This window comes from Felis catus, chromosome A2 (genome assembly GCF_018350175.1).
Source record: "Felis catus isolate Fca126 chromosome A2, F.catus_Fca126_mat1.0, whole genome shotgun sequence".
Taxonomy (NCBI): domain Eukaryota; kingdom Metazoa; phylum Chordata; class Mammalia; order Carnivora; family Felidae; genus Felis; species Felis catus.
In genome coordinates this window covers 5516028-5646298 of record NC_058369.1, presented here as the reverse complement: position 1 = coordinate 5646298, position 130271 = coordinate 5516028, and the positions used below count along the sequence as shown (strand labels likewise).

At 50.8% G+C, this 130271-nt stretch overlaps 6 protein-coding genes and 1 long non-coding RNA gene across 22 annotated transcripts; 4 read left to right on the top strand and 3 right to left on the bottom strand.

Moving 5' to 3' along the window:
• Positions 1-24658: 24658 nt before the first annotated feature.
• Positions 24659-30938, top strand: ANGPTL4 (angiopoietin like 4). The gene is made up of 7 exons (XM_003981783.6): positions 24659-25176; positions 25373-25483; positions 25620-25737; positions 27943-28056; positions 28427-28522; positions 28620-28901; positions 30275-30938. Exons 1-7 carry the CDS (start codon positions 24835-24837, stop codon positions 30454-30456), a joined length of 1245 nt encoding a protein of 414 aa, XP_003981832.4. The 5' UTR covers positions 24659-24834; the 3' UTR covers positions 30457-30938.
• A 76-nt stretch (positions 30939-31014) lies between these two features.
• Positions 31015-37868, bottom strand: LOC123382025. The gene is made up of 3 exons (XR_006589783.1): positions 37688-37868; positions 32886-33144; positions 31015-31150 (listed from the first exon to the last, which is right to left on the bottom strand). It is a non-coding gene; the product is annotated as an uncharacterized LOC123382025 (long non-coding RNA).
• Positions 37869-38002: 134 nt separating this feature from the next.
• RAB11B (RAB11B, member RAS oncogene family) lies at positions 38003-48367 on the top strand. The gene is made up of 5 exons (XM_003981782.6): positions 38003-38136; positions 45375-45570; positions 46073-46266; positions 46594-46674; positions 47332-48367. Exons 1-5 carry the CDS (start codon positions 38097-38099, stop codon positions 47475-47477), a joined length of 657 nt encoding a protein of 218 aa, XP_003981831.1. The 5' UTR covers positions 38003-38096; the 3' UTR covers positions 47478-48367.
• An 8038-nt stretch (positions 48368-56405) lies between these two features.
• Positions 56406-68905, top strand: MARCHF2 (membrane associated ring-CH-type finger 2). 2 transcript variants are annotated; one of them, XM_023244497.2, is made up of 5 exons: positions 56406-56560; positions 59338-59565; positions 64465-64660; positions 66203-66412; positions 68313-68905. In XM_023244497.2, exons 2-5 carry the CDS (start codon positions 59390-59392, stop codon positions 68469-68471), a joined length of 741 nt encoding a protein of 246 aa, XP_023100265.1. In that variant the 5' UTR covers positions 56406-56560; positions 59338-59389; the 3' UTR covers positions 68472-68905. The 2 variants fall into 2 exon arrangements, with proteins under 2 accessions (XP_023100265.1, XP_023100266.2); XM_023244498.2 differs by lacking the exons at positions 56406-56560; positions 59338-59565 and adding an exon at positions 63600-63775.
• A 3786-nt stretch (positions 68906-72691) lies between these two features.
• On the top strand, positions 72692-112928 carry HNRNPM (heterogeneous nuclear ribonucleoprotein M). Of its 11 annotated transcripts, XM_045044935.1 has the most exons (18): positions 72693-72861; positions 82190-82359; positions 89480-89532; positions 90445-90452; positions 90538-90631; positions 91733-91771; positions 91889-91924; positions 93184-93337; positions 94158-94207; positions 95034-95094; positions 98081-98182; positions 99435-99479; positions 99937-100014; positions 103567-103665; positions 107213-107266; positions 109259-110061; positions 110668-110719; positions 112503-112928. In XM_045044935.1, exons 1-18 carry the CDS (start codon positions 72749-72751, stop codon positions 112664-112666), a joined length of 2175 nt encoding a protein of 724 aa, XP_044900870.1. In that variant the 5' UTR covers positions 72693-72748; the 3' UTR covers positions 112667-112928. The 11 variants fall into 11 exon arrangements, with proteins under 11 accessions (XP_044900863.1, XP_044900870.1, XP_044900862.1 ...); XM_045044927.1 differs by having other exon boundaries at positions 91733-91924; XM_003981779.6 differs by lacking the exon at positions 103567-103665 and having other exon boundaries at positions 72694-72861.
• A 1024-nt stretch (positions 112929-113952) lies between these two features.
• Positions 113953-125171, bottom strand: PRAM1 (PML-RARA regulated adaptor molecule 1). Of its 3 annotated transcripts, none has more exons than XM_006928332.5 (10): positions 121381-125171; positions 117813-119307; positions 117632-117698; positions 117481-117557; positions 115029-115083; positions 114804-114912; positions 114526-114688; positions 114415-114448; positions 114286-114320; positions 113953-114138 (listed from the first exon to the last, which is right to left on the bottom strand). In XM_006928332.5, the coding sequence occupies exons 1-9, from the start codon at positions 121381-121383 to the stop codon at positions 114287-114289; spliced, it is 2037 nt and encodes a 678-aa protein (XP_006928394.4). In that variant the 5' UTR covers positions 121384-125171; the 3' UTR covers positions 113953-114138; position 114286. The 3 variants fall into 3 exon arrangements, 1 of the variants encoding a protein (XP_006928394.4); XR_002148534.3 differs by having other exon boundaries at positions 114235-114320; XR_006589778.1 differs by lacking the exons at positions 113953-114138; positions 114286-114320; positions 114415-114448; positions 115029-115083 and having other exon boundaries at positions 114546-114688.
• A 143-nt stretch (positions 125172-125314) lies between these two features.
• ZNF414 (zinc finger protein 414) lies at positions 125315-129099 on the bottom strand. Of its 3 annotated transcripts, none has more exons than XM_011287456.4 (8): positions 128944-129099; positions 127908-128220; positions 127469-127576; positions 127250-127355; positions 126358-126701; positions 126217-126277; positions 125601-125774; positions 125315-125507 (listed from the first exon to the last, which is right to left on the bottom strand). In XM_011287456.4, exons 1-8 carry the CDS (start codon positions 128944-128946, stop codon positions 125378-125380), a joined length of 1239 nt encoding a protein of 412 aa, XP_011285758.1. In that variant the 5' UTR covers positions 128947-129099; the 3' UTR covers positions 125315-125377. The 3 variants fall into 3 exon arrangements, with proteins under 3 accessions (XP_011285758.1, XP_003981841.1, XP_019672212.1); XM_003981792.6 differs by having other exon boundaries at positions 126227-126277; XM_019816653.3 differs by lacking the exon at positions 128944-129099 and adding an exon at positions 128543-128825.
• Between the last annotated feature and the right edge of the window lie 1172 nt (positions 129100-130271).

The window sequence follows — 130271 nt, the reverse complement described above, 5'->3', positions numbered from 1 at the left end:
AAGTTTTGGTTTTTTGTGTTTTGTTTTTGTTTTTGTTTTTGTTTTTTAAGTAGGGGCACCTGGGTGACTCAATTGGTTAAACATCGGACTTTGGCTCAGACCACGATCTCATGCTTCGTGAGTTCAAGCTCCGCTTTGGGGAGCCCTGCTTTCTCTCTTTCTCTCTCTCTCTCTCCCTCTCTGCCCCTCATGGGATTCTCTCTGTCCCTTGCTCACTTGTACCCTCTCTCTCTCTCTCTCTCTCTCTCTCTCTCTCTCTCTCTCAATAAATAAAAAAAAATAAAATAAAATATTTTAAAGGAGGCTCCATGCCCAATGTGGGGCTTGAACTCACCCTGAAATCAAGAGTTGCATGCTCTACCAAGTGAGCCAACTGGATGCCCCTGTTGAATGATTTTAAATTACATTTGATTCTTTAACGCATTTCCCAATTAATTTAGCATTTATTGAGCACCTAATATATACCAGGCACTGTGTAGGTCCCTGAGGGGGTCATGATTCCTGCCATCCTGGGCCACAAAGCTGACAGGCAGAGATAGACTTTCAAGACAAGGTGTATGGTAAAGGGGTGACAGGATGGGACAGAAGGAAAAGGGAGGGACAAATCCCTGAACTTCATGGTCCAGGGAGGCAGCCGGCAGCCATGACACTTAGCGAATTGTGCTCCAATGGGAGAAACTGTACATGCAAAGGAGTAGAAAGCTCCAGACATGGGGAACTTTGTTGAGGTCAGCTTATTGGTGGGAGGAGAGCTGGAGGCACAGGCAGAAAGGTACGTCTGAAGCGTGCGCCTGGAGCAGCTCAGACTTTATCTGATACAACGATACCCCTCCAGAGGCAGCTTCTTCTATTTCTAGATGCATTTGTCTTTTTTTGTCCCAGTGCCACTCTGCTTTAACTATTGTAGCTTTAGAATATGGTTCAAAATCTGGGGTGCCTGGGTGGCTCAGTCGGTTAAGCATCCAACTCTTGATTCCAGCTCAGGTCATGATCCCTGGGTCATGGGATCGAGCCTGGGGTTGGGTTCTGTGCTGAGTGTGGAGCCTACTTGAGATTCTCTCTCTCTCTCTCTCTCTCTCTCTCTCTCTCTCTCTCTCTCCCTCTGCCCCTCTTCCTGCTCATGGGCTCTTTCTAAGAAAGAGAGAAAGAAAGAAAGAAAGAAAGAAAGAAAGAAAGAAAGAAAGAAAGAAAGAAAGAAAGAAAGAAAGAAAGAAAGAAAGAAAGAAAGAAAATGGTTCAATATCTGATACTCCTCTTTACAAAACTCCTGGGCTGTTTCCATTGTCTTTGTCTTTTTTTTTCTAGCCTTTTGTTGGTTTGCGTTGCGTTTTGTAGATGTCTGTGCAGTTTCCTCATGAAACCCAAACTGGAAATTTACAAGTACTTTTATTGTAAAATAAAATACAAACGGGGGCACCCAGGGGGCTCCGTCAGTGAAGCGGCCGACTCTTGGTTTCGGCACAGGTCATGGTCTCACGGTTTGGGAGTTCAAGCCCCGAGTCGGGCTCCACAGCTGGCAGTGTGGAGCCTGCTTGGCCTTCTCTCTCTCTTCTCTCTCCCCGCCCCTCACCCTCTTGTGCTATCTCTGTCTCTCTCAAATAAATCAATAAACTTAAGTAAAAATACTTTTGCTAAAAAAAAAAAAAAATACACAGAGCCAGATCCAAGAAACCACATAAACCAAGTACATAGTTTACGGAGTTACTGAAGAGGAGATTCCCAACCAGGGCTGGTTTTTCTCTTCGGGGACACCCAACAATATCTGGGAGACATTTTTTAATTGTCTTGATGGCGTGGGGAAGAGCTGTTTTTGCCATCTAGTGGGCGGAGGCCAAGGATGTTGTTAAAGGCACCCCCCCACACACACACACACAGCCAAGAATCATCCGGCCTGAATGTCAAAGTGCTGAGTTTAGAAACCCAGCTCGAAGGTGACCCTCATGATAACCCCCACCCAGGTCAACACGTAGCACGTCGCCAGCACCCCCAGAAGCCCCTCCCTGCACAGGGCCCAGGTGCAGGGACGCCTCAGCTCCACAAAGTAACCACTGTTGTGACTTTTGCAATAATCGCTGCTTTGTGTTTCTGAATTGTCTGTCCCCCAAGGAGGAGTCTGCAGACATCGAAGTTTAGTCTTGCCCATTCAAAAAGGAAACGATCTGTCTTTTAAGTCTCTTCTGATTCACGGTGTCCCCCTCCATTCCTTTCCTTCCCTTACAACGAATCAATTGCCCAACTCAGGCTGTTTGTCCCAGAGCATTTCCCACGGTCGGGGCCGGGGGGCCGGTCGCGGATCCCACACTTGAGTTCCTCTGTCCTCCCCATTCCCTGCGGATTGGCAGTAGGTTCTAGAACTGGGGTCAGACTCAGGCTTGTCCGGCACAGCTAGGGGGTTGCTGGGACCTTCCGTCGGAACACCTAGACTCTGATGGTGTCTCCTGCATGGGGCTGGCAGCCAGGGAGCTGGTGGTTCACTGCAGCTGCACGATAGAGGTGTCCTCCTGGTGTTTCTTCCTCATTTGTTAGCTAGAACGCTGCCCTTGCCAGGTGCTGCTTATTAGGTCCTATTTAGCTCCCAGTGGCACATTCATCATAAGAAAGGCAAGACAGAGGCGCCTGGGTGGCTCATCTGGTTGAGCCTCTGACTCTTGATTTCCGCTCAGGTCATGATTCCAGGGCTGTGGGCTCAAGCTCTGTCATGGAGCCTGCTTGGGATTCTCTCTCTCTCTCTCTCTCTCTCTCTCTCTGTTCCTCCCCCACTCACTCGCGCACTGTCTCTCAAAAATAAAATAAATCTTTAAATTTAAAAAAATTTTATTTTTGAGAGAGAGATACCACTCTTCAAAATAATGTATTGATTCCCCATCATCTTCTGAAGGTGATGAATTAGGCTTTTTAAAAAAGTCAGTATGGGGGCGCCTGGGTGGCTCAGTCGGTGGAGAGCCCGACTTCGGCTCAGGTCATGATCTCACAGTTCGTGGGTTCGAGCCCCACATGGGGCTCTGTGCTGATGGCTCGGAGCCGGGAGACTGCTTCGGATTCTGTGTCTCCCTCTCTCTGCCTCTCCCCTACTTGTGCTCTCTTTTTCTCTCTCAAAATTAAATACACATTAAATAAATAAATACATACATACATAGTCAGTATGGGGCACCTGCCTGGCTCAGTCGGTAGACCATGCAACTCTTGATCTCAGGGTTGTAAGTTCAAGCCCCATGTTGGGTGTAGAGATTACTTAAAAAATAAAATATTGGGACACCTGGGTGGCTCAGTCAGTTGAACATCCAACTTCAGCTCAGGTCATGATCTCGCAGTTCATGAGTTCAAGCCCCGCGTCAAGCTCTGTGCTGACGGCTCGGAGCCTGGAGCCTGCTTTGGATTCTGTGTCTCCCTCTCTCTCTGTCCCTCCCCCACTTATTCTGTTCCTCTCTCTCTCTCTCAAAAATAAACATTAAACAAGAATTCAATAAAAAATAATAAAATAAATTTTAATTTAAAAATAATAAAATCTTTAGGGGCGCCTGGGTGGCTCAGTCGAGTCAGTTAAGCATCCGACTTCAGCTCAGGTCATGCTCTCACGGTTCGTGGGTTCAAGCCCCAAGTCGGGCTCCACGCTGACAGCTCGGAGCCTGGAGTCTGCTTTGGATTCTGTGTCTCCCTCTGTCTCCACCCCTACCCTGCTTGTGCTCTCTCTCTCTCTCTCAAAGATAAATAAACATTAAAAAATTTTTTAAACACAGCATGCTTCAACTGATGGGCCCACCTGGCCAGTGGGAGCCTTTGCAGGTTGTAAGCTGTTTGAATGTCTCTCCTGGTCTTTGACAGTGTTCTTGCTCTCTTGTATGACCAGATGCTCCAGGCTCATCTTGGACTTCTGTCCCCGACCTGCATCAGATAGAAACTCCAAGAAACTCTAATTTCTTTGGGTGGGAAGTTATATTAGTTTGGGTGCTAAGAATGTTCATTACCGGGTTGGTCATGGTGTGCAGACTTTTTAGTGAACAGAGCTGGCTGGAATACATGTTATATTATACATATTAGATGCATACAATATAACATAACACATGAGATACGCAATAATCACTATATGATGCAATATCAGGAGACACAATCAACAGAGTGGAAAGACAACCCACAGAATGGGAGAAAATATTTGCAAGTCATACCCCTGCTAACAGATCAAGATCCAGAATATATGAAGAATTCGTACAACTCAACAACAAAAAGATGAACAACCCACAATTCAAAAACAGGCAAAGGACTTGAATATCTCTCCAAAGGAGACACAGTAGTCACCCTGCCCACATCCACAGTTTCACTTTCCGTGGCTTTGGGGGAGGGGCTTTTTTGTAGCAGGAGCAGGAGGAGGAGTTTCACCTATCCATTTAATTTTTAAAAAGTAATCTCTACGCCCAACGTGGGGCTCAAACGTACGACCCCAAGATCGAGAGTCGCACACTCCACCGACTGAGCCAGCCAGATGCCCCAATGCTTTACCTAGTTTTAATTTTTTTTTTAATGTTTATTTATTTTTGAGAGAGACAGAGAGAGGAGGCAGGGGAGGGGCAAAGAGAGGGAAACACAATCCAAAGCAGGCTCCAGGGTCCAAGCTGTCAGCCCAGAGCCTGATGCGGGGCTTGAACTCACCGAGTGTGGGATCATGACCTGAGCCAAAGTTGGACGCCCAACCGACTGAGCCACCCAGGTGCCCCACTTTACCTAGTTTTAATTACCTGTGGTCAATGGTGGTTAGGAAGCAGATGGTCAGAAGGCCTAGAGGAGCCTAACCCTACATCACAATGCCTACCCGTCATTCACCTCACTTCATCTCGTGACTTAGGTAATTTATCAGCTCCCATCGTCACAAGAAGGAGGGTGAGTACAGCACAATGAGGTATTTTCAGAGAGAGAGAGAGAGAGAGAGAGCACATTCACATGACTTTTATGACAGTATATCACTGTAATTGTTCTATTTTATTATTAATTATTGCTGTTAATCTCTTATTGTGTCTAATTTATAAATCGAACTTTGTCATAGGTATAGATGCCCAGGAAAAAACATAGTATATATAGGGTTCCACACTATCTGCAGTTTCTGGTGTCCGTGGAGGGGGTCTTGGAATGTCTGCCCGGTGGATAAGGGGAGAATTCTGTGTACGATACAATGCTGTATGAGCACGTGAAAAAATGCTCACCATCACTCGTCTTTAGGAAAATGCAAATCGAAACAGCAATGAGATAGCACCTCCCACTCACTAGGACGGCTATTACCGAGATAAATGTTGGCGAGGATGGAGAAATTGGAAGCCTCATCCATTGCTGGTGGGAACGTAACTGTGGGAAAACGATTTGGTAGTTCCTCAAAAAGTTAAACATAATCTTTGGAAGGTTATGTTTTTTTTCCAGGTTTCTAACATCATTCACGGTGGAAAACGTGACCCTTCTCTGTCCCATCCTGTCCAGATGAGGCTTGAGCCAGAGAAGAGAGAGGGGCTCCTGGCCATGCCAGAACTCACGGGAACCCATTGGAAGCCACTTTCGGCCCCTCTGCCAGATCAAGGGCTCCTGAAACTCCAGAGCCGCCATCGCCCCAGTCTGGAATGTTCAGCTGCTCCAGAGAGGCTGTGCCTACCCACCCCCCACCCCCAAACAGTCACTCCCAACCCTGAGGGCAGACTGGCCCCAACTGGGAATCTCAAACACCAGGATCTCCTTCCACCCACTCCCCAGCCTCAACCTCCAGGCACCTCTCCAGGCTCCAAATCCAGCTGGTCCACATCCTATTTGTTTCACTGCCGGAATAGTTCTGGAATCCATGTCTGGCTTATCCAAGACCCCATCACCCCAGTCTTCCCTGCTGCCCTCCTGCCCCAGCCCCAGGTTTGAACAACTTGTATCTTTCACCAGGCAAGAGGGGTGCTGGAGTTTCTCTTATGGGGCTGGGTCTCTTCCTCAGCCTGGTGGAACGTTACCCGAATGTGTGTTTCATTGTTACTCCTTACCTTCACACGTGTTAAAAGCAGCCTTTTGTCCTTATTCAGTATTTATTTAAAACAATGAAAAGCAACCAATCTGGACAATGATGCAGGCAAGAAACTAATGATGGAAAGTTTTAGGAAAAACAGGATCTTTGCATAACTCCAGTGTATCTGTCCATAACATAACATACTGATTACAAAGGAGAAAAATTACAAGGCTACAGATGAGAAACAGACAGACAAGGTCCCCACCAAGTCATTTTAGTTAAAATGGCCCTTAATGGGGCAAATGAATATCGATCGCCTCCTGATATAATGCACGGAGGACACATCGTTATCCTTTGGTGGCATTCTTCCCAAACATGCATAACCTGCATCTGATCATGAGGAAAAGTAAGACAAACCCAACAAGGCCATTCTATACAAGGATTGGATTATGATCTTCAAAAATGTCACTGTCATAAAAGACAAGTAAAGGGGAAAGAATGTTCCAGGTGAAGGAAATTAAAAAGGCATGGCATCCAAATGCAATACATGATCCTGGATTGGGCCAGAGAGCAGAAAATGAAAATTGGTCTAAAAGACAGTATTGAGGGGCGCCTGGGTGGCTCAGTCGGTTGAGCGTCCGACTTCAGCTCAGGTCATGGTACCACGGCTTGTGAGTTCGAGCCCCACGTCAGGCTCTGTGCTGACAGCTCAGAGCCTGGAACCTGCTTCGGATTCTGCGTCTCCTTCTCTCTCTGCCTCTCCCCCACTTGTGCTCTTTCTCTCTGTGTCTCTCAAAAATAAATAAATGTAAAAAAAATTTTTTTAAATAAATAAAAATAAATAAAAGATAGTATTGAATGATTGATCAAATTTGAACAAGGTCTGTAGTATAGCTAGCAATGTATATCAATACTAAATTTTCTGATTGTGACCATTGTTCCATGGCTATATAAGCAATGGTTCTTAACTGGAGGCAGTTCTGTTACCCAGGGGACAGGGTTAGTTATCAGGACTAGTGATAGTTAGCAGGGTTAGTTAGCACGGCAGATGTGTGCTACTGACATCTAGTGGGTGGAAGCCAGGTATGCTAAAAATCCTACCATGCACTGGACAGTCCCCACAGCAAAGAATTCTCCAGCCCCAAAGTCAGCAGTGACAAGGAGAGAACCCTTTGTAAGAGAGTGTATTTCTCTTTTTTTAAAAATTTTTAATGTTTATTTATTTTTGAGAGAGAGAGAGACACAGAGTACAAACAGAGGAGGTGTAGAGAGAGAGGGAGACACAGAATCCAAAGCAGGCTCCAGGCTCTGAGCTGTCAGCATGGAGCCCAACTCCGGGCTTGAACCCACGAACCGCGAGACCATGACCTGAGCCGAAGTCAAACACGCTTAACCAACTGAGCCCCCCGGGGCGGACCAAGAGAGTGTCTTCCTTATCAGGAAATATAAATTGACACATTTAGGAATAAGATAGTGTCATGTCTGTGACTATTTCTCAAAAGTTTCAGGGGGGGAAATGTGTATCTATATGTGTGTGTGTGTGTGTGTGTGTGTGTGTGTGTGTGTCTCTGTCTCCATGGCCCGTGTTTATGCTCGTCAAACACATGAGCCACATTGCCGCCTCAGGGCCTCTGCACTGGCTATTCCTTCTGCCTGGAATGCTTTTCCCCCAGATTTCCGTTTGACTTACCCCTCTATTTAAAATTGTAAGCATCCCCCTATTCCATATCTCCCTTTTTGGATTTACTTTTCTCCTTAGTAGGCATCACCACGTAATGTGCTATATATTTCCCTTAGTTACCTTGTTTATCATGTTATAATTCTCACAGATAATTATTGGGTCAGGTCCTTGTGTTAGGGCCTTTGCACCCATTGCGTGGCACACAGTAGCTTCCCAGTAAATGTTTGATGAACAGCCCAAAAGAATGAGGGAAGGAGGAGAGAAGGAGGAGGGGAAGGGGGAGGGGGAAAGTTGCTACTCTTCGTCTCCACATCACCCCTTTGGCTGCTTCTCTGAATCTTTCACCCTAGAGGCCACCTCGGGTGCCCGCGCTGCCCTGCGGAGTCGCGCACAGGGGGCGCCAGGAGCGCCTCCCCTCCCTCCCTGGAGTCCGGAGTAGCGGGAAAGGGAAGTCTAAGGGCTGCTCTCGGATCCGCCACCAGGGGGCGCTGCCCTCCGGCCAAATCAGGGCCTTGGCGCTTGTCCGCGGAGTACCTGGGAAGGAATGTTCCTTCGGCGCAAAAAATGCCAACTTGGCTTTTTCTTACTGCTAATTAAAAAGGAATCTCTTGGGGCGCCTGGGTGGAGTCGGTTAAATGCCCAGCTTCGGCTCAGGTCATGATTTCGCGGTTTGTGAGTTCGAGCCCCGCATTGGTGCCTGCTTCAGATTCTGTGTACCTCCCCCCCGCCCCTCCCCCACTTATCCTGTTTCTCTCTCTCTCTCTCTCTCTCTCTCTCTCTCTCTCTCTCTCTCAAAAATAAAGACATTAAAAAAAGAGAGTAATCGGGGCGCCTGGGTGGCTCAGTCGGTTGAGCGTCCGACTTCAGCTCAGGTCATGATCTCACAGTCTGTGAGTTGGAGCCCCGCATCGGGCTCTGTGCTGACAGCTCGGAGCCTGGAGCCTGCTTCAGATGCAGTGTCTCCCTCTCTCTCTGCCCGTCCCCTGTTCATGCTCTGTCTCTGTCTCAAAAATAAATAAAAACATTAAAAAAAAAGAGAGAGAGAGTAATCTCTAAAAATTAACATATTCGTTGTAGATATTTAAGAAACTAAAGAAAGAAATTAAAATTGCGCCACTGGCCCTCCTGGGAGCTCGAAATCAGATCTCCCAGCACATTTTACTTTGATCACCAGTTGCTTACTCAAAATTTTTCTTTTAACTTTTGTTTTGGAGAATTTAAAACAAACAAAAAGAAATAGAGAGGTATACTTAATTCCACCAACTGCCCACATAAAGTGGTAAATTTTCTGATACATATCTTCTCGAACAATGAAAAAAAAAGTATCACATAAACAGCCAATTATGAACTCAATCTTTCTTCTTTTCTTGATAAATGTTTATTTTTTAGAAATGTTTTTGTTTTTAAGTTTATTTATTTAGTTTTAGAGAGAGAGAGGCCGCCCACACAAGCGGGGGAGGAGCAGAGAGAAGGAGAGACAGAATCCCAAGCAGGCTCGGTGGGTAACATCAGCACAGAGCCGGACGTGGTGCTCGAACTCACAAACTGTGAGATCATGACCTGAGCCGAGATCAAGAGTCAGACGCTTAACTGACTGAGTCACCCAGGTGCCCCTCAATCTTTTTCATCTACTTTCATTTTCCCATGTCCTCCCCTATTGGATTATTTTGTCTTGTTTTGTTTTGTTTTGTTAATTTTTTTTAACGTTTATTTATTTTTAAAAATTTTTTTTAATGTTTATTTATTTTTGAGACAGAGAGAGACAGAGCATGAACAGGGGAGGGTCAGAGAGAGAGAGGGAGACACAGAATGTGAAACAGGCTCCAAGCTCCGAGCTGTCAGCACAGAGCCCGACACGGGGCTCGAACTCATGGACCGCGAGATCATGACCTGAGCCAAAGTCGGATGCTCAACCAACTGACCCTCCAGGCGCCCCTAACGTTTATTTATTTTTGAGACAGAGAGAGACAGAGCATGAACGGGGGAGGGTCAGAGAGAGGGAGACACAGAATCTGAAACAGGTTCCAGGCTCTGAGCAGTCAGCACAGAGCCCGACACGGGGCTCGAACTCACGTGAGATCGTGACCTGAGCCGAAGTTGGACGCCCAACCGACTGAGCCACCCAGGCGCCCCCCTATTAGATTATTTTGAATCAAATCCCAGACTTCCCATCATCTGTAAATATTTGAATATGCATTCTAGGAGATACAGACTATTTCTTTTTTAAATATCCATAATAGCATTATTATAACTTAAAACCTTAATATTATCAAATGTCCAGTAAATGTTCAAATTTTTAATTGTCTCATAAATGTCATCATTTGTTTTGTTATGTTTTGTTTTATTATTTTAGAGACGCTGTGAATCAGGATCCCCAAACATCTATATGTTGCATTGTGTTGAAATGTGGTTGTTGGTTTTTTTTTTTTAATTTAAATGTTAGTTAACATACAGTGCAATATTGGTTTCAGTAGTAGAATTCAGGGGCGCCTGAGTGGCTCAGTCAGTTAAGCGTCCAACTTCAGCTCAGGTCATGATCTCACGGTTTGTGAGTTCGAGCCCCGCGTCGGGCTCTGTGCTGACAGCTCAGAGCCTGGAGCCTGCTTCGGATTCTGTGTCTGCCTCTCTCTCTGCCCTGCTCACACTCTGTCTCTCTCCTTAATACCCATTCCCCACCTAGCCCATCCCCCATCCATCTCCCTCTGTCAACCCTCAGTTTGTTCTCCATTGTTAAGAGTCTCTCATGGTTCATTTCCCTCCCTTCTCTTCCCCACTTCCCATATGTTCCTGTTTTGCTTCTTAAATTCCACATACAAGTGAAATCATATGGTATTTGTCTTTCTCTAGCTGACTTATTTCACTTAGCATAGTAGATTCTAGCTCCATCCACGTGATTGAAAATGGTCATTCTTTTTGATCACCTAGTAATATTCCATTATACATACATATACACCACATCTTTATCCATTCATTAGTTGATGGATGTTAAACATTTGGGCTCTCTCCATAGTTTGGCTATTGTTGATAATGATGCTATAAACATCAGGGTGCATGTGCCCCTTCCAATGAGTATTTTTATATCCTTTGGGTAAATACCTAATAGTGCAATTGCTGGGTCGTAGGCTAGTTCTATTTTTAGTTTTTTGAGGAACCTCCATGTTGTTTTCCAGAATGGCTACACCAGTTTGCATTCCCACCAGCAGTGCAGGAGGGTTCCTCTTTCTCTGCATCCTCTCCAACACCTGTTTTTTCTTGTGTTGCCAATTTTAGCCATTCTGACAGGTGTGAGGTGGTAACTCAACATGGTTTTGGTTTGTATTTCCCTGATAATGTGTGATGTTGAGCATCTTTTCATGTGTCTGTTGGCCATCTGGATGTCTTCTTTGGAAAAGTGCCTATTCATGTCTTCTGCCCATTTCTTAACTGGGTTGTTTGTTTTTTGGGTATTGAGTTTGATGAGTTCTTTATGGATGTTGGATACTAACCCTTTATCCGATATGTCATTTGCAAATATCTTTTCCCATTCCATCAGTTGCCTTTTAGTTTTGTTGATTGTTTCCTTTGCAGTGCAGAATCATTTTATCTTGATGAGGTCCCAATACTTCACGTTTGGTTTTGTTTCCCTTGCCTTGGGCGATGTGTCTAGTAAGAAGTTGCTGCAGCCAAGGTCAACGGGGTTGCTGCTGCCTGTGTTCTTCTCTATGACTTTGATGGTTTCCTGTCTCACCTTTAGGTCTTCCATCCATTTTGAATTTATTTTTGTGTATGGTGTAAGAGCGTGGTCCAGTTTCATTCTTCTGCATGTCACTGTCCAGTTTTTCCAACACTGTTGAAGAGACTTTTTTCCATTGGATATTCTTTCCCGCTTTATCAAAGATTAGTTGGCCATATAGTTGTGGGTAAATTTCTGGGTTTTCTATTCTGTTTCACTGATCTCTGTATCTGTTTTTGTGCCAGAGCCATACCGTCTTCATGGCTACAGCTCTGTAATATAGCTTGAAACCCAGAATCGTGATGCCTCCAGTTTTGTTTTTCTTTTTCAGGATTGCATTTTCTATTTGAGGTCTTTTGTGGTTCCATACAAATTTTAGGGTTGTTTGTTTTAGCTCTGTGAAAAATGCTTGTGGTATTTTGATAAGGATTGCATTAAATGTGTAGATTGCTTTGGATTGCATTAAATGTGTAGATTGCTTTGGGTAGTATAGACACTTTCACAATGTTTGGTCTTCCAATCCATGAACATGGAATGCTTTTCCACTTCTTTGTGTCCTCTTCAGTTTCTTTCACAAGTGTTCTATAGTTTTCAGAGTGCAGATCCTTTACCCCTTTAGTTAGGTTTATTACTAAAGTATCTTATTGGTTTTAGTGCAATTGTAAATGGAATCATTTCCTTGATTTCTCTTTCTGCTGCTTCGTTATTGGTGTATAGAAATGCAATAGATTTCTGGAAATTGATTTTATATCCTGTGACTTTTCTGAATTCAGGTGTTAATTCTAGCAATTTCTTGGTGGAGTCTTTGGGGTTTTCTACATAGAGTATCATGTCATCTGCAAATAGTGAAAGCTTGACTTCTTCCTTGACAATCTGTACACCCTTCATTTCTTTTTGTTGTCTGAATGCTGAGGCCAAGACTTCCAGTACTATGTTAAATAGTCATGGTGGGAGTGGACATCACTGTCTTTTCTGACTTATGTCACCTATGTCATCACTGGCCATAGGGGAAAGGCTCTCAGTTTTTCCCTATTGAGGATGATATTAGCTGTATGTCTTATATATGGCCTTTATGATGTTGAGATATGTTCCCTCTATCCCTACTTTGTTGAGGGTTTTTATCAAGAATGGATATTGGGGGGGCGCCTGGGTGGCGCAGTCAGTTAAGCGTCCGACTTCAGCCAGGTCACGGTCTCGCGGTCCGTGAGTTCGAGCCCCACGTCAGGCTCTGGGCTGATGGCTCGGAGCCTGGAGCCTGTTTCTGATTCTGTGTCTCCCTCTCTCTCTGCCCCTCCCCCGTTCATGCTCTGTCTCTCTCTGTCCCAAAAATAAATAAACGTTGAAAAAAAATTAAAAAAAAAAAAAGAATGGATATTGGGGGCACCTGGGTGGCTCAGTCGGCTGAGCATCCAACTTCAGCTCAGGTCATGATCTCGCGGTTTGTGAGTTTGAGCCCTGCGTTGGGCTCTGTGCTGACAGCTCAGAGTCTGGAACCTGCTTCAGATTCTGTGTCTCCCTCTCTGTCTGCCCCTCCCCTGCTCACGCTCTGTCTCTCCCTCTCTCTCAAAAATAAATAAACATTAAAAAAAATTTTTTTTAAAGAATGGATACTGTATTTTGTTAAATGCTTTTTCTGCATCTATTGACAGGATCATATGGTTTATATTTGGGTGCTTTCAAATTGGAGGCATAAATATTTACTGTTGTTAGATCTTTTTGATGGGTAGACCCCTTAATTATGATATAATGCCCTTTTTCATCTCTTGTTACAGTCTTTGTTTTAAAATCTAGTTTGTTTGATATAAGTATGGCTATTCCAGCTTCATTTTGATGTCCACTAGTGTGATAGATGGTTCTCCATCACCTCACTTTCAGTCGGCAGGTGTCTTTTTAATTTTTTTTATTATTTAAAACATTTTTTGTTAATATTTATTCATTTTTGAAAGACAGAGAGAGACAGAGCACAAGCAGGGGTGCGGCGGAGAGACGGGTGGGGGGGACACAGATTCTGAAGCAGGCTCTAGGCTCTGATCTGTCAGCACAGAGCCCGACGCGGGGCTTCAACTCACGAACCGCGAGATCGTGACCTGAGCCGAAGTCGGACGCTCAACTGACTCAGCCACCCGGGCGCCCCTAATTTTTTTTTTTAACATTTATTCGTTTTTGAGAGAGAGAGACCGAGTGTGAGCAGGGGAGGGGCAGAGAGGGAGGGAGAAGAATGGGAAGCAGGATCCAGGCTCTGAGCTGTCATGAACCATGAGATCGTGACCTGGGCCAAAGTCGGACGCTCAACCAACTGAGCCACCCAGGCGCCCCTGCAGGTGTCTTTAGGTCTAAAATAAGTCTCTTGTAGGCAGTATATAGATGGATCTTGTTTTTTATCCATTCTTACACTTTCTGTCTTTTGACTGGAGCATTTAGTCCATTTACATGTAGAGTGATTATTAAAAAATATTAATTTGTGTTACCCGTACAGTTGGTGTTTCTGATGATGTTCTCTGGTCCTTTCTAGTCTTATTGCTTTGGTGTTGTTGTTGTTTTTTTCTCCCCCTCCACTCAGAGTTCCCCTTACAATTTCTTGCAGGGCTAGTTTACTGGTCATGAACTCCTTTCGTTTTTGTTTTTTCTGGGAAACTCTTTATCTCTCCTTCTATTCTGAATGACAGCCTTGCTGGATAAAGATTTCTTGGCTGCATATTTTTCCCATTCAGCATGTTGAATATTTCCTGCCTCTCCCTTCTGGCCTGCCAAGTTTCAGTGGACAGGTCTGCTGATAACCTTATGTGTCTACCCGTGTAGGTTAAGGACCTTTTGTCCCTAGCTGCTTTCCATTTTTGCCTTTATCTTTGTATTTTTCAAGTTTCACTGTGATATGTTGTGGTATTAGCCTGGTTTTGTTGATTATGAAGGGAGTTCTCTGTCCCTCTTGTACTTGAATGCCTGTTTCCTTCCCCAGATTGGGGAAGTTCTCAGCTATAATTTGTCCAAATAACTTTTCTGCCCCCTTTTCCTGCTATTTTTCTGGGACTCCTATGATATTGATATTGTTCCATTTTATGGAATCACTAAGTTCCCCAGGTCTACCTTCACAATTGAACAGCTTTCTTTCCCTCTTCTTTTCGGCTTCATTATTTTCCATAATTTCATCTTCTATATCACATATTCTCTCCCCTGTTTCTTCAATCCTTGTTCTGACTGTGTCCAGTCGTTTTTACACCTCAGTTACAACACTTCTTTTTTATTTCATCCCGACTAGTTTTTGGGCCTTTGATCTTTGCCGCAAGGGTTTCTCTGGTGTCTTGTACGCTTTTTTTCAAGCTCACCTAATAGTCTTACGAGTGTTCTAAATTCCTGTTCAGGTTTATTGCTTATGGCTGTTTTGAGCAAGTCCCTGGCAGTAATTTCCTCTTGACTTTTCTTTTGGGGAGAATTCTTCGGTCTTGTCATTTTGGCTAAGTTTCTGTCTTTTGCATGTTTTGAAAGCTTGTTATGTTTCCCGTACCTGAGAGTAGCACTATATCAAAAAGGGGTCGGGGCATCCGGGTGGCTCAGCTGGTTAACCGTCTGTCTCTTGAATTTGGCTCAGGTCACCAGCTCAGGGTCATGGGATTGAGCCCCGCATCGGGCTCCTCTCTGGGTGTGGAGCCTACTTGGGATTCTCTCTCCCTCTCTCTCTCTCTCTCCCTCTGTCCCTCTCCTCTGTTCACCTGCTCTGTCTCTTGCTGAAAAAAAGCTTAAACTTGAATTTAAAGTTTTTAAAAAGGGGGTCATTGGGCCATACACTGTCCAGGAAGGGGGCCAAACACTCCAGGAAGTGTTTCTGCTCTGTGCTGTGTGCGCTGTGCTGTTGTGTTTTGGCTGTTCTTTCCCACTGGTCGGTCCTCTGCGCAGCTCCTCCTTGCTTGGAGCGGGGAGTGTTTGGACCTTTACCTGGGTGTGCTTTGATTCCTTGTTAGAATAAGCCCCATACCTGCCATGCCATCACCCTCTAACTGTGGAGAACCTTCTGCTGGTCCTAAGATCAATTTCCTGGGTGTTCCAAGTGATCTGACCCCAATACAGTTGTGTTTGGGGGACACGAAAAGCCCAGGGTCCCCCTACTTCTAGCCCATCTTAACTCCTCCCCCAAGGCCTTCTGAAATGTGTTTTAATTCTCTTTCTCTCTCTCTCTTTTAAAAGGTTTTATTTTGGGGGCACATGGGTGGCTCAGTCGGTTGGGTGTCCGACTTTGGCTCAGGTCACAATCTCACAGTTTGTGAGTTCAAGCCCCCCATTGGGCTGTGTGCTGACGACTCAGAGCCTGGGATTCTGTGTCTCCCTCTCTCTCTGCTCCTCCCCCGCTCATGCTCTGTATCTTTCTCTCAAAAATCAATAAGCATTTAAATAAATAAAAATAAAAATAAATAAATAAAGGAAAACAAATAAGATACAAAACAGTGCATGCAATGTACTATCTTCTGTGTAAAAAGGGCTTGGAGGTGTTGCTTATATCTGTCTAAATAAACACAAGAAAGATAGAGTATGAAATGTTGATGCTGACAGTGATTGTATGTGGTAGGGAGGGGAACTGAGCAGATAAGGAACAGGAGTTCTACGGAAATTCAAATTCTAATTTGAAATTAAAATAAATTCCCTGGGGCACCTGGCTGGCTCAGTCAGTAGAGCCCCACATTATTTAAAAATAAAATCTTAAAAAAACTCCCCCGAAAGAAATGAAAGCGTTATCCAATCAAGAACTTGTACATGAATGTCCATAGCAACTTTATTTAGTGGGAAATAACCCACATGTCCTTCAACAGATGAACGGATAATGATATTGTGCTTTATTCGCATTAGCATTAAAAATAAATACACTACAGGGGCATCTGGGTGGCTCAGTTGGTTAAGCGTCCAGCTCTTGATCTCAGCTCAGGTCTTGATCTCAGGGTCCTGAGTTCAGGCCCTGCGTTGGGCTCCATCCTGGGTTTGGAGCCTACAAATTAAATAAAAAAATAAATTACTGATACACGCTCCAACAAGGATGAATCTCAAAGTAATCATGCTGAGTGAAAGAAGCCAGACCACCCCCCCCCAAAAATTTATTCTATGTGATTCCAGTGATACAAAATTCTAGAAAAAGCAATGTAACCTGTAGCGATAGAAAACAGGTCCTGAGTACGTGGGAAAAGTGGGAAGAGCCAGTGAGAAGGGTTCCCAAGAAGCACAAGGAACGTTTTGGGTGTGACAGATACGTCCATTACCCAGATTATGGTGATAGTCTCACAGGCGTGTGTGTGTGTGTATATGTATATGTATCAATGTCAATTACCTTGTGCCCTTGAAACATACCAGATTGTGGCACGTTGATTACACTTCAGCATGCTGTAGTCATCATCTTTGGCTGCCATAACAAAATGGCACAGGATGAGTGGCTTAAACAACAGATCTTTATTTCTCACAGTTCTGGAGGCTGGAAGTCCAAGATCAAGATGCTGGTGAATTCGGTTCCTGGGGAGACCTCTCTTCCTGGCTTGTAGGCAACCACTTCCTCCCTTCCTCCTCACGTGTGTCTCTGTGTATCTCTTTTTATAAGAGCACCAATGCTTCACAACCTAATCACCCGGGAAAGCCCCCAACCCCAAGTACCAACACACTGATCACACTGCAGGGGTTAGGGCTTCAACAAATGAATTGTAAGGGAACACAACATTTTATCTAGAACAACTGTTTTCAGTTTATTTATTTATTTTTGAGAGAGAGAGACAGAGAGAGAGGCAGAGAGAGAGGGAGACAGAGAATACCAAGCAGGGTCCGTGATGTCAGTGCAGAGCCCAATATGGGGCTTGAACTCCTGAAGTGTGAGATCACGACCCGAGCCAAAATCAAGCGTTGGACGCTTAACCAACTGAGCCACCCAGGGGCCTCTGTCTGTAACAATTTCTTATTTTTTTTATCTCTCTCTCTCTCTTTAAATGTTTACTTATTTTTGAGAGGAAGAGAGAGAGCCCTCCACGCAGCAGGGGAGGGGCAAAGAGTAGGGGAGACAGAGGATCTGAAGGGGGCTCTGTGCTGACAGCAGAGAGCCTGATGCGGGGCTTGAACCCACAAACCATGAGTTCATGACCTGAGCTGAAGTTGGGTGCTTAACCAACTGAGCCACCAGGACCTCTCTCTCTCTCTCTCTCTCTCTCTCTTTAATGTTTATTTATTTTTGAGAGAGAGAGAGAGAGAGAGAGAGAGAGAGAGAGAGAGAGAGAGAATGAGTCAGGGAGGGGCAGAGAGAGAGGGAGACACAGAATCTGAAGCAGGCTCCGGGCTGTCAGTGCACAACGCGACATGGGGCTCAAACTCATGGACTGGGAGATCATGACCTGAGCCCAAGTCGGATGCTTAATCAACTGAACCACCCAGGCGCCCTCCCCCTTTTTTTAAAAGTAGGCTCCACACCCAACATGGGTCTTCAACTCACCACCCTGAGACCAAGAGTTGCAGGTTCTACTCGGTGAGCCAGCCAGGCGTCCCCATAACAACTATTTTAAATATTTATTAACTTATTTTGAGAAAGATAGAGAGCATGAGCAGGGGAGGAGGAGAGAGAGAGAGGGAGAGAGAGAATCCCAAGCAGGCTCCGTGCTTAGCTTGGAGCCCAATGCAGAGCTCAATCTTACAATGGTGAGATCATGACCTGAGCCAAAATCAAGTCAGGTGCTCAACCAACTGAGCCACCCAGGTGTTCCCCTCATAACAATTTTTTTGATTGATTGATTGATTGATTGATTGATTGATTTTCAGAGAGACAGAGGGTGTGAACAGAGGGAGGGACAGAGAGAGAGACAGAGACAGAATCCGAAGCAGGCTCCAGGCTCCGAGCTGTCAGCCCTGAGCCTGACACAGGGCTTGAACCCCTGAACCGTGAGAGCAGGACCTGAGCTGAAGTCGGACTGGATGCTTAACCGACTGAGCCACCCAGGCGCCCAGAAAATGAAATCTTTAAATAAACATGCACTGCTATGGTTATTATTTCTTCTTTAGGGAGTTCAAAGTTGTTGGCCCTCGATGTAAAGGCTGCCCAGGTTCATGTGCACACAAGCTCCCAGGCTAGGACTGTGAGGCAGGGTGCAATCTGTCCCAGCCCTTTCTGGGGACCCAGCCCACAATCTGACTCATCCTTTTTTCCCTGAGCCTCTGAGCCTGCTGCCCTCTGGCTGACCTTTCCTGGTGACCTGGATATGACTAGAGGCTGGCAGGAAAAGGCATGAACAGGGGCTAGAGGTGGTGGGGGTCATTTCCCGGACACAGGCCAGCAACCTCCCTTGGGGGGGTCCGCATACATAGCTCCCGTGTCCCTCTGGGCTCATCTGGGACGGATTGGGCACGTGTCCCAGGCTATAGTGCATTTTTCACACTCTTCCTCCGATCTGGGTCATTCATTCCTTACCGTCTCCCATCGGGTTGATCTTACTATCGTCAGCTTCCGGGCCTCTGCCCCAGGAAGCCTTGCCCGATGGGACTGCTCCCTTTTCTGGGCTCTCCTAGGTTCTCATGCTTCCCCCATGACTGACCATCCAGTATTAAAATTAAATGGTTAAGTGGTTCCTGGGTGGCTCAGTGGGTTAAGCATCTGACTCTCGATTTTGGCTCAGGTCATGATCTCACAGTTTATGAGTTTGAATCCCATGTCGGGCTCTGTGCTGATGGTGCAGAGCCTGCTTGGATTCTCTCTCTCCCTCTCTCTCTCTCTGCCCACGCGTGTACTCTCTCTCTCTCTCTCAAAATAAATAAGTAAAGTTAGAAAAATTAAGTGTTTAAAATAATCACAATTAGAGGAAACTTTCAGTTTTAGAATAAATTAGTTATAAAATAAATAAATCCTGGGGATATAAGGTACTGCAAGGTGACTATAGTTAATAATACTGTAGTGCATATTTGAAAGCTGCTAAGAGAGTAGATCTTAAAAGTTTTCATCGGGGCGCCTGGGTGGCTCAGTCGGTTGAGCGTCCGACTTTGGCTCAGGTCATGATCTCTCGGTCCATGGGTTCGAGCCCCGCATCGGGCTCTGTGCTGACAGCTCAGAGCCTGGAGCCTGTTTCAGATTCTGTGTCTCCCTCTCTCTCTGCCCCTCCCCCGCTTGCACTCTGTCTCTGTCTCAAAAATAAATAAACATTAAAAAAATTAAAAAAATAAATAAATAAAAAAATAAAAGTTCTCATCGCCAGAGCAAAAAAGTTTTAGAACTATGTAGAGTGACGGATGGCAATCAGTTTACAGTGGTGACCATTTCACAATAGATACAAATATGGAATCATGATGTTGCACACCTGAAACTAAGATAAGGTTATCCGTCAATTATACCTCAATAAAAAAACAAACCTGGGAGGCAGCTGGGTGGCTCAGCAGGTTGAGTGCCCAACGTCGGCTCAGGTCATGATCTCATGGTTCGTGAGTTCGAGCCTCACATTGGACTCTATGCTGTCGGCACAGAGCCTGCTTCAGTTCCTCTGTCCCCCTTTCTGTCTCTGCCCCTTCCCCGCTCACGCTCTGCCTCTCTTTCTCTCAAAAACAAATTAACATTTAGGGGCCCCTGGGAGGCTCAGTCAGTTGAGTGGCCGACTCTTGATTTGGGTTCAGGTCATGATCTCAGGATTCCTGAGTTTGGGCCCTGCTTGGGATTCTCTCTCCCCTTCTCTCTGCTTGCTCCCCCTGCTTGTGCTTTCTCTGACTCTCTCAAATAAATAAATAAATAAACTGTAAAAAAAATAAATATAAATAAATAAACATTTAAACATAAACAAAATTTTTAAAAAATTTTGTAATGTTTATTTATTTTTGAGAGAGACAGAGCACGAGCAGAGGAGGGGCAGAGAGAGAGGGAGACGCAGAATCTGAAGCAGGCTCCAGGCCTCAAGCTGTCAGCACAGGGCCTGACGCGGGGCTCGAACTCACGGACCGCGAGATCATGACTTGAGCCGAAGTTGGACGCTTAGCCAACTGAGCCACCCAGGCACTCCAAAAATAAACAAATTTTTAAAAATCACAATTAACAGTGCCAATAAGGGGCAGACAGACATCACGGGCCTCCTGCTAGGCACAGAGAAGGACAAAATATTGCTGTCAAAAAAAAAAGTCTAATCGGGAGGAAACATCAGACAAATGCAAGTGAGGGATAGTCTATAAATAACTGGTGTGTACACTTCAAAAATGTCGATGTTGTGAAGGACAGAGAAGGACCCTGGAGCCGTTCCAGGTTAAGGGGAGCTAAAGGGACAGAAATAAAATGCTGTGCATGATCCTGGATGGGATCCCGGTGGAAAACACAGCTGTAAAGGATATGGTGGAATATGGACTATAGATTAGATAACGGCAATGTGTCAAGGTCACATTTCCTAACGTTGCAAACAGTGTTGTGGTGCAGGTGACTCTCTCCATATACATGTGGAGTTTGTGTTATACATATATCTGTGTATAGGAATACATCCCTACATATATGTGTATTATATATGTGCATTATATATGTCTCTGTTTATGTTATATATATACATATGTAGCTCTCTACAGATAAACGTGTATATTATATGTCTCCATAAAGGTTTGTTATATGCATCTCTCAAAATATTTGTGTGTGTATATATATGTATATACATACATATATATACATATATATACATATATATGTATATGTATATACATGTATATATGTACATATGTATATATATGTATACATATATATACACACACATAGTGTGTATGTTACATATCTATATCTATATGTACATGGAATTTATAGATAGAACAATAAACTTAGTAGAACAAGTTGACAATTGGTGAATCTCTATGAAGAGTATACAGGACGTCCATGACGTCTTCTTGCAACATTTCTGTAAGTTGAAATGATTTCAAAATTTAAAAATTTACGAAAAAAAAAAAAAAAAGAGGGGCACCTGGGTGGCTCGGTCGATTAAGCGGCCGACTTCAGCTCAGGTCACAATCTCACGGTTCATGAGTTCACGTCGCGGGGCTCTGTGCTGACAGCTCGGAGCCCGGAGCCTGCTTCAGATTCTGTGTCTCCCACTCTCTCTCTGACCCTCCTCCTACTAGTGATCTGTGTCTCTCAAGAAAATGAATAAATGTTAAAAAAAATTTTTTAAAATAAAGAACAAGACAGAAGCCACGTGTTCTTTATGATCTAACCTAGGAAGTCGCACACACCATCGTCTCAATAATATCCTATCGCCTACACCAGAGGGGGGAAGCATAGAAAAGCATGGACATCAGGAGGCAAGGATCACTGGGCTACTAGGGACAAAGGCAGAGTGTCCTTGCTGCCAAGAGCACAGTTGGGAGTCGGCTAGCCCGGCTTCAAATCCTAGCTCTGTCTGGATAATTGGAGAATTTGAACAAGCACTTAATCTCTCTTTTATCTAGTCCTCATCCATAAAGTGGAATAAGAGTTCCCAACTCATTTGGCGTTGCTATTAGGATTAAGCGAACATATAATCACTTTAGGACAAAGCATAATACTCGGCATAAATGAAGGACATGGTAGGTGTTTGCTATTTCTATCCTAAGCAGCCTGTCTGCTAACAGATCAACCCTTCCCGACTCACCCACCAGGAGACCCAATGCTCGGGGATTAGCGAAGAGGGACTGAGGGGCCCCTACTAACTCAGGTTGTAGAGACACAGATGGAAAGACACTTCTTTTTCTTCCTTTTTTTTTTTTTTGTTCTTTCAAGCAGCCTCCACGCCCAGTGTGGGCCCCAGCTCACAACCCTGAGTTCAAGACCTGAGCCAGGGGGCACCTCGATGGCTCAGTGCGTTAAGTGTCCAACCTCACTCAGCTCAGGTCATGATCTCCCGGTTTGTGGGTTCGAGCCCCGCGTCGGGCTCTGTGCTGGCGGCTCAGAGCCTGGAGCCTGCTTCACATTCTGTGCCTCCTTCTCTCTCTGCTCCTCCCCTGCTTGTGCTCTGTCTCACTCTGTCTCTCAAAAATAAATAAATGTAAAAAAAAATTTTTTTAAAGAGTCGGAGGCTTAACCAACTGAGCCACCCAAATGCCCCTTAAAGACACTCTTCATGAGAGCACGTACGGTGCCAGATTGAAATCTCCCAAAGGTCGGGAGATTCAACTGCCCACAGACAAGCAAAAAAAAAAAAAAAAAAAAAAAGTCCATTTCACTGCTTCCCAGGTTTGGTGAGAGATTCCAGGCCCTATGTCACCTTTCTTTTTTTCTTTTGTTTCGTAGGTCACCTTTCTAATGCTATTTGCTTTGACCAAAGTAGCCAACCTGGTGGACAGGACTGTCTTACTCACCATTATGGTCCCAGTACAGCAGCCGTCACAGTAGGTACTCAAGAAACAATTGATCAGGGTGTCTGGGTGATCTCAGCTCAGGTCATGATCTCACGGTTTGTGGGATCGACCCTCATGTCAGGCTCTTTGCAGATACCTCAGAACCTGCTTAGAATGCTCTCTCTCTCTCAAAATAAATAAGTAAGCTTAAAAAAAGAAACAACTGATCAGAGCAACAGTGTCACTGCTGGGTCAGAGAGTATGTTCCACAGAACAGTTTTTATTTATTATTTTTAAAAAAATTTAAATATATTTATTTATTTTTGAGAGACGGGGGGGGGAGGGGGAGAGGGGAAGAGAAAGACAGAGACACAGAATCCGAAGCAGGCTCCAGGCTCTGAGCTGTCAGCACAGAGTCCGACGCGGGGCTCGAACCCACAAATCGTGAGATCATGACCTGAGCAGAAGTCGGTCACTCAACCGACTGAGCCACCCAGGCAGCCTAGAACAGTTTTTAGAATGCAATCCAGAGGCAGCTCCGGGTCCCTGGAAAATTTCTTCTGGGCCATGTTCACATCAGGTGCCTCTGAAAGCTTCTGGAGGGTTCTGTGCCCCGTGAAACATGGCACAAAGGAAGAAGTCCCTGAAAAGTGAGTGGAGAGAAAAGGCCGTCAGGTTGAGAAGGTAACTGATCATTTCTTTCAGGGCAAGAAGCCACGAAAGAAAAGAGCACACCCTGAGAGTTATGTCACCGCCTCAGAGAGAGGCCAGGGTGTCGGGGGTGGACAGGCGGGCTGCCAGGGCAGATGGTGGCTGTCTGGACCTACTCCATGCAGAGGTTTTCCTTGCCGCCCTTCCCATCTGCCTGTCACTGCTGCCGGGATCGGCCGTCCTGGCATCCAGCCCGGCCGGGGCCAAGTGTATGAGTGGTGACCCGCACGTCAGCCCCGGGGCATGCAGTTTCGGATTCCAGAGACTGAGCTGGCTCTGAGCCCTGCTGAGTCAACTCTGTTCTTCTCGCCCGCCCGTGTGCCAAGCCATCCTGCCTGGGGGTTCTTCCTGGCAGGCAAGTTTTTCTTTGCCAGCCTCAATTTCCCGACAGAGTATAGTGGAGTAGGACAGGAGGGAGGGGAGGAATTTAGTCAACGTTTGTTAAGCGAATGCTTAGCCTCTTGGAATGAACACGGTGGGCCCCACAGCCTTAGTTCTTCCTTTGTTCCAAGTTTGCCCCTACCCCAGGCTCAGAGTGTCGGGCTCTCTCTTCCAGAACAGAGGGACTGTTTGTTGAATGAGTGAATGAGTGAATAAATGAATGAGGAGTTAGGAGCCCTTCTCTCCGTGTATCACCTCTTCCTGTTCTGAGGTTTTTGGCTTTGATACAGGAAAAGGCTCACACACTGCAGACCCTGGGTGGGAGTGGGGGGCAAGCGGGGGAGTGAGCCCTGAGCTGGAGTCTGAACAAGATAGACCGGGAGCCACCCCGAAGGGGCAGTCAGTTGTGGGAAGCGGGATGAGGGACGTCAGGGGATCCGACAAACACATCTGCAGTGACGAATCCTTGAGCGGGAAGGAGCGTGGGAGCCCAGAGTCGTCTCCCTGGTCGTGCAGCCTGGTCGCGAGCTGCTCTCCGAGAAGTCTCCGGGGGCGGGGATGTTTCAGGTGTCCCGGGCATGCCCGGCCTGACTGGACTCAGCGCACCGGGGCCCTTTCTTATTCGTCTCTCTCTCCAGCTTTTGACTTGGGGAGGGGGGTGGGGGGTCATGGGTACCGCTGAGCGCGGCGGGTGCAGCGTGGAGGGTTTGGGATTCCGGTGTTTGGAAGGGGGCCCCCGTGAGGGTCACGTCTTCCAAGGTCTGCAGAGGAGACGCTCCAGGGCCTGCTGGAGGAGCCAGAGTTTTGCACCCCGAGGGCGCCCCCCCCTCCCCAACTCCCCGGCCGCTGGCTCCCAGAACCCTACCCCCGGCCGCACGCCCCGCCCCCGGCACTCCCTGCGCCCCGCCTCCAAGGCTCCCCTTTCCCTCTCTCCGCGGGCTTATAAAAAGGGGGCGTCGCGGGGACTAGCCAAGCCCCAAAGGCTGGCGGCTGTGATCGGAGCCTTCCTTGCGGCTTCTGAACGCCAGTGAGTCTCCGCCAGGACGCCCGCGTCGCCAGCCCTCGACTCTCCAGCCCGCGCCTCCGCCTTGCGCTCCCGCGCCCAGGCCACCCGGAAGGATGCGCTGTGCGCCGACGGCCTCGGCAGCCTTGGTGCTGTGCGCCGCCACCGCCGGGCTGCTGAGCGCGCAGGGCCGCGCGGCGCCCGCCGAGCCTCCCGAGCCGCCGCGCTTCGCGTCCTGGGACGAGGTGAACGTGCTGGCGCACGGGCTCCTGCAGCTGGGCCACGGGCTGCGCGAGCACGTGGAGCGCACCCAGGGGCGGCTGGGCGCGCTGGAGCGGCGTCTGCGCGCGTGCGGGGCGGCCTGCAAGGAGTCCGGGGCGTCCGTCGCGCCCCCGCGCGCGCCCGAGAGTGTGGGCCCCAGTGGCGAGGCCGCCCCCGAGACCCTCGGCAGCCTGCAGGTACGTGGGCTCCCTCTGCCCTCCTGCGGGTCTCGGACAGTGTGGGCGGGAGGGGGACGCATCCGGGACTCCCTAGGCTCCCCTGCCCCGGTCTCTCGGGAGGGAGAGCTGGAAGGCCAGACGAGTGACGATGAATGGAGAGGCTGGCCGCAGAAGGCCGGGTCCTCACCGCGGTGCTGTGCGCACGCTCCCCCAGACTCAGCTCAAGACCCAGAACGGCAGGATTGAGCAACTCTTCCACAAGGTGGCCCAGCAGCAGCGGCACCTGGAGAAGCAGCACCTGAAAATCCAGAGTCTGCAGAGCCAGGTGCCTGATGCTTTTGCCCCGGGGTTGGGAGGGAGGCCGAAGCTCGTCCTGTAGGGGGCGTGGACCTATAGCCAGGCAAGTTGAGGGGCCGGAGCCAGCCGGACCTGACATCCTCCTCCTGTCCTGTCCTGTCCAGGTGAGCCTCCTGGCCCCCATGCACCTGGGCCACAGGACGGCCAAGCCTGGCAGGAAGAAGAGGCTACCCAAAATGGCACAGCTCGTTGGCCCTGCTCACAATATCAGCCGCCCGCACAGTGAGTGTCCAGCCCTCTGCTGTCCTCTGGCAATTCCTTCCCCCCAACCACCACCACACACACACACACACACACACACACACACACACACACCACTCCTGTCCCCCTCCTTGTCCTGTCCACCTGGCCCTGGGTTCCTGTGGGCTCACTAGTCTCTGGTAAAGGGCTGATGGGCACATCCCATCTCATCATCCCTGACCCTGACCAGGTAGGCCACCCCACCCTTCTTCCTGGCAAGCCAGTGGCTCTCCCCGGAGCCCTGCTGGCCACTAACTGGAGCAGGGCTTGGGGTCTTTAAGAGGGTCCAGGAGGGACTTGAGCTGCAGGGGTGTGGGGAGGGGGGCGGTGCAGGTCAGAGACGCCTTCCTGAAGGTTGGAACCTTCTCTGAGGGCACACTGGTGGACAGGAGGGTGCCAGCTATGGAGCCTGGAGTTCTGACGGTGAAGAGCGATGGCTTCCTGGGAGGGGGATTCTGAGCTGGGGCTCCCCCCCACAATGGTATCTTGGAGCGTAGCTCTAGGAGGCAGGTAACCCCCATCTCCCTGGCCAGACACACCACTCGCTTTTGCATCTCTAACAAATCCAGGGCTCCTGCCCCCCACACCTGGTGCCTCACTCCCCTCTTGGTCCCCGAAGTCCCTGATCACCCTGATTCCTGCAGAGAATGAGCCTTTGCCATCAGCACAAGCTCTGGGTCCTTCATTGTGCATCCCAGATCGCCCCGGACGTCCTGCCCGTCCCCCCCCCCCCCCTCCCAGCATGTCTCCGTGTGTCTGACACAGGCTCACAGCTCCTGGTGTCTCTGTCCCCACCCTTAGTTCGGGGCTCCAGACCCGGCTGGCTTCCCTGTAGTCCTCCTACCCCATCACCCCGCCTGGCATCCGGGGCTGTGTGCAGCCAACTGGGTAAAAGTTCGGATTCCCCCTTCACACCCTGGGTCTGGCTGCGGGCTCCCTAGTCTTGAAGGCTGCCCCTCCCCCTGCCCTCCCCCACTCTTCCTCCTTCCCTCACCGGGCCTGTAAGGGTCCATACACCGTCCCAACCCCCCTCCCTGCCCCTGCGCCTTGAGGGGCTTTGGAGCTTGCCAGCAGGCGTGGGTCTGGGCTGGGGGAGGTGACGGTGGGGGATGCGTGGGTTTGGGGACTCCCAGACCTGGGGCTCAGCCCTGCCAAGTAGGGGAAGGTTCAGAGCTGGAGAGACAAACAGCTCCTTCTAATGGAAGCCACATTCGTGGTTTGGCCGGGTGCCGTCCCCCGATTGGAAGGGAGGAAAGTAGGGGAAAGGCGAGCTGCTCCAGGGGCCGGAAAATGTCTCCAGTCACCCTGGGCCCGCCCCCATCCCCCTTACCCCCACCCTTCAGCGCGGACTTCCCCTCCCCCGCGCGACCTTTTCCCTACTTTCCAGGCTCGACTGGGGGCGGGGACTTCACAGCCTTTGGGCACAGCCCAGCCATCCCTCCCTCTTTCCCTCCCTTGTCTTCCTCCTAGGTTCCTTAGTCTTGCCTTCCCCTTTACGTGGGATCCCAGGTGGGGCCCCTGGCCTTGCAAGCCTCATGCAGAGCGCCGCCCCCCCCCCCCCCCCCCACAACAGAGAGCGCTTCTGCTCAGCCCCACTCCTATCTTCTCCACCCTGGCCCGGCTTCTCAATCACTCATGCCTCCAGTCTTTATTAAACACCTACTGTGGGCCAGGATTAACCTGGGCACTGGTGCCAGACTGTGGGCAAAGAGCCACTCTGTCCCTGGCCCCATGGAATCCTCATTCAGTGGCGGGGAGACCACTGGATGACTCCAGTGTTGTGGGCAGGAAGTCCCCGATGCTTCTTTTGGGAGCCTGGCCTGGTCTGGGGGTCAGGGAAGGCATCCCTTCTAGAAGCTGGGATCTTTAGAATGAGGCAAGAAAGTCCTGAGGGAAGATCTCTCTGGCATGTGACTGGCATGTGCAGGCATAGAGACGGGCGTGTGCAAAGTCCCTGTGGCAGGAGGGTGTGTGATACAAGGCTGGCTGTGTGGCCTGAGGTGAGAACGCAGTGTGGGAGGAGGAAGGATGGTGGGTGGCTCAGGGGCCATCCAGGACAGGGGATGCTGTGAACCCAGGATTACCCCCTCATGTCCCCTGTCACCCACTGCCCAGCCCCTAACATGCCTGTTTCCTGAGGCCCCTCCTGCTTCAGTCTCCCCGCCCCTCTCTTTGCCTGCCCTTCAGGGCTGCCCAGGGACTGCCAAGAGCTGTATGAAGAGGGAGAGCGGCAAAGTGGACTGTTCCAGATCCAGCCCCAGGGGTCCCCACCCTTCCTGGTTAACTGCAAGATGACCTCAGGTAGGATGCGCTGGCCCGCTGGGGTGCCCTGCATCCTGTCATGGGCCCTATTGCCGTTCCAATCAAATGCAGCTCCCCGCCACCACCCAGGGTTGAGCCAGGTTCAGTGGACCTAGAGAAACTTCCTAGATTTCTAACGCTCCCTCCCCCCCCACTCCTCCCTCCTGGGGCCTTGGGACAATGTCTAGGCTGAGCCCCTTGCACATTGGCCAGCCCACCTTTAACCACCTTCCTCTAGTCCTGCTGGGGTGAATGAGAAGACCTTGGCCCTCTCTGGGTTTGGAGGCAGTTTAGGGTTTGAGAGCCAGATGGGAAGTCGGGGGCCCCTGCAAAAAGCGGCCTCCTGATGGCATTGCACCTCTCTGGGCAGATGGAGGCTGGACTGTAATTCAGAGGCGCCAGGATGGCTCCGTGGACTTTAACCAGCCCTGGGAAGCTTACAAGGCTGGCTTCGGAGACCCCCAAGGTGGGTGTTTCCAGCCGGGGGGGGCCGGAGGCAGAGAGGGGAGGAGGGGGCGAGGAGGTGGGTCTGACTCACCGATGGGCCCCTCTCTCCCCTGTAGGTGAGTTCTGGCTGGGCCTGGAGAAGGTTCACCGCATCACGGGGGACCGCGGCAGCCGCCTGGCTGTGCTGTTGCAGGACTGGGAGGGCAATGCTGAGTCTTTGCAGTTCCCCGTCTATCTGGGTGGTGAGGACACAGCCTACAGCCTGCAGCTCACAGCTCCCGTGGCCAGTGAACTGGGTGCTACCACCGTGGCACCCGATGGCCTCTCCCTGCCCTTCTCCACTTGGGATCAAGACCACGACCTCCGTGGGGACAAGAACTGTGCCAAGAGCCTCTCCGGTGAGCAAGCTCTGTGCCTCCCTGTCCTGCCTTGCACCACGAGGTCGAGACCTCCTCTCTCTGCCTCTGTGTTTCCCTGTCCTGCCTTCAGTGCCAAATGCCGTCCATTCTCTGCCCCCCTTTCTCCTAACTTCCTGTGTGTCTTTGGGCAACTGACTTATTACCCTGTCTCACCTTCGGTTTCCCCATCTTTAAACTGGGTATGACCACAATGCCCACTCCATAGGATTACCTTGAGATGACATTTGTGGGATAGTGGCCGGCACGTGGCCCAGCCACCAAGATAAACCCTGTGTTGGCTTTTGTTTTTGTTTTTTAGTTTATTTTGAGAGCGAGAGAGAGAGAGCAAGTGGGGGAGGGGCAGAGAGAGATGGAGAGAGAATACCAAGCAGGCTCCTTGCTGTCAGCTCAGAGCCTGGCCCAGGGCTGGAACTCATGAACCATGAGATCACGACCTGAGCTGAAGTCAAGAGTCAGGTGCTTAACTGATTGACCACCCAGGCCCCCCGACCCTGTTGTAATGAAATTGGAGGCAGAACCCAGGCTCTATAAAGTGAAACATATGACATTGCTTTTTTGGTGGGTCAAAAAATGATGGAATACTAGTAATTTTATATGGTTTGATCAAATATAAGTTGAAGAAATGGACGATGATCATAGAAAGTCTTTTTTTTAAATAGTTGTTTAATTTTGAGAGAGAGAGAGAGAATGTGCAGGGGAGGAGCAGAGACAGAAAGGGAGACTGAGAATCCCAAGCAGTCTCCACACTGTCAGTGTAGATGTGGGGCCCAAACTCACGAACCCTGAGATCATGACCTGAGCTGAAATCAAGAGTCAGACACTAACTGACTGAGCCACCCAGGCACCCCAGAAAGTCTTTAATAAACGTTTCCCACGTGTCAGGTACAGAACAGTAACTCGTCACAGTCACAGACACAAAAGCTGTAGTTACTGGGAAGGGGTCCAGAGCCCCTGAAACTCCTTTGTCACAACCTGGGGTCCCTCAGGACGTTGTGTGACCATCACTAGAAAAGTCTTCCCCTCTGAAGTTTATAAAGTCCGGGGCTCCTGGGTGGTTCAGTCGGTTGAGTGTCCGACTTCAGCTCAGGTCATGATCTCACGGTTCGGGAGCTTGAGCCCCGCATCGGGCTCTGTGCTGACAGCTCAGGGCCTGGAGCCTGTTTCAGATTCTGTGTCTCCCTCTCTCTCTGCCCCTCCCCTGCTCACACTCTGTCTCTCTCTCTCAAAAATACAGATTAAAAAAAATAATAAAAAGTTTGTGCAGTCCAACACCCAGCCGCCTCTCGGTCCCAGCCTCCGTGGAGGCACAGGGACCCCAGCCTGACCAGTTCCTTTTCCTCTGACCCCGGCAGGTGGCTGGTGGTTTGGCACCTGTGGCCATTCCAACCTTAATGGACAGTACTTCCGTTCCATCCCACACCAGCGGCAGCAGCGTAAGAAGGGCATCTTCTGGAAGACCTGGAGGGGCCGCTACTACCCGCTGCAGGCCACCACAATGCTGATCCAGCCGACAGCAGCTGAAGCAGCCTCCTAGCCTCCCCACTGGGGCCTGGCTCCCAGGCTCGTAGACAACAGTGACTTTGACTCTGGCCCAGCGTGTGGCCACTCCCTGCTCAGGCAGGGGCTCGAGACGGGGGCCATCTGGAGCCTCACGGACAGAGAAGATGCTCACGACTGGAGATGCCCCCTTTCTGAGTGGCGGGGTGCAGGTGATACCCTCTGAGGGCAGAGCTACAGGGTTGCAGGGCACAGAGCCAGGAAGCGTGAGACGGAGGGGCGTTGAGGCCCGCTCCTTGCCCGCCTAAGGAGTCGAGGACACAGAGGGACCACTCGGGGGCAGCCGAGCCAGCCCTCGACGGCGGATTCAGTCACATTGACTGGCTGGGGGACCAGGGCTCCCGTGGGCCCCCAGTGCCCTCACGGTGCTCTCGTGTGTGGGTGCTGTGGGATGAGCCGGTGCCAATGACATCCGGGTGGAGCTCACCAAATTCTTGCAATAAAAGCAACCTCAGCACATTTCGTTCTCCTGTGTCCTTTGGTTTGTTTTAAAAGTGGGCAGTTTCAGAGTCCACATAAATATGTTCCCAGGGTAGAGGGTGAACACTCCCAGGTCCTTCGAGGACAATGCCGATTGGTCCTACAACTGATTTCGATTTCCTCCATATATTATTTCACGACGTGGATCTCAATTTTTGTTTTTCAAAAACCAAGACCCTCATTCAGTCCTTCTGGAAGCAGGTAATAGAGAAAATGAGAACCCCGCCCCCCCCTTTTTTTAAGTTTATCTATTTATTTATTTATTTTGAGAGAGCTAGAGCATGAGCAACGGGGGGAGGCAGAGAGAGAGGGAGAGAGGGAAATCCCAAGCAGGCTGCGTTCCCGTCAGTGCACAGAGTCTGACGCAGGGCACCAACCCACGAAACCCTGAGACCGTGACCTGAGCCAAAATCAACAGCTGGATGTTCAACTGACTGAGCCATGCGGGCGCCCTGAGAACGCCTTCTTCATCATACTTAACACATGTGAATCACAATGAACTGTTTAGCACCCAGCCATCTGATAGAAATATAATGTGAGTCATGCATTTTAATTTTTTTCTAATAGTCACATTTAAAAAAAGGGAGAAAAAGGGGCGCCTGGGTGGCGCAGTCGGTTAAGCGTCCGACTTCAGCCAGGTCACGATCTCACGGTCCGTGAGTTCGAGCCCCGCCTCAGGCTCTGGGCTGATGGCTCAGAGCCTGGAGCCTGTTTCCGATTCTGTGTCTCCCTCTCTCTCTGCCCCTCGCCCGTTCATGCTCTGTCTCTCTCTGTCCCAAAAATAAATAAACGTTGAAAAAAAAATTAAAAAAAAAAAGGGAGAAAAAAAAACAAAGAAAAAAAAGAAACAGATGAAATTAATTTTAGAAATGTATTTTTATCAAGCCCAATGTAACCAAAATATTATCATTTCAACATGTGAGTGATACACAAGTCATTAATGAGATATTTGACACTGGTTGTTTTTTGTACTAAGGCTTTGGAATCCAGTGTTTGGTTTACGCTTATGACACATCTTAATTCGGACTGGCCGTATTGCAAGGGCTCAGTAGCCAAGAGGCTAATGACCACCATACTGGCCAGTATAGTTCTAGTGTTTACATGAAAGCAGTGCTTTGGGTAGATTCTTTACATTTTTTGCCACATCAGCCAAAGTTTTCCTTTAAGTTGGCTCTTTTATTTATTTTTTATTTTTCAAAAATGTTCATTTATTTTGAGGGGGGGAGGGGCAGAGAGAGAGAGAGAATCCCAAGCAGGCTCTGCACAGCCTGCAGAGAGGCCTGGTGGCTCAGTTGGTTAAGCATCCAACTCTTGGGGGGCGCCTGGGTAGCTCCGTCAGTTAAGCGTCCGACTTTGGCTCAGGTCATGATCTCACGGTTTGTGAGTTCGAGCCCCGCGTCAGGCTCTGACAGCTCAGAGCCTGGAGCCTGCTTGGGATTCTGTGTCTCCCTCTCTCTCTCTGCCCCTCCCTCACTTGTGCTCTGTCTCTCTCTGTCTCTCAAAAATAAATAAATAAATGTAAATAAAAAAATTAAAAAAAGCATCCAATTCTTAGTTTTGACTCCAGGTCATGGTCTCACAGTTCATGAGTTCGAGACCCACATCGGGCTCTGTGCTGACGGTGTGGAGCCTGCTTGGAATTCTCTCGAATTCTCTCTCTCTGCCCCTCCCCTGTGCTCTCTCTCTCAAAGTAAATAAATAAGCTTAAAAAAAAAAAGAGAGAGAGAGAGAGAGAGGCCTAACTGACTGAACCACCCAGGTGCCCCTAAGTTGGCTTTTTTAAAAAGTTGGCCTTACTTACATAAAAATATGTATAGAAATTCAACTCATATTTATAGAGTTCTTACTACATGCCAAACCCTTGTAGTAAATGTTTGGAAACTAAATCCTAGTGAACAGAAAGATTCCTGCTCTCATCAAGCTTACCTTCAAAGCCCTTCCTATCACAGACAGTTTGGCCTGTAATTGATGGTCCAAAGTGAGGCACTTTTGAGTGGGGGGAAAAATACAAATAGTGGTTGACACTGGAAAAATGGGCGGGATTTGACTGAGAAGTGGGCATGAGGCAGCCTTCCCCGGTGATGGTGACGTTCTGAGCCTTCCTAGAGATGGGTTACTCCGCCATATGCCTTTGTCTCTGTGAATGGACACTGAAGATCTATATTGCATTGTATGTAATTTTCACCTCAGAAGAAGAAAACACAAAAAGAGCCATAAACGAATATTGAACTCGAGTTGATGACATGCATGCTGAAGCGTTTACAAGGGGAAGTAGACTAATGTATTCAACTTTCTTTCATTTTTTCCCCAGCTTTTTTAGATACAACTGACATATGATATTGTGTAAGTTTAAGGTGTACAATGTGTTGATTTCATACACCTATATATTGTGAAATGATTACCACCCTAGTGGTAGCTAACACTTCCATCACATTACATAGTTCTCTTTCTTTCTTTTTGTTGTTGTTGTAAGAACATTTATTTATTTTGTTTATTTGTTGGGAGAGAGAGAGAAAGCACGGGAGGAGCAGGTGGGGGGGGGGGGGGGGGGGAGAGAATCGCAAGAAGGCTCCATACTGCCAGCACGTGGCCGGATGTGGGGCTCAAACTCACAGAAGCATGAAATCATGACCTGAGCCAAAATCAAGAGTTGGATGCTCGACTGACCGAGCCCCCCAGGCACCCCCGTGGTGAGAACATTTAATGTCTCCTCTCTTAGCAACTTTCAAGTACTAACTAAAATCACCGTGCTATACATTAGAGTCCTCCAAATTTTCAACTTTCTTTGAAATGCATCAAAAAATAAGATGATGGCTGGTTGGATAGAGAGATGGGTGTATAATAAAGCAAAATGTTAATAGTGGAATCTAGGTATTCTCTGTACAGTTCTTCCCATTTTTCTGCGTATTTTTAAAACTTCACAATAAAATGTGGGCAAGAAAATTCTAGCCAGATCCTGTTGCCTTCTGAAGGCTCTCAGTCTGCCTCAGGGCTCTGTATAAAAAGGGGAGATGGGGCTAGAAAACCGTTCAAGATGGATGGATGAGCAGGGGCGCCTGGGTGGCGCAGTCGGTTAAGCGTCCGACTTCAGCCAGGTCACGATCTCGCGGTCCGTGAGTTCAAGCCCCGCGTCGGGCTCTGGGCTGATGGCTCGGAGCCTGGAGCCTGTTTCCGATTCTGTGTCTCCCTCTCTCTCTGCCCCTCCCCCGTTCATGCTCTGTCTCTCTCTGTCCCAAAAATAAATAAACGTTGAAAAAAAAATTTTTAAAAAAATGAGAAAAAAAGATGGATGGATGAGCAAGAAAGAAGCCTTTCTCCTTGATAGATGATAAAATACTTCAAAACTGGGAAAAAGTTAAGACTTTCTCAGCTTGTGGGTCAATGCTATTTAATGTACTGCCTACAATTGTCACTCCTATCTTATGGCTTGGAATATGTGATGCCTTATCTCCAGGACACATGTTAGGGAAAGGCAACATCTGTCTGTGTCCTGAGGGCCCAGCTGCTGTGTGTGTGTGTGTGTGTGTGTGTGTGTGTGTGTGTTGTTCGTTTGTTGTTTTTGTTTTTGTTTTTAAGTAGGCTTCACACCCAGCATGGGGCTTGAACTCACAACACTGAGATCAAGGGTCGGAAACTTCAGACACTTAATCGACTGAGCCACCCATGTGTCCCTTAGCTGCTGTTTTAACAGGGGAATATATTTTTTCTAATATGCCTCCTAAGTGCTCCTAAGGTAGTAGGGGGCCTCTTTTGGTAGAAGAAAAGTCTGTGACTTTCTTCTCCGGTGACTCTTCCTGGATGATGCTGGGACACAGTAACTTCCGTGGGGCCCTGGCTGAGGACGGGTGATGAACTCCTCAGCTGGAGGCCAGACTCCCTCCAGGCTCCTTGTCTGGGGGTGTCCTGTACCAGGCGGGCTTGCAGAGTCTCCCTTGAGCCCGTTGTGGTTGGAACTGGTGGGAAGTCCCATCTGTGGAGGTTGGCAGGGGAGGGGGTCCCCCACCTATGCCATTTCAATTCTCAAGCTCTGCCAAGAAAGCTCATCCCCCCCCCAAACTGTCCCTTCTCCTCCTCTCTTCCATCTCCAGGAACAACACAAAGAACAACCACCATGACTGGGAACCAAACAAGAGCCAGGATGTGAATCCAGACCCATTCAGCTCTTCAGCGACATCATTCTCCTGGTTGACTAGAGACTGTGTACTAAAGCTTGATGGCCTCAGCTCCTGCATCTGGAAAATGGGAGGGGGGGGGCACTGGTACCCCACCCTTCCATTCCCACCCCTTTCTGTTCTCCTGGTGCTGTGAGGATTTCATGCAGCAGTAAATGAAAAGCAGCCCAGACAGCGTCTGGCTAGTAGTGAGCACACAATATAAACATCAGTCGTCATTACAAATACTATTATCACTCTGAGCTACGCTGGGGGGGTGGGGGGGCAGGAGAAGGGACCCTGACTCAGACAGGAGAAAAAGCTTCAGGGTGAAGATGACTTTTCAGGCAATTTTCAAAGAAGGATGAAAATTCCACCAAGAAGGTGGGGGAGGGAGAGGACATTCCAGGAAGAGGACACAGTGACATCAAAAGCCTAGTGACGTCATCAGAAAGTGAAGCTCGCTGGGGGAATCAGTGCATAGCGCCCCCTGTCTGCAGCATTTGGGCAGGAAGTGGGGATGGTGAACTGGGGGCGGGAGGGGGTTTGAGCAGGAATGTGCTCTTCAAGCCAGCCACCCAGGAGTGTGCCGACAAAGCCTGGGAGGGGCCACTCTGGTCTGGCTTCCGGTCTCGGCTTTTTCACCTCTTCTGAGCTCTTGGTCCCTGGATCCAATTCTTCAGCCACCACGGCCATCTGGCTGTTCAGATCCATCAGAGTCTCTCTCACTTGCTGTTGTGTCCCCCCCGAAATGCTGTTCCCACCATTTCCTCCCCTTTCCCCAAACTTAGGGCAAACGCCATCTGCTCCAGGATGCCTTCCCTGGGTCCCTAGCTAAGGAACGCCAGGATCACATAATGTGAGTCATTCCCCTCACTGCACGCCTCCCATTCTGAAACTACCTTGTGCATGTTGTTTACTGGTTTTTCATCTGCCTGACCCCATCAGACTGTCAGCTCTGTGAGGGCTGGGACTTTGTCTCATTCGATACTGTATCCTTAGCACCTAGAGTCCTACCTGGCACTTAGCATGTGCTTAGTAAATGTTTACTAAATGAAGAACCGAAAGATTTTTAAACAGCAGAGTGAGACAATCTGACTTATGTTTTAAAAAACGGCCCTAGGGGCTCCTGGGTGGCTCAGACGGTTAAGCATCTGACTCTTGATTTGGGCTCAGGTCATGATCTCATGGGTTCCTGAGTTTGAGCCTCCTGTAGAGCCTGCTTGGGATTCCTTCTCTCCCTCTCTCTCTCCCTCTCCTGACTGCGCATGCAGTCTCTCTCTCAAATAAATAAACTTTAAAAGATGAGATAAAATAAAAGACTGCTCTGACTGGGGCGCCTGGCTGGCTCAGTCGGTAGAATATATGACTCTTGATCTTGGGGTGGCAAGTTTGAGTACAGGAAAAAGATTCTGTACTGGACAACTGTACTGGTCCAGGGACTAACGACAGGTCTAGGATTGAGGGGGTGAGAAGTGGTCAGAAACTTAGGAGGGAAGAGGAACAGAATAATGCAACTGAGGGAAAAGAGGGGAGGAAGAAGCAGGGGACTAAGAGAGGAGGAGAGAGAGGAGTTCATGACCTTTGGCTGTGAGATGGGCATTGGAGCAGCACGAGGTAGGGGGTGGTGTGGGGAGAACACAGTCACAGGGGGAGGAGTAGACCTGGAAGAAGAGACCAAATTAGTGTCTGAGATGCCTGTTGGACAATCCAGGGATGAGGGCTAGGAGGCAATTATAATAATTACAATTATGGTCATAACAAAATAACTAGCACAGAGCTCTCTGGTTATATTATTCATCACTGATCAACTATACATTGAGCACTGGGGACACAGCACCCACAGTGACAGATAGTCCTTGCCTTCATGGGGCTGATGTTCTGCTGGCAGGGGACTAAAGAGATTACTGGATCAAGAAATATATATACACACATATATATTTATATATATTTATTTATTTATGTATATATATATATATATATATATATATATATATATATATATATATTTCTTTTTTTTTTTTAAATAAGCTCTACGCCCAACGTGGGGCCCAAACTCCCCACCCTGAGATCAAGAGTCATAGGCTCCACCGACTGGGCCCGCCAGACCCCCCCCAGAAATACATCATCTAATGTCAGGTAGTGATAAACCCTCGGGGTGGGGAGGTGAGGAGGCGAAATAAAACAAGGCGAGGATTTATAGAAGGGGAGATCATGTTGGAGGAGTCTGACGTCCAGGAAGGATTTCATAAATATCTGTTAAAGACTTAATGACAGAAAGTGGATGGTTGATTTACTGAGTGTTTAGGGAATTGATCTAGTTATCCTCAAAAGATTCCAGGAGGTGAGTTCCTTCCGTTATGTAGCAGAGAAAACTGAGGTAGAGGGGTATCTTAATGACTCAGAAACGTAGTGATGGAAACCCAACCAAGCGAGGACAGGGAAACACTAGGTGGAAATCCCCCCTCCCCCACCAGCTCAGAGGCCCCCGGAAACGGTCATTTGCCAAGGCGGAGGAGGCAGAGCAGAGCGTATTGACCTATGACGTCATCGGGACGTTAAATAGCGTAACATTACCTGGACGTAGACCCATTTCCCTTCCCGGACAGGTCCTCTGGTACTCCGGGACCTCCTGAATCAGGCCTCTCATTGGTTACTCGCTCCATCAATCTGTTTCATTCTTACAGTCTTCCGCCCCGCCTTCCAGAGCCCACCTCTGATAGGCTGACGCGGCCGTCACTTCAAAAAGGTCCGCATTCCTTCCGCCTTTCTCCAGGAGACCGAGGGCGAGAGGGGTGGATCCCAGGCAGCGCCCACCCCTGAGGCTCTGCTTCCGCCTGTAATTGGTTGCCTTGGGTGCCGGTCGCTACGCCACCCGCCTCTTATTGGTCATCCATCCGCCGCTCTGCGCGGCGCCGGCTCCGCCCCCGTCGGGTGTTTGTGGTGGGGCTGCGGAGTCGCCGATCCCGCCGGAAGCGCCAGGACAATGGGGACCCGGGACGACGAGTACGACTACCTATTCAAAGGTGCGGTCGGTGGGACACAAACGGGCGAGGGGACGACGGGGAGGTGGCGGACCGAGGCTGCGCTCCAGACTGCTGGGCCCAGGCCGGAGCCCGGGACTTGGGGCCCGGCGGGTCAGGCAGCCGGGAAGGCCAGGGAAGTCTGGGCTCAGTCAGCTTTGCGGACCGGACCGGCGGCCCAGAGAGGCCTGGGGGCCTTGGATGCGCCGAGGCGGGGCTGGGGCCGAGAGGGGGTGGGGCCCGAAGCGGTGGGAGAGGCCGTTAGGGGCGGGGCCTCCAGGAGCCGGGCCTCCCCAGCGTTTGGCGGGCCGGGCTGGGTGGAAAGCTCCATTCGAGACGGGGGCGGGGCCGCCAGAGGCGGGGCTAGGGCATGGTGGGCGTGCCCAAGAAGTGGGCTGGGACGGGGCAGGTGGGGGTGGTGCTCTCGCGGAGTGGGAGGAGCCAGCCCTGATTGGTAGCAGCATGTCTGGGGGCGGGAAGAGACGGCATGGTAGGGGTTGAGGTGTGTGGTAGGGGACCCTGGAGTGGGGTGCTGACCCAGAATTGCTTGGAGGGGCGCCTGGCGGGGGGACTGTGTGTGCGAGGCTTGCTGGTTAACCGCAACTATTATCTTTGAGCTCTCAGAACTCTTAATTATCGAAGTACCCGCCCTTTCCCAAGCATTCCCGCTCATGAATTCGTTGCATGAATTCACCCCAGCCCTGTGAAGTCGTCGATATTCTCCAGCCTCTCTCTGTGGACTTGGAAACTGAGACCCAGAGAGAGAGGGCACGTGTTGGAGCAGGATTTGAATCCAGGTCAGCTGTGGGCTTTACCACCTAAGGAGTATATATGGGACTAATAAGCTTATCAGACCACCTCTCCCCACACATGCGCACTGGTAGGCCTGCTTTCCGCCAGCCTGCTGGAGGATCGTCCCTGCCCAAGGGACAGAGGGCTCTAGAGCCTCGAGTGAGACCTCGGCAGGTCAGGCAGCCATTGCTGGCCTAGCTCCCTCAGCCTGCAGCCCCAGCTGGGAAGACTCCCGCCATCCGCATCGCTGGCGTTGTGCACTGATTTCAGAGTCACTGGCTTCACGGTGCCAACCTGGGCTTTGGCCAGGTCCTGTGCTGTCCGTTCTGGGCTCCCTGGACGACAGTGGTTGCCCTTGATAGCTACCCTGGGGCCCCGTGAGACACCATTGTCCTGCCGCCTGCCGCTTGAGGGTCTGCCTCCCAAACCAGCTGTTGGTATCTCCCCCTCGTTGGGCAAGCCTGGAGATCCCTGGGAGTGCAGTCTGTGTCCGTCGCTGACCATTGTGTCTGTGGTCTCCTCTAACACGTTGGGGCTGGGAGCCTGGGGATCTTGGGGCTGTGGAGAGCCAGGTGGAGCGCTCCCTACCTGGGATATCCATGTGGTGAGAGGCTTCCGGGCTGGGGGAAGGCCCATGCAAAGGCCCAGAGTTGGCACACAGCACCGTGGGCCCAAGGAGCTGTGTGCAGGCTGATACGTCACTGGCAGGTGAAGCTGTGTGGTCAGCAAGCATCAGTCCGAGGCCTGACTGAGCCTTGGGGTCTCACGTTAGGGGCCGGGGAAGCTCAATCAGGGCTTTGGGGACTGGCGACAGGTGGACCGGACTCCATCCTGCTGCAGCTGGTGCCCGGAGGCCACTGCTCCCCAGGTCCTGACTGGTCACCCGCCTGGATGGGGACCCCCAGGGCAGGGGGCGTTTCCCCAGGAGTCACCGCCAGGTTTTGATGGTCCTTTCCCACTTGTTATTTTCAAGCACTTGCTGTTATAAATAACTCAGCTCAGTGTTTTTCCCAGTCATCTTTTGCCCTTTGGGTTATTTCTTTGAAGTACGTTCCCAGAAGCACCGTTACTGGGTCAGGGGCAGTGGGGCGGCTGTGTGCTTCCCGGGACTCAATCTCCAGAGTCTGCTTCCTGGAAACACAGATCTGACTTCTGCGGCAATTGGCAGGGGTGGGGGTGGGGAGGTTGCCCGTCCTGCTTTCCTCCCCCACTGGCCTCGTTTCCTGAGTTGGCAGGTGCCCTGCTGACCTTTCCAAGCAGAGTTAGGAGTGAAAGTCTAACCCACAAGGTCAGTACTTCCCAGACTGCAGTCATCTGAGACCACCTATCCACACGGATGCCTTATTGGAGGTCTCCTCATTGTCTTTTCATGTATCTCTTTAAATCCACTCAGTTTTTCACTCACTTAAACGGGAAAAGGAAACGGGGTGGGTCTGGCACATACAGAAGAAAGGAAAAGAAGCCAGCAGGTAGGCAAGCCACCACTGTCCCATCACTTGCCAGTGACAAGACAGCTGAGACAGAAACATGAATATACTGTCGCCCCAGACCCTCCTAAGACCCCTGTGGCCTGCAGAGGGGCAGGTCTGGGCATTAGACAAGTGCACAAGGTAAGAGCGTACCAGAAGGGGTGACAGGGGCCAACTTTCTTTTTTGTTTGTTTGTTTTTTTATCAAATGTTTTGCTTCTTTTTGAGAGAGAGAGAGAGAGAGAGAGTGTGTGCATGAGCAAAGGAGGGGCAGAGAGAGAATCCCAAGCGGGCTCCATGCCATCTGCACAGAGCCCAACGAGGGGCTTGAACTCACGAACCGTGAGATCATGATCTGAACCAAAACCAAGAGTCAGATGCTTAACCAACTGAGTCACCCAGGCACCCCACAGGGGCCAACTTTCTGACCTCGAGGCTTGCCAGCCCTGCTTCCTGGTGGGAGGGGGCCATTCAGGAGCAGGGGGGCCAATGATCCTCCTGCCCCCAACCCTGTGCTCAGCCTCCCCCAGGCTTTAGTCACCTTCTGGCCCTTCCCTTGGCACGGAGAGGCCACACTTTACACCCGGGACACAGCCTGCCCCTTGTTTAGCCCTCCTGCCACCGCCTTGGTTATGTTGGCAGCCACATCACACGTTAGCTCCCTTGACCTCCAAGACCAAGGCCAATAGAATCCCCCTGGGTGTTTTCCTCACTGCACATTCCCCTCCTCCCACAGGAGTAAGGTTGTTTATTTGTACCTAATTATAGATCTGCACGTTTATCCTGCTAACATTTTATCCTGTCAGCCATGGGGCTATTTTCCCAGCCTGCAGATCAATCCCTGGGGGCCACCTCTGACCTCTCTTCTGGTAGGCCAGGCTGCGGGGTCCACAGTGAGAGCAGCTATGTCCCCAAGGGCCGCCGAGGACTTCCTAGAGCCCCTGGCCACTCACCTAGCCTGTGAGGATGTGGGTCGAAGTGGGACGCTGCTGAGGTAGCCCAGGACCTTGTCCTCCAGGCTTTGTCTACTCCTGGACCATCTTCAAGTCCTTTTGGGAAAGGGGTCGAGCAGAGAGTTGCAGCCGGCACCCAGGGAACAGGCCAGGCCCCAGTGCTCACCCGCCTCTGCTGAGTGCTTCCGAGGCAGCCTCCTGGCTCTCCAGCCCGGGCAGGGCCCCCACCAGACCCGCCAGTAAGGACCCAAGCGCACCATCTTCCTCCAGTGAGCAGCCTTCCCTGTGTCCTGGCTTTGGGCACCTGTCTGTCGTCTACTCTGATGCCCCAGGGCATGGCTGTGGCAAGATCGCCCCCAAGCGCCAGTCCCTGGGGCCTGGGATGGTCAGGGCTGGCTTCCTGCAGGAGAGGCAGGGTCCTGTTCTTGCTGGAGTAGGGGAGCCAGCTCCCCTATCCCCGCAAATGGCCACTCAGTCCATGAGTGTCCTGAGTACGGGCTTCAGGGGTGCCGTGCTATCGTGGGGCAGGTCAGAGGACCCTGGGCCTTAAGAAGCGCCAGCTCCTTGTTTTTGCCAACTGGGCTTGCCTGCTCTGCCAGCCAAATGGCATGTCCAGGGAGGCAGTTTCTGTGGCCATTGGTGCCACCAACTTCTGTGGAAATTCTACGGGCTGTGTCCTCAAGGGCCCTTTATTTCCCCCAAGACAGTAGATCACTTGTGCCTTGGACAATGCCGTTCTCATTCCCAGCCTGCACAAGGGGCCGGCCTGGCCACTGCCCCACCGGCCACCTCTCTGCGTTGGGCACCGTGTGCCAGAGACTGTCCAAGCAGCCTGGCCTTCCCGTCGTTCATCTGGGCCGTGGCTGGTGGCTCTCATCCTGCTCTGGCCTCCACTTTCTCACTGGGGGACCCTGGACCAGGAACTTTGTCACTCTGGGTTGAGTGTCCCCAGCTGTAGAAGGGGAATGATAATATGAACATTTGTCCCAGGGGTGGCCCTGAGAACACAGTCACAAAGCCTTTAGGGCTGAGCCTGGCCCGAGGTGCTAAGGGGCTTGTTGGCTAGGCCACAGCAGAGTGGGTGGGGCCAAGGGGACTCTGAAGTTGTATAGTTGTGCCAAGGCTGGGAAGGGAGGGAGCAGGTAGGGGTGGGGATACAGGGCAGGGCCCAAAAGGCACCCTCTTGGTCATTTCCTGTTCTATTCCTAAGGGTATAAAAATTGTGAGCACACCCCTCCAGCCTTGGCCAGGTCCCCCTGGCTGCGTGGGAAGGAGGGGAGGGCTTGGGGGTGTAGGTGGTGGGCCCCACAGCATGGCTGAGAGCCACGGGCCCATGTCCGTCCCCACTCTTTCCACCTTTCTCTGAAGTCAGCTCGCCATCTTCTGTTGGGCACCCCCAGTGTCACAAGAGAACACTGGCCCTGTTATCACAGGTGTCGTGGGCCAGGCCACATGGTGGTTTGAGGGGAGAGGAGAGGCCTGACTTGAGGGGTTTTGAAGGATGAGCAGGAGTTTGCCATGTATTCCAAGGGTCAGGAAGCCCCTCCCCCCCCCGCCCTGCCCCGCCCCGAGCTCACCCCTGGATGCAGAAGACATGGGTTCAAATCGTGATGGACAGCTTTCCAGCCAGGAGGACCTGGGCAAGTCACTGTCTGGTGAGCATGGTTGGGAGGTAGGAGTGAGCCCTCGTTAGGCTTGGCATTCTCCCGCTTCCTAACCTGTAAAGGTTACATGAGACGTGTGTGAGGGGGGTCTATCAAGGGCTTTCTTAGTACAGACTCATTAAAAAAAATTTTTTTTTAACATTTATTCATTTTTGAGAGTGAAAGAGACAGAGCATGAACAGGGGAGGGGCAGAGAGAGAGAGAGGGAGACACAGCATCCGAAGTAGGCTCCAGGCTCTGAGCTGTCAACACAGAGCCCCATGTGGGGCTTGAACCCACAGACTGCGAGATCATGACCTGAGCTGAAGTCGGACGCTTAACCGACCGAGTCATCCCAGTACAGGCTCATTAAACATTCTTCTTGCTCTTAGTGTTCTTGGCTCTAAAGTAGCCGGCCGAGAGAGGGTGCTGGGTCCTGGGTGCCTTGCCTGCCTCCTCACCTGCGGCCTGAGGATGGTAACCTGGGCATCTTCCAGGGGGCAGGGAGGCTGGGACGCCCCACCGGCCGCCTTGGCATCGGTTCATTCTGCAGGCGTGGATCAGGTGCTTCCTGCGTGCTGGGCGCTGCACCAGGCCGGGACCCAGCAGGGAAGGAGACTGTCTGAGGTTCCTGCCCTTGTAGCCCAGTGGGAAAGACTAAATAAATAAGTGAAGGCTGCAGTGTGAGAGAGTGGGGAGAGCTGTGGAGGAAGTCAGGTGGGGCAGGGAGTGGGCTTTTAAGCGGATGGCAGCGAAGGCCTCTTTGGTCGAGTGCCATCAGAGGGACCACACCGAGGAGACGAGGGCAGACACCAGGCAGGTACCTGGGGAAGAATGGTCCAGGCGAAGTGCAACGTGCCCCTGTATATCTCCTAGTCCTGGTGAGGAGGCCCGTGTGGCAGGAGCAGAGTGGGCGAGAGGGAGAGAGGGAGGAGGGGAGGGCAGGGAGGGCACGGGGCAGGTCATGCAAGGCTCTGTGGGTGGGCCTGGACTTGGACTTTTACCCCAGGGAGGTGGGCGCCCTGGAAGGCTGTGGGCAGAGGAGGGCGGGGCCTGGCTTGGCAGCTCACAGGCGCCCTCTGGTGGCCTCCAGGAAAACAGCCTGTTGGTACGAGCGTAACCACCAGGGCTGCAGGGACGCGTGTGTTGCGGACCAGAGTGGGGGCAGTGATGCCGGTCAGAAGCCGTGGGAATTTGGGCATGCACATATACAACTTTCCACCGAGGAAAAACTTTTAACTAGGGCTGTGGGTGACCAAGCCTACAGCCCCCGTGACTTTCCACTGGACAGACCCACCCTTGGGTGCCAGAGCCCAAGGCCCCCACGTGTAGTTTCCGCCTGGGGTCTCTGGCCAGACAGCCGCGTACTGTTTCTTCTACGTTGTACATATAGCCGCGCGTGTGTGCGCGGCACATACACTGTGCACACACAGACGTGAGACTACCTGGGTCTAAGGACAGCCTCTTGGGCTCAGACTCCTGGACCATGTCATGTGGCCCTGTCACAGAGCCTGGGGCACCTTGGTCCCTAGAGGCAATGCTTCTATGGCTGGGGTAGGAAACTTGGGAAAGAGAGGGATAAAGGCAGAGACTGGAGGGGCCTGCTCTGCCCTCTTCAGGACGACTCTTGCTCTGGATGTCTGCAGAAAGGGCTGACTCTGGGGCCGTGGGGGTGGCAGGCTCTGTCCCCTCCCAGCTGCATCCAGAGGGCACATTCCTGTTCCGCATGAGCCAGCTGTGACTGTGCTGGGGCCCGAATGTGGATTGGCTTGCAGCAGCTCTCCAGAAGGAAGCAGAGGGTGGGCGCGGGGGTGAGGCTTCCCATTTCCTGTTACTTACAGCTCCAGAGACAGACCCCTGCAGGTAAGAACCTAGGGGAACTGTAGTAATAACCGCTCCCCTGCCTGTCTTAGCACGCTAGATGCTAGCGGAGTTCTGATCCTGCCATTTCTCCTCGAGTCCCCCTCTTGCAGAAAAGGCAGCCCAGAGAGGTTAAGTGACTTGCCCAAGGTTGCCCAGCCCTGGAGCTTTCTTGGCCACCGGGCTGCCGTGGAGGTTCAGGGGTTCCGAGTGGGATCCCCACCCTGCCTGCCTGCCAGAATGTCTGGGTCCCTACACCGCAGCTGAGGCCGCTCTGCTCTGAAGAGACCAGAGACGGCAGGGGTGTCGTGCTGTCCGCAGTGGCTGTGCTTCTGGAAGCCCAGAGCCTCTGCTTCTGCCCCGGGAAACGCGGTGCCTCGGGCTCCGACCGCCCCGATGTCGGTTTCCGAGTTGGCTCCGCACCTGGGACGCCACCGTTCTATAGGTGGACGTGGGTGGTGTGTGGGCCTTGGCTCGGGGACGCCGGCCCGCAGAGCCTTACCCGTGTCCCTCCTGCCCCCAAAGTGGTGCTCATTGGGGACTCAGGCGTGGGGAAGAGCAACCTGCTGTCACGCTTCACCCGCAACGAGTTCAACCTGGAGAGCAAGAGCACCATCGGCGTGGAGTTTGCCACCCGCAGCATCCAGGTGGACGGCAAGACCATCAAGGCGCAGATCTGGGACACCGCCGGCCAGGAGCGCTACCGTGCCATCACCTCTGCGTGAGCGACAGGGCCGGGGTGATGCAGGCAGCCGTGGGGGGGGGGGGGGCCCTGGGGAGAAGGATGGGTAGGACTCGCCGGCTGCGTCCTCCGGACTCCCCCCGCTGGTCACCTTCTCATGTCCTTAATCCCTCGGGATGGGTGTGTGTCCGTCAGCCTCCTTGGTGGTCAGGCTGGCCGAGCCTTTGGTGGGCGCTGGAGCTCTCTCTTGCCCAGCAGTGGCCCTTTCCTTCTCCCCTTTTGTGGCCGACCCCAAGGGTGTCTTCTGACTTTGGGTCCCAGACTACTTCCTCTGGTCCCGTATTCCCCAGCTGAACCTGGGGAGCAGAGCCTGAACCTCGGGATACAAGCATCTCCCGTGAGGCCACCACGGCTGCCCCTCGGGCGGGCCCTGTGCCTCCTGCTCTGTGTGTGGGCTGAGGAATGCCGCCCCCGGAGCCTGGTGCAGGGAACTGGCGGCCGGCTCAGGCTTGGGCCCCGCGCCCCGCGTCCTGCCCCACAGCTACTACCGCGGCGCGGTGGGTGCCCTGCTGGTGTATGACATCGCCAAGCACCTGACCTACGAGAACGTGGAGCGCTGGCTGAAGGAGCTGCGGGACCACGCCGACAGCAACATCGTCATCATGCTGGTGGGCAACAAGAGTGACCTGCGCCACCTGCGGGCCGTGCCCACTGACGAGGCTCGTGCCTTTGCAGGTGAGTCACGCTGGGCCGGAGCGGGTGAGGCTGGGGGCTGCCGGGGCTTCCCCCACGGGCCGCATTCCCGAAAGGCATGCGACTGAGGCATCGGAGAAGCATCTGGAAGTCAAGCAGCACCCCCACCCCGGCCCCTGCCATCTTCCCTGTCTGTGCCCACGGCCTCAGTGCCAGCTTCCCCTTCCTGATGCGTGGGCATCTCGGTCCTCTCCCTTTGACCCCAACCCTTCTTTTTCCTGGGCCAGGCAAGCAGGGTCCCCGAGAGGGCGCAGGACAGCACCCTCCACCACCTCCCCGCTCACCTGGGCATTATTCTTTTTGTTCCAGAAAAGAACAACTTGTCCTTCATTGAGACCTCAGCCTTGGATTCCACCAACGTAGAGGAAGCTTTCAAGAACATCCTCACAGGTGGTCACAGGGCCTGGCTGAAGCCATGGTGGCCCCCCGCGTGCCTGGGGAGGGCGGGCGTGACGGGAGCACCTGCCACTGGGGTTGCAGGCTCCGGAACATAACCTCTGGAGCTTTATTCTTTAAACCTGTGAGTGGGTCTGGACTGAGAACAGACATGGCGTGCTCCATGGGCTCAGGCCAGATCGCGGCCCTGCTGTCACTCAGGACATAGAGACCCTCCTTCCACCCAGCTTCTCCAGGGGGGCCCTCCCTGGCTTCACCAGAGAACAGTCAGCTTGGGCAGCTGCGGAGCAGGCGGCATCAGGGGCGCAGGGCCCTCGGGCTTCTGAGAGTTTATTCTCGGGGGGATGGGGGGGGAGCTCTGATCTTACAGGATAAAAGGCCGGGCGGGGGGGGGAGGGCTATATGTGACCAGATACGGTCTTGCCTTGCTGAGCACACAGCCAGCACTGGGTGAGGATGGAAACCTCCAGGAGCCCACCCCCTGCCACGGTTCCCCTTGACCTGACGGGGGGCACAGTGGGGGCTGTGGGCTCAGCCTGGGGGGGGCGGGGGCAAGGCGCGAGGTCTAGATGAGCCCTGCAGGGGGGCGGGGCGCACAGCGCCCTCACCCCCTGCTCCCCCCACTGCTCCCCCCCCCCCCCCCCCCCGCAGAGATCTACCGCATCGTGTCGCAGAAGCAGATTGCAGACCGCGCTGCCCACGACGAGTCCCCCGGCAACAACGTGGTGGACATCAGCGTGCCGCCCACCACCGACGGACAGAAACCCACCAAGCTGCAGTGCTGCCAGAACCTGTGACCGCCCCGCGCCGCCCCGCGCGTGCGTGCACGTCCTCGTCCTCCGCCCGCCCCTCCCCCCTGCCGTCCTCCCTGCCCTCCCCTCTCCGCCCCCTCCGTGACTGGCTCCTGCCCTCCCATCGAGCTCCGCATGGCTGGCCGGCCGGGCCCCGGAAGAACAGGAGTGGGCGGCACCTGCCGGCCCGCTCGCTCGAGGAAAGCCGGAAGCCCCTGTTTCTTCTGGGGCCTCCGTGTGCATCTCGGCGGGGCGGGGCGCATGGGCCAGGAGGATGGGCGCACCGAGCGGGCTTCTCCGGTTTTCCACGGCAGACTCCAGGGAGCGATTGCCTCCCGCCCTCTGTGGCCAGTTGGCCCAGCTGGTCCGCGGTCCCCATCCGGAACCCCCTTCCGGGCTGATGCTCGAAGAGCAAGGCGCCAGGGGGCCGGGGCAGGCGGACACTCTCGGCTCTCGGCACCCCTGTCCCCCCACGCACAGCCAGCACCGGCACACGCACCGGCACACGCCTTCGACCTCTCCCGTGCGTGCGCGACTCCAGCTCCCGCCTGTAGATTTATGCTGGGAGAAGACCCCCCCCTCCCCTCCCCCTCCTTTTGCACGCGGCGCGCTCTCCGGCCCTTCCCTGTGCCCCCCTCTGTCTTGTCTCCCGTCTGGTCCGGAACCTGTTTGCAAGTGAAGCAATATCTCCGTGTTTTGTATATACAACCGCTCTTGTAGCCTTTGGTTTTTTTGTTATTGTAGAGAAACACAGATTCTTTATACACTTTGTAAGATTTACGCCAAACCCCAGCTCTCGATCTCTTATTCTCCCTGTGGCCCCTGCACTGTTGCCCCGGATGCCTCATTTCTTCAGCCCGTTACTAAAATGTATACTCCAACTTCCTGTACAGAAACCTGCCGCTGCGCCTTTGTCTTCTTTCTCTCCGCCAGGCGGCCACAGCTGGGTCCTCCTCGCTGCCCACGCCCTGCTGCGGGGTGCCTCACCCTGGCCCGGCCCCCCAGGGAGCTAGAAGACCAGGTTGAGGCCCCGCTTGGGACAATGTGGAGGCCCATGAGCTGACCCCAGGGGCCTTGGCCTGGGGGGGGTGGGGGGGGAGAGGATCGAATCCTCTCTAAGCTGCCCCTGTGGCTGGGGTGGGGGGGGTGTATTAAATTTCCCGGCCCAGGATCCAAGGGTGCCTCCTGGCGGGGGGGGGGGGGGGGGGGGGGGGGGGGGGGGTGGTCATGAGCCGTGTCCACTGCCCCTCATTCACAGCCTTGGGGTTGTTCATCCCTGCTGTCCACGGCTGCCTCATCACCTGGGGTCCCCGCAAGGACAGGCGAGAGGGGCTGCTCTGGGGAACGTTGGTACCAGAGCCACCCCGGCTCTCCCCATCCCAGACTGACCTTTAAGGAGGGCCCAGTGGGGAGGGAGGCAGGTAGCCCGGAGTTCTCTGCCTCTCCCCAGGATCCAGCTTCTCCCCTGGTCCCTGTGGGCAGAGCTGGCCTGAGGACCATTTCCCACTATATAGGAAGTGTGGCTGTGCCCCCCCCCCCCCAGCCCAGGCCTATGTGGACCCCCCAGCCCATCCCTGCACTAGCCACGGGACTCACTGTGGCCCCTCAGGTGAGGGCAGGGGGCTGTTATAGAAGCTCCACCCTCTGGCATGAGGCCCCTTATACCCTTGACCCCTAGAAGAGCCACCAGAGAAGGGGGTCTAGTCTCTCCCAATTTCAGGCTTTGGCCACCTTGCCTGGAGGGCTGAGCAAACCCAGAGAGGCCTTCCAGAAGAGCCCTGAGCCACAGGGAGCCGTTCCTATAGAGTTGGAGTGAGCCAGGGAGCAGCGTGGGCCAAGGCCACCAGTGGGACAGTGGGGGGGATCTGGTGGGGCCACACACTCCAGGGGCCATTCACACAGACCTTGGGGGTGCTGAATCCATTTGGGCAGTGTGGGCATGGGGGAGGGGGGCAGAGAGTGGGTGGGGGCTTCAGGTGGGCCAAGTGAAGTAATGAGGCACCCTGGCGGGTTCCAAGTAGTCCAGAGATCAGATCTTTCCTGAGCCCCTGTGATTGGCCAGGCCGGAGGCACGTACCGGGGAACAAGACTAACCCGACACTGTTCCCTTGGGGGGTCACGCAGTCCAGTGATGCTGTTTCGATGACTCAGATTTCTGTGATTTAATAAGTGCGGCACGTTCACTCAGTGCTAGGCGCTGTTCTTAAGTCTCTTTTTTTTTTTGTATGGTAAAATAAACACATTAAATTGGCCATCTTGACCGTTTTTCACCATACAGTTCAGTGGCATTAAGTACATTCAGTGTTGAGCAGCCACCCCCACCATCTGTCTCCAGAACCTTCCATCTCCCCAAACTGTCCCCATGAAACACGGACTCCCCTGCCCCTGCACCACCCTCCCGGCTCCCACCATCTATCTACCTTCTGTCTCTGTGGATGGAACTCCTCTCAGGACCTGGGGACCTCCTGTGAGTGGGATCTTACGGTATGTGTTTCTTTATGTGTATGTATGTACAGTATGTGACTTACTTCACTGAGCATAAGGCCTTCGAGGTCCGTCCACATCGTAGCAGGTGTTAGAATTCCCTTTTTGACAAAAGGCTGAGTGATAATAGTGCATCGTATGGATATTCATTCCTCTTCCTGTTTGTCCATTCATCCATCGACGGACACCAGGATGGCTTCCACTTGTTGGCCATTGTGGATAATGCGGCCATGAACATGGATGTACAGATATGTGTTCGGGTCCCTGCTCTCAATCCTTTTAGGTACATGCCCAGAAATGCAACTGCTTGGGTCTATGGTAATTCTGTGTTTAATTTTGTGAGGAACTGTATCAACCTAAATAAATTGTGACATAAAAGACAAGAACACTCCAGGGGCGCCTGGGTGGCTCAGTGGGTTGAGCGCCCTACTTCAGCTCAGGTCATGGTATCACACTCCGTGAGTTCGAGCCCCACACCGGGCTCTGTGCTGACAGCTCAGAGCCTGGAGCCCGCTTCCGCTTCTGTGGCTCCCCCTCTCTCCGCCCCTTCCCTGCTTATGCTCTGTCTCTCTCTGTCTCAAAAATAAAAACATTAAAAAAAACTTAAAAAAAAAAAGACGAGAACATTCCACACAATGTGAGTCTTTGACATGTCATGGTATTCATAATGACCCTAGGAGGTGGGCATAGCTTACTAGCCCTGATTTAGAGATGAGAAACGGAAGCAAGGGACTTGCCCTGGGTCCCACAACTAGTAAGAAGCAAACAACTTTTAACCTCAGAGCTGTTGGTAACCACTAAGCTATGAGACCTCACCCAGTGTTTATTGAGTGCCTACCAGGGGCCAGAAAGCCCTAACAAATGGAGAAAATGCCCGAGAGAAAAGACGGGGAAGAATTTTTTTTTTTTTTACATTAATTAAGGAGATTTTATTACAAAATATTTTTGTTTGTTTGTTTGAGAAAGAGAGAGAGCGGGGCGCCTGGGTGGCTCAGTCGGTTAAGCGTCCGGCTTCCGCTCAGGTCATGATCTCGCGGTCCACGAGTTCGAGCCCCGCGTCGGGCTCTGTGCTGACAGCTCGGAGCCTGGAGCCTGCTTCGGATTCTGTGTCTCCCTCTCTCTCTGCCCCTCCCCCACTCATGCTCTGTCTCTCAAAAATAAATAAACATTAAAAAAAATTTTTTTAATAAAAAAGAGAGCAAGCAGGGGAGGGGCAGAGAGAGAGAGAGAGAGAGAGAGAGAGAGAGAATCCCAAGCAGGCTCTGTGCTATCAGCTCAAACTGTGAGATCATGGCCTGAGCCGAAATCAAGACTTGGATGCTTAACCCACTGAGCCACCCCGGTGCCCCACAAAAGATTTTAAACACATGAAAGTGGAGAGAATAGTCTAAAGAACCCCTATCAGCCCATCACCCAACCTCAGCCAATCTGGTTTCACCCTATTCTCTTCCTGTGTGCCAATTCCAGACACATTCCAGCCCTAAATATTTCAGTACCTCTCTCTAAAATACAAAGACTTGTGCCTGGGTGGCTAAATTAGTTAAGTGTCTGACTCTTGATTTTGGCTCAGTGAGTGATCTCATGGTCATGGGATCCAGCCCTGTGTGAAGTCCCGGGTGGGGCTCTGCACTGGCGGTGTGGAGCCTCTTGGGATCTCTCTCTCTCCTTCTCTCTCTCTCTCTCTGACCCTTTCCTGCTCGCATGCATGCACATGCACTCTCTCTCATAAAATAATTAAATTAAGTTAAAACTTGTATTGTGGTCACTCCGTCTGAATTTTGCTGGTAGCATCCCTGTGATCTCTCCCTTTTTGTTTTTTAAAAATTTGAGATAAAGTTCACCCAACCTAAACCTCTCCGTTCAAAGCATTTAAAAATGCACATCCAGTGGTTTCGAGTATATGCACAAGGTTGTGCAAACATCATCACACTCTACAACGGAATTGTTTTCACCACTCCACAAAGAAACCCTGTACCCATTAAGCAGTTTCTCCCCATTTCCCCTTCCTTCCCCCGTCTCTGGCAACCACCAATCTGCTTTTTGTCTCTAGGGACCTCTAGGGTGTCATTTAACATGTCCCTTTGTCCCCTGCATTTCCTGTAAATTAATAGATGTGGAGTGTGATCAGATTTGGGACTGGGCACTTCGGAGGTGATGTGGGCACGCGCTAGGAGGCAGATGATGTCAGCATGTCTCATTTGTGGCGCGTGTCTCCTTTGTAGCTGCTGCAAAGTATCGCTTAGGTTCACAATCCATTAGGGTTACAGAATGGCGATATTCGAAATCTAGCCTTCCTCACTTATTGCTAGAATACATCTGTAAAGAGAAGTTTCCCTTCACCTACGTAGTTACCCTGAGGTGTGGATTGTACGGGCCAGCATAAATACTTCATTCTTTGTCCGCTTTGGAATTTCGTAATTTTCGAGATGGGTCCCAACTCAAAGGCTTCACAAGAAGCCTTCAGTCACTGTTGCATTGTTTTTGTTTTTGTTTTTTTAGTTAACGTGCATGAATTTAACTCCTTGGTTGGAGCCACGCTTTCAACCAGTGTGCCCAATGGGGGTGGAATTGAGTAGGAGGTATATATCTGGGACTGAGTCTTGACCAGTGCATCTAGGAGTTAGGCTATACATGGGGTGGGGGAGTGTAGAAGAGTAGATGTACTGGGGATCATGAGACATAGGTTTCTCAGTCAGAGGAGGAAGTTAGAAATATGCAAAGTGTCTGGGATAAAGTTTGGTGTTAGATTAGAATTAGAGGTATGGGTGTGCACTCGTAGTTTTAAAGATGGATGGATGGATGGATAGACAGACAGATGATAGGCAGGTAAATGTCTATAAATAGGTACATACACACATGTATTACAATGAGAAAAGTAAGAATTGATAACCACTGTAGTAACAGTGACCACACCTAGCAACCAGCTTTTGGTTTTTAAATGTCATTCCCCATGAAAACCAGGGCTCCTTGGGAGACATGGTTGCTTCCAGAGCTGGGGCAGGTAAAAATAACAAGAAAATGCCACCTTGGAACATTTTGTTGAACCACTATATAAGGAAGTGCTCGAAGACGGAGGTAGAAAAGTTATTTGGCAAACGTAATCTGGTTTTAAAAAAGGCTAACACCTCCATGCCACTCCCTTCTTCCTGCCTTGATTGAGGATATGATGCCTGGAACCCCAGCAGACATCTTCACTACCGTGAGGAAAAGACCAAAAAACTCTCAGAGTCGCTGACCCTATTATCATCATTTGACCAAGCCAATGCCGGCAGCCATCCTCCTCCAGAATTCTTTCTTTATTTTTTAAAAATAAAACCTTCTTGGGGCGCCTGGGTGGCTCAGTCGGTTAAGTGTCCGACTTCGGCTCAGGTTATGATCTCGCGGTCCGTGAGTTCGAGCCCTGCGTCGGGCTCTGGGCTGACAGCTCGGAGCCTGGAGCCTGTTTCAGATTCTGTGTCTCCCTCTCTCTCTGACCCTCCCCCGTTCATGCTCTGTCTCTCTCTGTCTCAAAAATAAATAAACGTTAAAAAAATTAAAAAATAAATAAAAAAACAAAACCTTCTTTGTCTAAAGTAACGTTAACAACAAAATTAAAAAAAAATTGGTGTGTCATCAATGGATAATAAATCTAGTGGGTGAAAGTTTGTTGAGGAACCAGATATTTCATTAATTTCAAAGTCTTTTCCCATAAAGCACCATTGACAAGTGCAACATCCTAGCTCAGGCTGGACACCCGGCAGACACGATTTTAAACAGGCTAGCATAATCAGTAATGGAAGAAATCAACATTCTATGCCTCCGGATATATGCACTGAGAACGCTTTATCACTTCTGTAGTTCTTGTTCCAAGTGCCTAAATCGTGACAAAACAGTAGACAAACACAAATGGAGGAACTTTCTGCAAAATAGCCAGCTCATACTCTCCAAAAGCATCAAGGTCATGAAACACAAAGATTGAAGAATTGTTACCGAATGAAGGACACTAAAATTAGAAACATACAGTGTATGATCTGGAATAGATGCTGCAGCTTTAAAGGCCCTGTGGGAAGGGTGCCTGAGTGGCTCAGTCGGTTAGGCGTCCTACTCTTGGTTTTGGCTCAGGTCATGATCCCAGGGTTGTGGGATCGAGCCCTGTGTCGGGCTCTATATCGAGCATGGAGAGATTACTAAAAAAAAAACAAAAACAAAAACAAAAAAACAGACGAGAAAAAATATATTAAAAAAAAATAAAAGATTCAGAAATGTTAACAAGTGAAGAATCCGGGCAAATATTTGTAGGAGCTCTGTAACTTTCACTTCTGCAATTTTTATGTACATTTGACTTTTTTATTTTGAAGTAAACTCTGTGCCCAATGTGGGGCTTGAAGTCATGACCCCCCAGATCAAGAGCCACATGCTCTGCAGACTGAGCCAGCAAGGTGCCCCAACGCTATTTTGAGATAAGAATTTTTAAAACCCCAGTGAATGGATTTAAACATTTGACCTGTTTTGATCAACTGCAACCATTCCCCTTATTGCAGGGCAAATAATGCCATTTGTGGCCAGTGAGAGCGTCTTAGTTGGGCTCCCACTGACATTGCCTCACTAGGTAATGTCTTTGATAATGCCTGTGCTTTCTGGTATACCAGAATTCATCTTGTACATTCCCTTCTTCAGACCCAGAATCAGATATTTGCCTAGGTTCCCTGGCTCATTCAATTGGAAATGGTATTTAGAGACCATGATCTGGGCTTAAGGAGTGCTCATTGCAACAAAGTCAGTCTTTGTTTCAGAACTCGTCAGTGGACAGAGCTAGGAAATGTATTTTTTTAATGTTATTTATTTATTTTGAGAGAGAGACAGAGACAGAGACAGAGAGACAGAGACAACATGAGCAGACGAGGGGCAGAAAGAAAGAATCCCAAGCAGGCTCCGAGCTATCAGTGCAGAGCCCCACGTGGGGCTTGATCTCGCCAACTGTGAGATCACGGTCTGAGCTGAAATCAAGAGTCGGGCAACCAACCGACCAAAGAAATGTTTTCTTTTTATATAGGTAAAATGTATCACAACACTCTCAATTCAAATTCAAGGCTGCAGGGTTTTTATTAATGTAATCAACTTTATATTCCCTACTTCCTTCACTCCCTCTGAAAATCCCAGTCCTTGACATCAGCATAAGTACTCCTTTGCTTTCGCTTTATCCCAAACTAAATATGCCACAAGTTCAGAATAACAATTGCAACATCACCATCAACAATATAGTAGTGGTATGCAGACAAACAGTCCTGGTCTCAAGTCAGTAGGAGTTCATCTCCGTGTCATTTTGTACCAACTGGATACAGGGTTTCCTTTGTTTTGTTTTGAGGGCTATCTTTATGCTTTGAATTTTGTTTTATAATTATGTAAAATTTTTACATGGTTGTAAAACCAAATATATAAGACAAGGTATATTTTTTAAGAGTCTAACTTGTATCTTTGTCCCCTTCCTCCCACCTCTTCCCTCTAACCTTTCAAACAATGTTATGATTTATCTTTTCACTTTTGAAAAATAAAGCCAGTACAACACAACAGAATGTAACTGAGGTCATTGAACTGGCCTGTGTATTCCATAAAGATAGGGCAGGAGAGGAAGGAAATACTGAGGCACTTCTCCATCCTACCTCAGCTCTTTGCATGTGCTTGAACTCTCTGCCTCGGATTCTTCCTCCCTCTCTTCTCCTAGTTCACCTCTACTCCTAGTTTTCAGTTCAATTGCTTCTTTTTCAAGGAAATATTTTTGGACTTTCCAAATTATTTCATGATATGCCCCCTCTCACTTGCCAGAATTTATTGCTTTTATAATTAATAATTAACTATACAACTGGTTGTTTAATTCCCTGAATTAAGGTCCGTGAAGGCAACAGTATTTGTCTTACTCAACCTTGTGTCCTCAGCGCCGAGGACAGTGCCTGGCCACATAACAGGCCCTCTTATTGATGTTTATTGCATCCAGTGAATGAACCTATTGCATGAGGGAATGAATAAGTGAATGATGAGTACATGACCTTGGCTTTAGGCTCTTCCATGGCCCCCTATCCTCTCTGGGCTGCTTTCCCTCTGTAAAGTGTGATCATTCGGTTCCTCTCACTTTCTCTCCCAGAATTAATGAGAAACATAAGGGAGGTGATGAACACTTACAAATCCCTTTGCTATGAGTCACGTTCATTTCCGTAACGGTTTTATTTATTAGCTGGCACCGGTCGACGGCAGGTGGCGCCACCAACCCCGCTCGTGCCCCCTGCCAAGATGGGGCGGGGAGAGGGCTGGGGGTGGAGCCGGGACTGGGGGCGGAGCTAGGACGCGGCAGGGGCGGAGCCAGCAGCCGCGGCGCCGCGGGGCCTGTGCGGCCCAGGACGTCCCCGTCGCCCCCGGCCCCGCCTCCTAGGGCGGGACGTGCACGGCGATTGGCTCATGCGGGCGAGAGGCGGTCGCCATTGGTCCGCCGCACCGTCGGCTCGGCGGGCGGTGTCCGGACGCAGGTGCCGGCCCGAGCGAAGCTAGCGGCGCTGAGGGGACCGGCCGGGCCGGGACCAGGGCCGGGGCTAGCGAAGGGGCCTGCGCGGCCGCCCGGCCCGGCCGCGGATCAGGTAGGCACAGGCGGGCGGGTGGGGCCGGGGGGCGCGGGTCCGCGGGGTGGCCCCGGGTTCGAGGCCCGAGCCTGGCTCCCGAGCGGGACGATCAGGCTCAGACTCTTCGGCCTCAGCCTTCCCTGGAACGAGGGGATCGCAGTTCCGGTCTCGGGGTCGGCGTGAGGTCCCTGAGGCCCGGCACACAGTAGGTGCCTCTCCGCGCCTCGATTTCCCCGTCTGTGAAACCGGGTCATCCCAGCGCCAACCTAATGGGGGCTTGTTAGGAGAATTCAGAAGGTGGTGGATGAGGAAAGAGCCCTGCACACAGTAGGCGGTCACTAAGTGCCTTCCCCAACCTCCTTCTCAGGGGGGCTCTGCCTGGAAAACAGTAAATATTGTAATAACCCAGGCACTGGATACAAAGGACTTGCTTAGCAGAGTGCCGGGCTGTTAGGGGATGCTCAAAACAAGGTGGTCAGAATTGATATGATTAGCTCATTTAATCCTCCAGGGACCATAAGAGGTCGAAGTACTAGAAACGTTCCCTGTTATACAGATGAAGAAATTGAGGCTCAGAGAAGGCTAGTCCTTTCCCTTGGGGCCATACAGCAAATGAGGGCAGAGCAGGGAGTAAACCCTTCTTAATAACTATGCGTGTAGGAGCTGGGTATCATTATGACCCCCATTTCACAGATGAGAAAACTGAGGCCCAGAGAGTGAAGCAGTTTGCCCGAGTTGACACCGTAGGGAGTTAGGGGCCCTCTGATTCCTCTTCCTTTAGTTTCTTGCTCTCGGGGAAAGAAGGCTGGGCAGGTTGCAATGCCCCAGCACCACCCCAGATGGGCCCAGACGCCTCTCTGGAGGAATTGAGCCTGGGGGCTCCTTCTCAAGAAGTTTTCTCAGCAAACAGTCTACCAGCTTCTTCGCCTTATTTGACAGAAGAGAAGGATGAGGCCCAGAGAGGCAGAGTGGCCTGTCCCAGGACACACAGCATCAGTGACGGAGTCAAGACTTAAAAGAATCCAGGTCTTTTGAGCCCCAGACGCACTCACTGGGTTAAATTCGAATCTTGGTACTGTCCCTTGTTAGCTGTGCGACCTTGGGCCAGTAGCTGCCCCTCTCTGAGCCTCAGTCTCCTCACTTGTCAAATGGGGGTAATTATTAGACTTCTGTCGTATGTTTGTTGGAAAGACTCAGTGAAATCTATCCCCCAGGCACTGGGCCAAGTTCGCTTGGGACGTTGGCTCACGCTCCCAGCCCAGCAGCCCCCGAGCTGAGTCGAGCCTGGAGTTTTGGCCCCTTCCAAGCCCGGGCCTCTATGGTTTGCACAAACCTCTAGCCTCTAACCATCTCTGATTCCCACCATGGGCGTTGGCGGACCAAGGTGTGGGGGTCACGAGGGCTGATTCTCCCCACCGATTGGGGGGCTGAGACATTAATGCAGCAACTTTGTGCCAGACCCAGGGCAGGCGCTGGGGACGGTGGAGTGCATGTCAGACTGGGTCCCCCCTTCCCAGAACTCACTGAAGGACGGAAGGCAGATGTGGGTCCACAGGAAGATGAAGAAATATATAAGAACGCTTCAGAGAGGACCACATTCGACGAGCTCAGTAATATGGATGCCTGTGGCCCTTCGGCCAGGGAGTTCAGGGAAGGCCTCTCCAGGGAGGCGACCATTGAAGGGGACACTTAACAGCAGCTATTTGGAGTTCAGTGAGCTTCTCAGTACGCCCCGTGTGGTAGGCCCTCCACGGAGCTGCTGTCGGAATTTGGGTGATTTTCAGGCCTTGCTTTAGTGGATTTCCTGATGACCTTTAACCCCCAATAGTAACTGAAATGCAGAACTTAACATCCAGGAGCCGTGCTGGTTCTTGTAATGCCCAATCACTTGTAGGAATGTTAAGGCCGATGCCTGGGGCGGGGCTGGAAGAACGGATTCCCCTCTGTGTGCATTCTCTCGGATAGCCCGGAGGCTTCCCTGTTGACCTCTGAGCCAGACAGACGTTCTGGTTGTAGGCACCCGGGAGGGACAGGAGCCTACACCACAGGACAACACGACGGCCCTCCCTCCGCTGCCCTGAGGATGTTATCTAGGTCACACAGCCTTCCTCCCGCTCCTCCTGCTTCTGGGCTGATACTTGCTTATCTGGCCGGCAGTGGCCCAAGTGTGGAGGCCCCAGAAGGGCATGATGGGCTAGGAGGGCTCCATTGGCCACTGCTTCTCCTCGAGGACACAGGCGTGGCTCGGGGCAGCCGCCCTGGTGGGGACAGAGGCCTGCCGTAGCTCTCCCCAGCCTGGGCCATTTTCCCGATGGCTTGAGGTACCAAGGAGGTATCAGATGATGCACCTTCCTGGTCTGTGGGGCCGGGTTTCCAGCCCAGTTCTGCCCAACTCAAAGGCAGGCTCACCTGCTCTGAGCCAAGCCCCAGAAATCCAGTCCATGGAGGACAAGCGTCTATGTGCTTGGTGGGCATGGTTCCAGCCCGAGGAAGCACCAAGCACGGGCCAGCCACACACCAGGCACTCTAACTGTGAGGTGCTGTTACCGTGTCTAGAGAGGTGATTGGCCTTGAGGGCTAGACCTGGCTGACTTTTCTCAGGGGAGTCAGAGATAATATAACCGAGCCCCTGTCGTGCGCCAGGGCAAGTGGCATCTCCTTGAATCCTCACAGCCCCCCGACAGAGCCCCATTTTACAGATTGGGCAACTAAGGCTCAGAGAGCTGGATTGAAGCCCCGCTCAATGTTCGGCTCGAAAACCTTTCCCTTAACTTCCCTGCCGGGCCTCTCCCCAGGCTCTTGGGACCATGGGCCTCGGGCCCTGAGGACGCAGGGCTCCCTGTGGCCATGACGACTGGTGACTGCTGCCACCTCCCTGGCTCCCTGTGTGACTGCTCTGGCAGCCCTGCCTTCTCCAAGGTCGTGGAGGCCACTGGCCTCGGGCCACCTCAGTATGTGGCGCAGGTGACTTCAAGGGACGGCCGGCTCCTCTCAACCGTGATCCGAGCCTTAGACACGTCAAGGTGAGTGGTGACCGAGCAGGTGTCTTTGCCTGGGCCAAGCAATTTCCTCCCAGCCTGGGATCAGAATCATCTAGAGGGAACAGGTGGGCAGAGAGCGGGGGCCCCCGATCATAACCGCCATGTGGAAGCAGAGGCCCAGGCTGGCCAGGTCTGGTTTCTGCTTCTTCAGGAAAAGTGGAAATTCCAGATTGTCAGCTGACGTCTGAAGATTAGACGTCCGTGGGTGAGTAGCTCAGATTTTGGAGAGGCGTTACATAGAAGTGGCTAGCAGGGCAGGCGGGCTCAGATCCTGCTGCCAGCCTGTCTCCCTCGGGGACCCGGGACAGGTCACTCTACCCTCGTCTCCGAGATGGGGACACCTTCCCCATTGCATTGTTCTGAGAGGTCGTTGCCATGGTTCACATAAAGCGTCTGCGCGCGGGTCTGCCAGTGTGTATGTGTTCGATAAAAGGATTTAAGCCTCGGTGCCGGCTTTCCAGACCCATATGTGAGCTGACCCTGCCTGGTTTGCCAACTTGTCATCGTTCCCAAGGAAAAGCGTCTGAAGTAAACCCCACACAAATTCAAATCCATTTAGTTGAATTTAATTAATTGGTTTATTCATTCGTTTATTTATTTTAAAAGGAGATAGAAGTTTATTGAATACGCCACACGGGAGCGGTGGGTAGGACAGCAAAGGAGAGAGTGTCTGCCTCGAATCCATTTTAACTCAAGAAAATTCTTTTTAATATTTATTTATGTTTGAGAGAGAGAGAGAGAGAGAGAGAGAGAGAGAGGGAAACAGAACATGAGCAGGGAAGGGACAGAGAGAGAGGGAGACACAGAATCCCAACCAATCTCCAGGATCTGAGCTGTCAGCATAGAGCCTGACATGGGGCTCAAACTCATGAACCTCAAGATCATGACCTGAGCCAAAATCAGACACTTCACCGACTGAGCCAGCCACCCCATTTTAACTCATTTAGATCAAAAATAGCTGAGCAGTTGGCTAAGGAAACAAAAGTCTAAATGACATCTTTTTCTTAGCAAGGTTTAATTCATATGTGTTTTTCTAGTCCTTTTAAAGTTTATTTATTTATTTTGAGAGAGAGCGAGAGTGGGGGGGGAGACTGTGGAGAGAGGGAACCCCAAGAAGGCTCCGTATTGTCAGTGTGGAGCTGATTCGGGGCTTGATCTCAGGATCTGTGAGATCATGACCTGAGCCAAAATCAAGAGTCAGATGCTCAACCGACTGAGCCACTCAGGTGCCCCTCCAATTTTTTTATTGTGGTAAAAAATATATATGTGTATATATAATATAATATAATATAATATAATATAATATAATATAATATAATATAACATAACATAATATAAGCCATTGTAATACTTTTTATTTTATTTTATTATTTTTTTAACTTTTTTGTTGTTGTTTTAATTTTAGTGAGAAAGAGCACTTGAGAGGGGGACAGGTGGAGAGGGGCAGGGGAAGAGAGAGAGAGAATCTCAAGCAGGCTCCACGCTCTGTGTGGAGGGCTTGATCCCACGACCCTGGGATCATGACCTGAGCCGAAATCGAGAGTCGGATGCTCAACTGACTGAGCCACCCAGGTGCCCAGCCTTGAAACACTTCACCAAAAAAAAAATTTTTTTTTAATGTTTATGTATTTTTGAGAGAGAGAGTGTGAGCAGGGAAGGGGCAGAGAGAGAGGGAGACCCAGAATCCGAAGCAGGCTCCAGGCTCCGAGCTGTCAGCACAGAACCTGATGAGGGGCTCGAACTCGTGAACCGCGAGATCATGACCTGAGCCGAAGCTGGACGCTTAACTGACTGAGCCCCCCGGGCGCCCCAGAAACAGTCGAGTTCAGTGGCGTTAGGCACACTCACGGGTGTACCGCCATCCCCACCATCCATCTCCAGAACTTTCTCATCTTCCCAAACTGAACCTCTGTCCCCATGACACCCTGCCTGGCACCTGCCATCTACTTTCTCTGTGAACTTGACTCCTCCAGGGAGCTCATCTAAATGCATTCGTACAGTAGTTTTTCCGGTGACTGGCTCGTTTCACTGAGCTCAGTGTTTTCCATACTCATCCATGTCGTAGGGTGTGTCAGAATTAATTCATAAGTCATTCATTCAAACCTCAAAAGAAGCAGATGGGAGCCTCACAGTGCTTTGGAGGAGGCTCACTGCCATTCACCCTCCAAGTCTCCGCCTGACGTCACTTCCTGAGGAAGCCTTACCTGAGCCCAGATGATGTGGAGAGTGCCCTGGGCGTCCTCCAGGGCGTGGGTTTCTATGTCTGCATCTCCACAAGCCCCCTTGAAGGCAGGACAGAGTCTGTGCTGGTCAAGCCAGGCTGGGGGCCGGGGACATTTGGTGGGGTTGGGGGCCTAGGAAAAGGCTGACCAAAGCTGGGGTCTCCCTCCGTGGGGTTTCTGAGAGGCACAGAGTGCTTCCCTCACCCCACCCTCCCTCCTGACACCTGGGAAGACTGAGACCCAGAGGGAGGCGGGCACCTGCCAGTGTCACTGAGCGTTGCCGAGGCCTGAACTCCTGCTTGGGTTGGGGGAGCAGGGGGAGAAGCTGGTTCGGCCCCGCCAGCCAGTCCTGCGGTCCGCATAGGTGGGGCAAGCGACAGGCAGCAAAGAGTCCCTCTGTGACCCCGCTAATGGTCAGGAGACCACTTGTCCCTCTTGATCTGCCCCTTGGCCTCTCTGCTCATAGCTTCTCCCCTCTGATTTTGTTTTTGTTTTTGTTTTTTGCTTTTTTTTTTTTTTTTTTTAAGTCATCTCCACACCCAGCATGGGGCTCGAACTGACGACCCTGAGATCAAGAGTTGCACGCATGCTCCACCAACTGAGCCAGCCAGGCACCCCCTCCCCTTTGATGTTTGATACAGCTCAGCCCAAGCCCGTCCGGGCCGAAGACCAGGGCACAGCCACCTTCCCAGAGAGGAGGCTGCTGTTTGTCTAAAGGGCTTTTATCATCCTGAGCCTTTGGCCCTCTGCCCACCAGTCTGTGAGCAAGCCCAGGCCCTTCTCGAAGCTTCCCAGAGCATTTCCCCAGCCCTTCCTCCTAGCCATCCCCTGCCGTCTCTTCCGCATGGCTTCTGCCTGCTTCCCTGCTCATTCTCTCCCTTCTCTGGCTCTTGGCATGTGCTCTGGGCAGCCCCACTGAGGCCCCCCCCCCCGCCACTCCCCCAGTCCGTTCCCTTGTCATCTGTGTCATATGTGTTCCTTTCCCGCCAGGGCTTCATGAGCAAGGCCCATTTCTCTCGCCCTGCCATCTGGAACAGGCAGTGTAGCCGCTCAGGGTGCACGGGCCCTGGAGCTCAAACAGGTCCAGGACGTCCTGGGAATTAATTCCTGAAAAACCCCCGCTTCACGGGCTGCTAGCTGTGTGAGTTCCCACAAGCGGGGTCACCCCGCGGTGCCTCAGTTTCCCCATCTGTGAAAGGAGGGCAAAACCAGCACCGTCCTCACAGGCTCCCCACGAGACTAGCAGATTGGCCCACGTGCTGTGCTTGGAATACCTCACAGTCCGTAATAAGCCCTCTGTGATAAAGCAGGTTTCATTTTGTGTTGTCTCCTCCAAACTGGCTCTTCCAAAATAGGGTTCCCCGGGACAGGCCCCCCCTCCCCCAACTGACGTGGCTCTCTTCCTCAAGGTTCTCGTCCCTTCCACTTCCTGGAGTTGGTTTTTCCGGAGCAGGGATTCCTTTTCCTGTTAACTCTGGGCAAGGGGAGTGTGGGGTCAGGGTGGAGCCGGGCACGGCCTTTTGACATCGTCGGGGAAGGCAGCTGCCGGGCACAGGATTGATGAGAAAGTAGCCATGAGGGTCCGCTCGGGGTTTCGGCTTCAAGGCAGCCAGGCTCTGCCCCCCCAGCAGGAGCACCGAGCAAAGGATAAAAAACAGTTTCTGAGGGGAAACTGGTGTTCTCTGGAAAACAGCCTCCCTGCTCCGCCTCCTTCGTGTGTTCCTGCAGTCCTGTCTCTCGGCAGAAATGTCTGGAAAACAATGACTCATGTGCTGGACAACCTCTGCGCCCACCAAGGCCACACCCCCGGTCCTGAGCTGCCCCAGGAAGGCCCCAGTATCCCCAGAGACCAGGCTGGCGCTGAGACTTCCCTGAAGTGGTGTCTTCTGAGCCCAGGACATGTGTCTGTCTTCTGAGCCCAGGACACGGGAGCAGGGGAACCACTCTCCCTGGACACACAGGTTTCTCAGGTAGCATGGTCTTCAGGTGTGGCTCGATCCAGAGCCTCTGATGGTGTCTTTGAGAGAGCAGGGTCTTTCCTGTTACCCGGCTCAGCTTTCCTCTGTTTGGCATCATTCACAGACTCCACGTGGAGACCAGACTGCTGCCAGCCGCTCCAGACTTACATCAGCCTGGCTGTCTATAGCTGGGAGTTTAGGGGCGACAAAAAAAAAAAAAAAAGAAAAAGAAAAAAGAATTTCAGGAATTAATCCCCAGTGACTCTGATTGCATCACACATGCCGTTCCCTGAATCAGTCCCAACGACCAGGGGTGTGTGGTGTTCTAACTGGTGAGGCCTGAGGTCATCGGGGCTGTTGTCAGCTCTGTTCCAGTCCCGGAGGACCAAGAGCCGAGAGTGGGTTGGTTGCTTCGGACAATTAGGAGAGTATTGGCAGGAGAAGGAGGCTGGATGCGTAGGAGTAAGAGGGCTCACCTTGGGGCTAAAAACGTGCCACAGGAACCCCGGGGAGGGAGCACATCGCCACACCTCTGGGAATCCGGGAAGGCTTTACGAAGGAAAGGAGTTCGGAGCTGGGCGTTGAAGGATGAGTAGGAGTTTGCCGAGTGGCAGGAGACGGGCAACCCAGCTCGTGATCCAGTGGGTAGTGAAGCAGGCATAGGCAGGCAGCTTGCTCATGTGCCTTATCTCCGTGTCTAGTGATGGTCCCTTCTGCCGGATCTGCCATGAGGGAGCCAACGGGGAGAGCTTGCTGTCTCCCTGTGGCTGTACTGGCACGCTGGGCGCCGTGCACAAGAGCTGCCTGGAGAAGTGGCTCTCCTCGTCCAACACCAGCTACTGCGAGCTGTGCCACACGGAGTTTGCAGTGGAGAAGCGGCCCCGGCCCCTCACAGAGGTATGCTTGTGAGCCTGAGGTTGGAGTGGGCAGAGGGAAGGCGGGCAGGCATGGGGCCGGAGGAGGGAACTGCGTGGGAAGATCCTCCTCTATGGGATGGACCTCCCTTCTGCCCCCTGCCCCCACGGTGGATTCAGCTGATGGGGGTGGGGAACCCTGTGCCCCCTCCCTCATTTGGTCACCCCTGAAGCTGAGACCTGAAGAATGAGGAGCCGGTGATGCCCAGGCACCCGGCCTGGGGAAGGGCAGTCCTGGCAGAGGGCACAGCAAGTGCCAAGGCCCTGGGGCCAGGACGAGTTTGCTGTTCGTGGGGAAGCCTAGGCGGCTGGAGTGAAGCGAGGTACAGGAGGAGGATAGCGACCTGGAAGGAGGTGGCGGCAGCCACTCCGGGCTTAGTGGGCTGTGCCCAGGAGCTTAGACTTCAGCGTGAGCGTCACGGGTCGGGACTGAGATGAGCACTGTCGGATGGGATGCGGTGGCTGCCACACTGCTCCCCAGAGTACCGCTGGCCGCTTGGATGCCCTCGGGCTCCTCTGGGCTTGGCTTGGAAGGGAGCAGCAGAGCGCTGCAGAGTGAGGTCTCTGGGCTCCTGCAGAGGCCCCTGGCCCCACCTGGGAGCTGGGCTCTTAGGAGAACACTAGGTGGGGGAGGCAGCCCTTGCCTGCCCCGCCCCCTGCCCCCTCGCTCTTGTGCTCCAGCCACGTGGGCCTCCTCCCTGCTGTACCTCGTCCAGGCCGCAGGCTCCGACATCAGGGCCTCTGCATTTGCTGTTCTGCGGCCTGGGGCCCTGTCTCCCCCATTCTTAAACATTTATTTATTTTTGAGACAGAGAGAGACAGAGCACGAACGGGGGAGGGGCAGAGAGAGAGGGAGACACAGAATTGGAAGCAGGCTCCAGGCTCTGAGCTGTCAGCCCAGAGCCCGACGTGGGGCTCGAACTCACGGACCGTGAGATCGTGACCTGAGCTGAAGTCGGACGCTTAACCGACTGAGCCACCCAGGCGCCCTCCCCCATTCTTCACATGGCTGCTTCCGCTCATTGGGTCAGCTCACTGTCTTCTCCTCAGCAAGGTCATCCCCTCCCTGGCCATCCACCCCGTTTCATCCCTCCCGTACCAGCCCAGAAGCTCTGGGAAGGTGGGGACCTTCCTGTTCCGTGCACCAGAACCACCACGAGCGAAGCCCATTTCTCTTGCCCCTTCATCTGTGGCGGGCAGTGTAGCGTAGCGGCCAAGGGCACGCAGGCCCTGGGGCAAGACTTCCTGGGGTCCGGTTCTGGCTTTGTGGGTGACTAGCTGTGTGAGTTTGCACAGATGAGTCAGTCCCCCTGTGCCCCCAGTTTCCCCCTGCCTGTACAGTGTCTCGTCGTACGCAGGCTCAGTAAGTATATGGAGGAAGGGAAGGGCAGAGGGAGGCGCCAGGCAGGGGGCTGGTCCCACAGGCCCCGCCAGTCAAGATGGGCCTGGACCCCATCCCCAGGCCGGGACTGGTGGGGCTGCCGCGTGTAGCCCGCCTCGGCAGCTCGTTCCCCCACCCCCGCAGTGGCTGAAGGACCCGGGGCCTCGGACGGAGAAGCGGACGCTGTGCTGTGACATGCTGTGCTTCCTGTTCATCACGCCCCTGGCTGCCATCTCGGGCTGGCTGTGCCTGCGCGGGGCCCAGGACCACCTCCGGCTCCACAGCCGGCTCGAGGCCGTGGGGCTCATCGCGCTCACCATCGCCCTGTTCACCATCTACGTCCTCTGGACGCTGGTGAGTGCTGCCAGCCGGAGAGCAGGCATCTGGGGGGCTGCGGCTCAGAGCAGTCAGGCCAGGGGTTTGGTCAATGGCTCGGGGGCCTCCCTTCCCGCCTCTGCCTCTGCCTCTGCCTCTGCCTCTGCCTGGGTGGGAGCAATTCCCAGCATCTCGTGGCGCTCCGGATTCCGAGCCCAACCGAGGTCCAGAAAAGCCACAAGTCAAGTGTGAGCCTCCACTGCAAGGAGGTGAGGGCACCTGATCGGCTCCATTGTGTGTAAGCCCTGCCATACACGAGCCCAACAAGACTGGCTGGGGTTAGGGGAAAGGGAGGCTGGGAGGGTGAGAGACTGGGAGACTGGGAGAGAAAGAGCAGGAGAATGAGAGAGATAGACAGGAACAGGCTTCCAGCAGCCATGAGGACCCTCTCTCAGAGAGGATCCCTGGTCTTCCCTCTTAGGTATGACCACTTGTGTCTAGGTGTGGGGGCATCCCCCCCCCCCGCAAACACTGTTTTCCATGGCATCCACTTGCATTTTTTTAAACATACAAATAGTATGAAACCATAGGTATTGCTTTGCAGTCTGCTTGTTTTCACTTTGCTGACGTCCTTTAAAAAAGAAAGGCAGCTGCCCAACAGGGATTCATGGTCTGGATGTACCGTATTTATTGAACTAATCCCTTTTAATGGACACTGGATGCTTTCCAATCTGTTTTTCTCCCCACTTCCTTCCTTCCTTCTGTCCTTCCTCCTCCTTTTTTTTTTTTTTTTTTTTCTTTTTCTTTTTGCTGTTACCAGCAGTGTTGCGTTGGGCACCTCGTGTGCAAATGCTTCTCAGAACTTGCTTGATCAAAGACTGTGAACTGTTGACATTGATTTAAAAAAAATTTTTATAGACTCTATTTATGTATTAGGGCAGCTTTAGGTTCACAGCAAAATTGAGCAGAATATCCAGAGAGTTCTCGGATATCCTCATCCCCATACACGGCCTCCCCTGCTATCAACATGGCACCAGAGACGACAGGCCGTTTGTCTCAAGAGATGAACCTATATTGACACATCATTCTCATCCAAAGCCCACGGATTACATTAGACTTCACACTTCGAGCTGTACATGCTATGGGGTTTGGACAGATGTGTAGTAAATGCATCTATCATTATAGCGTATGTTATATACAGTAGTTATATACAGTAGTTACATAGTTATAACGTAGGTACAGAGTAGTTATAAACAGTAGTTATATACGTTACAGTGTGTGTATAGTTTCTCTGCTCTTAAAAATCCTCTGTGCTCCGCCTGTTCATTCCTCCCTTCCCTCAACTCCTGGCACCACTGATCCTTTTACTGTCTCCGTAGATCCTTCTTTCCAGAACGTCATAGAGTTGGAATCCTACAGCGCGTAGCCCTTCAGACTGGTTCCTTTCACTTCGTAGTATGCATTTAAGGTTTCTCCGTGTCTTTCCATGGCTAGAGAGCTCATTTTTTTTTAGCGCCGAGTAACATTCCCTTGTCCGGATGCCCCCCAGTTTCTTTGTCCATTCACTTACTGAAGGACGTCTTGATGGCTTCCGAGTTTTGGCGACTGTATGACCCACTGACATTTAATCCCTTCCGAGAGACTGTACCACTCGGGTCCCATCCTGAGAGAAACAGAAAGGGAGCTCCTTGCTCCCTGCTGCAGGGCCCTGCATTTTTGCAGGGGTCCAGAAGGTCAGTGGGGGGCTTTCCAAGGAGAGTGAATGGGTGTATGTACACAGTCTGTATGAGAAACATATGGACACTGTCCCTGCTTCTGGAAGCATGAGCCCAGCCCTGGTTTGGGCCAAAGCAGGTGCCCCAGGGGCTCAGTGTTCCTCCCTTGGGGGTGGAGACCAGCCGGCTGGCATTCCCAACCACCCCCCCACACTGCCCTGTAGGTCTCCTTCCGCTACCATTGCCAGCTGTATTCCGAGTGGAGAAGGACCAACCAGAAAGTTCGCCTGAAGATCCGGGATGCAGACGGCTCTGAGGGCACCCCGCACTCCTCGCTGGCAGCTGGACTCCTGAAGAAGGTGGCAGAGGAGACACCCGTGTGAAGGCCGGGCCAGCAGGGCCAGAGACAGCTGGCGACGCCCTGGTATTTGGAAGGACGAAATTGCCTGACCCTTCCTGCACGGCCAGAATGCTTTTGAGGCCAAGAGCCACCAAGCGGAGCTGGTTCTGTGATCCCACACGAAGATGTTTTCCGATCGTTTTGCACACCGTCGTACCTGAGGACAGATGGACGTGGTCCTGAGCTTTGGACGGAGCAGGCACCCTGATCTCGTCCTGAGGTCCGCCCGGCCCCTTGTGGGCCAGCAGCCGTGGCCATAGGTGAACCAGGGCGCCTGTGGGGCTGGGAGGTTCCGCAAGCTTCTTGGCTTCTCTGCACCCAGCAGGCTCCCTTTCCTGGCACCCTTGACTTTACAAAGTTGCACTGCGTCTCAAAAACCCACCCTGAACGAATAAAAGGAGCCCTTGCTGGACAAAACGGACTTGTCAGTTACGTTTCTGAACCCAGGCCTCGAAGGGAGGCCCCTGGGACCTGAAGGGAGTTAGGGACCATACAGAGGTTCAAAGAAACCTAACCGAACCCTCAGCTGGTTTGAAGGGATCTGTTGCGCCACACCGGAAGCAGCAAAGCCTGAGTGTTCAAGTGAAGAGCAGGGAGCAGGGTTATATAATAAATGACTTAAAATAAATAGTTGTAAGAACAGTTCCCACTTACTTTGCACGTAGAGTGGACCACGCATCTTACGGATAAGACCGGGGCTCAGAGCGGGGAAGCCTGTGTCCAAGGCCCCCACGGCTCTAGGAAGTAGAGTGAGGGTTGACCCCCAGTCCGCATGGGCCCCTGTGCTGAGCTTTCTGCTTCCCCTTCCGGGAGGACTCGGGAAAGGAAGAAAAATATGGTCATGGTAGTAACAGCACCTACTTCTTGAGCTCTTGCTGAACTGTGTACGTTTGAGGGTTCTCTGCATTGGGCCACGTTTATTACTCAGAGCAGATCTGAAAGGTGGGTTCTGGGGTTCCCTTAATTAGTCCCATTTGCAGATGAGCGAACGGAGGCTCCGAGCGGTGGGGTTTCTCACCCAAGGTCACACATCCCTGACGGGCTTAGTGTCTGGTGTGTTCTATTGTTTTCTTCACGAGTGCCCATCTGGGGTATGGGTCACCCAGAGAGGGAGAAAAAGCCTTTCTGCCTTAGATGAACAGCAGGGGGAAGCCAGCCTGGCCTTTGGGAGGGGGGCGGGGGGAGGAACAGCAAAGGGCGAAGGCCTGGAGGCTGACACCTGCCTGGTCCGTGGGAGAAGCCCAATGGCAGATGAGCCGCACTTGGAGTCCTGTGATTGAGGGGCAGAGGGGCAGGAGAGAGGCAGCAGGAAGGGTGCGCATGACTGTAGGCTTCTGGTGGCCTGCAGAACGGATGGTCCCCAAGTGGCTCAGCTCGGCCGGTGCTCAGGGCCCTCTGCAGCTTTTTACTCTACACAGGTCTGGCACCCGCCCTCTCAGGGCAACTTTGGAGTGCTTCTCCTGAAGGTAGTGCAGAAGCCCCAGGATGTGCTATCACGAAAAGAGAAAGTCAGAAAGTCGTTTCCTTTGCAAATCTCTTCCAACACTTTTTGTTTATTTTGAGGGGGGGGAGGGGAGAGAGAGAGAATTCCATGCAGGCTCCTCCCCGTCTGCACGGAGCCCCATGAGGGGCTCGAACACACGAACCGTGAGATCATGACCTGAGCTAAAATCAAGAGTCAGACGCTTAACTGACTGAGCCACCCAGGCACCTCTCTTCTTCCTCTTCTTCTTTTTTAATATTTTTATTTATGTTTGAGACAGAGAGAGACAGAGCATGAGCAGGGGAGGGGCAGAGACAGAGGGAGACACAGAATCCGAAGCAGGCTCCAGGCTCTGACATGTCAGCACAGCGCCTGACGCGGGGCTTGAACTCACAGAATGTGAGATCACGACCTGAGCCGAAGTCAGACGCTTAACCGACTGAGCCACTCAGACACCCCAGGCACCCCTCTTCTAACACTTTTATATAAAGTGAGGAGAAGTATGTAGTTTGGTGCTAGGTGGTCTTTAATGACCCTTAACCCTCGCAAAAGAGAGAGCAAGTCTTAGGCTCAGAGCTGTTGGCAGTGAGCATGACTGAATTTCTACTTTAACAGCATCCTCTTATTTTTCACAATAAGCTATTTTAGCAAGTTTTCAGTATGTGCTGTGATGTAAAGTAGAATTTAAAAGCATATTTCTTTTTTTTTTTTAATGCTTATTTTGAGAGCGTGTACTTGCACACGTGCATGCAGTGGACAGGCAGAGAGAGTGGGAGAGAGAGCATCCCAAGCAGAGCCTCTAACAGCGCAGAGCCTGAAACGGGGCTCGGTCCCACGATCCATGAGATCATGACCTGCGCTGAAGTCAAGAGTTGGACGCTTAACCAACTGAGCCCACCCAGGCGCCCCCAAAAGCCTCTTTCTTTAAAGGCAAAGAATGTGTGCCAAAGGAAAGTGTGAAGAAGGTAATAGTTCAGGAGACTGCAAAATTCCTGCGGGCAGTGTTGGGTTAAGTCAACCAGCTCCCAGCCCGTAGGAGCTTGGCCTGGAAGAATTTGTCTCTTCAACCGGGGCCTGGCTTATCCCTGATTTCCAGTCACACTGCAGGAGAAGGGACTGGAGAGCCAGGTGGCTTCTTGTCCCTGTTGCTTTGCATTTGATTCGGACTTTGCTCCCTCTTTCTCTTCGACTGTTATGGTCTCCTCCACCCTGTCTGAGCCGCATTGAACAAGGGGATTCAGAGGTTTGTGAGGCTCCTTCTGCCCCCTACAGTCTAGGGAGAGGATAGTAAAGCTTAGATTCCAGTGGGGCCACAGAAGAAGGGGGTGTGCCCAGGAGATTTTAGTAGAGCAGAGGGGGTGTGGGAGGAGGAGGTCCTTGAAGATGGGTGATAGGAGGAAATTTTGTGAGACACAGGAGTTTGGGAACTATGTGGGAGTGGGGCCTACCCTCTGTCAGGCTGGGCTACTGGATTTCTTCTCTGGGCCTGGAATTCTCAGCCTGAGTCAGAATCACCAGGAAGATTTAAGCAGCTAGGAGGGTGTGGCAGATGAGATATTCCCCCAGAGCTTGATGACGTGTAGAGAACGGGTAAAGAGAACTTTCCCTTTGTAAGCCCAGAGAGAGCTTGATGGCTGGATGGAAACTTCTGCGAGATCCAGCGAAGCACTTCAAAGTTCCAGAGACACTGGGGAGGGAGGTGCTGTGGGGAAAGGGAGCCTGAGGCCTCTAAATACTCTCCTGGGCTCTGGCCTCTTCCCAAGCCAATGTGGTTTCCTCATGACACATCCTGTAACAGCCCTTGAAAACCTGTTTCTGGACAGAGTCAAGCCTTCAGGACAAAGGAATCCAGGGGTAGGCAGAAAGGGGCCCCAGTTAAGGGACTCTCCTGGCCTGTGACTAATTTCTTCCATCATGTTTGGATTCTTGCTTTTTCATTCACTCAAGAAACATCCGTGATTCGGACCCCTGGGTGGTTCAGTCGGTTGAGCATCTGATTCTTGATTTCGGCTTGTCATGATCTCCCCGTCCAATGGGATCCAGCCCCTCGTCGGGCTCCGAGCTGACAGCACAGAGCCTGCTTGGGCTTCTCTCTCTGTCCCTCCCTCTCTCTTTCTCTCTCAAAATAAATAAATAAACTCAAAAATTAAAAAAAAAAAAAAAGAAACATCTGTGAGCACATGCTAAGTCCTCAGCCACATGTTTTGGTTTTTGGTTAATGGGTTCAGTGAGAGGAATGTAGGCCACGAGCTCTGCACCCAGGAGCTCCCAATGTGGTAGGGAGACAGGCCAGACAGAGGCCACAGATATTCTTGGTGCAGGATGATACCTGCTTAGGGAGACAGCATTTTGCACAGCAGTTCTGCCTGGCCTGACCAGTATCCTGGCCCTCCTAGCCTAGCTAATTCCTCTATATTCTAGGAAACAGAACTTTCTCGCTACTTCTGCGCCAGCTCTGATTACAGAAAGCTGGGAATGAGTAGGTCCAGGTGGGGAGGTGGGGAGATACTCTCCAGCTAGACTTGGAGAGCTGGTGGAGTATCCAATAGGTGCCTAAAGCAAATTCGTCGCGGTAATGAATGAATAACAGCTGCGCGTGTGCGCTTGCGCGCGGCGGGGGCGTGGCCCGGGGCAGGGGCGTGGCCCGGGGCGGGAGGGGACGAGGCGGGAGCCGGTCCCTGCGCGCGCAGGCGTTACTGGTCGCGCCGAGTCACGTGAGCGCGCAGGCGCAGCGCCGCGCAGCCCGTACCCTCACACAAAGCCCAGACGCGGAGAAAATGGCGGCAGGGGTCGAAGCGGCGGCCGAGGTGGCGGCGACGGAACCTAAAATGGAGGAGGAGAGCGGCACGCCCGGCGTGCCAAGTGGCAACGGGGCCCCGGGCCCGAAGGGGTGAGTATTCCACGGCTCCTTGTCCCGGGCCGGTCATCTTCGCGGCGGCCGGCGGCGGCTCCGTTAGGTCTGTTGGCGGCCTCCCACCGGCGCGGCCTCGGCCCGGGCCTTCCCCGCCGGGCCTTCCGAGGGTGGGGGCGGCCGAGGCCGTGAGGAGTGAAGCCGGGCGACGCCGTGGACGCCTCAAGGGTCGCACCCTCCTCGCAGGCCTCGGTCCTCCACTCCGCGGGTTCCTCTAGGCCGGGCCCGACGCCGAGGCCTGCGGCCGGGGCCCTGCGCACGGGGATGATGGCGCGGCCCGGGGAGTCGCAGAGTCCGCGGCCCTCTCGCCTGTCGGGTGACCTTGGGTTGAGTGGTTTCCCAACCCGCCCTCCCCCACCGTCCGTGGTCTCAGTTTCCCGATCCGTGAAGTGGGGGGAGGGGAGGGAGTGCGCGCGCAGGGTTTCGCGCGCGGCGAGCCTCGGTAAACGGCAGCCGAGGCGGGTAGATTTCATTCGGCCGGGACCGCGAGGCCGGTTCGGGGCGCCTCCTCTTCCTTTTCCCCTTCCCCCGCCCCGCGGGAAGTGCCTCGGCCAGAGCCGCGCTAGCCCTGCGCTGTGGCTCCGGCCCGAGTCCCTCGTCGCGTCCTTCGCTCCTCCCCAGGTGCGCAGTACGTATTTGTAGAGAGTTCGGCCCTTGCTGCTCGGTGTTCACCCTTAGAAAAAAGAAAGAAACTTCTTCCGTGTTCCAGGGGAAGATTTTCCATCATCAGGCGGGCTCACCACTTGGAAACTTCGTCACCTTTTAAACCCAGCGTGGGGCTCTGTGCGGGGTCCTTGGTTTGTTTTTCAAGTTTAATGAAAGCTTCGAAGTGTTATCCTGTGTCCCCCCTGAAACCCACCCTTTCTGATTACAGTCACCTGAAAGACGTCGTGGCTATGACCAACAGCTGTCCGGCCAGGAGGGGGGAAGTCTGGGCACACATTTGATTTTAACACAAGTTAAAAAAAAAAAAAATGTGGTAACGTGCATAACATAAAATTTACAGTTTTAGCCATTTTTGAATGTGCGATTCAGTGGCATTAAGCGCATTCACCATGTTGTGCAGCTATCAACCCTTGTCCATGTGCAGAACGTTCATCTTCCCAAACAAACTGGAGCCTTTATACAGTAACTTATTCTCTCCCTTTTCCCAGGTTCTGGTTACTTGTATATACTTTTCTCTCTATGAATTTGCCTTCCCAGAAATTTTTAATGTGCGTAACTAGAGTTTGGTAGTGAATGCAGTGAAATTGCTTTGTTAATGAGCGTTCAGTCAACACTAGCTTTGTTAAACTTTCTCTTCTTAGGTGGAGAGGAACAAAATACCATGGTTACTGATCCTGAGAAATCACAACAGAAAAGGCATCCTGGAAGTTTTTCCAATACTTTACTGTTGAAAACTGGAAAGAGAGATGTTCACTTGGACTTTTTTCATCATCTATTTAGGGAGCTTTGTAGGATTTTTGAGGGCCATAGTTGGGGGCATTTAAGATACATATTTTTCCCGTATTTTATCTCTCAAAGCATTTATCACAGGGTGAAGTGTTGCTGGAACCATGTTAGGTGAGAAGTTGGATAAATCATAAATTAGTTTTCAAATTTCCCATTTTCCTGTGCATTTTCAAGTGGTCATTTTGTGATTGATTCATTTAAGATGTGGACTATTAGGAAGAACCTGAAGGCTTTTAGAGAGAAAATACCCCTTGTTGGAAAGAATCCAGAGTTTAGGACTGCTTCATAGAGGATATATTAATTAGCAACATTTAGATCGGTTTCGTGTGGCTGCTGGAAAACTTTTTTTTTTTTTTTTTTTTTTTTTTTTTTTTTTTTTTTTTTTGTGTGAGGAAGTTTAGGAAACCGAGCTCTTTGGAATAAAGTCTTGGCCCAGAAGAGGAGGCAATTTACATTTCTGTAGTAGGGTAATTACGTTGTGAGAAGTAAAAGGAATTATCCGGCTGGGAGCTTGGAGGGGCCACCCTCCCTCCACCCTAACCTGTCCCCAGGGAGCTGTTGGAGGTGGAATGGAGAAGATGAATGGGGAGGGGCTGGGAGGAGAGTGTCTAAAGACTAGGGATTTTAGGTGTTTGCTTTCTATTTGTAAGGAACTGAAGCTGCTTTAGCATTTTGTGCTAAAATACGGGGGGGCCAGCTGGTGGGCAATGAATTCCAGGCCAAGGAATCCAGATTTTTATCTTGGAAGCCTTTTTAGGGATGGGAATTGAGTGAAGCGGTTCTTCTGACCTGTCTGCAGCGGGAGTGGAGTGTGCTGGACAGCAAAACAGCAATGAGCAAGCAAGCTTGACTGAGGACCCCGGATAGGAAAGTTTGTTTTCCAGTTCCTTTTCTCCTGGGTGTGGGAGGACTTGTTTTATTTTGATGAGAAATTTTCATCTAAAGGCAATCAAGATTCAGAGTTAGAGTATATTTAGTATGTCTTGTTGGGGAAAAAGCATTCATTTTAGAGGACTACATGTGGGTTTAGGTGTCCCGCCCCCAGTTAAGTAAAGGTTGCACCATATATTTAAAATCAGTGACTTAACCTATTCTTTTTGTAGATTAATCTTGTGGCTGAATCAGAAAATTGAGAGATGGACTGGTCATTTCAAAAATAAGAAACTGTATTTAGTATAGCTTCCCAGGGAGGTAACGTTAACTCTGTTGTAGAACCGAGAAAAAGATTTTTTTTTTTTTTTTTTTTAACAATTGAGAAAACTCATTAAGGAATTGACCCAGAGACCAGGGTGGCCATCTTGATTCCAAGGGCCTTGTTGCTTCCACAGTGCTACCCCGGTAACCTCTCTAAACATAGTCAGTGGAAGTGTTTTATTTAAACCAAATTCTCTGCTTTGCAATGATTTGAGTGTTTGCTGTACTTTAAAAAGTGTATACTTGATAAAAAGGATTTTTGAGGCACATTACATTGTGAGCTCAACTTTAGAATGGGGGCCCCAGATGATTTGAATGCATGCTGCCGGCTCCTTGCTTTTACTTTTTTCTTTGATTTTATTCATGGCTAGGCAAAGAGATCCTCTGCAAAGATTAGGTTGTTTCTTTTTGGGGTTCTCAGATGGGCTCTTCCGTTACCATGTTTTACAGTCAGAGTTGAAAGCTGAATTGCTCCTCCCGTAGACTGTAGCGGCTGTGCCTAGGTGGCCTCAGCCACCGCCCTGGTGGACTTTTAATCACTATGTAACAGCAGAAGGCTAGGACTGAATCCATCCCCGTCAAAATTGTTACAGAAATCTGTCAGTGCCACTGTTACTGTGTGCTGAGTCTCCTTCAGACCTGTAAGTGTGGCTAGTAAGGAACTGAAGCCTAGCAAGGAGATGGTGACGTTGGGGTTCAGACCTGGATATGTGATGCTTAGTTACCTGTCCTGCTCCTTTGCATATTGTGCTTCACATTTACCAAGCTGCTTTTTGTTCGATTGTTTGTTGATTCTCACAGCATCCCCGTGAGCTACCTTGGGTACAGGTTACGCTGGTTTTGCGGCTAAAAAACCAGCCAGGTAGAGAGCTGGAGTCATGAGTAGTGCTGTGAACAGTAAATACATTAGAGGAGCTGAGGACCTAATGTGAGCAGGGATTGGGGGAGGAGGGAATCTTTCCCTCAGGAGATATGATCAGGTTTTCAGGGGGTTGGGGTTGCCATTCAAACTACACTCTTTGTTGAAAAACTGAAAGCAGTGAGAGCATTGAATAAGAGAAAGAGAGGGTAGGGATTCAGCAAATGTAGCAGTTTTTTGTGGCGCAGGCACTGTCTTTTTAGTTGTGGTCTTTAGGTACAGTATAATTCTGGCACGGTGGGGCAGTGACATGAAAAATGATGGGCTCAAAGAATGCAGTCAGTGAAATAATTTCATCAGCCATAGGAAACATACTTCATCTTAATGACTTGGAAGGTTTTCAACAGGTATCTTACGCTTGGTTTTTGTTGTATCATGAAATAGATTGATGGAATGTTAGAAAAAAATTTCATGTTGCATCTCTTTAGAACTTAGGGTGAGTGATCGGGTGCCAGAGTAGACAATGTTCATTGGGAGTTGAGAGCCAGTTAGCAAGCAGAATGTTGGTAAGACGTTTAGCTGGTCTAGATATATCTCTTATTGTGGCTTCAGTCTCTCTGAAAGATTACTTTAAAGTCTACTTTATGTTGGGGCACCTGGGTGGCTCAGTGGGTTTAGTGTCCGACTTCAGCTAGGTCATGATCTTGTGGTTCGTGGGTTCGAGCCCCGCGTCGGGCTCTGTGCTGACAGCTTGGAGCCTGGAGCCTGTTTCGGATTCTGTGTCTCCCTCTCTCTGCTCCTCCCCTGTTTGCTCTGTCCGTCTGTCTCTCTCTCTCTCTCTCTCAAAAGTAAATAAACATTAAAAAAATTAAAATCTACTTTATGTTGGAGTTACAAATCAAGTTGTTAGAGTTAGTTTGAAATTCCACAAGCAGAAGTAGAAACTTTATAAAAAATCTCTATTGCTGAGGTGCGTGGGTGGCTCAGTGAAGCGTCTGACTCTTGATTTCGGCTCAGGTCATGATCTCACAGCTTGTGGGATCAAGCCTCGAAATGGGCTCTGTGCGGAGCCTGCTTGGGATTCTCTTTCCCTCTCTCACTGCCCTTCTCGTTTGTGCACACATGCTCTCTCTCAAAATAAATAAAAATAAACCTCAGAAACTGTATTGGTGTTATTGGCACAATAAGCACACGTATTGGAAACGTGCAGCTTGGTGTCAGTATTATGAATCCCTCACTGAATCGGTGTAATAAATATGTCTATGACGCCCACAACAAGTTTTTTCTCTCCTCTGTAATCTTTGGAGTTCTCTCCCCCTACCCGCAACCATAGATCTGCTTTCCTTCAGTATGCATCAGTGGTTCTGAACATAGTTGACTTTTTTCCTCTTCGGGGTACATTTAGAAGTGTCTTGGAGACATTTTTGTTTTTCACCTGTAAGACTGAGGGATGCGGTTGCTACTGGAACCTCTTGGGTAGAGGTCAGGGATGCATGCGGCAGTCCCACACAGCAGAGCTGCTGGCAGGGATGCCCGTAGTGCTGAGGCTGAGAAACCTTGGTGTGGATTAGTTTGCCAGATTAGGTTTTCTCACATGTAGACTTCTATATGATGGAATCCTATGTATACTCCTTGTTTTGGTCTGGTTTGTTCGAGTAGGATTGTGTTGAGATTCCCTTTTGTTGTGTATAGTTTTTTTACTTTTTGTTGCTGAGTAGCATTTCAGCTTATGGTTCTACTACAATTTGGTTTTTCGTTTACCTGTTTAGTAGACAGATTTCCAGTTTTAGGGTATTACAAATGTTGCTGTGAATATTTAGGTACAAGTTTTTGTATGAATATATGCTTTATTTTCTCTTGGATAAGTAGCTGTGAATGATTGGGTCATATGGTAGGTGTGTGTTTAATATTTTTAAGGTCTGTAATCTAAATTTGGGGTATCTGGGAGTAAGCAGTTTATCAATTTCAAAATATAATCCACTTATAAAAATTTACTTTTTTTTCTTTAAGTTTTTTTAATGTTTATTTTTTGAGAGAGAGATAGTGTAAGTTGGGTAAGGGCAAAGAGAGAGGGAGACAGCGACTCTGAAGCAGGCTCCAGGTTCTGAGCTGTCCTGATGCTGGGCTCAAACTCCTCAACTGCGAGATCATGACCTGGGACGAAGTTGGCTGCTTGACAGACTGAGCCACCCAGGTGCCCCTAAAAACTTACTTCTAAAAGGTTTTCGGAATTAAATGTTATAAATATCTTAGGGCTATAGAAGAATATTCCCCCAATTTTATCCTGAAGATAAGTGAGAAAATCAAATTGGGCATTCAGGATACCACTTTTTTTTTAAGTTTATTTATTTTGAGAGCACAGTCGAGGGAGGAACAGGGAGAGAGAGAATCCCACTTAGGCTCTGCACTGTCAGCACAGAGTGTGATGCAGGCTTGAACTCATGAACCACGAGATCGTGACCTGAACCGAAATCAAGAGTTGGGATGCTGAACCGAGTGAACCACCCAGGCACCCCGAGGAAACCACTCTTAAAACCCTCACATTCTCAATAGTTGAATGTGTATTTTGAGTGGGATTTCTTTGAGGGTGGTCTGCAATTCTGTCAAGAGGGGTTGGTCGTGTAGATATTACTTAAGACAAAAGAAAAGTTTACAAAGGGGCAGGCACTTGGCTGTTTCAGTCCGTAGAACATGTGACTTTTGATCTCGGGGTTGTGAGTGCAAGCCTCATGTTGGAGGTAGAGATTATGAAAAGCATTTTTTAAAAAGAAGAATTGGTAGTGATCTTTGGGTTTACGAGAAGGTCAGTTTTTTGGGAAGCTGGAAGTGATGATAGTTCTGACCCCTTTTACTTAGGATGAAACTTCTCCGTGGAAATGATGAGCCAGAGGAGGATTGGGGTACAGAGTGCTGTGCTCACATCTTGGGCATAATCCATATGAGCTGCTTGCTTGATGGTGAGCCGTGTGATAGGGATTAACCCCAAACCAAATACCCAGCTTCTGTGGTTAGATTGGGTAGCTAGTTTATTCTCAGCCATAATGATCTGCAGAATGTAGGCTAGACACTTTGTTACCTGCTTTGGCTGTAATTCGTTGTTGATAGATTTTGTAACTAGTAGATGAACTGAGCACGTCTGTGAAAACACAGATGCAGCTATTACTGTGTCATGGACTTTGTGTCAGGATGATGTTTTTTAACATAAATCATAGAGTATTTAGGTTTTAAAAGAAACTAGATATTGAAATACTTTTTTATGCACAGACCCTCCCTGTAGGTCCATGAAGGTAGGTTGATCTACATTTTATTGATTTTTACTAACACTTTCCTCCTATCTGCCAGGAACAAGAGACGCTTTGGCAGATGTGCTCTTCGGCAGACTTTGGCGTGGGACTTTCGTATGGCATAGACAGGTGGTCTCTGGTGGTTGAGGGATTCCTTTGAGATCTGCTTGTGGTGTGCAGTCAGCCTGAGAAGGCTCTCGTGTGAACCTGGGTAGACCGTAGAATTCTAGGAATTTAGAGACTAGAGTGGCCATACCCCTCCACATCTGCCAGCCTCTGTGAAGGAAGTCTATTTATTGCATGTTGGTGTAGTTAAAATCATGGAGGAAGCTGCTTTCCTTACTTTTGCCTAGGAGGATACTTTGACTGGGTTACCACTTGGCACCCTTGTGTTTGGATATGAGGGACCAGCAGAAGAAACTCTGGGGTTTATAAAAAAGTTGCTAAGTTGATAACATTAAAATTTTCCAAGTGGGGTGGCTCAGTTGGTACGGCTTGTGACTCTTGATCTCAGGGTCATGAGTTAAAGCCTCATGGGGGGCATATAGATGACTTAAAAAATTTTTTTGGGGGGTGCCTGGGTGGCTCGGTCGGTTAATCGTCCAACTTCGGCTCAGGTCATGATCTCATGGTCCGTGAGTTCGAGCCCCGCATCAGGCTCTGTGCCAACAGCTCAGAACCTGGAGCCTGCTTCTGATTCTGTGTCTCCCTCTCTCTCTGACCCTCCCCCGTTTATGCGCTGTTTCTCTGTGTCTCAAAAAATAAATAAACATTAAAAAAAAAAAAATCCCCCCCCCCCCCCCAGTAAATACTTCTCTAAGCTATCATCTGGTATTTGAACACTACTTTTCCCATGCAAGGAAGACATATCCTAGAGTAAAGGTCAGCCCTTTAATTAAACGAAGGTGGGTTTGTAAATCAGTAATAGACAATCTTGGCTTTTTGTTTTTTCCGTTTTAGTCATGGATCACAAAGTCTGCTAAAATCTGTGGTTTGGGAGTTTTCTGCATTTTCACTGGGGGAAAGCGTAGGGCTTGGTAAGCAGAAAGTGCAGGACCCAGTGTAGGAAGCGAGAGAACTTCCTGTGTCTGTTGGATCCCCATTTGTTCCTGATCACCTCTTACCGGTGTCTGCCTGTAGTCACAGGGGGCTGAACAAGAGTGGGCAGGCAGCTCACGGAGTAGCTTCACTTGGCCTGTGTGTGGGCCCTGCCCTGGCCGCACACACTGGCCTGTTTCTCTGTGCTGTCGCCTAAGTTTCCAGCCTAATGTCTGATTCTGTGCTTTGGAGGTTTGCTTGTGAAACCTTCTAAGCTGAATTTGTATCTGTAGAGCTTAGAAACGAAGTGTTATGGCATGGAGACTCCTGACACAGAAAGGTAAAGAGTATTATAGGAAAAGCCACACCAGAAGAACATTCACCCTTTGCTGAAGGTGGGATCGTTGGCTGCATATTGTCTTTTACCTACCTGGGTTGCTCAGACTTTGGTTTTCCTAGGGTTGTATAGAGGATGACTTCTTTACTGTTAAAAAAAAAAATTGTGGTAAAATGTACGTAAAATATGCCGTTTTAACCATGTTAAGTGTATAGTTCAGGGGGATTAAATACAATGTTGAGCATATACCACTGTCCATTTTCAGAACTTTCTTTCTCATCCCAAACAGAAACTCTCATCCATTAAACAATAACCCCTTTCCCAACTCCCTCCAGCTTCTGGAAACCTCTATTCTGTCTTCCTTATCTGTCTGACTTATTTTGCGTAGTATAATGTTTTCAGACTTCATCTGTGTTGCAGCATGTATCAGCATTCCGTGCCTTTTTATGGCTGAAGAATCTCTTTATGGCTGTACCACGTTTCTTTATTCCATTCATCTGTTGGTGGACCCTTGGGTTGTTTCCACCTCTTGGCTATTACGAATAATGCTATTTGGTGTACAAGTATTTCCTCCTTCCTGTCACTTCTTTTGGATCTGTACCCAGGAGTAGAATTGTTGGGTCATATGGTAATTACGTGTTTTAACTTTTTGAGTGACTGCCAAGCTTTTCTGTAGTGGCTGTACCATTTTATATTCCAGCTTAAAAAACATTTTCCCCCCCTCAAAATAAAAAGGCAGTTTTATTTGTGAAGTTAAAGTTGATTGGGCCTATGTGCACCAGCTCATTTCTGTTCCATGAAATCTTGCAAATCTTCCCTTCTTTTTTCCTGTTTCTGGCATGAAATGAAAACACCTTGGGCAGGGAGTTGGCTCCTGGCTCCTATCTCTATTATATCCCCTAGGAATGTGTGAAGGCAGAGGAGAGCACAGTTTATTGGGAATGGCTTCTTGATATGTGGGTTTTAAGGAGTGTGGTACTTTACCTTTCTGCTCTAGGAGCACTGAAGTTTGAATGTCTCAGAACAAAGTCAAGATTAGTCTTGTGATGGATGTAACTGTGTGGAATTCTAAATCTGGCAAATCAAATACTGTCTTTCATGTTGTGCTAACATATGGACCCTTTTTTTTCCCTTCGAATTCAGTGAAGGAGAGCGACCTACTCAGAATGAGAAGAGGAAGGAGAAAAACATAAAAAGAGGAGGCAATCGCTTTGAGCCATATGCCAATCCAACTAAAAGATACAGAGCCTTCATTACAAACATACCTTTTGATGTGAAATGGCAGTCACTTAAAGACCTGGTTAAAGAAAAAGGTAATGGTACTGGTGGTCGAGTAGGGTAAGAAGGTTGATGTGTCATCTTTTCTGTGGCTAATTCCTTGGTTATTTTTTGTCAGTGGAAGTTGATCTGGGTAGAGCATTGTGTTCTGTCCAGGCTTGAGAGTTAAGCCGCTTTACCCACCCTACTTTTTTGTGTGGTCATGCACCTGTGTGTCAAACAGGGTGGTTTGTATGGTCCTTTGGCCTACAAATGATTTTACTGGCTTAATATGGTTAATAGGACTTTGATTAAGCTTGAAGGGAACCTCTTTGTGTTAAGGAAATTTTTTGATTTCTTCATATTAGGTGGGAGAGGTTTTTCCTTTAAAAATTTTTTTTTAGCTTTTTAATTCTGGAGGGAAGGTAGTTTGTTTAAATTTTGTGGATGTCTTCCTGGGATCAAAATTTGGTAGTTGGAACTTGCGCTGCTCAGCTTCTAAATTCTAAAACATGAGCTTGTATTTAAACTTGGGCTTTTTCCACCCTGGGAAGAAACATGGGTTAGATTGGCAATTGGAGAGCTCAAAATAAGGCATCTGCCGGGCAATGCCGTTCTTGCCGGCAAACATCAGTAGCGGCCTGGTGTCCCGGGCCAGGGCAGGGGGAGCAGCCGAAGCTCTGCTGCCACCAGGAGGTCCTAGGAGGCCGGTTGTCCTTGTGGTCCTCTGCCTCACCCCCTGTGCACACCATACGGATCCTCTTCCTTTTCACATTCTTGTTCTGCTTTTGTCTTCTTTCTTTCCTGATTCTTGGCCCTGCTGGTGGCACTCAGGGCTGCAGAGATTGCTCAGCCCTGGTTTAGACAAAACTATTGATAGAGAACAATTTGTCTGATGCCTTGAGGTCTCCCCCAAGGGAAACTAGAATCAAATTACCCTTAAATGGAGTCTTTTTGAAGGACTGAAAGTTACTGGTTTTCTGGAGCATTCATAACGAAAAGAGATGCAAGTTTGAATTGTCCAATGATTAACATTTCAGTGGCAGAGATGCCACTTGGATAGGCCACTCTGGTATGTGTACTGGTGCTCCCAGCATCGGGTTTTGAAATTATGACTGGCCCACTGCCGTCATTGTCCCATCCATGACGTGCCAGAAGCACTGGGCACCGTGAACTTCTCTGTACAGTCATGTAGGCTGCTCCCGTGTAGTAGTTCTCCAGAGAACACGGATGGAAAAATGTTTCGGTGTGAGATTTGTTTTCCTGCCTCGATCAGCCAAATCATTCCTGCCAATGCTCCTAGGGCAAGAGTGAAGTTTCTTCTTTTTGTCTGAAGGGCGTGTCCTGTGGCATCCCAGATGCAGTGTTCTTGGTTTTTGGGACTGCTGCTTCAATACAAGCTTAGAATTTCTGTACAGTACAGTTGGGTCTCATTCGAATTAGTTTTTGGAATAACTCCCAAATTTGTGTTTTTGTGATTTGGTTGAACCGCTGAATTGCTACTTCCATTGATAATAAGGTATAGTAGTTCCAAGAACCAGGAATGTGGCTTTGAAAATGCAATTGTTAGAATTTTGTAAGAGATTGCAGGCCAAATTATTTTTTATTTTTAGGAGTGTGTGAACCAGTTTTGGGACATGATGGATAAAGTAGGTGACATTTTTACTGCTTTACCATTCAGTAATTCAGTTTTGGAAGCCTTAAAGCTGGTAGCAGCAGCAGCCATGACGTTTCTGGATGTAGAAGCAGTTCACCTCAATTTCCTATTTTGCACTGTATTAAGTGTGGGGCCAGCCTGGTGGTTTATTCGGATACTTCCAAACTGGTTCTCATATTCCCCTGGCATACTGCTATGAATGCCCTGGCTCAGCCCTTTCAGTGTATTTTTTTGGTGGTGTAACTTAGAATTACAGGTGTGCAGTAAATCAGTTATTTTAAACAAATCTTAAAATGTTCTTGTTTAGAGCTCCCCTGTATAGGTTAAATTAATTATTTTTCTGTTTCAGTTATTTGCAGTATTGTATTGTGGGTAAAGGGAATTCATAAGAGAAAGGTAATTTTTTATGGTAATGCTTCTGTTCAGCATGGGAAGTCTGAAGTTTACTGTTCACCTACATAGGCCTCCTTAAAAATGTTCTTATTTTTATTATGAGATTTAAAATTACAGTTTTATTCGTTTCTTGGTATGCTGAAAACTGTGTAGGTGGTTATTTGAAATCTGTAGTATTTACTTGAAACCTGTTGCAAGTAAGTTTTTATTTTTTGAAGGCCTGTTGCCGCAGCTAGGGACAGTTAGCACCCTAAAAGCGTCAGTCTCCAGGTAATCTCCAGAGTGGACCAGCTGCAGAGACCTGGCTTGTTATAACCCAGACGCTTTTTATTGGTCTGCCTCTTAAGAGTTTTGCTGTTTCAGGAAACCAGTGGAATAAGCTTCATTAGTTGTCTTCAACTGAAAGGTCTGGGAAATGTCCTGTCACTGCAACACTGTCTAATTGCCGCCTCTCAGAACTAAACTAGATGCTTTAAAGTGGCATGACCAGAGCTTTTCTAAGGCCAATCATGCCTGAGATTGCCTCTTGTACCCCTCTGTGATTCCTGATCTTTACCCCCTTACATGGCCACCGGGCGTATGTTGTCCGTCTTAAGTTTTAGCATTTGGCAACATTCTGGGACATCCTATGAATGACACGTGTATTCTGTGAATTGGTCACTTTGCCTTTTTCCCCTGGATGGGGTCACAAAGCCTGTTTGGTGCCCAGCTGTTTGGTGACACTATCATGAAATCAGCATCACTGAGTTTAAAGAGAGAATGCATGGAAAGCTTGTTTTGTCCTGAGTCGGGCTGCCTTTTTGCTCACTACCCACCCCTCCCCCTCCCCCTCCCCCTCCCCCTCCCCCTCCCCCTCCCCCTCCCCCTCCCCCTCCCCCTCCCCCTCCCCCTATATTGGTCAGGGATGTGGCTTCAACAGTTTTCACAGCCCATAGAATAGAACGCTGAACTTTCCTCTTCCTGTTCTAAGTGTCCTGATGGAACAAAGGAAAGGTTTCTATTGTCCTTTCTCTTGACCATGTTTCTTTTTAACAGAGATATTACATGGAACAAATAAATGGCTGCTGTGAACACCAAAGAGTTGCTGGATTGAAACCAAATTGAGAGTCAGGGTGATAGGAAATTTGAATTGGCGATTGTCACACCAGGTCCCAGTCACCCAGTTTTTACCCCTTGACAGATTGGAATCACATTGCAGGTGTTTGACCTTAAGGACTGGGTGAAAAACGGTGCTCTTGGGAATTCACACTTGGTGTTGTGCTACGTTACTGGGAAGTCCTGTGTGGGTGAATAAAGCTCCTTATTGGTTATTGGGCTGCTTGTTCTTGTTCTCCTGGCCTGACCAGGTAGTTGGCACATCGAGGTGGGGCGGTTGTAACCAGACAGGCCTGAGTTGGACCTGCCCTGAGTAAACAGCACAGTTGGAGGAATAAAGGAAAGTCCATGATGGAGTTTACTCTCAATCAATCCCAAGTTTATCAGCAGTCAGGTTGACCTGTGTAAGCAAGGATTTCTTTAAGCACTTAATCCTGTCCTCATTTAATGCATCACTCTGAGTAAATTTCAGATTCCAGCTGACAGAAAACTGAGGCCCAGAGGGCAAGTGTAGTCCAGAAGAAAGTCTCCCTTGGCCCTTGAAGACAACCTATGTTGTGGATTTATGGAGCCGAACTTTATTTTCAATTTAAGTAAAAATCCATATCCAGTCCTTTTGTTCCTTTGTGTTTTCCTGTTTTGGAAATTCAGCCTGCATTTTTTAAAGAATTAGGCTAAGGCATCTCTATCTGGGGGTACTTGGGTTGAACCTGGATAGTGTAGCCTGCCTTAGCTTACTTGGTAGGTTTTGGTTTAGTTAGAGAAGTAGTGGTCTTCAGCTTTTGCTATGAAAGTAGCAAGAACGGGCTCCATAAGTATCCAGTTTGTCCATTAAATTAAGTAGACGTTGTGTAGAACAATTAGTTTGCCACGTTTCATGTTGTCTATGTATTAAAGATACAAGCTTTCCAGTTAAAATACTCATTTGTTCTGTGCACCCCTCTGTGAGAGCAGCCAGCTGAGAGTTGAATGTGTTTGAGGGGAATGCATTTGATAACATACCCTACTTTTGAGCCTTCCCCCTCCAACCCCATCTTTTAAATTATAGGCCTTTTCACATGTGAATTCTCTTCAGTGAAGTTTTGGCCTCCATACATCATCTTTTTTTGGGGGGGGGGGTCAGTTTCAGAGTAAATGAGAACACAGAAACAAATACTCCTGGTGATAAAAATATGTGCGGGAGTGTTAAATCACAGTAGCTCCTAGGGACTTCCTGACTTCATTTCGGGTTGCGTGTTCACTCTCCTTATCCTCATGATGTGTTTTATTCTTGAGGCAATGTTTTTAATAATCCGTGTAAATGTTGGTTAAAGGTGACTTGGAGCATTTTAAACTAAAGGTAGGTGATAACGTTTGTCAGATTTTTCGAAGTCTTAGTTTTTTCATATAGATGTTTTGATGTTTAAAGCTCAGAAGGATTTCCTAGCGCCTCCTCTTGAGATTCCATGGATTCCATCCATGTTCAGGAAGGGAGAGGAACAACTGTGTTTTTCATCAGTACCTGCGAGTTCCATTTCAGAGAGACTCGCTACTTACTGCCAATTTGTTACCTCTGCCTCTCAGTCCTAGCTCCTCTGCTGTGGTGGATTTGCTTTCTTAAACGTAGTTTCATTGGCTGCGAGCAGACTATGCATGGTTGGCAAATTTTGCCTTCAGAGTTTTGTTGCTAGTTGTTCTGACTGAACAGGTTTTTGTTTTAATCCTGTAGAACTGAAAAGAGAGGTGGTCTTCGTTAGATCTTCCTCTAGGGAAGTACGAACTAGCACCTGTTGCATATCTTGTATACTGATTTGCTTACATCTCTGAATTAAGGCAGTCTCTCAGGGGAGACATTGGGAATTGACGAGGGACACGGTTATTATTAACGGTCCTCACGAACAGCACTACTCGTGCTAGAGCCACAATGACTTCCTAATCTGTGGCTAAACGGATAGGGTGGAGGGTTTTTTTAATGTAATTTTTTGTTTTTACTGAACAACTATACCATTTGGGGGGAAAAATAAGAAAGGACATTTTAAACAAAGTTTTGGTGCTAAGGATTGAAGTTGGATGTGTGCCGTCACTAGAATGTGAAGTGGGCAAAGCCCTAATTTCTGAACCTGGCTTTTTGGAAAAAAGTTTGGTTTGGACTTGGTTTCTAGGATGCAATGACAGTTTTGATAAAGTGTCTTTATGGACACGGACTAGAAACTTATCAAACGCAACAGTATTTGAATTCTGACAACATAGTTGTCTTGAGTTAGAGATTGTGATTATTTATTTTTAAGGTCACTAGGTGGTAGTCCCCGCTTGTAGAAAATAAATTTGAGGTCTCTTCACTGTCTTGACACTATTTGGCATTTTTATCAAAGTGGAGATAAAGGCTGTTGGTCCTCAAATGGCTGCTGCTGTTGAAATGAATGGCTGTTTAAAAACATGGCCTCAGGAATGTGGCCACAATTTTTTTGGAATTGCTTTCCTTTGTAAGGGTGAAATAAAGCCAATTTGTATGACTGTCCCTTGGCTGATCATTTTCAGTTTGCCCCACAGGAGTACATACTCCAAAAGTTAAATTACACCAGCCCCTATTTCCACTCTTCGTTCTTTGCACTGATTCTCCTTCCTGTTTTGTGCACAGTGCTGGTCTGGTTCTGTAACGTGCCAAAAAAAGACAAGGGGAGGTGACTTTGAACACTTGGCCTTCTTGTTGTCAACTGCCATGCAAGTATATTGCTAATAAATACTCCCTTCAAATTGTTAATTTTTAGAAGTAATTTTATCCTACTTTACATTCACATCATTCCTTGATGTATTTTAAATTCCTTATAATTTTAATTTCCTTTGGACAAATGAATTAGAATAGGCAGGACTTGTCAAGGCCATTAAGAGGCTTACGTTTACTCTTGTACTGTGAAACCAAACTTGAACACTGAATTGGAGAAGCCTTTACTATCATAAAGATAATCCTTTTTCAAAAAGGATATTCCTGAGTACAAAACCGCTTGCTTGGCTTTGGAGAGCCTGCTGAGAGATGTTTTCTCCAAGTTAACACTTCAAATTTCTGTTGTTCTTGTGCCATCTTCAAGTTCAGCAGCCATTTTGGTGGTTGTCGTCTTGATGGGTTCTAACATCTGGTCATGGTGGTCATGAATTGGCAATCCAAACCTTGAGGAAAATCTGTGGAACCTTTTGAAATGCTTCATTTTTAACCCCTTCCCCACCTTTGTGTAGATTAGAATCCTGTGTCTTAACTGTCAGTTGCAAACTGAGCTCTGAATTCGCATTTATCTTTGTCTTTCAATGGGAAGGTTGAAAAAGCAGGAGGAATAAAAGCCTGCCTTAACTCACCGAAGAGAATCCAGATGCTGCTCTGGTTTTGCGATCGGATACTCGAACATCCTCCTTCTGACCATTATGGAGCCTAGTGCTGTGCGCAGGACCAGCTACAGATTTTGTGGGGCCCCGTGCAAAATGAAAACACGAGGTGCCTCGTTAAAAAACTAAGAATTTTGTGATAACAGCAGCATTAAACTAACTATGCACGTGGCCCTCTTGAATGACGGGCTTTGTGCACTCCTGTAGCCGCCCCTTTGGGCATGTGTGCGTGCACATCCCTGGATTTAGCAGTTGAGCTCAGTTCAGTGGCATTGCGGCCTGTGTGCTGTTTACCTGCTTTCACCAGTAAGAGTGTACGTGCAAAACCGTTTTCCTCCTTTCCCCAAAAAAGTGAATCACGCAGACTTCTTTCCTGTAGATTTGGATTGCCTCTAGTCATGAATGAGTATTTCAGACAGGGAAATTGATACGGAAATCTGTGGAAATAGCTTGTTTGTGGTGGGAGGAAAATCAAGGACATAATTGTTAACGAGTCTCACCTACTTTTACTGCACACCTGTAATGCCTAGTTTGGTGGTTTAGAGAATATGGAGTGTTTCTGGGCTTTCTTATAAGGCAGAGGCTCCATACAAGGTTGCTGATGATTGTTCTAAATTCCCATTGTTTTCTTGGCTTTTCTCCCTTGGTTTATGTGTCGTCTGGAAACTGATTTGTAGTTGGTGAGGTAACATACGTGGAGCTCTTAATGGACGCTGAAGGAAAGTCAAGGGTAAGTGTCTGAGAGAATTTCTTCTGTGGATTTACTACTTGAAAAATGTAACTGTATGGTGGCGTGGAATCGAATGAAATCAGGAAGGCAGTGAGTGCTCATGTTACAGTAGCTATGTTTGATTTTTGCCAAACATTTGAGTGGGGTGGGAGGGGATTTGCAAACGGGAGTCCCGCTTTTCCAAATGGCTGGCCAAAGAGCTTTTTGGTATTCTGTTTGGATGCCCAATTTGGATAACTGGGGACCAATAGCAGCATTGTCTCTTTGTTAACAGAGGAATTGGCTGTGTGTGAATTATGCATGGAATTTTAGCGGTGGTATATTAATGTAAAACGTGTGTTCTTGTCTAGAAAATGTTACTCTTGGTCGTTTGCTGAATTTGAAAGTTGTGTGAACCAAAGATTCCGAAAAGTTGCCTTTGTGCCAGTAAATTGTAAAACAATTATTAAAATCTGAATGTTTAAAATTGGCCTAGTTTAAAGAGAAAATTAAATTATTTTGTCGCGCAATAGAATGGCTTAGAATAATCAAAAGGATGAGCTTTAATTTACGGAAGGGATGGATTTAGGAGGAGTATGATAAGGAATTGATTTGAGTACAGAGAGAAGCAGATCTAAAGTTTGTGTGATTTCTTGGAGAACCTGAATTTAGGTCTGCTTATTACAACTTCAGCAGCTATAGTGCCATGCTGGTAACGTGCAGGCAGAGGAGGTAACAAGGAGCCCAGCTTTTAATAAGGAAGGCTAGGCGAGTCATTCCTGTGAGCTTCCCCTTAGAAGGGTTGATATAAAAACTAACCTTGTGATATAAATCGTATTTTTAATTTATGTAACTGTCACTGGTATTTACTATGTTTTCCTTTTTTTCTCCTCTTTCCTTGCTCTTCTGACTGGTCTGTGGCTTCCTCCAAAGGGATGTGCGTAAGTATTGTCTAGTTACTTATTGGCAATTGAGCCTTCTCAGTCGTAGGACCGGTTTCACTCATCTCCTTTTGGCTCTTCATAGCGTTGTTGAATTCAAGATGGAAGAAAGCATGAAAAAGGCTGCGGAAGTTCTAAACAAGCATAGTCTGAGTGGAAGACCACTGAAAGTCAAAGAAGTAAGCTCTTGAAACAATGTGGATATCATTTATAATTGTCGAGTTGTCCCCGTTTGGAGTTAGGAAAAGACAAAAGTAATCCTTGACTACATTTTACGGAGCAGACCAACCTGTTGTTTTTAATGAAGAGGGCCAGTCACAGGCTTCAGCAGTCAACTCCTGTAGGAACTTGGAACAATGATGGAGCACGTCCTGAGCAGCTGCTGTCTTCCCGATGTCTGTGATTTGTCTTAGACCAGCCTACCTTGTTTTATTGATCAGGGGCACTTGGACTGAGCCCCTGGTTGGTGTATGTGTGTGTGGGTGTGTATGTGTGTGTGTTAAGGGATTCTACACCTAAAGTTTTACCCAGCCTGAACCCTATTTCTTAGCCCACCTTTTTTCTTTTTTAAAGCGAGTTTATCATTACTCAGATCCACTTTGGTATTTAATCCAAACCAGATACCTTCTCTCCCTTGAGAAAGCGGGAAGTTTTTACGATTAAATCCCTCCCTTATTTTTACCTTTCCTTCTTAGAGGAAGATTAATATATTCAGAGCTCAGAGAGTAGAGCACAGTAGGGGCTAAGGTTTCTTTGGGCTGAGGAGACACATGAAAGGGCAAAGAGTTCAAGACTAGTGTCAATGCCAGAGTTTCATACACCTGTCCAGACCTTACACGAGTCAGACGCCTGCATAACATGAAGGATGGAGTACCTCGGTGATCTAGAACTGCGTTTTCAAACTTTTGGAACAATCACTGATGGGGTTAACAGAAATTAACAGAACCCCATTGAAAATTAGTGAGATTCAACTATACCAAGCCTGTGAAGATCTTATTTCAGTCTGGAAGTGTTCTGTGTTCTATCAGCTAATCTTGTCATCTGCCACTCAGTTCAATTGATAGCTAAATTTGACACCTTTCCTTTTGGCCTCGTTCCTTTGGCTGGAATTCTTCTAACCTGATGGTTGAGTTCGTTTGAATTTCTTGTTATAGATTTCAAGAAATACTTTGCCAAACAACCTCTCAATCTCTGGAGTTTGGGGAATATCACTTTTAGTGAGATCGTGGTCTTCGTTGTCACTGGGTCAGTTAAATGTAACACTTTTGTGCTTGTTTTAGGATCCTGATGGTGAACATGCCAGGAGAGCAATGCAAAAGGTGATGGCTACGACTGGTGGGATGGGTATGGGACCAGGTGGCCCAGGAATGATTAATATCCCACCCAGTATCCTAAATAATCCTAACATCCCAAATGAGATTATCCATGCATTACAGGCTGGAAGACTTGGAAGCACAGTATTTGTAGCAAATGTAAGTAAACGGGAACATTGTCTAAGGTGGAAGAGTCAGAACTTTATGATGGTTTTGTTAATATGTTATAAAAGTAGTTCTGATATTGGAGGAGAACAATTGAAAAGAGGGTTATGCTGTCTTCTTCTTCTGTTTAAAAAACAAACAACTTTGAAGTTGGGCTTTGTCCCACAGTGACCCTGTAGTGATCAGTCACAGGCTTGACCATGGTCCCTCCCACTGGGGTCATGTTCACTGGCTTTTGCTGGTTATAAAAGTGGCAGCTGAGTCTGCATTCCCTGCGGGTGCAGGCCAAAAAAGTGTATGAACCAAGCTGACATTCCATCCCTCCTCTTGTGTTTGGGATGAAAGATAATGCCTTTGCCATTTGCAAAGGGAAATGTTTTTAAAGAAAAATGCATTGGGAAGGATGATGGTAAACTTTAGCTGGGGAACAAAAAAGTTTTTTTTTTTGTTTGTTTTTTTTTTTTTTTTTGGGTTCAGAGTAAGCATTAATTTGAAAGGCATGAGGTGACTTAACCTGTTCTTCGGAGAAAAGAGACAGTGACTAGCAGTTAAGGCCAGGCTTCATAATTGTATCTGAAAAATTCTGTGGTGGGATAAGTCCTTGTGACATTTTTTTTATTTATTTATTTATTTATTTATTTATTTATTTATTTATTTATTTATTTATTTATTGTATTTAATTATTTATTTTTGAGAGAGAGAGAGAGAGAGAGTGTGTGTGTGTGTGAGGAAGCACGAGCAGGGGAGAGGAGCAGAAGGACAGAGAATCTCAAACAGGCTCCATGCTCAGCAAAGGGGCTCGATCCCATGACCGTGGGGATCATGACCTGAGCCGATATCAAGAGTCGACCCTCAACTGACTGAGCCACCCAGGCGCTCCTGTGACATTATTTAAAATAAAATAATAAAATAAAAAAAATTTTTTTTAATGTTTTTACTTTCAAAGGAGAGAGGGAGACAGAGCATGAGGGGGGGAGGAGTGGAGAGAGAGGGAGACACAGAATTTGAAGCAGGCTCCAGGCTCTAAGCTGTCAGCACAGAGCCCTATGTGGGGCTCGAACTCACAAACTGTGAGATCATGACCTGAGCTGAAGTTGGACACTTAACTGACTGAGCCACCCAGGCACCCCTGTGACGTTATTTTTAAATGTTTGTTTCCAACCAGAGCATATTGTGTTCAATATGTTACGTGTTCAAAATGTTTTTTCTTGAGATGTCTACATTGAGATTTTTCTCTCCTTTCTCTTGATTAGCTGGATTATAAAGTTGGCTGGAAGAAGCTGAAGGAAGTTTTTAGTATGGCTGGTGTGGTGGTCCGAGCAGACATTCTTGAGGATAAAGATGGAAAAAGTCGTGGAATAGGCACTGTTACTTTTGAACAGTCCATTGAAGCTGTGCAAGCTATATGTATCCTTTTATCAGAATTCAACTCTTGGTGAACAGTTTGGCCTTAAATATTGCATGAATAACACAGGTTTTTGGGGAGGAAGTGGTAACTGTGTGTGTATTTCCCAAATGACCATAGGGATTGCATTACTGTGGAATGTAAAAGTTGTCTGTGATGGAATTGATTCAGTACTGCATAAATAGAAAATAGGCCCGTGCCCGTGAGTGGTCTTTTCCAGTGTTCTCTTTTTAGAGTCTGGTTTGAAGGGAGAAGTCTAAAGAATACGCCACTGGAGAGAAATTCGGTTGTTATTTCACGTATAAGTCCTTGGCTGTATTTCTCCAATGGATTGACATCATTCTAGAAATACTTCTCTCTCTGATCCTAAGCTGGTTACCCTGGAGTTTTATCTTTGTAGTCACAGCGGAGAATGCCACACATGAACACAGTCATTAAACTTGGAGAAGACTTTTACTGTGTATCTTACCCAGAAAACGTGGTACTTGAAAAAATATATGGTACTTGGCCCATTGGACTCATACAAAAAACTGATGCCAGGACCTAAGAGGATGGTTTAGTGAGAAGTGTGGGGTTATGTGAGTGGAGCTCTACACCTAAGGAGTAAGCTGACACTTCCTTCCCCGTCCCTTGAGCTTTATTTATTGTTGCTTTTATGGTTAATGTAGAAACAAAGATTTTAAAAGTTTAATGAAGAACCAAAATTGCTCATAAATTCACTACTCAGAGGGGCTGGTAGCAGTTGGAGCATTTTTCTCTTCTGTATTTTTCTCCTGTGCATGTTTTTAGAATTGCGAGAAATAGCCTTAATTGGAATATCAGCTATGTTTAATGGTCAACTGCTATTTGATAGACCAATGCATGTGAAAATGGTAAGTTAATAGGATCTCTTTCTCCATGATATATTCAAATAAGTCTAGCAATAACATGGGAATATTAAGAGTGTACATAGCTATTATACTATATTTATGGATCAGTCTAAGTTAAAAAAGTTGCAGTATGTTGAGCAAATTTATGGCAGAAACAGCTCTTCAGATATATTTCCCTTTTGCACAGTTGCCTGTTAACTGACATGGTCAGGAGATCAGTTGAGTATCCTGCTCAAGCAAGTGATCAAGTTCAAAGATCGGTTATGTACATGGGGTTCTACTCTTCAGGGTATCTCATAATGTTTAGCATTTTATCTGTTGTGACTCTAAGTCTTTGATTCACACAGCCTTTCAGGGTCTGTTGAAGCGCTTCATTGTAAACATTATCCCTGCTTTGGCTGTGCCAGGGTAATAGTGAATTAATACAAGCACGACTAGAATATGCTGAGGGCAATCTGGTGAGGGCTCAGATTCAAGAAGAAAATAAAGGGAACTGTAAAGGGGTATTTTAGCTACCTTAAGCATTCACTTTAGTTTTTTGAATAGATTATTGCTTTACATGGCTTAAAAAGCGTGAAGATACAGCGTGAGAGTCTTTCCCTTACTTGGTGCCCAGGTCCCTTTCATCCCCCCTAGTAACGTGGATGCATATTTTTGTCCTTCTTTTTACATAAGGGTGCAAGTACTCTGTGTATTTCTTTTTGTACTTGTGTGTTATTTCGTGGCATGGGTGGATCATAATTTAGTCCTCTGTCATTGGGAGTTGTTTCCATCTGTTGTTGTTGTAAGCTGTGCTTTAATACTGAGATTTACTCACTTTCTCTTTCAGGATGAGAGGGCCTTACCAAAGGGAGATTTTTTCCCTCCTGAGCGTCCACAGCAACTTCCCCGTAAGTGTCTCCGTATGGCTTAGTTTTTGAATTTGATCAATACTGACCGGAGAACTACACTTACCCTTGAGTTTGCGCCATGTGATTCTACAGTGCTCTTGATCATTCTTGAGGGAAAGGTTCAAAAAGGGGTTTGTGGTAATTTTTTTCCCCCTGTAGATTCTTCAGGGTGAAATACGAGCAGAGAGATTGACAACTTAGGAAGGGTGGTTAGGATTACTCTGTGGTGAGGCAGACTACATCCTCTAGGATGTAGTTGGGTGTTTTGAAAGTGTCCTGTGGAAGGAAGAACCAGAAACTGGAAAGGAATTAAAATCAGGTTGCCCGTGGGATCAGAAGAGATTGGTTAGCATGGTATGGCTCAGCGTGGTTCCACCCTTAGGTATACGTCGAAGAACTGAAAACTGTGTCTCCATAAACATTCATGTGGGTGTTCCTGGCACCGTGATTTCAGTTGATAAATGGATAGAAGTGGTAAATTTATATGATGGAGCATTACTCAGCCATAAAAAGGAACCAAGTACTGATACCTGCCACGGCGTGGATGCACCTTGATTCCATCTGTAGGAAATGTCCAAAAAAAGACAAATCCACCTACAGAAAGTAGATTAGTGGTTGCCAGGGGAGAGGGGTAAGTGGAGAGTTGTTTTTGGGGTGATGACAGTGTTTTGGAATTAGATGAGGGTGATAGTTGTATGTACGAAAAATCACTGAACTGTACACTTTGGGGGCATCTTATGTGAAGTACGGTGATCCATATTTTTATATGGGCTCACGTGAAACATCCAGGTGAAAGTCTGTCCCGTGACAGGGAAGACTAGGTGACCAGTCACCTCGAAGATGGAAGTGGTGCATATTAGTGAAGCCTTAGGCCCTCTTTCTGACAAGCCCACAGGGCTGTGCGGAGCCTGGGCATAGGCAGCAGTGAGAGTGCCGGCCTCCAGCAGCAAGAAGGGCTGGGGAGTCCGTAGGTAGCATGGGAGTTGGGTGGCCGTGGGAGGGGAGGGGCTTGCTTGTGCTATGTTGGGAGAACTTCCTAGCAGATGAGGCAGTTGGGGTGGGTGTCTGTTTGGAGGGCCAGGGAGTGTCTCTGGTCTGGAGTGGGGACTCAGGCCTAAGGCCCAGCATCAGATGGATTGAATGAGAGCCTAGACAAGAACACTAACAGGAGTGCCTTTGTGGTTTAACATTATTGGAAGCGTAAATGAGGCAGATTTCGAGGGGAGGTCAGAGGCTTCAAGAATAGATGGCTTAGTTGAAAATTTAATATATATATATATTTTTAAACGTTTATTTATTTTTGAGACAGAGAGAGAGAGAGAGAGCATGAATGGGGGAGGGTCAGAGAGAGAGGGAGACACAGAATCTGAAACAGGCTCCAGGCTCCGAGCTGTCAGCACAGAGCCCGACGCGGGGCTCGAACTCACGGACCGCGAGATCATGACCTGAGCCGAAGTCAGCCGCTTAACCGACTGAGCCACCCAGGCGCCCCGAAAATTTAATATTTTTTAGAGAAGTACCACATATCCTTGCCCTAATCAATGTGGTCACTTGCCATGATCACTCAGGATCAGAGTGATGGCTCTTACTGACGTTTGTGCCTAGAGGAAGTGGGATGAGGGCTGTTTGAGAGCCTTGGCTGGCACACATTGGGCCCCAGGGAGCCCATTATCCATGACTCTTGGTCTCCCAGCACATTTCAGAGGGTTGACTTCAAAATCTTCAGTGCCTTAGGGAGTAAGTAACCTTGGTGATCTCTCGCTTGCTGTTTCTATGCAATTTAGAAACACTAGTCTGTTAAAACAGATTAAATATCTGGGAACTGGCATCAAGGTTCTTTTTAAGGTATTATTATTACTTTTAATGAACTTGGTTACCATTTAAAACCTGGTCTTGGTTTAAGCGTCAGGCCAGGGTCGCTCAGAGCATCGCAAGTGTCTTGCACTGTCTGGTCTTGTTCGCTCTTTTGAGACCAGTCTGTATTCTTACATCCCTGTTTGTGTGTGTGGGCATGGAGTTGAGAGCGGACTGGGTATTGATCCACAGGTTAGGAAGCTTTCTGGGCAGGAGAGAACAGTAGTTTCATTGTTGCTACAACCACCTGTAGAGTCAGAATAGTGTATGCCCAGTGTATTAACTGGCTGGTTTATTCCATTGTTTTTTCTTGGGGAAAGTCCTTTGGGCTACCAGGTTGTGAGGTGGTGATTGGGCACATTTGCGCTGCTGGCCACCCGATGTCCTTAATTGCCTTATTTATTTGTTTGTTTAAGTTTATTCATTTTGGGAGAGAGCAAGCAGGGGACAGGCAGAGAGGGAAGGAGAGAATCCCAAGCAGGCTCTGCACTGTCAGCACGGAGCCTGATGCAGGGCTCGAACCCATGAAATGTTGAGACCAAGACCTGAGCTGAAACCAAGAGTCGGATGCTTAACCAGCTGAGCCACCCAGGCGCCCCTCCTTTTTAACCTTTTAAAAAATGTTTATTTGAGAGAGAGCATGGGGGGGGGGGGGACAGAGAGAAGGTGAGACAGGATCTGAAGCGGGCTCCATGCTGACAGCAGAGAGCCTGATTTGGGGCTCAAACTCAAAAACCGTGGGATTATGACCTGAGCTAAAAGTCAGACGCTTAACTGACTGAGCCACCCAGGTGTCCCCTTAATTGCCTGTTTTAATTAAACATTTCTCAATTTGAGATTTGGGGAAATGAATAAGTGTCTGTGATTCTTACATTTGAGTTGTTCATAATTCTCTGTAATTTCCAGTTGCTTTTGTTTTATACATAGCACAAACTCTAATCTGCAATTGCATATGAAAAGTTACGCCTTGAAAGGGATAGCTCCCAAAAGCCCTGGGTTTGCTCTTGGAGGTGGGTGGATTGGAATGGAGTGTGACATTTACAACACAGTATAAACAAAGACTCTTTTTGCTTTGGAAGGTCATGGTTTTCTAAGTGGAATCTACACTTCCGACTTTCTCTTTTCCTTTCAGATGGGCTTGGTGGTATTGGCATGGGGTTGGGCCCAGGAGGACAGCCGATCGATGCCAATCACCTGAATAAAGGCATTGGCATGGGAAACATAGGACCCGCAGGTGAGAACTACAGTGTGCTTTGGAGATTTCTGGGGAAGTTAGTTTTTCAAATTACTGGGATAATTGGATGTTGAGTGCTTCAAATGGAATAAAGATTTAATTGGGGCAGAATTTCTTCCTTACTCCTCTCTCATTCATTTTGATAAAAGCAGTATTTTGTGTTTTTACTGAATTGAATCCTCTTTTCTAAAGTTATACTTTTGCATTTTGTCCTTGCATGACCTTCTGAGCTGAGGTAGTTAACGCTATTCGATAAAAGGAGGCAGGCCAGAGAGTTGGTCTTGCTCAAGGTCACATTATCAGTTAGTGACACACTGTAGATCCCCTGACCGTGGGACTACAGCACTGCCGCAGTCTGTTACCCAGACACCCTTAGGCTCTTGCCTGATGGTGATAATGGCTTGTAGAGGTGGGGGCATTGGCGGATACAAAAAAGCACAGGAGGGCCTCATTGCATGACAGCATAGCTGTCACAGGCCACAAAGACATGGTGTTGAGTGTTGTCTTTGTTCAAGATGATAAATAGCTAATGAATAAAAACTTTGTGGAGAATACACTTTAAATTTTGCTGTTCAGCATTTTCATTCTGTGCAATGAGGTGTTTATATACTATTAAGAACGATTTCATTTTTATGACCACAGACTTAACGGCTGTCTTTCTTGAAATCCTTTGAATTGCAGCCTGGATGCCCCTTCACTCCACTTCTGTCAGTTCTGCATATCCCTTGTCTCCCTCCCAGATTAAACTCTGGGCTGACCTCAGCACCCTCAGCCATCACCTCAGCTGGCCCTACCAGTCTGATGGCCACTCCTCTAACACCTAAGGAGAAAGTCTGGTGTTTTTAGGAACTGCTTTTTATTTAGAGAATTTTATCTTTGAAAGGGGTTTTTAAATCTACTTATGTTCCCTAAAATAAGCTTATAAAAAAGTGCTCTCCACTTTGTACCTGGTTAGTTATATATCATGTTTAACGTGGTCTGATTTGGGTAGTTGTTAAAACTGTATGTGGACCCTACAGAATTTTGAGTCACGTGATTATTTTGTTAAAGACTAACGTTTCTTGGAATGTGATAGTGTTGCAGGGGAGATGGTAGGACCGCTTTCCCCCTTTTCCTTGACAACTAAAATATACTCCTAATCAGGGATATTTTTTGTTCATTTGATGGTTTGGAATTTCCTGTGCTTTTTAAGTTCAAACGTTACTTACTACTTTGACATAATTTTAGTTTGCATTGACTTTTTCTTTTTAAGGAATGGGAATGGAAGGCATAGGATTTGGCATAAATAAAATGGGAGGTAAGAGATTTAAAATGAAGTACAAATGTAATCACTTTTAGGTATGGTTTTCTCTCACCTTTCCTCTTTCTTTTTCCTTAAGCCTTGCATGAATTCTCACTTTCGGTTTTCTAAAAGTTTGAGTCTAGAAATTAATTTTACCTGTCAGTCTTTCCTAGTGGGTATCTTGGCTTTGGTCTGGCTTTCTCACTAACTAGCTCTGTGACCTTGGGCAAATCACTCCATCTCTCTGGGCCTCTTTTTACTTGTCTGTTGAGGGGGTGGATCAGATTAGCGTTTTGAAGATGGTGGTTTCCAGGCAAGGGCACTAGCATTTTTTCCCCCAAAGTCCTTACACTTGGTAAGGAAGTTCCTGGCAGAAAACACCCAAAGTGAAACTCACGAAAACATCTTTCTTTTCCTGATGAGTGTAAGCGGTCTCATTGGGATGGTGCTCAAATGTGGATATCTCTTGCAGGAATGGAGGGACCTTTTGGTGGCGGTATGGAAAACATGGGTCGATTTGGCTCTGGGATGAACATGGGCAGAATAAATGGTAAGACTTGGGTTTCCTTCCTGTGTGCACCTGCCCTCTGCTGATTGTTGTCTCCTGGGCCACTGTGAGGCAGCACACCCATTGTCAGTGAATGAGATTTGCCCCTTCCACTTTTCTTGATGAATCCAGTGTCTTTGAACTGCCTTATTTGAAATCATAAGTTTGTATTTCCGAAGCTAGACTTGCTGGTAGGTAAGTGTTAATCCCCTTAGCCACTGAACTGTGTTCTGAATCTCCCCAGTAATTACCCAGAAAATTCTAGAGCTTTTTTATTGCCTCCAGCACTAGCAGGCATCCTGTAGACACATTTGTGGTTATGTTTTGCACACTTTAAAATCCTCTTCAAGTGTGAGGGATTAGTTTTAGTTTCTTTGGAGTTTTTGATCAAGTTCATCTCTCTCCTGGAGTGCTGGACTGCGTCAGTTCATGAGCACCTGCTCTGAGAACTTGGAGTTGTGAGCAGAGACAGTGATTTAGCTCAGCATTTCCATAGTGAGAATTTTGGTGTATTTCAGATCTACTATCCCTTTCGACCCCTTAACAGAAATTCAGTGGTATTAGTTATCATTGTAACCGTGTGTTTTGTTCAGTCCTTGCAAGAACCACATGATTTGTAGGTACTTTTATCACCATTTCATCAGAAACTGAGGCCCGGAGAGTGACTTGCCTAAGGTCACATGGCTAGTGATATTGGGAGATGGGTCCCGGTATCTGGCGGATCCTGCCCTTCAGAACTGCCTTCCGTGTGGGCGTCAGCCCCTCCTCAGTGGGCCTGCAGAGTGTGCCTTGAGAAGCCCCACAGTCTGTCTTTCTGAAATTCTCTAGGGGTTGGTGGACTCTTTTACCCCCACCTGTGGGGATGATGCTTCCCTTATACACATAAACTTCCCTGAGGAAGGTCATTGAAGATTTGCATGTGAATGTTTCTTTTCTGACCTGCAGTATCATTTAATGTGAAGATCGAATTAGAGCAACTGAGAGTCTTACTAGGATGGACCTTACTAACTATCAAACCGGAAAGAAAGATATTTCTCATGAATAAACTGTCCTTCTCCATGGGGTTGTCTTGTTCTAGATAATGGTAAAAAGATGTAGGGAAGTCCTCACCAGTAGTCAGGAATGAAGGGACAAAGGCCTGAGTTTGCAGGGTGCTTTCAAGCCAGCCTATAGTTCATAATGTGTATGGGAATTTTAATAAAAAGAGTTGGAGGAGTCTGGCTTGGTAAAGTGTTTGCTCAAAACAGATGAGTCCTCAGGAAGGAGGTAACATTGTTGCTCTGAGGAGTGGAGTGATGTGACTTAGAGGCCGATGGTGGGACGGTCCTCAGGAAGGAGGTAACGTTGTTGCTCTGAGGAGTGGAGTGATGTGACTTAGAGGCGGACGGACGGACGGACGACGGAAGTGAGCTGGGGCTGTGCTGAGCTGTGTGGGCAAAGTCCTTGGTAACCTGGCAGGTGGAAGGCAGCAGCCACAGTTCTGAGCCTGGTGATCAAAGGGTTCCGAGTGCAGGTTCTCGTGGGGAGCAACAGTGGAGGATGTGTTGAGATGCAGTACTCTTAGATGTTCTCACATACAGATACTCAGTCCTTCCATGTCATCCTCGACAGCAGAGAACAGGGACTTCTTCCACTTGAGCTGTGTTCTGGGATTTGAGTGAGTCAACGTAATCACAGAGGGAAATTGATAAAGATGTTTTGGGTTTAGTATTTAATTGGCGACTATAATCCATCTGTTCTGGTCACAGGTGCTGATATCAGACTGGCCCTAAGATTCTGATTTCTAATCAAAGTAGAGGTCAAGTCCTAATAGAATGGATACTTAGGAATTACAGATTAAAAAAACAAATCCCAAACAATGATTTGATGCAATATTTGACAATGAAAACACTTCCATTTTGGGGGGATTACATTGTAATTCACAGGGAGTTCCCTGAACTGCAGAGACTGCTGACAGTTGGGAAGATGACTTCTGAGGCCATTGTCCTATTACTGCCTGCACATGACTTCCTTATCTCCAGGGGGCAGAGTGCTGCCGTCTTCATGCCCTTACGATAGGGATTAAAGGAGTGCAGCAGAGCTCTGTCTGTTACGGTGCCAGTGTGGGACTTCTGCTATGCCTGCCACATGCAAGCTCCCACAAGTTAGTTACCTTTTCAGCAGATGGCATGCCACCAACCTGTGACCTTCAGTTGGGTCTATTCACACTATGAATAGCACGTCTCCCATTGCTAAATGAGGCATTTCTAATTCATAGTGCTAGCCTGCTTCCACATCTTCAGTAGACTTATTTCATTGAAAGTATAAGGGCTTGAGCTGCATAGAACCAGTTTTGGCAATTGCACAATTGAAGGCGATTGTTTGCCTGATTTCTAAGGAGCAAGATTAATTAGGTTTTTTTTTTTGTTTTGTTTTGTTTTTTTTTTTAATTTTTAACGTTTATCTATTTGAGAGAGAGAGGAGAATCCTAAGCAGGCACCATGCTGTCAGCACAGAGCTGGATGCAGGGCTCGATCTCACAAACTGTGGGATCATGACCTGAGCTGAAACCTGGAGTTGGATGCTTAACTGACTGAGCCACCCAGGAGCCCCAAGACCTTTGTTTTATTTTAAATTTATTTATTTATTTTTTTTAACATTTATTCCTTTTTTGAGAGAGAGTGAGCGGGGGAAGGACAGAGAGAGAGGGAGACACAGAATCCGAAGCAGGCTCCAGGCTCTGAGCTGTCAGCACAGAGCCCGATGCGGGCCTTGAACTCATGAACTGTGAGATTATGACCTGAGCCGAAGTCGAATGCTTAACCAACTGAGCCACCCAGGTGCCCCTGTTTTTTTTGTTTTGTTTTGTTTTGTTTTTTAAGGCATTGCAAAACGTAACTCTTGCTGTGAATGTAGAAAAAAGTAATGAAGTTACCAGTGTCTTGTGTAGAGGAGACCACTACAGTTGATCCTGGAGAAGGCATGTTATACTGCAGGGATGTTTCTGGATTCTCCTTGGATGTGCTTATGTTGGGAGAGCTTGGGTTTTTGCATTGGGCTTATAGGTTCCAGCCTTTGCCTCATCCCATAGCAGGCAGGTGGCCTTGGTCAGGTTACTAAGTCATTTGAGCCTTAGTTTCTTTGTAAAGGGGCCATGATGGTGGAGGGTGATAGAGGTGTGCAGGCTGTTGGGCGGATTCCGTGGACTGCTGGCGCCCCCCGGAACGCTGTGGGTGGGGCGGGGTGCTTGGGAAGTAACCGAGAGCTGTAGCTGCTGCTTCCTGTGACACAGCGTGGATGCATCCCATTGCTGTAGTGGCTTGGTGTAGCCACCGTGTGACTGTAACGAAAGTCATCAGTTAGTCTTTGGTGGATTGAAGGTAGGTAGGTGGTTTGCAGGGACTCACTTGAGGTGAGGGGACCTTTGTAAGGAATAAGGGATGAGTGATAGTTTTCTCCTAGAAAAGTAAGCGTGCTGACTTGGTGCTGGCTGCTGTGTGCCTGTAATTTGTTTTATTCATGTCTAAAGCCCAGAGGGATTCCTGGAAAGGCCTAGGATAATGATTTCTTCCACAGAGATGGAGCGTGGCTTGGGTGGAGGATTTGAGAGAGACTTTGCCAGAAACAAGATGGGAATGTTTCGAAGCTCTGGACAGCCCCATGGCAGAGGCATGGGTAAGAAGGCCCCACGTGAGCGGGGCTCATGCTCAGCTCAGAGGTTCTTTCTTAAGCAGAGTCCGCTATCTTTCCATCGTCTTTTAAAACATTGTTTTCTGGACTTAGGTAAAAGCTTTTGGTCCTTGAATTTTTTATTCGTATCAATAGCACCAGTTTCCTTTATAGTCTTTTCAAATGGCTTCTTTGGCTGCATCGGTATAAGGTGTTTGCTTGCCGAGGGAGTTAAAGCTGCTGCATTTACACAGCACTGGCTATCTAGTGCGGTAGTGGCTTCTGAGGCCCTGCTGAGCGGGATGTGAGTCCCCTTGTCCAGGGCGCCATGGTGCTCTAGGTAGCGGATGGTGTGGTGTGATTGCTGGTGCCTTTACAAGAGGCCTCAGGGAACTAGAGACGTGTTCTGGTGCTGGAAGGCCTGGAGTATTGGGCCTAAGTGCAGAGAAACTTTCGTTTCAGTTTTGGTTGCATTGCCCGGAGTGTCTCTCCCCTCCCTGCTGTTTTGAGTTTAGATGTTTCTGAGAATCTGTCAGCTTAGTTCTTCGTTAGTATGACGCAAAGAGATTGTCCATTTCTGCACTGTTAAGTTTGTTTCTGTCCAAGCAGAGTTGGAGCATCGGTCTGCACTCTTCCCCCATGTTTACCTGCTTCTCCTTCTGTGCAGATGTGAGGCTGCTAGGTGGCTGCCGCAGAGGGCTCAGCCTCTGTCTTTAGGGGACCCATTGAGTTAGGTGTGAGGTTTTAAGCTCCTTTTTGTCTTCTTTGTGTTAGTTGTATTCTTAGAATTTATGAAGGCTGTAGAAAGAGTCATCATCCAGTTCATCAGTGAGACAAGATTCTTCTGTGGGTTATCTCTGGGACTCCCATCCTCTTTGTGTTTGTGTTCTCCATGGAAACCAGGAACTATTAGAAACTGTTTTCCTTTTACTCTGAGTTTGGGGAGACTTCTGTTTCTTTTTCCCTCCCCGCATGTGAGGTAGCTGGAAGGACTGACTTTCTTGTGTCTTACCAGGCGGGTAGTGACGATTTACTTTTTTTTTTTTTTTTTTTTTGTATGTTTGATATGACTGTCTATAACTTTATTCTAGATTATTTCAGATTTGTAGAATTTGGGGGATGAATTCATAATCTGTATGCGACTAGGTCAGTTAAAAGTTTCTTACTGTCTGGCTTTGCTTTTTGTGTCATGGAATGGCCGGGTGTTTTGTTTTTACTTATTTTTTTATTAAAAAACATTTTTTTTTTTGACATTTATTTTTGAGAGAGAGAGAGAGACAGAGCGTGAGCGGGGGAGGGGCAGAGAGAGAGGGAGACACAGAATCTGAAACAGGCTCCAGGCTCTGAGCTATCGGCACAGAGCCCGATGCGGGGCTTGAACTCCCCAACCACGAGATCATGACCTGAGCTGAAGTTGGACACTTCACCGACTGAGCCACCCAGGTGCCCCAAGAGTGGCTGGGTAGTTTAAAAAACATGTGAAAACTTACAGTCCTTTGGCTGCAAGTAGCGATTTGTGGATCCTGAGGTGAGAAGAACAAGATGGCACATGGCTTTGCTCCCACAGGCACTTGTTCCTGCCCTGAGCCTTTAATCCTTTGCCCCTCTGTGGTGCCTCTCGCCTCCGTGATGAGGCTGGCAGCCTTCACCTCGTTTCTCGCAGAGGTGCGGGAGGTGGATCTGGTGAGGTCGTTACTTCTCGTGGCAGCAGGAGAGTCTTCTGTCCTGACCTGAATAGAAGTGTCATCTTGTAGGCCTTGCTGTCTCCTGCTACTTTGCCATCCCTCCCTTGTCTCTCTGTGCTGAGGCCTTGCACAGTGACAGGGGCAGGAGCAGAGGGCTTTGTTCTGGAATTTCTGTTGCTCCTTGTGGTCAGACCCACTTTAGTAAAAGTGTCTTTGTACCAAATAAGTTTAAGTTGGGTTTTCAGACTAGTATTTTTTGTTTTGTTTGTTTTTATATTCAGTTCTTGATCCCCCCCCCCCCCCCCCCCGCAAGTGGAATCATTTTGGTGGTATTTTCTGTAGGGCCTCCCCATTCATTGTCCCTTCTATCAAGGCAGTAGATCTTTGCCCTGGTTTCTGCAGGCCACTGTACTTGGTGGTACAGGGAGATAGTTGTGTGTTTCTTGATCTCGAAGGAGGTGATGGCAGCTGTGGAGGTGATGCCCGGTGGCTCAGGGCAGCACCAGAGGCCCCTCTGGTAGAAGAGGCCTAGTGAGGGTGCCAGTGGAAATGTTGGTTCCTTGGCCCTTGGCAGCCATGTGAGCACCACCCAAAGGTGATCATTTTCTCTCTGTGTTAAGATTTGAAAAAGCACTGCTCTCGGTGGTTGATAGAAGTGCTCTGTTCAGAGAGCACGGGATCCAAGCAGGAATACAAAAAGATGAGTGCAGGAGATGTGGTTTAAGCTGGAGGGGCTGGGTGTCTGAGAGGGTTCAGCATAGGTAGAGGGTGTGCTGGCAGATAAAGAGCGCTGACAGCATCAGATGCAGAGGTTTGGAGGTGAGGGTCTACCTGCGGTGGGGAGAACAGGTTCAAGTCATAGGACAGGGAGGTCTTTGCCCATGAAAAGAATTTTTCCTTTCTCTTTAAATCAGTGGTGGGCTGATGGTGAAGGATGCGTGCAGGAATAGTTTGATCTAAGTGCCGTTTTAGGAAGGTGAACCTAGGCCTGGGTATGCTGAGCAGGATCACAGGTGTCACGGAGGAATAAGTGAGCCCTGTGCTTGCAGGCTGGAGGTGTGTGCTTCCCTGTGTCCTTCCTTTAGCAGGTAGCACCAGAAACAGCTGTGGGCTCAGGGTTACTCTCTGCGGTCATGGGCCTAAAATGAGATGTGCGGACAGACTTTAAAGATTCGGATGAATTGTTGGCAAGCAGGCGACAGTGTTTTCTCCTTTGGACGAGGTGTTGGATGAGTTTTGGCTGTGTTGGGGGTTTTATTTTCCTGAAGCTTTGTCACTTTAGTCAGCATCACCCCCAGCTCCTTCCAGGTGGGGCTGGTGGGCTCAGCTTGCTGGAGTCCCTGCACGACTTAATGAGGTCACGCTTCAGTGCTGCGGGCGGTTGCTGCTGCGTTTCAGGGTTTGGGCAGCGAGTGTAAGTAACCACAACTTTAGTTTGCTCTAAAGGACAACCGTGAGGTGTTGGTTGCATCTGGGAGGATGAGCGCAGGCTTCAGTGTGAGCGCTGAGGGTCTGGACTGCTTGAGAAAACTGCTGCTGGCCCCATTCTTGCTCTGACTTTCTCAGTTTCAGTTCATTGGTGCACACTGGTCTTCCTTAGCTCTGCTGGATGCATTCCCAGATGGTGTTGCCAACTGGGCCTCAGACTCTGGAGCTACATGGGATCCTAATATCATGACCCATCATCAAGGACTTAACGGTTTTCCAGTAAAATGATCTTGTCTCTGTGTGTGTATTTCTTAACCCCTTCCCCTGTCCCTTGTTTTATTTTTAAATTAGTAATATTCTTACTCTGGAATCTGTAATAAACAAGTTTCTGTTACCATAGAGAAATTTGGCTAATTTTTTTTTCTTCCTGATTTCCTTAGAAATCCTAAGTAATGCACTGAAGAGAGGAGAGATCATTGCAAAGCAGGGAGGAGGTAGGAAACGCTTAGTTTTGATGTTTTGATTTTTAGAATAGGCTGTTATTAACGGGGATAGTAGAGTGTAGTGGTGAAAAGCACGGGCTCTAAAACAGACTGCCTGGGTGGGAACCAGCTCTGTCTCTTCCTAGCTGTGTGACATTTGGCAAGTTACTGAACCTCTGTTTTCCATACTGTAAAATGGGAATATAATGGTACCTACCTCATAGGGTTGTTGTGCAGAGTAAATGAATTAATGCATAGAAAAGTGTACCTACTAGGTGCTATGTAAGCATTGGCCATTGTCGTTATAATGTCCGTGTAATTTGGGGGTTTGTTTTAAATACTATAAAATTACAAATTCCTAAAAGTAAATACTTAATTACAAAAGCCTACTACTTCCATACCTAACAAATAATTACTAAAGTATTTATATGTACCCTTACTAAGATTCAAAAAATTATACAGAAAGTAAATCTCTGCAATTGCGCTGCCCTGTGAGGAGTATTGTAAACATTTTGGAATATATGCTTCCATTAATGTGCTTTTTTTTAATGGGTAGTGAAAACTAAATGTACTTTTTCAGCTTGATTTCCCCCACCCATGGCTCTGTTTGACATTTCCTTGGTTACTCCATTTGCTGGTTATTTCTGTGGTGTGCTGATTCTAGAACTCCACGTGGGCACCGTTTTTTCCTAGTTCTCTGCTACTGTTGGCATCCGGGGAGTCAGCCTGATTTCTGATCCTCTTGAGCATGCTGCCTACCCTTTCCAGTTATCTTACTTTTTAAAAAAAAATAGTTCCTAAGAAATTTCTGCTTTGGAAGTCAATATTTGTAAAACCATGTTTATGTTTTGCCCCTCGGTGTGCTGTTATTAAGTGCTACTAAGGAAACGGGCATGGAGAAGTGGAGTGACGCGAGGTCACTCTGTCCGTTAGAGACTCACTTACAGAAACTGAGTTTCCTCTTGATTTACATGTTGCACCGGGCTGCTCGGATCAGTAATGGGCTGGCTGTGGGCTCAGCTGCCCTTCCATCACAGGCAGGTGGTGCTGGTGGTGGTGAGGTGAGGGGGGATCCTTAGGCTCTGCATGTGGAAAAGTGGTGGGCAGTGGCCTTGGTGGTGGATCCAGACCCTCCTTGTCCAAGAGTTATCAGCCTTCACAGGGTCCTGCTGGCAGGGACCTGCCAGCCTGTGTCCAGCTGAACCATGGCACTGAGAACTGATCTGAGGCTGTTTGTAGAATCCACTCTGCGGTGCCATCGACTTCTTTCCTTGAAAGCCAGCAGAGTAGTTACACACAAGTCATTCAGTGGTTTTCCTCACAGAGTAAGGTTCCCCGGAAGTGGCTGTCTGTTCGTCTAGACATAGAGGATCTCTACTGGTGTTTGTTTTCTTTATCTCTTAGTAATTATGTGGCCGTAAGCTAGCTTCTTTATGCCTAGAGGTGCTAAGGAAGTTCAGCCAGACTGGCCACCAGCATCTGAGAGAGGGATGAGCTGGGAGAGGATAAAGGTTGTGAGGGATTTGAATTGTCCCATACAATGCAAGTAAATCCATTACACTGGCTGACTGAGTGGGGATTTTGGAGCTTCCTCCCTTGAGAGCACTTCTCAGTGTCTGGTGGTGGGAAGACCTCAGGTTCTCTGAAATTGACCACCGTGGCTCACAGAGCTAGTTTACGAGTTCTAGAACTTCCGAAGTAACGTGGAGAACATTTTTTGACACAGGTGCTCCAGGGTGGCTTTTTTTCCCTTTTTAAATTTTATTATGGGAATTTCAGCTGTGGCACAGAAATAGGAAGAATGGTGTCCTCGCTACCCTGCCTTAACAGTTGTCCACATTTGAGGGGCGTCTCATGATAAATTGTCGTGGGACTTAATTCCTGAACTGTGGTTGAGTTTGTGGAGTGCCCCGGTCTCTGTACCCAGGTCACCTTTCTGGCGTGGTGTGTGCACATAGTGTGCAAGTCCCTGATATTTGCCTGTGTTTTGTGTCCTTGTTTCAGGTGGAGGTGGAGGCAGTGTCCCTGGGATTGAGAGGATGGGCCCTGGCATTGACCGCATTGGGGGTGCCGGCATGGAGCGCATGGGCGCAGGCCTGGGCCATGGCATGGATCGCGTGGGCTCCGAAATTGAGCGCATGGGCCTGGTCATGGACCGCATGGGCTCAGTTGAGCGCATGGGCTCGGGCATCGAGCGTATGGGCCCACTGGGCCTCGACCACATGGCCTCCAGCATCGAGCGCATGGGCCAGACCATGGAGCGCATCGGCTCTGGAGTGGAGCGCATGGGTGCCGGCATGGGCTTTGGCCTCGAGCGCATGGCCGCGCCCATCGACCGCGTGGGCCAGACCATTGAGCGCATGGGCTCTGGTGTGGAGCGGATGGGCCCTGCCATCGAGCGCATGGGCCTCAGCATGGAGCGCATGGTGCCCGCAGGCATGGGGGCTGGCCTGGAGCGCATGGGCCCTGTGATGGATCGCATGGCCACCGGCCTGGAGCGCATGGGCGCCAACAACCTGGAGCGCATGGGCCTGGAGCGAATGGGCGCCAACAGTCTCGAGCGCATGGGCCTGGAGCGCATGGGCGCCAACAGCCTGGAGCGCATGGGTCCTGCCATGGGTCCGGCCCTAGGCGCTGGCATTGAGCGCATGGGCCTGGCCATGGGTGGCGGTGGCGGTGCCAGCTTTGACCGCGCCATCGAGATGGAGCGAGGCAACTTTGGAGGAAGCTTCGCAGGTTCCTTTGGCGGAGCTGGAGGCCATGCTCCTGGGGTGGCCAGGAAGGCCTGCCAGATATTTGTGAGAAATGTAAGTGGCTCTGGGGCAGATTCTTGGTGGTGGTACGCACAGAGGGGGAGGGGGCGGGTCGAAGTCGGGGGGTGCCCCCAGGAGGGGAGCAGAGTAGCAGCTCAGAAGGCCACCTTGCCACTGTCCCCAGAGTTTGGTGCTGGTAGGATCAGGGCAGAACGTAAGAGCACGCGGTATGTGTGCAGCGGGAGCCGGGGCTTCTCGGACTGCTGGGTGGAACCGACCGTGAGCTCAGGAACCCTAGCTGCTCGATTCCCTTGGCTTGATTCCCTTGCCACCTGGGCGTGGCAGACCGAGGGATAAAGGGCTGTATCTAAATTCTCTTTCTACCAGATTGACCACCTTCAGCTACTGTCGAGTGGTCTGTGGGCCGCTCACCATAGGCGACTGCGTTTTCTGCACGTTGAACAAGGAAGTGTACTTGGTGTGCTGGTTTAGAACCTCATTCCAGGCAGGCTTGTTTTGTTCTCTGCTGATCGTCTCAGTTTGAGATGTTTCTCGGTGCAACAAGAACCACTCCCCCGCCCCCAAGAGACCCTGAGGTTTATGCATTTAGGGTGTTAGGATTTGGTTGTGTCACTCATCAGTTTCTCCTTTTCCCTTTAGCTCCCATTTGATTTTACATGGAAGATGCTAAAAGACAAATTCAACGAATGTGGTAAGTGTTTGAGAAAAGGCTTTTCTAGGTGCTTCCGTGTGTTGTGGCCTCCGAAGTCTTAGCTTGTTAGCGATGCATTTGAGGGGTGAAGCAAAGCCCCCATCCTGGTCTTCACTGCCACTTGCCGTGACTCGCGACTGATGGGACTTGCCATTCTTCTGCCCGTGCAGATAGTCGAGCCAGCTGTTGGGTTTCCTTTTATGTGTCAGACGCTTCTCACCTGTGTTCTCATTTCAACCTCATTCTTCTATGGTTTTTGAAAGGAGGTGATGTCCCCATTTTACAGATGAGTCAGGCAGTCACGTTCCCAAAGTCACATGGCTTCTAAGTGACAGCTGAATAAAACAAATACTGATCTGAGATGAGGTTGCTTTCTATCACAGCACTGTTGGTTCATGCCTCAGAGAGCACTTGCCCAGGAGTTCCCAGGGGTGAGTGAGTGAGTGAGTGTGTGTGTGTGTGTGTGTGTGTGTGTGTGTGTGTGTGTGTGTGTGTGAGAGAGAGAGAGAGAGAGAGAGAGAGAGAGAGAGTGTGTGTGTGTGTGTGTGTGTGTGTGTGTGTGTGTGTGTGTGTGTGTATGTGTGTGTGTGTGAGTGAGGCCTAGGGGCTCTGGTTTCCCGGCACACCAGGCCACCATTTGGTTCGCTTTGTGGCCAAAAGGAAGTGAAGTTGTCACCGGGTGAACCCCTGCCCCTCACTCACATCACCTCTGTTTTTTTAACCCTGTCAAGTGGGAGCCCCAGGCCTAAGCCAGGAGTCTGGGCGGTTTGCTGGGTCAAGGCTTCCTCAGCGTCTTTACTCATTTCCTGTTTCAGTGTTGGCTCAGATTGCACCACTTTGCTGCTTCTCCTGGTTCTTCTCTTGGGGCAGCTGTTGAGCCATGGCACGCCCTCGTGCCCTCTCCCCACTCCTCAGTTTCTACGTTGTACAGTAGGCAGTCTGAAAAGTCAGATTGGATCATGCTGCTCTCCGGCCTGAGAGGCCCGGAGGTACCGGCTGCCAAAAGAGAAACTCACCAGCCCCTTTGCAACTTAGTCCCTCCTCTTTCATCTCCTTTCTCCTTCCTGTCCCTGAACCCTGAGTTGCAAGTGCCATTTTTCAGAAGTGCTTTATTTGGAGCTGTGATGGCAAGAGTCTTCCTTCCTTCTGGTGAAGGTCTTTCAGAACTTTCTGCTGAGAAGCCCTGGAGATGTTGACCTTCCCTCAGGCTGAGTTAATGGCTCTAGAAACGTGGGTCCCTTAGCACAGGCTGCATGGTCCTGTCCTTTGCTCTTCCCCCTTACAGACTTGTTTCATGGTGCTTGACACATACCTGGATGCTTAATCAGTGCTTGAATAAATATGTGAAACCCACTCCCTAATTAGGATGCAGCTTATATCTGAACAGTACAGAGTGTCCATTGTATCATGATGGCCTTGCAAATGTGGTGTGGGGACTTGAAGCCCAAGCCTCTGCAAAATTCACCTATAAAGTTGGCTGCACACGGCCCCCCTTTTAACTCTCTCGAGCGTAAGGGTATGCGCGTGTGAAGCTGCCAGGAGGTCTTGTCACGGGCCGGTCCCATTATTGTCCTTTGGCAGAAGAATGGCAACGCGGCTTGAGGGCCATCGTCTCTGGGTTCCGGCTGCTGCGTTCTGAGCATTCATGTGCCAGGGCCGCTCTCCCTTTTGACTCTGTCCACCGAAATTCAACAGGTGATCTGGACTGAGTGGAGCCCAGACTGAGGCTGAGCTCTGGGTTTGCCTGATGAGTTGTGGTCTCTTCTTCCCTCCCTGTGCCCAGGCCACGTGCTGTATGCCGACATCAAGATGGAGAACGGGAAGTCCAAGGGGTGCGGTGTGGTTAAGTTTGAGTCGCCAGAGGTGGCTGAGAGAGCCTGCCGGATGATGAATGGGATGAAGCTGAGTGGCCGAGAGATTGATGTTCGAATTGATAGAAATGCTTAAGCAGTTGCCTTTTTTAAACATCGATACCAGACCTCTGAATTTGTATTTTTTCTTGTTAACCATTTTAATTTGTTGGCTGGATGTATAAAGATGTTTAAAAAATTCAGTTGCTTTTTGGGGTAATTTGAATTACTTTTTTAATGACTGGGGTTCCATTTGACTGTTTGCATTGAGATTGCAATGTGCGCAATTTTTTTTGTAGTTGTGGCATCTTGTTGACATCGAATATGACTTTGATAATAAATACCAGTTCCTGAAAAGACGCTTGCTTTTTGCGTGTGTGTTGTGGGGCACCCACCTGAGGTTTGGGGAGCTAGAACCAGTCTTCCTTCTACCCTTGGAGCTCTGGCCACTGGGGGTCGCATCCCCATCCTTGCTTTGTGTGTGGACGCCGATGGGGGGAGGACATGGTCCTCGGCCACTTCAGGAGAACTCTCTGGAAACTGAGCGGACTTGGATTCTCCAGTGCTGGCATGCACTTGGATGTTAGTGGTTCTGAAAGCCGCCATCCCCCCTCCTTGCTTACAGTTCCTCTTGGGGGCGTAGACATCGTGTCAGGCTCATTTCCAGTTTGGCTTTTGTCGTAGTCTACTTCGGGCGCTATAACAAAGGTACCATAAACTGGGCGGCTTAAACACAGACGTTTATTTCCCACAGTCCTGGAGACTGGGAAGTCCAAGATCAAAACACTAGCAGATTCCATGTCTGGCGAGGGTACCTGATCGTGGTTCATAGATGACACTTTGTAGCTATAATCTCAACATGGTGGGAAGGGACAGAAGGCTTCTCATTCCTCTTTTATAAAGACACCAATTCCACTCACCCCCCACATACCATCACATTGGGCATTAGGCTTTCAACGTGGAAACTTGTGTGTGTTGGGGGGGTATATATGTTCAGTCCAAGGCAGCGTTTCTTAGCTACCACAGACCAGGCAGGGTGTGAGTTTCCGAGCATGTTTAGTCCTGTAGCAGCTCAGGCGGAGCGTGATACCTGGGCTCTGTCAGAACTGGGTCACCCCTCCCCCGTCCACCAGGATGTGACCTCATACATAGGTCCACTTGGGCTAGACAGCTGTTGGCAGCCCGCGTGGAGCTGCAGCCACTGCTTGTCGTGTTTGGATGTGGCGTCCTACCCTTGCTGTCACCTCCTCGTCACACTTCTCCTGGTGTCTATCCCTGATGGGTGAGACGGTGGGGGTACAGGGTCGACTTCACAGACCCCCAAGGAGATCATGTCTCCATTGGGTGCCAGTCAGGGGAGAAAGAAAAGACAAGAAGCAGGGATCGCTTTAAGTAGGAGCTTTATGTGGTTCATGCATGTAGTCAGGCACCAGCCTGGATGGTTCTGTGACTGCCAAGCTGGGATCCAAGGCTCCTGGTTTAGCAGGTGGCTGGGCGGGCAGGTTGTCCTGGGTACCCACACCTGTGGGCCTTACTGTCCCCTGGGGAATGGATGGCTCTCCAGAGGGTCTGCCAAGGAAGGGAGGGTGACTTCCATTGCCCACCCGCCCCCCCCCCCCAAGTAGATAGCAGCCCCTTGGGGAAACAGGGTGTGGGAGGGGTTACCTCCTTCCAGGCACCGTGATCCCTTCCAGCCCACCTAGAGCATCTACATACCCTAGAAGCCAACATCATCATACACCTCCGTTTCCCTGGCGGAAAGTACGGCTTGGTCAGTAAGGGTCACCTCGGCCCCTTGACCAGCCCCCTACCCCGCACCCCCAGCCAGGGCCAGTCAGTACTCACAGGGGCAGTAGAGCTGTTCTGGGCACGTAGCCATCTGCAAAAAAAGTGGAATAGGTGAGCCCCCGGCGCTGGTGGTGGCCCGTTTCCCTAGGACTTTCTGGCCTGACTTACATTTGCCCTTGGTGTCCCGGCACAGCATCTCATCCTTGTTGGTGAACTCGATCACCTCTAGGATCTCCCCACGCCGGATCCCCAGGTACTTGCCACCCCCGCGACGCGTCTTGGCATTGGGATCGATCATCATCCTTGTCTGAATCACTATCTCCCCCTCAAACTGGGGAGGGAGAAGTTAGAGCTTTTGTTTTGTGCTGTCACCCCAGGGCTTTGGTCACCTAGGGCTGTTGCCAGATCTCCCAGGGCTCCTGTTCACAGAGTTGTGGTGTTCACACCTTGAACTTCTTCCGGAACTCCCTCTCGGCTTTCTCTGCCTTCCGGATCTGCTTCAGAGACTTGAGGTCTGCAGGTGGCAACTGCTGTGGCTGGGGGGCCTTCTCCTTCCTGAGGAATTGGAGGGTCCTGAGCAAGATGTGCCCCCCACCCCACCCCCGTCCCCTTCCTGACCTCCCAGACCTCGGCCCCACCCCGTTCTACACACACCCTTTGCCGTGTGGTACCTGAGCTCTGGGTCTTGTGGCGGCCTGGGGGGTTGCTGGGTAGATGGCACCCCATCTGGGAGCGGGGAGGACACTGAGTTAGGGCAGGGACTCTTGGGCTAGGCCTCCCTTTCAACCCTGGTGGCTTGATTGGGAACGGAGCCTTCCCTGTGTCAGTTCTCAGGACGTCAGTCCCCTCCCAACCCTCCCCCTGCCCACGGGCCCATCTTCTTCCCAGGCCTTTTTCCTGGGTTGTGAGTTCTAGTGCATTGCCTTTCATTTTCGTAACTGTTACTGCATGATCGGCAAGGCTGAAATCGTTCACCACGGTAACTCCTTCCAACCCTCATGACAACCTTCCTCGTAGCGGGCAATACAGTCATTCCCAGCTTGCTGAGGAGGGAAATCAGGGCTCAGAGAGGGGTAAAGCAGTCTGCTCCCGGGTCATCCAGCTGGTAAATGGTAGAGGGAGGATTTGTCTGTGGGCTTTTGAGGCTATTTCATGTCTGTCTCCTAGGGTAGGCTGGCTTCTGGGAATTGTCACGGGATTTGGGTCAAACATAAGGTGAAAGCATATCCTTGAGCAAATGAAGTGGGCATCTGCGAAGGGGCTGGTGGGGTGGGGTTCTTGGACTGGCCTGCTGCTGCTGAGACTGTACTGTGAGTCTCCCAGGTCAGGGTTGACTTCCTGGCAAACTACCAGCCTTCCAGGCAGGAGCCTGCTGACTGAGGGTTTGGCTGATAGCGAGAGCCTCGTGAGTACCAGTTGAGTGAAGGATCCAGAACCTGAAGCCCCCGCCTTTTCACTTCAGACTCCAGCCTCCTTGGCCTGGTGCTCGGATGGTGCCATCCATAGTCTTACCCAGGACACTCCCTCCCGCTGCTCCCACTCCTCCCGGAGGCACTCCGGGGCCCCTACCCCCCTGGCACACCTGTAGCCCAAGCTCCCTGGCAGTGGGACCCAAATCAGGCCACACAAGTAAGGCGGGCTCTGAGGATGGCCCCTTCAGGTCCTGGGACCACCTAGGTCTGGCCCCAGCGCCTTCCAGGGAAGCCCCCTGCTGTGCGAGGAACCTCTGGAGGAGGGCCGCCACCGCTCCAGAATGAGGCAGAGTGGGAGGCTAGACTTGGAAAGGCCAAGTAGCCTTTGGAACAATCGGTACTAACAGTGAGTCGTCATCCCCCCCCCCCGCCCCCCCCGACGGTTTCTGAGAAGGGAAAGATTTGGGAAGTGTATTTGGAATCGCAAAGAACGACTGACCCGGAATGGGGAGAGACAGTTGTCCACTGGCAGGGATGGTGAGCAGAGGTGGGGATGTGCCTGGCCGGTTTGGGGCTGGGGACGGGGGCGGGCCATGCCTGCAAGGCTGCTGGACAGTTACCAGAGTCACCCCCTCTCTCCCCATGTCCCTGTCCCGAAGAGCGGCCCCCAAACCCCAGCCACGGGAGGCTCACTGGAGCGGAAGCGGGAGGGGCCCTGCCAGGAAGCTCTGCTAACAGAGGGGTGTTGCAAGCAGCCCCTGAGGAAAGCCCAGGAGAAGCAGGAGGGGCTCGGGAAGGAGGAGTGCAGGCAGCAGACCTGGTGCGGGGGGCTGGTGGGGAGGAAGCGGGCGCATCCCAAAGGCACCCCCAATACAAAGTTGCCCTGTAGGAAGCCCTTCCAAAGGTGGGGCGGGGGAACCGGGACCACAGGACCTGGGCTCCTGCGTACTGACAATGAGCTGGGGCAGGTTACTTGGGTCAGGCTTCCACATCTGTAAAACGGGCATGATGTGGCCTTGGGGGTGGGTGGGAGGTCGTGCAGGGTCAGTGACATGCACGTAGAGTGCCTGCACGGAAGCCGCTTTTTTTCCCCCCACTCGAAATTGGTGAAGGCATTGACCCTGCAGTGGACTGGACACGTTGGGTCGCCTCCACCGTCCTCCTGCTCTCTCGGAGCAGAGACTTGGGAGAAGGGAGAAAAGGGGACTTTTGGGACCCCGGAGCACAGAGTATCGAGGACCACAGGCTCAGGGGTCTCCGTCTCCAGCCCGAGCCCGAGTTCAGGCCCGAGTCCCGCAAGCACCTCCGACACAACAGGTCTGTGTGGAACCTGACCCCTTGTCCCCAGCTCAGGGTGCCTTGGCTCTGCACCCAGGCGTTGGGCTCATCCGCGTCGTGGGCTCGCTCTCACCCGCCTGGTGGCTCACACACCACCAAGTCCTTGTTCGCGGCTCTTTGGCCCCTTCTGCCACCGCCCCGGGCCGCACTCCTGGCCACACCATACCCACTGGCTGCTCCGCCCACCAGAGGCTGGTCCGACCTTTCCGGAGGGCCTTTCCTGCTCTCTGCTTTCTCCCTCAGTGTTGCCGGGGAGACGGGTGGTCACTTGGCTTCACGCCAGCAGCGCGGCAGACTATGCCCTGGCGATGGATGGTCCCCAGGTGCCTGGGCGGAGGGTCTGGCTGAGGGCTCGGCCCCACCACCCACAAACCTCTGCCCTCGCCGCTGGGGCCGGAGTGGTCCGTGGGCCCCACGTCGTCATACAGCTCGTAGATCTCATCCTGGTCCCTGCAGAGATACCTGAGATGAGGGCCTCTTGCGGCCTCGGGCCTGTGCCGGGGCCGCTTGCCCCCCACACTCACTGCGGGATGTCTTTCGTCTGTTGCTCCTGGAAGTGGATGGCAGCAGCAGAACGAGCCCTCCTCAGAGCTGTGGGGGGAGGAGAGCGGGAGGGAGGGAGGGAGGCGGGCCCTGGCGGGAGCCTCTCCCCGGCTTTCTGCCTGGGCTGCCGCGACCCACCCGTGGACCCACCTGTGGACCCACCTGTGGCTGCAGCTGCGGCTCTCCGGAAGCTCTGAACGTCCCTGGGGCCTGGGGGCAGCGGGGGCTTGGCTGGAGGGGGTCCCAGGCTGCTGGCAGGGGGCAGAGGCCTCCGCCGGGGCGGGTGGCCCTGTTTGAGGCCCAGCCTCGAACGTCCACTGTGAGTGAGACTGAGTGGGAGCCTGGGGCCGGGGCCCGCGACAGCAGTGGGGAGCGAGCTCTCCGAAACAGAGCCAGGGAGAGGGGGCTTTCTGGGAAGATCACCAAAGAACTCGGCATGCGGGCGCTTCTTGGGCAGAGCACTGGGCTCGGGCTGTGAGAACTTGCGGGGGGGCCCCTGGCACTCAGGCTGCAGGAACTTGCTGGGGAGTAGGCCAAACTCAGGCTCTGAGGCCACCCTGGGGAGGCCCCCCGGCTCAGGCTGCAGGGGCTTCTTGGAAGGTGCTTTGAATTCGGACTGCCGTGGCCTCTTGGGAACCACACTGACTTCCGGCTCTGAGGACCTCCTGGTGAGGTCTCCAAAATCAGGGTGCAGGAGCTTCTTGGGGAGGTCACTCAGCTGAGGGGCTGGGATCTTCTTGGGAAATGTACTGAAGTCAGGCTGTGATGGGTGGGGGTGGAGCTCACTGGACTGAGCCTTCCAGGGGGGTGTCTGAGGGACCTCACTGAACTCAGGCTGCGGCAGGCACTTCTTAGGGAGCTCACCGACCTGAGGCTGCGGGGGCTTTCTGGGGTGCCCACCGAACTCAGGCTGTGGGGGCTTCTTGGGGAGGGTACTGAAGTCAGGCTTTGAGGGGTGGGGGTGGGGCTCACTAGTCTCCACCTTCCAAGGGGGTGTCTGAGGGACCTCACTGAACTCAGGCTGCGGCAGGCACTTCTTAGGGAGCTCACCGACCTGAGGCTGCGGGGGCTTTCTGGGGTGCCCACCGAACTCAGGCTGTGGGGGCTTCTTCGGGAGGGTACTGAAGTCAGGCTTTGAGGGGTGGGGGTGGGGCTCACCAGTCTCCACCTTCCAGGGGGGTGTCTGAGGGACCTCACTGGACTCAGGCTGCGGCAGGCCCTTCTTAAGGAGCTCACCGACCTGAGGCTGCGGGGGCTTCTTGGGGAGGGTACTGAAGTTGGGCTGTGAGGGGTCTGGGGTGGCCTCGTTGGGCTCAGGCTGCTGTAGCTTTTTGGGGAAGGCGCTGGATTTGGGCTCTGGAGGGGGCAAGGCCTTTTGAGGGGCCCCGAGCTGCGGGAACTTCTTGGAGGGTTCACTGAACTCGGGTTTGGAGGGCTTCCTGGGCAGATCGGCGAAACTGGGCTGCGAAGGCCTCCTGGGCACTGCATTGAACTCGGGCTGCGGGGGCTTTTTGGGGTGCTCGCTTAGCTCAGCTGTTGGAAGCTTCTTTAGGGGTTTGTGGAACTCAGGCTTCAGCGGTTTTTTGGGGAGTTCACTGGTCTCGAGCTGAGAGGCCTGGAACTTTGCTTGAAGGCTCCGGAAGTCCTGATGGCTCCCCTAAGGAACATGGAGCCAGAGTCAGGCAGGGACTCTCTGCCGACTTCTCTTCCCGTGACTGTGTCCTTGGCTCTCTCCAGTGTTGGCTGAGGACTCCCACATTTGTCTCCAGGCTCCCCGGAGCCCTGACCCCTTAGGCACTGCATATGTGCCCCCAGGCTCACCCCCATCAGGACCCAGGCTCCTGCTGCTCCCCCACAGCCTGCTGCTCCCCCCAGCCCCCCCTCAGTTGGTGGTGCCTTGCAGGTGTCCTTGAGATACCCCGTTCCTAGTAACTTCTGTTTTGATTTCAGAATACATCCAGAATGCAGCCACCTGTCACTGCCTGTACCACTGTCATGCGGGCTGGAGGAACCCAGGCCCTCCTCCTGGGTCTCCTGCCCACCCCCCCCCACCGCCCCCCAGTCTCATCTCTGGCCAGGCCCTGCCCCCACAGCAACCAGAGGAATCCCCTCTGCTCAGAATCCAGCAATGTTCCTTTATTTCCCCATGGTAAAAGCCAAAGACCTCATGAAGGCCCTGAACCGTCCATTGGCCTCCCCTACCTGGATCCTTCCTCGCCTGGCCACCTCCTCGTCCCCCTCGCCCTCCCCCCTCCCGTCCCCCAGTGTCTTGGGCCTTTGTCCTGCCCCCTTGCCCGTGACACTTCTCCCCATGGCCTGCTTCTCGCCTCTTCCACCTCCAGGTCTCTGCTCGTGATAATTTCTCTTCTTTCTTTAAAAAATGTTTATTTTTGAGAGAGAAAGGCAGAGAGAGAGAGTGGGACAGAGGATCTGAAGCAGGCTGTGTGCCGACAGCAGAGAGCCCGACGCGCGGCTCAAACGCGCAAACCAGACGAGGTTGGATGCTCAGCCGACTGAGCCACCCGGGCACCACATCTCTGATATTTCCTTCTTAGAGAGGCCTTCCTCCTAGACCACCCATATTAAAAAAAAATCGATTCCCCCCTTCCCCTCCCAGTCCTCCCCATCCCCCTGACCTGCGTTTTACTTTTAGTACTTGCTGCAAAGTATCACAGAGTTTATTTGCCACTGTTTCATAAACGTGCCCTGACTGTTCTGTTTTTTTGTTCGCTCTACCCTCCCCAGACCCCGTGGCAGGTGGGGACTTGGCTCATTCGTTGCTCTCCTTCCAGTGCCTGGCACACTGTGGGGGCTCAGCAGAAATAAATATACACAAAGGCGTATACTCAGCCACGTCCAGTCTGTCACAAGCCTCGTGAAGAAAGACACACAGAGACACAGAGGCCCGGTGGCAGTTGTGGGCTGAGGGTCACGGTCCCACACACCCTTTGCTGACGGTCAGGGCACTCACAGTTGACCGGGCAGGCAGGCCCAAGCGGCAGCACAGGCACGTGCACCTTGGCACACCTAGTCTGACCGGCCCTGTACCCTCTGTCACAGACACAGGCGGACAGGCCAGGCCGGCTCTGACCAGACGTGGCCCTGCTGCAGGCCCCCAATCCTGGCTTCACCCTGGGGCCTAGGAGATTGGGGAGTGGGGGTGGGGGCAGGGCAGAACCCTGTGGACTTTGCTCTCTTGTCTGTGCCTCACTTTCCCTATCCCGAGAACGAGGAAAGGTAGTGACTCCCGCCCGGGACCTGAAGTACCTCTATTAAAGCCCCCCTCCGGGAGGGTGGGGCCAAGGATTCCCTGGGTGACCCACAGGACCAGAGAAATCAGGATCAGCGGGTCATAACTTGGGTGACTGCTGGGGTGCAGGGTGGGCAGTGGGTACGTGACCCACTTTGTCACCCGTAGGAAGCCCCTGTGTTCACGCTGGTCTCCTGTTGCCAGGCTGCTTTTCATGCTGACCTGTTCCTCCTGTTAAAGTCGAGACCTCAGCCTGGGCCATAGGCCCCTCGGAGCCCCGGCTGTCCCAGCAGTGAGTCCCGGCTGCTTCCCGCCTCTGGGCCTCTGCGGTGGTCATTGCTGTTTACCTGGGTGGCTTTCCTAGCCCCTCTACCACTCACCTCTTGGAATATGCCCTCCAGTCTCCAACCACAGCACCCCTTGCCTGTGGCCAGTGACGGCGGGGGGGTGGGGCTCTCCTAGGGTTGGGGGTTCACTCACCATGGCTACAGGCGGGTGATGGGCCACAGGGCGAGTGGGACCTGAGCTGGGCCGCTGCCTTCAGGAAGTGACTGTGGCTTCTGCTCCACGGGCCCCACGGGGGTGGGGGCTGATGGCGGGGTGGGGAGGACAGAGGAGGAAGGAAAGGAGGCGGAGACAGCCTCTGCCTGCCCCCAGATCCTGCCTGGCATTTGAGTTCCCGTCCCGCCTGCTGCTGTCTCTCCGTGGCTTTGGGCATCGGCCGTCAGCACATGCCCCACACGGTCACTAGTTTCTGGACTCTCTAGTTCTGGGGGCTGGCTGACTTCTGGTCTCCAGGGAGGACTCCTCGGGAGGGCGAGTTCTCTGTGGGTAAGGGGCATGGTCAGCTCTGGGCCGGGAGACCAAGGAGTTGGGGGAGCGTGATGAGGGAGGTCCTTCTGCCGGCTCTTGTTGCCTCATCCGCCTGCCTCATTTCCACACTTCCCCACGGATTCTCAGCTCTGAGCAGGACTTCCCTATTGTGGGGGCAGCTGTCTGTCACATGGGCCACGGACACCGTGGTGGACAGGGGGCCCAGCCCAGATGGCAGATGGGGGGGGGGGGCGGGTGGCTAGTACATAGGGCCTTGCCTGCTGGGGAGGGAGGGAGTCTGAGGACACCCTAGGTGTCCAGAAGAGGGTGGGAAGAAAATGGAGACAGCGGGGAGACCAGTGAAGAGGGGGTGAAGGGAGGGGCAAAGCCAGCGCTTGTTAGGGTCAGGCGCGCAGACCAGGGGAGAAGATCCCTCCTGGGAGAGTGCAGAGCCCTGATTGTGTTTGGCAATACACGGGAATGGCTTTTACAGAAAGATGGAAGGAAGCTCCTGGAGATTCTGACTTAATTGGCCTGCGCCTGGGGGTTTCTTAAACACTCCGAGGGGGATTCTAATGTGCCCACGGGTCACCCTGAGACCCCATTAAAGTGCAGGTTCTGCCCCAGGTCTGTGGTGGAGCCTCAGATTCCTAGATACCCTAGGTGATGTCCCAGAGTAGCGAGGGTGTAGGAGGACACGGGAGGTTTGTCTTGAGGGGGCTGCATTCCCAGCTGGAGCCGTTCAGTGGCCGCCCTGCCGTGGAGGCCACCGGCCGCATGGTCGGAAATGACTCGTTCGCGCCTAAGATGCACAGCTTGAGGATTCTGGAACCTCTGTGCCCGCCCATCCTCACCACTGCACGGGCAGACATGCACCCTAGGTCACATTCCCAGAATGTGGGTCCCCTCAGGAGTCCTGGGGGATCAGGGGTGATGAGATGTGGGTCCTCCCTGGGTCTCCGGGTGACCGACACTCCCAGTGTTTGGTGAGAGAGGGAAACGAATGAAAGAAAAAGCGATTATTGGCCAGAAACACACAGTAGGTGCCCAATCCAGGGCAAAGCCAAAGGACTAGGCACTGGTGACAATCTGGTGACTCCCCAGGCTCCAGGGCCAGCCACTCCGTGGGGACTCTGGATTTTGCAGTTGGGAGGGCTCCACCCTGGAGAGCCCTATTTTCCCACAGCCCCCCTTATGGGCATTCCCCCAACTACCCTTGGTGTTTGGAGCCTTTCCAGTGGCCGCAGGCTGGTCTGCACAGCGAAGCCATGAACTTGGACAGGCGGGTCCACAAACGGAGCTGCGGGGACCAACCCCCGAAGTGAACACGCGGGCCTCAGTCCGCCTTGGGGAGTTGTGGGGGTGGGGAGGTGTCTGCTGGGACCAGCGTCTGGAACCCTGGTTTAGGGAAGGGTACCGGTTCCGAGCACACGGTGGGGGTGGGGGGGCAGGGACAGGGGCAGAGTGGGCACGTTCAGCCGTGCACCTGGCTGCCCTGGTCGGAGGTGGGGGTGGAGTAGGGGATGGACACGGCGGTGGAGGCCAGGCTGAGCCGTGCACGTGGTCCCAGTGCACGCAGTGGAAGAGGACTGAGCACGTGGGCAGCCCATCCTGGGGCCACGGGGCGCTCGGAGGAGCCAGGGGCCCGGGATGGGGGTGCTCGGATCCATGTCAGAGGCAGGGCTCCGGGACACGTGCCCAGGAGCCTCCATTTCCCCTCTCAGTCTGGTGACGGAGCATGGTCGACAACTGCCAGGCGGTGGGCGGGTACCTGGCCGGCCTCACGGCTGACGTAAGCCGCCTGCAGAGGCTCAGTGTTTCCACGTGACCCGCAGTCTCTTACCAACCTGTCCCCGCAGTGGGGGCAGCCAGGCCAAGTGGACGCCTGCAGGGACGCGCTTGTTGTCTTTCCCTGTCCCTTCAGATGGACACTCCTGGGCGCCCTCTGCTGGGCGGAGCCGGGGCCCCACGAGGACTCAGCTGTCAGGCATTTTGTGGTTGGGGGAGGGGGGACCATCTGTGGAATCAGTTTGGCCGCATGGGCTTGGTGGGCAGAGGGATGTGAATCACTCAGAAACATTTGCATAGTGTCCCCCCTCACCTGGTCCCTCTGAATCTTCACAAGGATTCCAGGGAGTGAGCAAGCATCACGACACCCATCTTAAGGACTAACAAAGAGGTGGGGAGGTTGAATCTTCTCCAGGATCAGAGTCCTGGTTCCAAGGCTCATGGCAGAGAAGAGGAGAGCTCTGAGGGGGCCTGGAGCCCCAGGGTCCCCTGATGGCCCACCTGGCCCCACAGCTGGCGCTCGGCGATACCTGCCTCAGCCTGGGCCTGGAGGTGCTGGTGGACAGACACCTGGCCTAAGCCAGCTGAGTCTCAGCTACAACCCCATTAAGGGCATCACAGCCCTGAAGCCCTCCATGAGATCTCGGGTGGCCACACACAAAGGCAGGCAGGTAGGTGGGCAGGCGGGCCCCTGGGTGCAGGTGGGCCGATCCTAAGAGCACTCAGACCACCCCCCACACCTGCCTTCAGGAGAGGATGAAGAGCCTCTCTGGAGTTTGGGGCTGTTCGCCTGCAAGGAGGCTGGGGCAGTCTTGTTCACGGAAGGGCTATGCTCCCCGGAAGGAGAGGATAAGGGGGAAGAGGAGGGTGGTGAGGGAGGGCATGGGGAGGTCCAAGATGGGCCTTGTGGGCTGTTAGGAGAACACGGTCTCCATCCAGAGAGCCGCGGGGAGCCACGGAAGGGTACCGGGTGGGCATCAGAAGAAACCCCCGTTTCCAGAGGTGATCAGATTGTTGGGGGGGTGGGGAGGGCAGGAGGGTTGTTGCTTCAGGCGCCTGAGGAAGGGAAAGGGTTGAGGCCTGGGCTAGGGGGCCGTGGAGCCGGGAGGGAGGCAAGACGCAGGAAGGAAAACTAGCCTCTGAAGGGTGGCTGTCAACAACGCAGAAGGCTTTCACGTTCAGGAGGCTCGGCCCGCTGGGTTTTGGTGACTACAGGGCTGGGACAACAGTGTGGCCCCAGAGTTTGAACGCGGACCCAGGACTGACTTCCCAGGAAGGAAGGGAAAATCCTTGTGGTTGGAAGACTGAAAGGGAGGTGGTGAAGAGGGAGGAGCCAGGCCCCCTGGGGCTGGCTCTGACCCACCTTCCTCTTCAGAGCTGGCCTAGGGGGAGAGGTGAAAGCGGGGAGCCAAAGAGGAGGGTCCCCAGGACAGTGACCAAAACAAAACCTGAGCCTAGCCTGCCTGAGTGCCCAGCCCTGGGGGCCCTGTCACCTGTGAGTCCACACCAGCCTCAGGATTGGCGAGTGGCTCCAGCTGGGCCAGGCCCTGCCTCCCAGCCTGTCCTACCCCGCTGATTCCTGGGACTTTTAAATAAACGTGGGATTTCCATCCCATCTGGTTTCTGGAAATGGTGGGACAAGACAGGACACTGGCAGTCCTAACTGCTGCCGGACAGAGGGTAGCACTGACCCGGGTCCCGGTGTTAAGGTGAGGATGAGGGGAAGCTTGTCCCCTCCCAAGGTATGAGCATCCCAGGGCTGCCAGACTGTGCACTGGGAGGGGCAAGGGACCCAGACACAGCACAGGCTGGCTCATCGCGTCTCCTTTATTGTCCCCCCACCCTCTCCATCTTAGGCCCCGCGAAAACGACAAAACTACCCACACCCACACTTGAGCCCCCCCTCCCCCCGCCCCCCGCCCGCGGCCGGATTCAGAACGGCGAGAAAACCGGACACTCCCCCTCTGCCAGCAGCGGAGACACCTTGGGTGCAAGCGGGGCCGGGTCTGGGTGGGGCAGAGGAGGGGGCGCCTGAGCCTCGGCCCCGCCCCTCGCCTCGGGGCCCCCGCCCTCCCCACCCGCGCGCTCCTCGGCCTTACCCGGCGGCGCGTCGGGGCGCGGCTGCCCGGGCGCCGGGGCCGCGGGGGCGATGGGGCGGTGGTCCTCCAGGTGCAGTGTCATGGCGGGCCGCGAGGCCGTGGAGAAGGCGCACTGCATGCACGAGTAGCGGCCGCGCGTGTGCTCCCACACGATGCGGCTCGGGGCCGCGTGCCCTGCGGGCAGGCGGGGCCCCCGTCAGTCCCGGAAGACCCTTCCACCCCCAAGGATGGCGGACGAGGACGAGTGCGGGTCAGATCTTTCCCCGCCTCCCCATCGGCTCCCGCGCACGGGCGGGTTTGGTCTGGCCGATCCACTTCCCCGGATCGCGTCCCACCCCTCCGTAACTGGGGACACTAAACTTGTATCCGAATCCCCCGCTCCTACCCCTTGGAGCCACCGCAGGGGGAAGGACTCGTGAACCGGGCGCGGGTTTTACACGGAAACGCCGGCGCAGACGAAGGCTCGGGGGCCAGTAATTTTTAAGGCAAAATCTTGTATTTCGTGGGTAGCAGTTGTGGCCACCTGGGAAGGGGTGGGCAACGCTGCCTCCCAGCATCCCCTGGGCCTGGCAGGGCGCAGGACAGAAATTCCCCTCCACCCGTCCCTGGTGGTCACCTGCACGCACCTGAGGGTGCGTCGGAGCCGCCCTGGGGTCTTCGCGGGCTGCCGCCGGCACCTGAGGTAAACGGGCGGGTCAAGGTCAGAAGTCTGCGCGAGCTCAGTTCACCCTTCAGGCGGCCCTGTTCCCACACTCACCTTGGCTCTTTTTCCAGACTGCGGCGCTGGAGGCGGGCGGCCCGGGCGCCGCAGCCAGGAAGGGGCGCAGGCGCGGGGGGGTTAGGCCAAAGGGCGCGGGGTTCAAGTAGGGCAGGAAGGGCCCGGTGGGGGCGGGGGCGGGGGTCGTGAAGGGCTCGAGCAGCGGGAACGGCAGGCCCGGCGCGGACGCAGCGTCTGACTCCTGGGGACGTTCGGGCGCCGGGGGCTCCTTGTCGAGGGCGGGGGGTGGCGGCGGGGCTGGGCTCTGCGCATGCTCGGCGCAAACATGCAGATGCTTGAAGAGCGAGCGGTGCGTGCGGAAGCGCAGGAGGCAGTTCTCACACCTGGGGGCAGGCACAAGGCTGGGCTGGGTCTCCTGGGGGACAAGGGTAGGGCCTATCCGCTCTACTACCTGGGGGGCCGCCGCGCGAGGTCGGGAAGTAAGGAAGGGAGCATAAAGCCCAAATCACATATCCCCCACTTGCGGGGGAGAAGCTTGCTCTAAGCGCCCCCCAGTGTGGCCGCGACCCTTCCAGACCCCTCCGAGTCCTTGCCCTGGGAAAACGAGATAGGAGGTCTCAATTTTGACTTAAGCGGCCGGTTTTCCTCCAGGCAGGGAAGGAGGGGCTGGGCGGAGACACAGCACGTATGCTCCGCCCCTTTCCGAGCTCGGGCCTCCGCGTCTCTGGGACTCGCTCCAGCAACCAGTCCCTTTAGGGCAGGTAAGGGCAGGCCTTGCTCGAGGCTGCGCCCACTGCCGGGACCAACCCCCTTGACCAGAAAGGGACAAAGGCCTGGACCCCAGGTGGTGGCAATCAAACCAGGGGTGGGAGAAGCTGCCTGGGGCCTGGTCACGGAGCACAGGTGGAAGTAGAGATGGTCAGGGTCTCACTTGAAGTAGCGATTGGGTTTGTAGTGCAGCTTGCCATGTGCCACCAGTTCCTGCATGGTGGGGAAGGTCTCGGTGCAGCTCAGGGCGGAACAGCGGAAGAGCTTGCCTGGCGGGGCACGGATGAAGGACACAGGAGTGGAGACCCGTGGCCAAGGCTGGCCTGGAGGCTCTGCCTGCCTCCCACCCCAGCTGCCTCCCCACCACCTGCTCTGGCCCTACCTTCCAGGGACTGTGTGGGTGGGCAGTGGGTACGCAGATGCTGTGCCAGGTCTCGAACACTGGGGAAACTGAGGCAGCATCCAGGGCTGGAGCAGGGTATCTGCTTCCCTGAAGGATGCACAGAAGTGGAGGGGGTGTCACTCACCCACCCTTCCCCCATCCACGCTGTCCGGAGTTCTGCCCCAGAGAGGCTGGAATGACGCTACTGGTTTCCTATCAAGGCCTTTACCCTCTGCTTCCCCCACCAGACTGAGCTACCGGAGGGCAGGGGCTGAGCTGGCGTGGCTCATCACTGTAGCCACAGCCTGGCGCGCACTTGGTGCTCAATGGTGATTCCCTCTAGATGAGCCCCAAGTCTGGAGATACTCTGTACTCCTCTCCATTATTCCAAGGCCTGTAACCCTCCCCGCCCCCCGCAGAAGGTTCCATCACAGATCACCTGGTTGTTGGCGTCGTCTGGGAGGCCTCAGGTCCTCGCTGGTCCCCGAGACTGTGCTGGTTGGGCCAAGGCCAGATCCAGGGCCAGGCTGGCCACTGTCTGGGGCTGAAGGAGCACCCTGCTGGGACCCTCCAGGCCCTCCGCGGTCCCACACTGGGGGTGTGGCTGCCCGGTCAGGGCCTGGGTCCTCCCCCATGGAAGAGGGGGGGGCTGCGGCAGCCGCGACTGGGGACAACACCTCCTTGTCAGTCTCACTGAAGCTGGACTCTGCAGTGGCCGGCATGTCCGGGCTGGGCCCCGAGGGTTCCTCCTCCTAGTGGAAGGAAAAAGCAGGGAGAACCCCTCTGGGCCCACGTCGGCCTGGATCAGCCAGGGTCACCCCTCCCGCCCCGCCAAGACCGCTGGACATTTGTGAAGTAGCGAATGCCCTGGAGACATCACCTGGATGGTCAGCCCCCATCCTAGGGAATCATCATCAAGGGAGGGCAGGAGGTTAAGAGTGGATTGAGCCTCCTGTGTTCCACCCTCTGAGAGGGAACTGGAAGGTGACCCAATCGCAGAAAGGGGTATGTCAACAATTACTCATGTGAAAGAAGTCCCTCGACCCAAACTAGGGCCGGTGGGATGTCCCTTACACGGCAGAGGCGTGGCCTACAGGGAGCGGGCGGGACGAAGATTATACAGACGGGGCTCTGAATAGGGCGCCGCTAGGAACATGCTGGAGGGGCCAGGAGTGGTCCAGTGGATCGTGTGAGGACGGAAATATACACCCTCCCGGCTCCAGCTGTGCAGTCGAACCTGGGGGTGCTAAGACCCGGATGTAAAAGGACCAGGGGCGGAGCCCAAGCGCTGTAGGCGTGGCCCAGTCGAAGCCAGGCCAGGAAGCAGGGGTGGGGTGCTTCCCCAAGTGACAGCCAGCGGCGGGAGAGTGCCCGGATGTGGGGGCGGGGTCGACCGGACGGTGCGCATGCGACAGGGCCGCGCCCCGCCAGTACCCGCTGGTTCGTCGCGCCCGAACCCCCGGCGCCGCGCTCACCATCCTCGACCCGGCTCAGCCTCTTGTTCCTGCGACTCCGGCGGCTCCGGCTGAGGCTGTGGCGACTCCCTGGACGGCCGCGGGCTCGCGCTCACGTCGGCGCCATTTTCCGCCTGCCAGCTCTCGCGAGAGCGGGGCAGGCCCTGCGCAAGACGCCCCCCGAGGGGGCGGAGCCTGGGATCTGGGTCCTCCTGGAGAGCCGTATAGGCGGCGCTCGCTACGGGTTTGCAAGCCCGGGCCTATCAAAGAGTTCCCCTTTAAAAGTCTGTGCCCAGGGATCCTGGCTTAAAATCCTTCGGAACCTCTGTTCTCCTTTGCAAAATAAGTATCTTTATCCCCTCCCTTCCCGTCACCAGCTCTCGAAGGGGGGCACACAGCCGTTCTTCTGTTTGAAGAGGTCGTGATGATTGGGCTGCCTCTTTAGAGGGAAATTGCCAATGATCGTCAAAATTGTTCAGAATATGAATTTATTTCTGAAGTTGAAATGGGCCCCTTGTGATAGCCAAGGGCAAGAAACCTGACCTCAGGACAGGTGTAGTTTAAGGATGGAGAGCCCTGGGTGGAATGAGTCACCTATCCATCCTACATTCCTTGAGCGCCAACTGAGCGCCTACATTCCTTGAGCGCCAATGCTAGGCATTGGGTACCCGAGAACAAACATCCTTGCCCTCAGGGCAAGGGACTGTGCCTCAGGGGCCTGCTCACATTTTAAAATAGGGAGACAGACAATGAATCAACAAATACAAAAAACCATTTTAGATTATATTAAGTGCTACAAAGAAAAAAAAAAAAACACATGGAAGAGAAACCTCTCTGGGAGTTGACTTTTGAGCTGTTATCTGATGGTCAGGAAGGAGTGAACAAATGGAAGGTCAGGGGACTCTGGGAAGTGGATAGTGGGTGCAAATGTCCTGAGGTGGAGAAAGACAAGCTTGTCTTTTTCAAGGATTAGTGAGGAGATCGGCTTACTGCTGAAACAGAGTGGAGGCAGGGTATGGAGGTCAGAAAGTGAACTTGGTGCAGGGAAGGTCACACAGCGCCTCGTGAACCATGGAGAGAGAGCGAGGAGTGTGGTTTCTGTTCTCACTATTGATGAATTTTTAGCAGGGGGAGGTCCACCATTTGATTCCTGGGTGTTTGGAGGGTGGGCAATTGGGGGGATGGTAAAGTGGATCTTTGATCTCAGATCTCTATAATACATTGTGTAATATTCAAGAGGTGTCTCTTGAGTTCTGGGCAAGTATAGACTTTATGTGCAATGTATTTTCATCTGTGTACATAAGATGTACCTATGTGCCTTTATATGCAGAGATACTATTGGAAGGAGA

Coding starts and splice junctions, on each gene's coding strand:
- MARCHF2 (XM_023244497.2), top strand. CDS start 59,390: ATGACGACTGGTGACTGCTGCCACCTCCCTGGCTCCCTGTGTGACTGC. Junction 59,566..64,464: donor CGAGCCTTAGACACGTCAAG/GTGAGTGGTGAC, acceptor CTCCGTGTCTAG/TGATGGTCCCTTCTGCCGGA. Junction 64,661..66,202: donor GGCCCCGGCCCCTCACAGAG/GTATGCTTGTGA, acceptor CCACCCCCGCAG/TGGCTGAAGGACCCGGGGCC.
- ZNF414 (XM_011287456.4), bottom strand. Junction 126,702..127,249: donor AAACCCAATCGCTACTTCAA/GTGAGACCCTGA, acceptor GCCTGCCCCCAG/GTGTGAGAACTGCCTCCTGC. Junction 125,508..125,600: donor GCGCCCCGACGCGCCGCCGG/GTAAGGCCGAGG, acceptor TGCCCCACCCAG/ACCCGGCCCCGCTTGCACCC.
- PRAM1 (XM_006928332.5), bottom strand. Junction 114,689..114,803: donor AGTTCCGGAAGAAGTTCAAG/GTGTGAACACCA, acceptor CTCCCTCCCCAG/TTTGAGGGGGAGATAGTGAT. Junction 114,449..114,525: donor CCGGGACACCAAGGGCAAAT/GTAAGTCAGGCC, acceptor CTTTTTTTGCAG/ATGGCTACGTGCCCAGAACA.
- RAB11B (XM_003981782.6), top strand. CDS start 38,097: ATGGGGACCCGGGACGACGAGTACGACTACCTATTCAAAG. Junction 38,137..45,374: donor GTACGACTACCTATTCAAAG/GTGCGGTCGGTG, acceptor CTGCCCCCAAAG/TGGTGCTCATTGGGGACTCA. Junction 45,571..46,072: donor TACCGTGCCATCACCTCTGC/GTGAGCGACAGG, acceptor CCTGCCCCACAG/CTACTACCGCGGCGCGGTGG.
- ANGPTL4 (XM_003981783.6), top strand. CDS start 24,835: ATGCGCTGTGCGCCGACGGCCTCGGCAGCCTTGGTGCTGTGCGCCGCC. Junction 25,177..25,372: donor AGACCCTCGGCAGCCTGCAG/GTACGTGGGCTC, acceptor ACGCTCCCCCAG/ACTCAGCTCAAGACCCAGAA. Junction 28,057..28,426: donor TAACTGCAAGATGACCTCAG/GTAGGATGCGCT, acceptor CTCTCTGGGCAG/ATGGAGGCTGGACTGTAATT.
- HNRNPM (XM_045044927.1), top strand. CDS start 72,749: ATGGCGGCAGGGGTCGAAGCGGCGGCCGAGGTGGCGGCGACGGAACCT. Junction 99,480..99,936: donor TGGCATAAATAAAATGGGAG/GTAAGAGATTTA, acceptor TATCTCTTGCAG/GAATGGAGGGACCTTTTGGT. Junction 103,666..107,212: donor GCCCCATGGCAGAGGCATGG/GTAAGAAGGCCC, acceptor TGATTTCCTTAG/AAATCCTAAGTAATGCACTG.